This window comes from Cordyceps javanica, chromosome 3 (genome assembly GCF_051103115.1).
Source record: "Cordyceps javanica chromosome 3, complete sequence".
Taxonomy (NCBI): Eukaryota; Fungi; Ascomycota; class Sordariomycetes; order Hypocreales; family Cordycipitaceae; genus Cordyceps; species Cordyceps javanica.
This window is the reverse complement of record NC_139297.1, coordinates 115,152-237,047: the sequence shown is the minus strand read 5'-3', so window position 1 is coordinate 237,047 and position 121,896 is coordinate 115,152. Positions and strand designations below refer to the sequence as shown.

The 121,896-nt window shown below is 53.4% G+C and overlaps 29 protein-coding genes across 29 annotated transcripts; 13 read left to right on the top strand and 16 right to left on the bottom strand.

Moving 5' to 3' along the window:
- Positions 1 to 2,187: 2,187 nt before the first annotated feature.
- V2A60_004300 (uncharacterized protein) lies at positions 2,188 to 3,171 on the top strand (the record flags this gene model as incomplete). Its single annotated transcript, XM_083255621.1, has 1 exon — positions 2,188 to 3,171. The coding sequence occupies one exon, from the start codon at positions 2,188 to 2,190 to the stop codon at positions 3,169 to 3,171; it is 984 nt and encodes a 327-aa protein (XP_083111747.1).
- A 954-nt stretch (positions 3,172 to 4,125) lies between these two features.
- V2A60_004299 (P-loop containing nucleoside triphosphate hydrolase protein) lies at positions 4,126 to 8,926 on the bottom strand (the record flags this gene model as incomplete). Its single annotated transcript, XM_083255620.1, has 12 exons — positions 4,126 to 4,245; positions 4,341 to 4,780; positions 4,908 to 4,981; positions 5,039 to 6,750; positions 6,810 to 7,527; positions 7,575 to 7,669; positions 7,722 to 7,892; positions 7,951 to 8,286; positions 8,343 to 8,397; positions 8,458 to 8,542; positions 8,618 to 8,711; positions 8,801 to 8,926. 12 exons carry the CDS (start codon positions 8,924 to 8,926, stop codon positions 4,126 to 4,128), a joined length of 4,026 nt encoding a protein of 1,341 aa, XP_083111746.1.
- Positions 8,927 to 10,289: 1,363 nt separating this feature from the next.
- V2A60_004298 (amidohydrolase family protein) lies at positions 10,290 to 11,433 on the top strand (the record flags this gene model as incomplete). The annotated part of the gene is made up of 2 exons (XM_083255619.1): positions 10,290 to 10,944; positions 11,036 to 11,433. The coding sequence occupies 2 exons, from the start codon at positions 10,290 to 10,292 to the stop codon at positions 11,431 to 11,433; spliced, it is 1,053 nt and encodes a 350-aa protein (XP_083111745.1).
- Positions 11,434 to 12,277: 844 nt separating this feature from the next.
- V2A60_004297 (uncharacterized protein) lies at positions 12,278 to 14,674 on the bottom strand (the record flags this gene model as incomplete). Its single annotated transcript, XM_083255618.1, has 1 exon — positions 12,278 to 14,674. One exon carries the CDS (start codon positions 14,672 to 14,674, stop codon positions 12,278 to 12,280), a length of 2,397 nt encoding a protein of 798 aa, XP_083111744.1.
- Positions 14,675 to 16,438: 1,764 nt separating this feature from the next.
- On the bottom strand, positions 16,439 to 19,660 carry V2A60_004296 (transcription factor; the record flags this gene model as incomplete). The annotated part of the gene is made up of 5 exons (XM_083255617.1): positions 16,439 to 17,684; positions 17,749 to 17,881; positions 17,940 to 18,726; positions 18,873 to 19,243; positions 19,624 to 19,660. The coding sequence occupies 5 exons, from the start codon at positions 19,658 to 19,660 to the stop codon at positions 16,439 to 16,441; spliced, it is 2,574 nt and encodes an 857-aa protein (XP_083111743.1).
- A 20,956-nt stretch (positions 19,661 to 40,616) lies between these two features.
- V2A60_004295 (uncharacterized protein) lies at positions 40,617 to 41,725 on the top strand (the record flags this gene model as incomplete). Its single annotated transcript, XM_083255616.1, has 2 exons — positions 40,617 to 41,350; positions 41,611 to 41,725. The coding sequence occupies 2 exons, from the start codon at positions 40,617 to 40,619 to the stop codon at positions 41,723 to 41,725; spliced, it is 849 nt and encodes a 282-aa protein (XP_083111742.1).
- Positions 41,726 to 44,201: 2,476 nt separating this feature from the next.
- On the bottom strand, positions 44,202 to 46,582 carry V2A60_004294 (uncharacterized protein; the record flags this gene model as incomplete). The annotated part of the gene is made up of 3 exons (XM_083255615.1): positions 44,202 to 44,668; positions 44,764 to 46,059; positions 46,207 to 46,582. 3 exons carry the CDS (start codon positions 46,580 to 46,582, stop codon positions 44,202 to 44,204), a joined length of 2,139 nt encoding a protein of 712 aa, XP_083111741.1.
- A 2,676-nt stretch (positions 46,583 to 49,258) lies between these two features.
- V2A60_004293 (uncharacterized protein) lies at positions 49,259 to 49,742 on the bottom strand (the record flags this gene model as incomplete). The annotated part of the gene is made up of 2 exons (XM_083255614.1): positions 49,259 to 49,421; positions 49,504 to 49,742. 2 exons carry the CDS (start codon positions 49,740 to 49,742, stop codon positions 49,259 to 49,261), a joined length of 402 nt encoding a protein of 133 aa, XP_083111740.1.
- Positions 49,743 to 55,080: 5,338 nt separating this feature from the next.
- On the top strand, positions 55,081 to 56,145 carry V2A60_004292 (NAD(P)H-quinone oxidoreductase; the record flags this gene model as incomplete). The annotated part of the gene is made up of 2 exons (XM_083255613.1): positions 55,081 to 55,105; positions 55,160 to 56,145. 2 exons carry the CDS (start codon positions 55,081 to 55,083, stop codon positions 56,143 to 56,145), a joined length of 1,011 nt encoding a protein of 336 aa, XP_083111739.1.
- A 148-nt stretch (positions 56,146 to 56,293) lies between these two features.
- Positions 56,294 to 57,428, bottom strand: V2A60_004291 (Alpha/Beta hydrolase protein; the record flags this gene model as incomplete). The annotated part of the gene is made up of 4 exons (XM_083255612.1): positions 56,294 to 56,388; positions 56,442 to 57,111; positions 57,178 to 57,227; positions 57,278 to 57,428. The coding sequence occupies 4 exons, from the start codon at positions 57,426 to 57,428 to the stop codon at positions 56,294 to 56,296; spliced, it is 966 nt and encodes a 321-aa protein (XP_083111738.1).
- Positions 57,429 to 57,892: 464 nt separating this feature from the next.
- On the top strand, positions 57,893 to 59,840 carry V2A60_004290 (replication factor A subunit protein RFA1; the record flags this gene model as incomplete). Its single annotated transcript, XM_083255611.1, has 4 exons — positions 57,893 to 57,930; positions 57,979 to 58,230; positions 58,282 to 59,691; positions 59,744 to 59,840. The coding sequence occupies 4 exons, from the start codon at positions 57,893 to 57,895 to the stop codon at positions 59,838 to 59,840; spliced, it is 1,797 nt and encodes a 598-aa protein (XP_083111737.1).
- A 313-nt stretch (positions 59,841 to 60,153) lies between these two features.
- V2A60_004289 (glutamate-5-semialdehyde dehydrogenase) lies at positions 60,154 to 61,638 on the bottom strand (the record flags this gene model as incomplete). The annotated part of the gene is made up of 2 exons (XM_083255610.1): positions 60,154 to 61,043; positions 61,176 to 61,638. The coding sequence occupies 2 exons, from the start codon at positions 61,636 to 61,638 to the stop codon at positions 60,154 to 60,156; spliced, it is 1,353 nt and encodes a 450-aa protein (XP_083111736.1).
- A 774-nt stretch (positions 61,639 to 62,412) lies between these two features.
- Positions 62,413 to 63,515, bottom strand: V2A60_004288 (aromatic alcohol reductase; the record flags this gene model as incomplete). Its single annotated transcript, XM_083255609.1, has 2 exons — positions 62,413 to 63,378; positions 63,447 to 63,515. 2 exons carry the CDS (start codon positions 63,513 to 63,515, stop codon positions 62,413 to 62,415), a joined length of 1,035 nt encoding a protein of 344 aa, XP_083111735.1.
- Positions 63,516 to 64,301: 786 nt separating this feature from the next.
- On the bottom strand, positions 64,302 to 65,968 carry V2A60_004287 (cytochrome P450; the record flags this gene model as incomplete). The annotated part of the gene is made up of 8 exons (XM_083255608.1): positions 64,302 to 64,414; positions 64,481 to 64,670; positions 64,737 to 64,895; positions 64,953 to 65,136; positions 65,192 to 65,304; positions 65,361 to 65,520; positions 65,575 to 65,681; positions 65,747 to 65,968. The coding sequence occupies 8 exons, from the start codon at positions 65,966 to 65,968 to the stop codon at positions 64,302 to 64,304; spliced, it is 1,248 nt and encodes a 415-aa protein (XP_083111734.1).
- A 4,142-nt stretch (positions 65,969 to 70,110) lies between these two features.
- On the top strand, positions 70,111 to 71,051 carry V2A60_004286 (alpha/beta hydrolase; the record flags this gene model as incomplete). The annotated part of the gene is made up of 2 exons (XM_083255607.1): positions 70,111 to 70,253; positions 70,316 to 71,051. 2 exons carry the CDS (start codon positions 70,111 to 70,113, stop codon positions 71,049 to 71,051), a joined length of 879 nt encoding a protein of 292 aa, XP_083111733.1.
- Positions 71,052 to 72,540: 1,489 nt separating this feature from the next.
- Positions 72,541 to 73,103, top strand: V2A60_004285 (cyanate lyase C-terminal domain-containing protein; the record flags this gene model as incomplete). Its single annotated transcript, XM_083255606.1, has 2 exons — positions 72,541 to 72,573; positions 72,636 to 73,103. 2 exons carry the CDS (start codon positions 72,541 to 72,543, stop codon positions 73,101 to 73,103), a joined length of 501 nt encoding a protein of 166 aa, XP_083111732.1.
- Positions 73,104 to 73,828: 725 nt separating this feature from the next.
- On the bottom strand, positions 73,829 to 74,887 carry V2A60_004284 (uncharacterized protein; the record flags this gene model as incomplete). Its single annotated transcript, XM_083255605.1, has 5 exons — positions 73,829 to 74,229; positions 74,287 to 74,355; positions 74,408 to 74,491; positions 74,554 to 74,630; positions 74,688 to 74,887. 5 exons carry the CDS (start codon positions 74,885 to 74,887, stop codon positions 73,829 to 73,831), a joined length of 831 nt encoding a protein of 276 aa, XP_083111731.1.
- A 1,054-nt stretch (positions 74,888 to 75,941) lies between these two features.
- On the bottom strand, positions 75,942 to 77,717 carry V2A60_004283 (uncharacterized protein; the record flags this gene model as incomplete). Its single annotated transcript, XM_083255604.1, has 1 exon — positions 75,942 to 77,717. One exon carries the CDS (start codon positions 77,715 to 77,717, stop codon positions 75,942 to 75,944), a length of 1,776 nt encoding a protein of 591 aa, XP_083111730.1.
- Positions 77,718 to 78,229: 512 nt separating this feature from the next.
- Positions 78,230 to 78,893, top strand: V2A60_004282 (uncharacterized protein; the record flags this gene model as incomplete). The annotated part of the gene is made up of 2 exons (XM_083255603.1): positions 78,230 to 78,411; positions 78,458 to 78,893. 2 exons carry the CDS (start codon positions 78,230 to 78,232, stop codon positions 78,891 to 78,893), a joined length of 618 nt encoding a protein of 205 aa, XP_083111729.1.
- A 2,283-nt stretch (positions 78,894 to 81,176) lies between these two features.
- Positions 81,177 to 82,261, top strand: V2A60_004281 (NAD(P)/FAD-dependent oxidoreductase; the record flags this gene model as incomplete). Its single annotated transcript, XM_083255602.1, has 3 exons — positions 81,177 to 81,418; positions 81,479 to 81,974; positions 82,169 to 82,261. The coding sequence occupies 3 exons, from the start codon at positions 81,177 to 81,179 to the stop codon at positions 82,259 to 82,261; spliced, it is 831 nt and encodes a 276-aa protein (XP_083111728.1).
- Positions 82,262 to 82,530: 269 nt separating this feature from the next.
- Positions 82,531 to 83,592, top strand: V2A60_004280 (uncharacterized protein; the record flags this gene model as incomplete). Its single annotated transcript, XM_083255601.1, has 2 exons — positions 82,531 to 83,272; positions 83,351 to 83,592. 2 exons carry the CDS (start codon positions 82,531 to 82,533, stop codon positions 83,590 to 83,592), a joined length of 984 nt encoding a protein of 327 aa, XP_083111727.1.
- Positions 83,593 to 84,304: 712 nt separating this feature from the next.
- On the bottom strand, positions 84,305 to 85,711 carry V2A60_004279 (tryptophan synthase beta subunit-like PLP-dependent enzyme; the record flags this gene model as incomplete). The annotated part of the gene is made up of 2 exons (XM_083255600.1): positions 84,305 to 85,149; positions 85,375 to 85,711. 2 exons carry the CDS (start codon positions 85,709 to 85,711, stop codon positions 84,305 to 84,307), a joined length of 1,182 nt encoding a protein of 393 aa, XP_083111726.1.
- Positions 85,712 to 86,334: 623 nt separating this feature from the next.
- Positions 86,335 to 87,869, bottom strand: V2A60_004278 (ketol-acid reductoisomerase; the record flags this gene model as incomplete). The annotated part of the gene is made up of 5 exons (XM_083255599.1): positions 86,335 to 86,362; positions 86,426 to 87,093; positions 87,154 to 87,432; positions 87,497 to 87,528; positions 87,656 to 87,869. The coding sequence occupies 5 exons, from the start codon at positions 87,867 to 87,869 to the stop codon at positions 86,335 to 86,337; spliced, it is 1,221 nt and encodes a 406-aa protein (XP_083111725.1).
- Positions 87,870 to 89,648: 1,779 nt separating this feature from the next.
- Positions 89,649 to 90,546, bottom strand: V2A60_004277 (NEDD8-conjugating protein UBC12; the record flags this gene model as incomplete). Its single annotated transcript, XM_083255598.1, has 4 exons — positions 89,649 to 89,801; positions 89,885 to 90,174; positions 90,302 to 90,389; positions 90,526 to 90,546. 4 exons carry the CDS (start codon positions 90,544 to 90,546, stop codon positions 89,649 to 89,651), a joined length of 552 nt encoding a protein of 183 aa, XP_083111724.1.
- Positions 90,547 to 91,486: 940 nt separating this feature from the next.
- On the bottom strand, positions 91,487 to 94,430 carry V2A60_004276 (chitin synthase class III; the record flags this gene model as incomplete). The annotated part of the gene is made up of 3 exons (XM_083255597.1): positions 91,487 to 91,624; positions 91,693 to 94,263; positions 94,353 to 94,430. The coding sequence occupies 3 exons, from the start codon at positions 94,428 to 94,430 to the stop codon at positions 91,487 to 91,489; spliced, it is 2,787 nt and encodes a 928-aa protein (XP_083111723.1).
- A 6,211-nt stretch (positions 94,431 to 100,641) lies between these two features.
- Positions 100,642 to 101,949, top strand: V2A60_004275 (uncharacterized protein; the record flags this gene model as incomplete). Its single annotated transcript, XM_083255596.1, has 2 exons — positions 100,642 to 100,690; positions 100,760 to 101,949. The coding sequence occupies 2 exons, from the start codon at positions 100,642 to 100,644 to the stop codon at positions 101,947 to 101,949; spliced, it is 1,239 nt and encodes a 412-aa protein (XP_083111722.1).
- A 2,644-nt stretch (positions 101,950 to 104,593) lies between these two features.
- Positions 104,594 to 105,461, bottom strand: V2A60_004274 (ras family-domain-containing protein; the record flags this gene model as incomplete). Its single annotated transcript, XM_083255595.1, has 2 exons — positions 104,594 to 105,199; positions 105,357 to 105,461. 2 exons carry the CDS (start codon positions 105,459 to 105,461, stop codon positions 104,594 to 104,596), a joined length of 711 nt encoding a protein of 236 aa, XP_083111721.1.
- A 12,652-nt stretch (positions 105,462 to 118,113) lies between these two features.
- V2A60_004273 (alpha/beta hydrolase family protein) lies at positions 118,114 to 119,325 on the top strand (the record flags this gene model as incomplete). Its single annotated transcript, XM_083255594.1, has 1 exon — positions 118,114 to 119,325. One exon carries the CDS (start codon positions 118,114 to 118,116, stop codon positions 119,323 to 119,325), a length of 1,212 nt encoding a protein of 403 aa, XP_083111720.1.
- Positions 119,326 to 119,935: 610 nt separating this feature from the next.
- Positions 119,936 to 120,805, top strand: V2A60_004272 (HAD-like domain-containing protein; the record flags this gene model as incomplete). Its single annotated transcript, XM_083255593.1, has 1 exon — positions 119,936 to 120,805. One exon carries the CDS (start codon positions 119,936 to 119,938, stop codon positions 120,803 to 120,805), a length of 870 nt encoding a protein of 289 aa, XP_083111719.1.
- Between the last annotated feature and the right edge of the window lie 1,091 nt (positions 120,806 to 121,896).

Below are 121,896 nucleotides of genomic sequence, written 5' to 3'. Positions count from 1 at the left end.
TAGTAGCATTGCACCGCACCGCCAACTTTGTCCCGTCCGCGCGTCGGTACAAGATGGAAAGCAAAAAAAAAAAAAGAAAAAAATGTTGCGCGATTGTTTAAAGCAGCCCAAGGGACTAACCCTGTTGGACCAGGAAACGAGAAATCGCGGGAGCGGGACGGAGCGTGGCCACGAGGACGAGATTCCCGCCGGGCCTCGCTGGCTCGGTCTCTTGCGTTGCGCCAAATTTTAGCCTTCTCTAGCTCAAAAACAGGTCAAATACCGTGGAAAATGCGAGATCAAAAAAAAAAAAAAAAAAAAGAAAAAAAGAGGTTTGGCTTGCCGCTCGTTTGTGAATGGTAGGCTTGAGGGGAGAAGATGCAATTGGGATTGGGGGGGTCGGACTAGGAGAGCCACCGCAGCGGGGACCAATCACGAGAGCCGTATAGACGCCCGGCAGAAGCGTGTGGTGGGGCCAAACGACCGGGACTTGTGAATGGGTTGTAAATATAGAAAAAAATAGAGGGAGAAAAAAAAAAGAGGCTTTTTCTTCTTCCGAGTATGTGTTGTACTTACCGAATATGGGGAAAGTAAGTAGGCTAGTAATTAGGGCCCTGTAGTTTTTCCACGTTAGCCGCCGTGGTGGAAACTCTGACCAGGGCATCTCTCTGCTGTAAGTGGCTGGTTCAAACTTTTGACGGGTGGTGTTTTCCCTGATGATTACTTTATTTTATTTTCTTCTCCTCTACGGAGTACTTGTTGTTCTATTCAGCTTCGGAAAGGTAATTTACGTTGCATCAAATGTGGCTTTTTTCCCTCTTTTTTCCTTGTTCTTTCGGCAGTCAGTCGTGGGTGGTGATGATGGTTATCAGTATTACTCATGGACGATCGTGCGTGTCATGCGTGAACCCGCATTTGGAGGCTGGCTGGCTGACTGGCGGAGAATTGGAACTCGGCCTTTGTAGCCAGGTGTACCGAGTTGGATGGACGGATAGAAACCTGGTGCTCGTCGTGGGAACAGCTGCGTCTGTGAAAACAGTGCCCCCGTACAGAGTAGTTGTTGCGACATATATACGATGGGTGTCAAGTTGAGCCTTGAGCGCAGCGCTCCAAAAGCTATACACGCGCAGAAACCATCACCTCCCTCTGACAACTTGGCCGACTACTTACTATTCAGAGTCGCAGTCTCTATCCAGAAACACACACACACACACATTAAAGAAAGAAAGAAAAAACGCCATCTGACCTGCGTCCCGTTGACCAACGACGACGACGCCACCACGCATGCTGACCTGCATGTCTTGAACATTCGATATGCAAGCATACGTCCCCCCCATCTTTCTTTTCAGTCTAAAATGCCTCGAAGACGAGGAGGGCAAAAAAAAAAAAAAGACAAGCCCATGCATATAGAACAGAACAGAGCCTAGACGACATGGGCTTGGCCCCTCTCTCTCTCTCTGTCACCAGAAAGCCACCACCCTCCCGGGCCAACCCCCCCCGTCGCGAATCCCACCCTCCATCAGCCATCCCGTCCTCTCGGCCGCCCATTGGCCCAGCTTCTCTGGCAGATCACGGTTGTGCATATGTTGTCTCTCTCTGCATCCCATCCCTACGTAGCACCGGCCATGTCCATCACGCAGTTGGCTGTCCCTCCCCCCCCCCTCCTCCTCCTCCCCCCAACCGCCCACCGGTCAGCCGCCGGGCTCATATATCAAGGGCCGGGCGGCGCCTCACCCCTCTCGCTTCCTCTTCTTCTTCTTTTCCTTTCTTCTTCAGCAAGTCTTGTCAATACCATATTCTCGGTTCTGTTTGTTTCGTTTTCCCCCCCTTTGTTTTTCCGTTGTCTGCATTTTTCCCAAGAGCTGGTCTCTTTTACACTTCGTTAATAATCCAAGCCCTCTCTGTTCTCTCCAAGCCTTGCAATACACCAAAAATCCCAACTTATACACTCGAGTTGCTGGTCAGCTTTGGAGATTCTTACGATTATACCCATTTACATACATTACTTTTTTTTTTTGCTTCGCATCTTTCCCTTCCCTCACTTAATAAACGGAACCCTTCGGAATACTTGCTCGAACCGCTTCCATATTACACCCGTCATTTTTTTGTTTTGATCACATCTCCCTGCCCGTTCACGAATTCATTTTTAACGCATTTTGACGAATTATTACCATCATTATTTTTCACTCTTCTTTTTTTTAAAAAAAAATGTCCGCCATTCAGCTCTCCTTCTCCCTGCGCGTCTCGTCGGGCGTCAAGGCCGTCCATCTCCTCGGCTCCTGGGACAACTACGTCGGCCAGCTCCCGCTCTCCAAGGACAAGACCTCGTCCAAGTCGGGCTCCTGGAAGGGCACCTTCCGCTTCCAAAACACCACCCTCCAGACCGGCCAGCGATACTGGTACTACTACATCATCGACGGCTACCACGTCGCCCACAACCCCAGCATCGCCTCCACCACCGAGCCCACCACCGGCCGCGAGCTCAACATTCTCGACGTCCCCTCTGACAAGTCTTCCTCCTCCTCCTCCTCCAAGTCGTCTTCCAAGTCGTCGTCCAAGTCGTCGTCCAAGTCCTCCTCCAAGTCTTCCTCCTCATCCTCCAAGTCGAGCAGCAAGTCGAGCAGCAAGAGCAGCAGCTCCTCTTCCTCCCGCCACCACTCGTCTTCTTCCAAGGACAAGGACCGCTCCTCCTCCTCGCGCAAGAACCTGTCCGTCGACATCCCCAAGGGCCGGCCCCTCTCCATCTCCCAGATCCAGGCCCCCAAGCCCATGTCGCCCCACGCCACCAAGCACCTGCTCGAGTCCGACTACCACGGCAACGAGGAGCTCGAGGAGCTGGCCGCCCGCTTCGGCACCGCCGGCCTCGACGACGAGCTCGTCACCGACTTCAGCACCTCCTCCCCCGTCTCCTCGGTCGGCTCCTCCTTCTCCTACCGCTCCGACAGCTCCTCGCCCTCCTCCTCCTCCGCCCTCTCCGGCTACAGCACCCCCAACTCGGACTGCAGCTCCTGCACCTGCGAGCGCTACGGCATCACCCGCCGCGGCGAGCGCGTCAAGCTCGACTGCGGCGGCTCCCGCTGCGGCTACGACTCCGACTCGTGCGCCAGCGCCAGCGACGTCAGCGAGGAAGAGTACGACGACGACGAGCCCGTCCGCCACGTCTCCCGCCGCAACGGCATCATTGTCTCGTGAGAAAAAAGCGCCTCCGTACAGCCGCGCCCCGAGGCGTGAGAGCGGGGGAGACGAGCGTGAATTCGAGCTTCAGACCACCCAGGCCGGCACACTTTCTTGGCTGTTCGTTCATTTTTTTGTTTCTTCATCTTGTCGGCAAGATGAGCAGACGCTGGAATTCTCCCTTCCCTTTTTTTTTCAACGCCTGGCTGATCTTTGCACGTTTTTGTTGTTCTACCCCCTCTTTGTTGTCACGGTGAACTTGTCATCTTCTCGCGCCGCGCAAAGCCTCGTCTGAAATTTACAAAAAACATACAAAACATACAAAAAACATTCCCCCCGCATCACCCCCCTTTTTTACCCTCACGCCTCCCTCGGCGGGTAGAGGAGAGCGCCAAGCTGGTCTTGCGATCGCTCTCGGAGCTCGCCCGCCCTGGTCGAGATGCCCGTGATGACAATCCGGGTCGATGCTACGGCCGCCCCCCCCCCCTCGCGGGGCGGCGACGCGCGCCCCGGCGTCCCTGTGAGCGTAAAACTACTTGAAAAATATTTTAATTCTTCATCATTTGGTGCTTTCTTGAGCGATGGCAACCTCGCCGGGTTGCCAGACAGCTCTGCCTCGGCTCTTTTCCCCGCCAGAGAGAGAGAGAGATTGAGAGGCAGTGCTGCGTCAATAGGAGAACTGGTATCAGGTACGTCAAGATACGCAAGGAACATATACTCCAGACAAGTCGTGGATTTTGGCTGCGTCGGACGATGGATGACGCAGTCTAGCCGTTTGCCCGGGAGCTCTACTTGGGTCCGTGGATAGAAGACGTTTGAACTATTCATTTATTAAACCTTGACTTTTCATGCCTGTGATCGGTTCCACGTGACGATGCTCAATCTAGTTTGCGCACGCATCACTCTTGGCCTTGTGTTGAGGGAAGAAGTTTATTATAATACAACCGTAGCATCAAAGACCACCTCGTATGGTCAATCGCGACAGTAGGACAGTGTGTCGGGATGTTTTTCTACAGGTTGATACGCAAAGACGGCATCAAGATCTTTTTCAGCTCGTCGCTTGGACTCGCGATCTACCGATCGAGAGCTTGGCTTTGGCACTATGCAACAAAGTCAGTTGAGTTGATGCCGGAAGCAGAAAAATCGCAGACACGCCAAACGGAAGCAGCATCCATCCATCGGCTTACCATTTGCCAGTACACCCCCCGCTTCTTGAGCAGCTCCCGGTGAGTGCCCTGCTCCAGGAGCCTGCCCCCCTCGCCGAGGACGAAGATGACGTCGGCGTTCTGGACCGTGGCCAGGCGGTGCGCCACCACGACCATGGTGCGGCCGCGGCCGGCCCGTTCAAAGGCCGCCTGCACCAGCTTCTCGCTCTCCGAGTCGAGCGAGCTGGTCGCCTCGTCAAGGAGCAGGATGCCGGGCTCGCGCACCAGCGCCCGCGCAATCGCCACGCGCTGCTTCTGGCCGCCCGACAGCGTCACCCCGCGCGAGCCAATGTCGGTGCCGTAGCCCTCGGGCAGCGAGACGATGAAGTCGTGCACCTCGGCCTCGCGGCAGACGCGGTGAAGCTGCTCGTCGGTAACGGTCGTCTCGTCGACGCCGAGCAGGATGTTTTCGCGGATAGTGCCTGGCAGGGTGGACAGCAGGTCAGCGAGGAACAAAGATGGGACAAGGACGGTTGCGTCATCTGCTATTTTCTTGGGACTTGCCTCGGAAAAGGGTTGCCTCTTGAGCGACAAGAGACAGGCGTTCACGGTAGGTATAGACGTTGCTCTTGGCAATGTCCTCGCCGTTGCAGAGAATGCGGCCCTTGTTGGGCTCATAAAATCTGATGCTTGATGTTAGCAGTGGTGATTTGTCCAACTCTCCACAGGGGACTTCCTACCTTTCCAGGAGCGAGATGATGCTGGTCTTTCCGCAGCCAGATGCACCCACCAGCGCAGCAAACTGGCCCTTTTCAATGGTCAGGTTGAGGCCGCTGAAGACGGGTGTTTCACGAGTCGGATACTGGAAATGCACATTCTCGAGCTCAATCTTGACCCCGCCGCCGCCGCCGCCGCCGTCGCCGCCGCCGTTTGGAATCGCCTCACCGGCATCACCGCCACTCAGGCCGCCGTCCTTGCTCTGGGAGTCGCGCAGCTGCAGGATGCGGTTGGCGGCGTCCTTGACCTGCGCGGCGTTGGGTCCGAAGCTGAGCGCCTGGCCGGTGGACTCGCCTGCGTTCATGATGGCGAGGAAGCAGACGAAGAAGCTCGTCAGGTCGTACTCGCCGCTCAGCAGCAGGCGCCCGCCGTAGTAGAAGATGAGGGCCTGGCAGGCCATGGTGGCGCTGTCGGAGAAGGCGAAGAGCAGGCTGACCCAGCGCGCCTTCTTGTAGGCCTCGACGACGTGGCCGCGGCACAGGGCGCCGAAGCGGCCGCAGACGGCGTCCTCGAGCGTCAGCGAGGCCACGGTGCGGAACGCGCCGATGGACTCGGCCGCGAACCTGGAGCTCTCGGCGAAGACGGCATTGTTCATGCGCTCAAACTCAATCTCGTACCGGAAGCGCCAGTACGTGGAGCACAGCAGGACGGGCACCACCACGCAGAGCGAGACGACGGCCAGCTTCCACGCGAAGCAAAAGGCGATGGCGACGGAGCCGACGAGCGTGAAGACGCCAATGTAGACGCTGGCCATGTTGGCGCCCATCAGCTCCTCGAGCTTCTGCGGGTCGCCCGACGCGCGCGCCGTCATGGTGCCCTGCGCGTGGTCGTCGTCGTCGAAAAAGGCCGGCGCCTGGTAGAGGATGGAGACGAAGTAGGCGCGCTGGTACTTGGCGCGGATCACGTTGGCGGTGCGCGTCGCGAAGAAGAAGGTGGCCGTGTAGGAGGCGCCGACGCCGAGCGCCAGCACCAGCCACATGAGCGCGTACAGCTCGCTGTCGCGGCGGAAGCGCGCCCGGTCCGCCGCGTACCCGAAGACGACGATGACCTTGGCGAACAGCCACGCCTGGATCGGGATGGCCGCGCCGGCGCAGGCGGCGCCGACGAGCATCAGCGCCATCATGTGCCAGTGGCTGCGCGTCTCGTAAAAGAAGCGCCCGAAGCTGCCAAAGAAGCCGCGCTTCTTGTCCGCGGATGCCGTGTCGACGGTGGCGGCGCCCTTGGCCGGCTCGCCGCCTTTGCTCTTTTCGCGGGTGAGCTCCACGGCATCGGCCTCGGCCTCATCTTGCGGAACGCCGCCTTCGGCCGCGTCCGTGGCCTCGCCGCCGAGAGAGATGGCCTGCGCGCGCACCAGGCCCGCGTAGACGCCGCCTTTGGTGTCTAAAAGACCCTCATGCGTGCCCGTCTCCACCACCCGGCCCTTTTTCAGGACGACAATGGTGTCGGCTTTCTTGATGGTGGAGAGCCGGTGCGCGATGGTGATGGTGGTGCGGTTCTTGGCGACGCGGTCGAGGGCTGCCTGGACAATCTTTTCGCCGCGCACGTCAATAGCGCTGGTGGCCTCGTCGAAAATGAGTATCTTGGGCTGGCGAACAATCGAGCGCGCAATGGCGATGCGCTGGCGCTGGCCACCAGAGAGCTTGGCACCGCCGTCGCCCACCGTGGTATCGTAACCCTGCCAGAGCGGTGCGGTCAGTTGGAGGTTAGAAAAGCGAATGTAAATTCGAGTCATACTTTTGGCAGCTTATCGATAAACTCGTCCGCGAATGCCTCTTTGCAGGCTTCCTTGACCATCTCGCGTTTCTTGTCCTCTGGCTCGTGCTCCCACTGCGTACCGACTAGTCCATTGCTCACATTGACATAGATGGACTCGTTGAACAGGAACGGCTCCTGCTGGACGAGGCCAATCTGCGAACGCCACCATTTGACGTTTATATCATCAATGGAGTGACCACAGGTAGTCACAGTGCCTGAGAGAGCAACCGGGGGGCCAGACTGCGCATCCAACTCGGCCTGGGCTGCGGCGGCTTCCTCCTCGGTGGGCTCGTCCTCCTCGGTGTCTTCCTTCTTCTTCTTCGGCTTCTTTTCGATCGCTTTTGCCACAACGTACTGCTCCTTGAGTGAGTACCAGCGCTCAATCAGGCCGACGATGGTGCTCTTTCCTGAGCCAGAAGGGCCAACGATGGCGGTTGTCTTGCCCGACTCGAATCGTAGGCTCAGATTGTCAAGAACCTTGACATGGGGACGGCTAGGGTACGCAAAAGTAACGTTTTGGAGGATGATGTCCTTGTCTGCAGTCACATCGGGAGCGGTAAGATGGCCAGGGCTGGGGCGAGGAGCGTCGATGACGGTGAAGAATTGGCAGGCGGCGACGGTTGCTTTGCTCACGGCAAGCAACGGTGTTGAGGTGCGCTCCATGGAGAACAGCACCATCATGATGGAGAATAATACGCTGGAATGGTTAGCTGTGGAAGGATTCGACTTTTGTAGCGTGCCTACATGATGATGGTGCCAACGTCTGTGACCGTGCCTTCTAGGAAAGCTTTAGAGCCGTACCAAAAGGACAGGCTAAAAGCTGCAAATACGCCAAAGAACTACAGATTCTGTAAGACATTGGCGGGACAGAAATGAATACAGAGGCCGTACCACAAGTCCGAATTGTAATGCAATCAATGGACTAGTTCTCTGTGCCGTTTTTCGCGACTCTTCGATTATCGCGGCGTATTTCTTGGCGACGCGCATCTCGGCTCCGCAGGCCATGATCATTCGAATGCTGCCCAAAGATTCGCTTGCGATGGCGTTGGACTTGGCTTCCAGCTACGCAGAGTATCAGTCTTGGCTTTTTTTTTTCCACGTTGGAGGTGTCACTGGGTACCTTGCTAATGCGGCCTTGACCCTTGACAATGAGTGGCAGCAGAATGCCTATAGTGAGCGTGATGAAGACGAGGGCCGACGAGGTGACCAGCGTCAACCGCCAACTGTAAATGAAGGCGACCACGATGGCGGCCACAATGGTCGCGTTAAACTCGATAAAGGTGCCGAGCTTCTCGGAGATGCCAAGCTGGAGAGTGTTGCTCGTGGTGGTGATTGTGTTGGTGGCGAAGCCGGGGGGCATCGAGTCAAAGACATGGATGCTCTGGGCAAAGACGGCCTGCAGGAAGTGAAGTCGAATGGCGGAGGAGATGCGAATTCCAATCATGCGAAAGGCAAACTGTTGCGGCTGTCAGATTTCGGACAATCAATAGTCCCTGAGGGCAAGGAGCACACTTTGTTGATGTAGTTGAGAAGAAGCCGGCCGAGGAAGAGGCCAAGCATGTATAGCCTGTTACAGCAGGTCAATTCGGCACCGGATTTTTTTTCTTTTTCGAGCAAGTTTTCCTACGATAATTTTTGCAGCGTCGACTTGAACGAATCGGCCGAAAGAGTGCCAGAGCCAGCAAAGTCGGTAAACTGGCTGGTGAAGCGGCCTAGTGTGAGGTTACAGTCAATAAGCAGGACGGTACTAGCGAGCTACATCGGGGAGCAGGAAGCTGTATCCGTACCAAAGACCACATTTAGCAGCGGCAGCGTAATACCAGCACCGATAGATGCCAGCGAGCCGAGAGCATAGGCGACAAAGTCCCATGTGGTGGCATACTTGAAGACTCTCTTAGAGAGGGGGGGGGGGGGACACGCGCCCGGGTTAGATTGAAACTGGTTTCTGCACACTACCACAGGAAGCGTACCAGATAATCGTTAAAGTTTGCCTCCCGCTGAGGTCGCCCTTGGCCCGTCACGTCTTTCTGGTCTTGGTCGTTCTTTTCGGCGACTGGCGGCGGCGAACCGCTCTGCTTTTCGGGCCCTTGCGCCATGATGATAAACTCGCCCGCGTCGAGTTGCAGTTTTTCCGGTCAGAAACAAGCGCCATCGGCCCGCCGTTGTCGAAGGGCTCTCACGGCCTCCCTCACTCCCTTTAAATTAAAAAAAAAGCTCGACGGACTCCCGGCCGGCTCGAGGGCCCCGAGAGGTAGCGTGTCCCCTGCGTCAGCCGGGCAGTCACTAACACGTCAAAGGCTGGGCAAAAAGCCCGCTAATAGCCTTTGATGCGAGGAATACGGCTGCGCTGCCAGGCTGCTAGCGGAGACTTTTTTAGATTAAGGCTGCCCCCGGGTGATGGCTGGGCCCCGATATTCTAGGCATCAGAATTGTGGTGCCGATCCTGGCGTGAAGGTTAATTGTCGCATAGTCACCGCGAATTGTACCTAGTATACTCAGTAGGAGGTTATAACAGCGGCGCCAACTAACTAACTAATTGGAAGCCTCTGGCTGGCCTTGTGACGATGGGGGGTGGCCTCAGCAGCACGCCACGTCTAGTCATCGAGGGCTGTTGACTCGACACTCACCACTCACCACCCAGTATTTACATTTTTTTTGTCTTGTCTTATTGGGTCTTTTGACAACTCTTGCGCACGAGCACATCTTGGCAGCATGCATCGCAAATGTTGACTCGCTCATTCTGGGTACATACGAGCTGCGCAATCCGGGCACCTTGCATCTTGGCAGTACTACTACTAGCCAGCTACCCGCGTACTACTGAGGTTTCAACGCCGAGAGCTGACCTTGTGTTGTAATTGATAAGACGGGAGGATACTGTTGTCAGCCCGGCGACATGTATATCATCACTGTACCGGTAGTCTGTCAGCCCGCAAGCTTTATTCCCAGCGGCGCCGTCTTTAATAATACCCGACGTCTAATAAATCGTCTCCCCGCTGTGGGCCGGAAACTTTGGCCGCCGCCATAATAGGTCCTGGACGGTTCCCAGAGGAGACATGACCCGATCGAGTTTAAGAACAAAAGACTAAATATCCGAACGGTAGCAAAGGTCGGTTATTTTTTTTCTTTCTGTAAATAATCGCGAGCATTGACTTAGCATCAACGGTCGTCCATCAATGGGCGGCGCCATCACCGCTATAATGGAATAGTGGAGAGCTCGTCTGAGCAAGTGGCGGGGTAGCTTCATCAGCTCCTGCTTGCTTTCTTTTGCCATCTTCACCTCCATCCAACAGCCACTTGTCTGGTTTCAGGGGCTTCCATCTACTCTTGTTCGAGACTACTGATTCCATAGGATTCCTTTCGCTCTGCTGCCCAAGAGTGGACAGCACCGTCAAACCAATACACACCCGCACATCCCTCCCCTTTCCGTTTCTCGATACCCAGTACATACATACATCCAACATGGCGGCCTCTGACCAGCAGCTCGTCCTCCCCATCATCGACTCTCACATCCACCTCTACCCGTCTTCCGAGATTGACACGCTCGCGTGGGCCAAGCCCGACCACCCGCTCTACGCCCAGCACTCGGTGGAGGAGTACAAGGAGGCCGCCAAGACGGCGCCGTCGCTGCTGGGCTTCATCTTTGTCGAGACGGACCGCAAACACGACCTGGCCTCGGGCGCCGCCGACGGCTCCGGCTGGGAGGCGCCGCTGCAGGAGGTCCGCTGGCTGCGGCGCATAGCGCTCGGCGAGCCGCGCGACGGCGAGGGCCACGCCGCCGACGACAAGAAGCTCTGCCTGGCCGTCGTGCCCTGGGCGCCGCTCCCCAGCGGGCCGGCCGTGCTGGACAGGTATCTGGACAGGGTCAAGGAGGAGGCGGGCGAGGCATGGCCCAAGGTCAAGGGGTTCCGCTACCTGCTGCAGGACAAGCCCAACGGCACCATGCTCGAGCAGGACTTTATCGACAGCCTGAAGCTGCTGGGACGTCGGGGTTTCGTCTTTGAAGTCGGCGTGGACCAGCACCGCCGGGGACGCAAGCAGCTGGACGAGCTGATTGAGCTCGTGGACCGCGTTCACGACGGCGTGCCCGAGAATGAAAAGGTCAAGTTGGTGATTAGTACGTTTCCGTCTCTGTGCAGAAATACCACATTCGCACCCCGTCCTCCCCGTCCCTGGGCACAACAGACGCGCTAACTAACTGCCCGCAGACCATCTCTGCAAGCCCGACTTTTCCATCCTCAACCTAGCCACGGACCCGGCCTTTCACGCGTGGCGCACCACCATCTACGCGCTCGGCAAGGTGCCGCAGGTCTACATGAAGCTGTCGGGCGGCTTCGCCGAGATGCCCGAGGCGCTGCGCGCGCAGGACGCCGCCCACATCTTCCAGTCCACCTTTGGCTGGCTCGGCGTCGTCCTCGCCACCTTTGGCGCCCGCCGCATCATGTTTGGCAGCGACTGGCCCGTCTGCACCGTCGGCATGCCCGAGGGCCAGGGCTGGCCCCGCTGGAAGGCCGTCGTCGACAAGATGTGCTGGATGGCGTCGCTCGACGACGACGAGCGAGCCATGATTTACGGCGGTACGGCCAAGGAAGCGTACGGCCTGTAATTCTTGGACTGTTGCTTTTTTTTTCTCTTTTCATGATGGGGGTCTGGAACGATGGGGTTGATATATGCATGTATAGTCGGTACACCTGCCGGTCATAGCATGTTTCTCCTTGAAAGGCCATGGCCAATTTCAGTCTCAGTCTTCTCTGGTATCATGAGTAGATGAATGAATGAATGAAATAAAAAACACAAAAGTGTAATGATTAAAGGAAAGAATCATCATTATGAAAATTGGGCTCTCTCTCTCACTCTCTCAGGGGGGAGCTTCAATAGAGCCCGCGATATCAACACCATTGACGAACAAGACGAAGTATTCAGAAAAGGGGAGGGGTAGAAAAGGGAAAATATTGATCACGATCAAAGATTGCCAAGTTTTCAGATGTGTAATATAAAAAAAAAAAGGCAACAAAACATTGTCATCATCATCATCATCATGGTTATGATGGGAATGAAGTTGATTTGAGAAAAAAAAAAGTCAATGACAACTATGGTATCAACACCCCAAGTCATTCCACAATGACGTGAGAAAAAAAAACATAAATTGATAATTCATCAACCCAACACGCTTCAACGCTTTCACGCATTCCAATCTGTCTGTCTGTCTGTCTGTCTGCTCATCGTCCATCGGTGTGGCAGTTCCATTAATCATCTCAAAAACAATTAAAAAGAAGAAGAAGAAAACGCCCAAGCCAACCCTGATTAATCCGTGTCATAACTTGTCATGATATTCATTAAAAAAAACACAAGACACTTTTCTCATATCCGCACATACAAAGACTTCTTTTTTTTTCGTCCTTGTTTCTTTCCTGCCCCTTCCTCTTCTTTCTCTTCTTCTTCTTCTTCTTCTACTGACCACGACCTCGATGGCTACCCATCTTCTCAATCGAGTTCAAGATGCCACTTCTCGACCCCGCCGGCGCGCGCAGCCCTCCCCCTGCTCCTCCTCCTCCTCCGCGGTACGCCGACCCGGGCGCACGCAGACCCGAAGCTTTGCCCACGCTGCCTCTCCGACCATCTGCAGTCATCGTCGCCGTCGCCGTTGTGCCGCCATATCGTCCCGGCGTCGTGAGTCCAGCCACTGCTGTCGACGGCGGCGGCATCGAAATGGGCCTCTTTCCGGGTGTCTTTGCCTGGTCTGGCATCACCGGCCGTGCTGCTGCTGCTGCTGCCGGTGTTGGCGTCTTGGCTCCGCCCACAAAACTCTGCTGCTGCTGCTGCTGCATGGACATCATCTCCTCGGCCAGCTGCACGAGCTCGCCCTTTTCGACGCGCTCCCGTTCCAGCAGTCCGCGCAGGTCCCGGTTGTCGCCCTGCACCGACGAGACGACGGCCTCGAGGCGGCGCACCTCGGCGTGGAGCTCGCCAATGGCGGCGCGGTCGCGGCTCGCCTGCTCCTTGTCGGCCTGGGCGGCGACGAGCAGGGTGTCGTCCGGGTCGTCTCGCCGGCCCAGCGACTGCTGCAGGCTCGCCTTCTCCTCGCCCAGCTCCTGCACCCGCCGCTCCAGCTCCCTGACCTTCTTCTCCCAGCGCGCCTCGTACGACTTTTTGAGGGCCGCCACCTTGGTCTCGTGCTTGCCCTTGTACAGCGTGTGCAGCTCGCGCGCGACGCGCTCCACGGCCATTTCCACCTCCTTGTTCGTCTGCTGTTGTTGATGTTGCTGGTGTTGCTGCTGCTGAGGAGACGACAACGTTGCCGACTTCTTGCTACCCGTGTCAGCTTCTCGGCCGGCGCGCAGGCCCGCCATCTTGCTCTCGGCCTCTTGGTGCAGCATCTCGGCGGCCTCGCGGCGCTTCTCGCTCTCCTCGAGCCTGCGCTCCGCCTCCTCGCGCTCGCGCTGCCCGCGGTGCATCTCGTCGCGGAGTGTGCGCAGCATCGCCTCCACCTCGCGCCCGCGGCGCTCCCAGTCGTCCCTCTCGGCCGCCGCCTGCTCGCGCAGCGCCGTGGCCTCGCGGAGGCGCTCCGTCGACGCGCCGACGCGCGCCTCGGCGTCGCCCACGGCCGTCTTGAGCGACAGCACCTCGGCCTCCTTGCCGCTCAGCGACGCTTTGAGCGACGAGATCTCGGACAGGAAGCCCGACTTGAGCGACTCGAGCTCGCGCGACGAAATGGACGGCACGCTGCGCGGGGTCGGCAGCGGGGGAATGTCAAAGTCGATGAGCGTCGTGGTCATGGCGCCGTCAGCTTTTGAGATGGGCGTGGCGGCCGTGACGTTGGGCAGCGTGCTCGAGCATGGCAGCTTCTTCTCCGGCGAGCGACGCGGGTGCCGAAGAGACTCTGTAAAGTCGAGGAGCAAGTTTGTCGTGTTGCCGCACTCCTCTCGGGTAATCGACCGCGACGACGACGTCGACGTCGACGACACGCCGGCGAGCGCCGCAAGCTTGGCGGGACTCTGCTGCGCGCGCCAGTTGGCGTAGCTCGCGAGCGTCGGGGCGGCCGAGAAGGTGCTGAATGTGCTGGTCATGGTGTCGTCCGGGTTGCAGCCGGCACCGTGGCCGTTGCTGCTCGTGGCCGTGGCCGGCCTCGATATGACCTTGTCATCCTCGTCCTCGTCCTCGTCATCCTCAAAAATGTCAATGGCCCGCCGCAGGCCACCGCCGGCATTTGCCCTCATCGCCTCCTCCAAGCTAACCTGCCTGTCGCGCACCTCTCCATTCTCTTCCGTGCCGCCACCGCCGCCGCCAATCTTGACGGGAAACCGCTGCTGCTGCTGCTGCTGCTTCTTCTCCGGCGACGAAATCTTTCTAGCACTGCGTGCCGGAGGCGGGCCCATACGGCAGCTACCGCCACCGCTGCCACCGCTGCTGCTGCTGCTGCTTCTGTTGTTATCGGCACCGTCGAGAGCTTCCTCGCTGCTGCGTTTGCGGCTGAGAATCTTGAGCGGCGACAGCTCCGTGCCCGAGATGACGCGGCTGTGCTGGCGGCGACCTTTAGTCGGCGACAGCGACCGACGGGCAGCGCAGGGGCCGCTTTCCCGCGTCGTCGTGTGGCTGCGCGCGGTGCTGCCGGCCGTCAGGGCGCTGGTGTTGCTGAGGAGCGGCGAGGACATGGTGTCACCGTCATCATCATCATTACCGTTGGTGTTGTTGCTGTTGCTGTTGTTGTTGTTGTTTTCTTGCGTGGTAGCGCCGCCGCCGTGAGACATGGTGTACTTGAGTACCTCGTAGTCGTCGTCTTGGTAGGAGCGGCGGGTGCTGGGTGAGCGGTTGAGAGCGGCATCGTGGGCCGGTGATAACGGATACATGTTGGCCTTTTTTATTTCTGTAGTATGTCCGTCTTTGGTTCTTCTCCGGTGTTGGGTTTGTTGTATGTTGTGTGTTGTATCTCGTTGTTCCCTTTTAAATGTTCACCCGTGTTGTTTTGTTTGCGTAGGCTAGATGCAACAATGCAAGGGAGGCGGGGAAAAAAGGAAAACGGTGCAATGTATTTGTGTGCGTGTGTGTGTGTGTGCGTCTATTCGCCCATTCACCACGACTGAAAGCTTGTGGCACGTTTCAGTATGTCGCGTGTATGTATGTGTGTGTGAGTATGGTTCTCCAACATGCAAAAAGAAGAAAAAAAGAGTTTCGTTTCATCCAGAATATAGCCCATCTCAATGCCCAGTTTGTCGGGCGCCGGAACCCACATCAGGGAGCCCAGTCTGTAGATATACATGGTTGGCCCAGCAACCACCTCCTTCGTATAAATGCTTGGACCAACCAGCTACACGTGACAATTTGCTTACACGTTGAACAGGTCATACATGCAACTCGTACATTCACCGTGCATGTGTTACCTCGTTGTTTCTTCTTCGATGCAAGGGCGATCAATGAGGAGAGAAAGTGTAGGCGTCGATGCAAACGCAAAGGGAGGTTCTTTTTCTATGCAGACTCGCATCAGTGGGTTCAAGGTGCATCGCATCACGCTGGCGAATGCGCTACTTATATGAGCAGCAAGCTTGGTCCTGGATGAGATGCATTTGGAGCATCTACAGGGCAGGGAACCGCTTGCGGGCGCAAAATCGACCAAAAGTGTCACTGCTCCCCCGTTTCGCAGCGAATTACAGTCACAGGATCACGTCAAAATAACTGTCCATTCTAAGTCCACAATAGCTTTTATTGTCATTTCATAAGTCGTTAACTGATAACGCAAACATGTCCAGCGAAGAAAAAAAAAGACCAAAAGCCTAGCAAGTGGTGGCCTGTTTCGAGAGAAAAAGAAATAGAATGCCATGAGAAAATATGAATAAAGAATAAACAGGTCATAAAGTCATCACCGGATGGTTTTGTCACCGGTGTCTCTTCCATTTCCAATTAAAAATGCCCTTTTTATCCAACACTTCCCAATCACAAAAAAAAGGCATTCTAGGATAAAGAAACAAGAGTCATTTTCGCCTCATTTGTATATGTGGGAAGAGGCCGTTGTAGTTTTTTTTTCAGATGGGGTATTTCCAACTTCTTCTTCCAGGTGGCCCGAGTGATTCCACTTTCCCGTTGCTGTTTTTTGTTTTATTTTATTTTTGCCCGGGATGCATAACAGGCAGTACATGCAAGGGAAAGGAATCCTTCGACCAGTCTGGATCTGGGTAGAAACCACAAAATAAGGAAAAAGAAATCTGCCTCGTGGGCCAAGGCTTTCTGATCAAGCCAATGTCAATCGAGATGAGGAGAGGCGTGACTCGTCAAGACGCTGCGCAGCTGTGAGAAAGTTGACTGAATAAATGGTAACAAATCGTGTGAATTCGTAACTCGTCGCGCATTGTTTGTTGCAGGGATCGACAAAAGTTCAAACTGCTAGCCTTGCGATAAAACGACGCAAGAGTGACTAGAAAATAGAGTAAAGAATTGAAGGATTTTTTGACAATTGATGAAGAATGAACAGAATGAACGGGATGCCCGTTTGCGTGACAAACTGCAGTTTCCACTTGGGAAGCAATTCGTCTCGCAACATGGTGGGCGGCCAAATGATTAGGGCAGTCGGCGTGACGTGCAGACTTGGCAGTCATGGTGAACACGCACGTCACACGTGCTTATCGTCGAGGGGGAGCACCGACGGTAGAGGCAGATTGGTTCATGGCGTCGTACACGGGAGCAGGTACGCTGGTCTCCATCATCGTCTTGCGACGCTTCAGGTCAATGGCACCCTCGTCGTCGTCGCGGCCGCGCTTGACGCTTGCGCTTACGCCGTTGAGAACAGGAGCTCGAGGAGCGTAGCCGTTGGTCATGGAGCTGGGCATCTCGCCGGCTGGGGCATAGACATCACCAGGAGCAGCACCGTTGGTGGCGGGACGGTCATTGCTCATGACATTGTAGAGGTTGCTCGACTGCTGCACGCGGGGAGGCGTGTTGTAGCCCGTGTGCTGATAATACGACTGTGGTTGCGCGGCGGTTCGGGGGGTTGCGCGGCCAGAGGCGGGGGGGTGGTTGGGAGAGCCCGTCATCTCGGGAGGCATGTTGCTGCCGTCGTTTGGCAGAGCACCAGGGGCGTTGTAGTTGTACGAGGTGCGAGTAGGGTCGTAGGAGCCACTGTCGTGGGTGTACTCGGCTTCCTGCTCGTGCTCGCCTTCTTCGTCGCCAGGCTGTTGGGGAGCAGCCTGGTCCGAGGGCATGACACCGTTCGGTTTGGCTTCGGAGTGGTCAGCAAGGGTGCCCGTGGTAGCTGGTCGACTTGATGGTGGAGCCATGTCGTTTTTGGGATACGAACCAGCCTGACCGTACAGACGGTCCTGAGAAGAATTGGCAGCGCTCTGGTAAGGCGACTGCTGGGACGAGGGCGCATTGTACATTTGGCGCTGGCTGTCATAGCCGCCGTGCGCGCTGGAGGGATACGACTGAAGAGATTGGAGGGAGGTGCCGGGCGGCGTGGTGGCCTGCTGACCGTTGATGCCCTGGCCCTGCCAGTTGAAGCCTTCGGAGGCGCCCATGCCGTTGATGACGCTGGAAGCACTGGTGGGAGGTGTAGGGAAGGTGTGCGCGCGTTCGAGGCCGGGACGTGCCAGTGAGCTGTGAGAGGGCAGGGTGGTCTGGGGACCGGGAACCTGCGCCATGGCGGACTGCTGCTGATGGTGGATGGAAGGCAGGCCGTGGCTGGAGGGAGCGCGCAGCTGCTGGCCCTGATCCTGTTTGCGGCGGTCGGCGGCGGCCATGACCTGGTTGGTACGGGTCTGATTCGTGGGGTGGTAGAGCAGAGAGCCAATGTTGTGTACAAAGAGGGGATAAAGAAGCTCGGTAATCTTTTCCTTGTTGGCAAACTCGAGGGCCCGCTCATAGGGGATCCTGTCGGGTGTCTTAGTATTTTGGAACAATGCATTGTGTCTCATGTGTGAATCAATCAACATACCAGACTCCCTTGAGGTGCATGGGACCTATTTTTACAACATGACGGATCTTTTCGCTCTTGAGAATGCCGTCACGGCGGCCACGGGTCATGCCAGCGACGTTTAATAGTTTTGTACCATTGATCATGTGGTTATCTAGTTGCGGGGTGAGCAGGCTGGACAAGAGAGGCGGGGTCAGCAAGATGAGACGTACCTTCGCGACGGGCGACGCAGATGCCGCGGGCCTCGACCTGGAAGCAGAGACTGCCCTCGTCTTCCCAGAGGGTAGCAGTTACGCGAGGCTTCATGCCGGGCGGGGGCTGCTGACCGGTGTTGTCAAAGTGTGCGTAGGGTTGCTGCAACGAGTTTTGGCTGGGGACGCCGCCGGGCAGAGGCAAAACATTTTGCGGGGCGGCCATGCCGTTGGAGACGGAAGATGGCGCGGCGGGGGGCGACGTGAGGCCATTGCCGTAACCATACTGATAGGGCGCAGGGTTGGAGTACTGGGCGTGGGTGGACTGGAGCATGGGAGGTGGCTGCTGGTGGTAGTGGCCCATGGCGCCCGAGGTGACGGTCTGGGGAGCAGGCGGCTGGCCAGCCGAGAGGTGCTGGGCATAGTACATGTCGGGAGGGTGGTTCATGGCGTCGTAGCGGACAATGTTGGTAGGCGGGCCTGTGATGGCGTTGAGCGGCAGTGTGGGCGAGGGCGTTTTGGGGCCGTTGGAGGAGGCGGCCGAGGTGAAGGAGGACTGGGAGCCGTTGTGCGAGGCAATGGAGCTCAAACGCGGAGACGACGTGCCGGATGAATGGGCCTGGCCGGGAGGAGGCAGAGCAAATGACGGTAACCTGTCAAGGCTCATAAATACTTTTTTATCGAGGGCAAAGCTGGCGAGCGCAGCAGGAGGAGGGGGTGGGGAGGTTGTGGTACAACTCTGGCTGGGTTCAGAGTGGTTGAGGTAGCGGAGGAAGCGAGGTCGCGAATCTGGAGCGGCAGAGGGCGACTAAGAGGACTATGTCGAAAGACGGAAGAAATGCTAGCAACAAGACAGGCGCAGGAAAAAAAAGCAGACCTGTGCGACAATGGTCGAAAAAAAGACGTGCTAATCGTAAAGGGGCATCAAGTACAAAATCGTCTTAATCGTGACACATTCGAGGGGACTGAGAGGAGCGGTTTCTCCAACAAGCGGAAGACGGGCGCGCCAGTGTCAAGAGAGGGGCGAGACAGGTATATATGCGCGGGAGAAGGCGAGGGCCGGTGGAAGAGACCGACTTGAGGTGACTGGCGGGAGAGAGGCGGTGATGTCGGATCGATGTTGAAAGACGGGAAGAGTGTTTGGTTCAGCACGAGGCGGGTTGGGACGACGAAGCGGAAACCGAAGCGGGCGTGGGCGACAAGGTGCGCAAACGGCGAGGACGCGAGGCGGCGTTTGGAGGTCTTGAACGTCCGGACGACAACGATTGGCGAGTGGGTGTTTCCTGGTTGAGAGGGCAGACCAGTGAGTAGCAGCGCGTCGACAGCTGCAATGTAATGCGGTTAGCTGCAAGGTCGACAAGGCGGGAGGAGATGGAGTCGCATGAAAAGAGAAGAGGAGGAGGAGGAGGAGACAATGCAGAGAAGAGCAAACGGGCGGCGGGGGGAGCGGCCGGCCTGGGGAATATAATGCAATTGAGAGAAGGCTGGGTAGGAGGACAAGGGCAGAAGAAAAGAGAGGGAGGGGAAAAAAGAGAAAAAGAGGGAGGGAGAGAGAGAGGCTTGTATGTATGTATGTATGGACGGATGGATGTACTGATGTATGTATCTGTATGAGTATGGTTCAAGGATTGATTGTGTGGTGCAGGCGGAGCAGAGGCACAGAGAGAGGGCGAATTGAGGACGACGGCGCGGCGCATCAACCAACATGCACGATGGCGAGAAACGTCTGAGGCAGGGAGCATTGTGGAGTGCAAGTAAAAGCAAGCACGAGCAAAGATGAAGGGAACGTGAATAAAAGAGAAGCTGGTACCTTTTTTTTCTTTTTGGTGTTGCTTGGTCGGGCTTGTCTCGAAACAAAGTCTGAGGATATGGGAAAAATAGAGAGGTCGGCAGCGGGTGGTGGTGGTTTGTCGTTGACGGTTCGAAGGGGTGGCGGAGGTGTGTGGGGGGGGTGAAGATGAGGATGGGAGAGAAGAAGAGGAAGGACTCTTTAAAAAAAATGAATGAGGGAGTGAGAGGAAAGGAGCTTTTGAAGAGCAAGGAGGACAATGGTTTAAAAAAAAAAGATTGAGGAGTAGGGGGAGGAGGAGAGGAAGAGTGAGAGCGAGAAAGAGGAGGAGAGGCCCTACGAGAAGTTCGGAGCTTGGGCCTGGGATGGTTTTGTTTTTTTGGGTGTGTGGTGTGGTGAGGAAGAGGAGACAGACGGACACAGAGAGAGAGAGAGGCAAGCAAGTACCTTTCTAGCTAGCCATGTATGATGGATACCTAGGTCGACAGAGAGGTCGCGATAAGTACTCCGTAGAGAGCGAGAGCGAGAAAAAGAGGCCGGTAGACTTGGCCGCTGCCGCCGGGTAAGTAGTGTGGGCTTTTTTTTTTGGGGGGGGGGGGGGGGGGGGGGGTATGAGGATGAGGAGAGGAGGGGGGGTCCCAAAGATATTGATGGGGGTGGTTTTTGGGGAGTGGTGTTTTTTTTGGGGGGGTCACATAAGTAGAGAGAGAGAGAGAGAGAGAGAGAGAGAGAGCGGAAGAGAGAGGATGTGTGTGTGTGTGTTGTATGTGGAGGGGAGGGGGGTGCATCAGCAGAGGAGCAAGACGGGCGGGCTAGACCACCCGGGGGAGTTTTGTCCGTTTGTCCCCAGCCAGCCCGCCAGCCAGCCAGCTTTCTACTTAGGTAAGTATCTAAGAAGGTACTTGCCTTTCTACCTTGGTAGGTAAGTTGGCAAGTACCTAAAGTACCTACCTAGGTAGGTAGCTTGCTTGGATACCTTGATACCTTAGTACCTAGCCTAGGTAAATTGCCAGTTGCCAGCCAGCCAGCAGTCCATTGAGGCGAGGCACCCGCCGTTCGAGCCAGGGGAGGTTTTATTATTAGCTGCACTATATTATATTATTGCCAGTTTTTTTCTTCTTGTTTGCAATCATTGTCATTTTGGTCATCATCATTATTAGTATTAGTCGTCCCATTCTCTGAATTGGGGTGAGTTTTTTTTTTTAGTTTTTTTTTTTTTCTTTGCTGGCTTTTCTTTTTACTCGCTGATTCAGTACCGGGAACAGAGACAACAGTGGGCGGAGTTGGGCCACCAAAGGAGGAGCCCAATGGAGGAGGGCGGCCCTGTCTTTCTCATTCTCTCACTCTCTCTCTCTTTTTCTCGTGAGTGGTGGGTGGGTGGTCAAGATAGACTGGGGAATGGGGAGAGAAGATGGATGTGACTATCCATTCACACGGATAAACGACTCCGCGGAGCAGAGAGAAGGATTATAGCAAAAAAAGGCGTTAATTAACAGACGAGCAAGTAGGTTTTTTTAAAAACAAAAAATCTTCTTCTTCTTCCTCCCAAACTGAAGCGAGAGAGAGCGATGCGTGCTGGCATAGGGTCCGGCTAGTGTACCAAGAGGGGAAAAAAAAGAAAAAGAGCTGGCTCGGACACTGACACAGACAACGGGTAGCAAGTAAGTACAAGGGGGGGGCTTGTACGTACTGAGTACCTTAGCTACCTTACCAGCCAACCAGCTTACCAGTACCTACCAAACTACCAACCTGGGCGGGCAAGTAGCGGTAGCCAGAGCCCTGCCCCAGATTGGGTTGATGAGCGGTGGGTGGCAGACGGACGAGATGCCTTTTTTTTTTCCTTCCTTCTTTGACTTTTTTCTTTTTTTTTTCTGCCTTTTTTGCCTTTTTTTTTTTCTTTTTGACTTTGTGTTTATTCTTCTTTTTGGTATTTATACCAACAGTCGAGAAACAAGGGGCTGAACTTTGTGATTTTGCAAAATATTAATTTGCCCACATCACACCTCAGATTCACTCTTCACACTTTATATATATACAACCACACAACTTCTTACCCCCCCCCTTTCCGAAAAAAAAAAAAAGCTCAGGCCATCCACCCATCCATCCAACCATCCAACCCAGACCACAAGTCGGTCCCGGTCCTACAGTGGCGGCGCGGCCACTATTTTACCTCCAGGGGGGGAGGGGGGCCGTAGTCGGTGTGCGCGCGTTGTGTGTGTTGTGTGTTGTGTGCGTGTGTGTGTGCCGTGCGCCGCCGCCGCCGCCGCCGTCGCCGTCGTGGCCTGGGCTTGGCTTTGGGCTTGTTGCTGGTAAAAAGAGGGAGAAGGGCCAGAATGAGAGCCGCAGAGAGAGAGGGAGAGCCGAGGAGCGGAATACAGAAAAGGACTTGAAGAGGAAGAGTGAGAAGCTGCCGCCACACCACAACCAAACCAAACCAACCCCTCCCCCCTGCCCTTCCCCCGAGCTACTGCACCGTACCTACAGCAAAGCAACAGGGAAGAAAAATCAAGCCCGCTTTTCTGCCAGATGGCCGAGCCGGCCGGGTCTTTCTTCCTCTTTTTCTTACCTTTTCTTTTTCTTTTTTTTTTTTTGCGCCTTGTAAATCCATTGGCCTTGTGAGCCTACACACTACCGCGGGCCTAGTTTTAATCTTATAGCCCGCCCCCCAGCCCGTGGTCCGTTTGGGCCAGTGGAACGAGAAAGAAGAACGAAGGGGTGCGTGTGTATGTGTGTGTGTGCGGTTGGCGTGGGTTCAAAGGCAAGCAAGCAAGGTAGTTTTATGGATTACGGATTACTTGGTTGTCTCTTTTGCTCGTCCTCGTTTGCTAGCTCGGCCAAAGTCTGATGGCCGGGCTGGTCGTTCAGTCGCTATATAGAAACGGATCCAAGACAAACTGGCATAATATGTACCGACTCTATTAGCACGGTCCATCTGTGAGCCGACATCTACTTGCGGATTTGCTGTGAATTACAATTACAGGGTAAAAGGACCTACGCTTTTCCTCGGTCTCGTCTTGATACCCTCCGATATCCTCTTCTTTTTTTTCCTCGTTTCCGCTTCTTCTGCTCCTTTTCCCTCTTCTGCTCCTTCTCCTTATTATTATTCTTCTTCTTCTTTTCCTGCTCCTCCTGTAACACCAGATGCTAGCGGGCGATGGATTGCCATATCACCCTCCCCCCTGCCCCCCGGACTTCTGTGCTTCCCACCCGCCTCCTCAGACATTCACCCAAGTCATCCACCACCCCCCCTTCTTCCCGCGCCAGCCCCATGCCCATGTCCTGCTCAATCTGTCTCTCTCTCTTTCTCTCCTCTCGTCCCTCCCCCGTCCAAGCCCATCGCATACCGCCATGGTTGGTTGGCTGCTGACCTCCGCCTCCGCCTCCTGCTCCTCCTTCTTCTCAGCTAACCACAAGTCGGTCGGTCTACAAACTAACCCCATCCCGCCTTAGTTCCTCCTTGCCCATGTCTTCTATTTTTTCTGATTCCTTCTTTTTCCTTTTCTTTTTCTTTTTCTTCTCGTTCCTTCTCTGCGCGATTCAGATCAACCGTAGCCTCCCGGCCGCCCGCCCTTTTGTTCGTCGCAGTATAATGCACCTGCAGTTCTTTTTCGCATAGACTAATACACAAATGTCTTTTTTTCAGTTGTGCTTTGTGTGCTCCTTGAAAATCTTGACACACGTCCCGCCATTCTTTTTCCTCTTCTTCTTTTATAATCCCTACAAAAATACCCCCAGTTGCCGTCCGTGGCGCGACCCCAGCCCCCCCCCCCCCCTTCTCCTTGAGCGGCGGTTGGCTCTAATAAACGGAGCTCGACACAGTTGAGCGAATCGCCGCCCGCCATCCCGGCTGACTTGTTGTCGGCCCTCGCGCGGAAGCCCGTGTGTATTTCTGTGGATGTCTATGTGTATGTGTGCTCTGTATGTTGATAAATGTGTTTTCCTCTGTGTGTACCATGTCTCCCGTTTCACCCCGTGAAGCTGTGTCAGTCCGTTATAAAACCATAGTTATACCATAATTCGCACAACCGCCCCCCCCCCCCTTCTAGGGCACACAAAGACTATAGCCCATCGATCCCCGCTGGCCGTTTCAATAACATGCATATGCATTGTGAACCGGGGCCGTGGTCGAGATGCCAGACATAGATGCTTCGGGCAAAACAAGACCTGTCCCGGCTTTTTTTTTTTTCCCTTCTCAGACAACAGCAAACAAACATGATGCAAATCACGAGAGAGAGTTTTTTCGTCAATGTGTCGCTGATCCAATCAGCATCGGAAAGACAGTCATCGGTCCTCAACGAGCAAGGAAAACCAAAAAGTATAAAATAGCCTGTTTCTGATGATATTAAAAAAAACCAGGGCCAATACGGTTCGCGCTACCGCAATTTTGAGTGGGTGCATGTGGTAAGCAGTGACAGGCCAGCTTCCTCTTAACTTTTTTCCATTCTTCCGACGCCAAATAGTCGATTCCTCAGCCGAAAGGTTTTCTTTGCATGTCTTGCACCCTTTAGCCAACTACTCCGTACATGGATGTACTTCAATGGGAAGAAAAGGAGGTAGAGGGGGGATGGAGGCGCGTTCATCAGGCAGTCAAGCTCCCATACGAAGGAAGGGGGGGGGTGGATGCTAAGACGCAAGATGAAGGCATGTAACGAATATCGAGTCTGCATAATGCAATGTTTTTCCCATTTTTTTCTTTCCCCTTTGAATGAAAGGGGGGTGCGCTACTAGTCAGAACCATGTCAAGAAAAGAAGAAAAAAATTGTCGATGCTGCCGACTGCTGCTTTGTGTTGATTGTGCCTTGATCCACGGAACCAGATTGCCGTGCAGTGCTAAGGCCCTTCCCCCGTGTATATATGCAAGGGTACGCGCCGCGCGCGCAACACAGTACTCCGTAGATCTGTGTCAGCTTCTGACAAGGTGAACCGGCGACGGCGGCCTTGTCCGGCCAGTCTCAACATGGGGTGGGGGCCACCTTTATTACCGCGATGAAAAAGAGAACGAGAGAGCGCGAGAGAGAGAGTAAGAGAGAGAAAGTATTGTCTCGCTGATGACATGGTATTTTCCGATGGTTGGGTCAACCTCCTCGGAGAGGGCAGAGAGGGACATGGGAGCGAGCGGCCAGTATCCGAGGCTCAAGGTCAAACCCCTCTTTCCTTTTTTCTCTTTTGATCCCGGCACATTGATTCAAAAGTCAATCGAGTTTGTAACGGGAGTTTGAGTTCCTTGCCTGGCTAAGTAATCCGTACTCTGCTTTTTTTTATACCAGATCAAGTAGGTGTAATCCGTACTAATCTGTATTTTATCATTTGCCTTGATTTGTCCGTTAGCACCAAGTTAGGCAAAAGTAACAATTAGCTTTTTTCCCGATTTATGCTTGGACGGGCAGAGCCGGCCACCAGTTCCTCTGCACCTTTCTTGGCTTGCATGCCGCAGAACACCCCTGCCATATGTCCATGCTCTCCGGCATATCCAGACTTTTTCTTTTTCTGGCTTAAAATATTTGTTTTAGCCTTGCTCTTCTTTTTTTTTCCCTCTATCCCTTTGTCATTACGGCTATGGTCTTGTGTTCTCGAATTGTTTTTCTAATCCGCCCACCAGACCCGGGCCGTGGTGGGGGGGGGGGGGGGCAAGGGGGCTTTCATGCTTTCCTTGTAGACGACATGCCTGCTCTTTCTCATAAGCGATCATCTATTTTACCTTGCGCATATGGAGCCCAAGGTTTTCGACCGTTACGGCAAATGACATACTAAAAGCCGGCTGCGACTACATGCCGGCTGGAAGTCTGTGTTGGCATTGGATTTTGTCCGACTGGACCCAAGTACCTAGGCACCCCAAAAGGTTAACAAAAAAAAAAGGAAAAGAAAAGAAAACACGCTACGAACCCAAAGAGCTACGAACCAAGAAAAAAAAAACGACGGCCTGGCGGCAGCCGACGCAACGGCTGATAAAGTAAACCAAGATGGGCCATGACCCCGAAAGTATAGCGGGCTCGTCCGCCGTCCAATCCCGGCGCGGGAAAGCACCACAAAAAACTTTTTTCTTTCCTCTAAAGAGGGCCGCTTCCTTGTATTGGCAGGGGAAGAAAGCTCTGGCGAAAAAAAACATAGAGACAGAGAGAGAGACGGCTAATGATACTGGGAAAGCTTCTGCCGAACGCGGGACGAGATTTAGAGACCCGCTGCCGCCGGCCCATAAACAGCGCATAAATCTAGAAGCCATATTGCCCTATTACGGATACCCAAACATGGGAAAGCAAGCTTTTTTTTTTCTGACACTTGGACATTTGGCTATTAGCTCGTCACCCGCGGTATTGATGAGCAAACCTCTCCGACTTGTCCCAGGTTTTGCCGAATCAATGTTTGACGGGGCGGCAATCCAGCTTCTCTCCCCTTCCGCAGACCCCATCCGTGTGTTGCTTACCTAGGTATTGAGCCACCATCACCTCCTTTACTGGGTGTTTGCCGCCAACTATATGGTCCTTTGCCTGTCAATCTTGCTCTTTTACTCTCTCCCTTTTCCTCTTCGCGTCTTTCACAGTCAGGCTTCGCAGCGTATGTAGTACAGCGAAGAAAAAAAAAAAACAGATTCGGAAGAGTGCCAGCCTCGCCAAAACCCATAACCATTGTCTCACCCATCCGAGCCAGCCCAGTTTTCCAAGTCGCTCGTGCTTTTTTTTGTCGTCTTAGCGGCCCCGAAATGGCCCCGATAGCGCCGGCTGGGATCCCAAAAATATCCTGGGGCCCAGATCTACCTGCATCCGCCGCCCACGATGTGGTTTCCTTTTTAACCCCCCCCCCCCCTCATCGCCGACTACCTGATTGTGCATGGCATGAAAAAAAAAATGGTGCGTTAATGCAGGCTCGCCCGCCTGTCAAATCTGGCGCAATCGAGAACCGGCCAACTGCCCAAACCCCTCCCCTCCCCTCCCCTCCCCCCTTGCAAGCACAGCCTCTATGCAGACCGCTCATGCAACCCGTTGGGTTCGCCTCGCAAGATGAAGAGCCACCAAGGGGCGGCCAATCAGGACAAGCGGCCCGCGTGGCAAACTGTCGAGATGGTCATGAGGGTAGTAGGAGTGATGAAACCTAATCAGAATAAAATAAACAGAGTACTCCGTACACCAGCATTGTCGTTCAATTGGGTGGCTGGACTGACCATGAGTAAGGTTAGGGGGACCCGGAAACCCCGTCACAGCGGGGTCGCCCCGGAGCCCTATGGGTGGTTACTGGTCAACAGCATTGTCGTCACAGGCCCGAGCAAGAGAGCCCAGCAGAGGAATATCTAGCAAAGAAAATTTGCCCAAGGCGGCCCAGCTAGCCAGCCCATCAGCCAATCTACGCGCTCTGGCGCAAACTTGTCGGGCAAAGTGGATGGCAGCCCCCCTCACCCTCGCTCGCCAGTACTCAGTAAATACTTGGTAGTTGACACGGCAAGGCGCTGGAGCTGTCAGCGGTCGTCGCCGAGTGGAGAAGCAAAAGACCCTGCTGGAGACTTTGGGAGGGCGGCATGGCGGCTTCCTAAGGGGGGGGGCCTGGGCCACGCCGGCTTGGCCTGCTGGGGTCAGAAAGCTAGGTACTTATCGGGAGTCTGTATTATTGACACGGGCTGCCAGGATGCGTTTGGCAAGGTGAGCAGATGTCTGATTCCAGATATGTATGGGTGGAAAGGGCCAGTAGTATCCGCAAGTAACAATATAAGTACCTACTTACATAGGTACAAAGTCATTTGTACGAAATACAAAGAAAACAGGAACAAGATTCAACGCATTAGGTAATTTCTACAGAATACAGAGTATCATGAAATGAATCCAATGTCATGTGAGAGTACTGGTGCCATCTCAAAATCCTATCCTGCAAGTACCAGGTACCTACTGATAGATGTTAGTTCTTCCTCAGTCGAGGTAGATGTCCTGCCAGCTATACTTGCTCAGCCTACGCCGACGCCTATCATAACGTTGCCCGCAAGGCGCCAGCCACACTCGCTGCTCTCCCATCTCGCTTCATTAGCCTCCTCCATCTTGCCTCGCATTCCCGCCCTCACCCCTACACAGCTACAGGCATCCCAGTATCGAGTCCATCCAATTCGGCCCTTGCTTTTTTCTTTCGATGCATCTCTCCTATACTGTCAGTCATTTTCTTTGCTTTGCATCATGCCGCCCAACCCGTCTTTCAGCCTCATCTGCTCAGCATCAGCTCTGGGCAACCCACTAACGCTCCTGCAAACGCCATCGACACGATAACTCAAACTTAAGCCACCACCACAATCATCATCTCATCAATCATGTGTTTCATTTCGCCGCTCACTCCTAATCCTGGTCCACGCGACCCTCTCGTCCCTCTGCTTCAGGAAAGGGCTCCGCTGAAATCTATCCGCTTCGTCTCGACCACATGCGGCGACGACGACCTTGTTTGCCGTCTGCGCCGCCAACTATTATTACATGCCAGAATTATTATCACCACATACATGATCAGAAGCATTCCGCAATCTTGCGCCCTGCTCCAGACATGACTCAACGTATTATCGGCGTCGGTTCGTTCGGCATGCGAATGGGAATAGCTGCCCATAACAGTTCACTCGTACACTAGATGCCTCGGGCCGGCTGACGCTGCTCCATGCACACTTGCTATTCCTACACCATCACCACCATCACCACCATGGCCAGCCACAAACCCTGTATGGACTCCGTACACGCTAATCTATTGCTGACCATCTCAATCCTTCGCCCCAGCTTGCAATCAATTTCCTGGTTCGAAGACGGTCAACCGTCATGGCTAACCACCACCCGCACGGTTAGCCTCATTGCTCTCCCCGACGTCCTGAACGTTCCGGTACCCGCTCAACTCCATCCTTGAACACACAGCTCTCTCACCCATGACGTTTATCACTTGGTGGCCTCGTCGCCTTTGCACTGTGGGCAAATTACCACCAGTCCCTCGCCAAACCCGCCCCATCTGAGTGACATTCGCCTCCTCACTTGAGTACCAGACTCCAATGATACCACCCCCACAGAGCCCGATCTTGCGCCATGCCAACTGCTTACCACGAACAGCTAGTCTTCCTCGCACCGGGCGCCACTCACCCAGCTACATAGTACAACCTGCAGCTTCAGCGATACTTGATCGAGCACTGGCACGAGGCTGTTCCCTCCACACGTTGCTGGCCTTCGCCGTCATCAAGCCATGCACTCCTGCTGATCCACCGTCTCCTTGTGTAGCTTCCCATGTCGATTCTACCACGTTATCAAGCAGACAATTGGTCCAGTGCCGTCCAGCAACTCAAAGTTGCGTCATGCACTCCGAGAGCTTGACACCCCATCGCCGCAAGCTGGTGCACACGCAGCCCTGCCAATACGCTGACAACCACTGCAAGGTTCCGACCCCGACGGCTTGTCAGACCGGTCATTTACATACTGTACCAGCCAGTATCGGTTGCGCCTCTGAACTCTGAACCGCCCTACTCGAGGCATTGGCCGATTGGCACCACCCTGAACCAAGGCTGTGCATCCCGATCAGGTCGCCTTGCGTATAACTACAAGACAGACCAAGATGTGGCACGCTTGCACGCTTCCGAGACACTCGGCTGGCAGGCCTCCCCACGCCACCCTCATTTCGCCCCCATCCTTCCTATGCACCTGTCGTCGGACAACACCAGACCTCGTATCCTTCATCTCTCTCTCGCCCACACCATGTTCCTTCCGAATGGCACAACCTTCATGCAACTGGGACGTTGCTAATGCCTCCGCCTTCCCCCCACCTCCCCCCCAACGCCGCAGTGGATACTATCATTTTACTTTGCCTCAATATCAGCCAGCCATGCACTCCGACAAAAGCCGTTTCGCTCGATAACCAGCTGACTTGGATCATATATGTAGGCCGTGTTGTGTAGATTGATCTGCATTAACGTCTTTCCCTCGACAGAGACTACATTTCTGGCTACTGCCGTCTGTTACGCTCCCAGCATGCCTTTCCGTCGAACCGATCTGGGCATAAGATGCTATCCACGTATGCACATCATCATGAGGAGCACCACCGGATCTTGTGCATAATCTGCTTGGGCTGACCCATGTGGACCTCGGGGCCAGCCTTGGATAAACCTCTCTCTTCCTTTTGCATCACACTGTGTTTCTTGCCAATCCAGGTGCGGCGGGATTCCGCAATCATACATGGATTACGCCGATAATAACGGCTGCGCAAGAAATCCTACCCATTTCAATCCATCAACTCGGCCGGTGCCGTTGCAAGCCGACGTCGCCGCGTCCGCAACCTAGCCAATGCAATGCACGATAAATCGCGCCCCTCCAATGCATAACTGTTAGACTCCAGGCTGCAGAGCGGCATAGCTGCATAGCCGCATATGGAGCTATCAAATATTTACGTCAAGATGTGATAACAGCCACCAAACATGTGGTACCAGTACGTTTTGACAACAGCCAGTCCCTGCAGCTGACTAGTCGGAGGGCCGATTGGCCGATTGAACACTTGCATGACACACGCAGCGGCTATGTAGGTCTTAAAGGAGCCCGGCTTGGACGTACTTGAGCTACCACGGCTACTGGTAGTGTGACGCCGACATGCTTCACCGTCCCAAGCCCCAGTGTTCGGTCTAATTTCGACATGACTACGGACTAGATGGAAAAGCCATGCTCGAAATTGATCCAACGCCGTTACCGTCAATATCAGTAAGACGGCCACCGCGCACGCCTCATTCAGCCAGCACTGCGACAGACGGGGAGGGCTGTCACTGTTGCAACCCTATTCCTAGCTACATATTCAGTAATGCCTGTCGCGCCTGTGGGCCTGATTGGAGGGGGGGGCGGAGACGGGGGGTAAGCAGAAGGCTCGGCGGCGCCCATGTGGGAAGAGCATCGATGGCATTCTCGGTGGATGCCTCCGTCCTGGTTTCGCCCGGACTCCGTTTTCCGTGCATACATTAGCCTTCCCGCGCAACCCCATCGAAGGCTGCAGAGCCGATGAGTGCCTTTGCCCGTGGCTGCAGGGTTTGGCAGCGATCAACTAGACTAGGGTCTTTTGGACTCTTGCTAGCCGCCCGCAGTGGCTTTGACAAAAAGTCCTTGCAAGGGCCATGACAATGTCGAGCAGAAGCAGCCGTTCACGGCCGCACATGACAAGAGCCGCAGAAGCATTGGACAGCAGTCGAGTTATAACAACATAATGCTTTTTTTTTTCGCCTTGCTCGATGACAGACTGCTACATGTCACGAGCGTGGCACGGGGCGAGCCAAGCAAACACTGACCGCGTTTTCCCATGAAGGCAGGCAAAATGCTATTGCGAAACAATCTTGGTGGTCTCTATGGAGCTGCCACTAGTCAAGACGGTGCGCCGTATCCTGATGGGAAGAAAAATTATACTCGTCCGCAGTAGCCTTGCTGTTCCCTACCCACCCACAACAAAGTGGCGTCACTCGGGGTCGGGGGTTGGGAGCTGACCACCAGCAGCCCAATGAGGGCTCACCACGTCGTTTTCACACACTGGCCATGTCCACCACTTCAACCTCAATTGGATAAGATCCGGGCGGACCATCACCTGCGAAGGCCGATGGGCAAAAGCCCAGGCCGCTCTCCACCCGGCCCAAATTTTCTGGGCCGTCTTCTTTTTTTTTTTTTTTTTTTGTTTTTATTCTCCCTCGAAGAATGTCTTTCGGGGAGCGAACCTCTGCTTACCGATTCAAGGACTGATGCCGCGTTGACGCGGACGGGGTTGGGAGGATTCCGATATTGACTGGGGCGTGGGCGTTGGACCCGTGACGAACTGACAGCGCATTATTACTGGGATCATTCGTTCAGCAATCGACTAGCAGCCCTCAGGTTTGTCAGGCTATTGCAGCCGAAGCGAGAATTGTTGGGATCTGCTATGTAGCGATTCAGGTCTCGATAACGATGCTCTGTCTTATGCACAATTGCCTGGCGGATCTACAGACGCACAAGAAATTGTGCCTACGCCGCCGGTACATGCGTTAGATCAAAAGCCTCTGCCGGCCATGTTCGCCATGCCGAAGCGAAGTGAGGCGGCGCGGGCTGGCCAGCATCCTCCAATGGTGTCGGTTGTCTTCCCTTCCATTCTGGGGGCGTGCCACAGGACCTTGTGCGACGACGGCTGTGTGAACCAGGGATTATTAGCTTGAAAGGTGTGCGTTGGCCAAGGTCCAGCTTCTCGCCAGACAATAGCGTCTGTGTGGTCTGGCTTGAGGGAGCTAGCTAGTGACTTATTGTTCAAGCCAAAGAGAAGCGAGGCTGGTGGATGGTCCAACCCCACACAGAACAGCCTGCCCTTGCCCAACCACATGCACCGAGAAAACAGCATCAGAGCAGAGGCAGGCGGTACTTGCGGTTGGACAAAGAACAAAGTTTATCCTGACTTGCAGTAGCTGTGAACAGGTTCGTCAACGGCCATTCGACCCTCGGCAATGCAAAGACTCTGTGAGCAACAAGCATTCTCTTTTACAACAGCAGGACAGCAGCCCAACTTGGCGTTGCATTCATTATACATGGGCTATAACAGTGGCGGGAGACGGGTTCTGCACGCATGCTTCCGCGGGTTGCCACATGTGCAGTTTGCATACGCCGGAGCAATGCAAGCAAAACGATTCCCGTGCAACCATGCTGCGCTGGCTCGGGTTGGGCCACTTTATATGTGGCTTTTATGCACAAAGTCTGCGCGCGCAGCTGTGCCGGATCTCTCTTCATCGAGCAGCTGTCCTTTCTTTTTGGGGTAAGCTCATCGTACGCGATCTTGCACGAGTAGTCTTGATTGCAGCAGCTTGCGTCTTAGCATAACAAAGCTCGTCCCAGCCCTTGAGAGTGCTTAACCGAGACTGCGAATAGAGCTTCCCGACACATGCCCTCTGTCTACTTGATCACAAGTGGAAAACAGCTGGTCCAGCTTTTCCTTTGTTGAATCTTTCGGCCTCGGTCGACCCATGCGAAGTACAGATTAGCCAGTGACAACATCCCAGCCAGAACCAAGGCCAGGACAGGACAGGGGTGTGCGGTTTGCAAGCACAAGGCGCGGCCGCCAGAGACTACCTTGGTAAGATCTCCGTCGCTTCAGAAGATAGCCTGGCAGCTCGGCCGGTAGCTATTCTCGTTCCTCTTGGCCAGGGTAGACGATCTTTTTTACGGAGTAGGGAGTGAAAGCGGTGCGATATGGAAGAATCAGCCACCTGTCGGTAAACTGCTATCCCGGAGCATTTTATGGAGCCATTTTGATGCAAAGTTTACGCGAAAAGTTGCCATTGCATTGTGCTGTTTTTTGGATGGGTTCTCGTGGCTGCATCTTTATTTTCCGTCTACGGAGGAGTACTGGGAGCTCCCAGCTCTCTAATTGACTCATGGTATCCTCCTATGGTAGTACCTAGTCTTTTGGCCATCAATGGCTTGTTTGAGGCTGGGCGACCCCCCGCCAGCACACGGGACACGCCCCCCCTGGTCGATTAGGTGCGTGCCCCTCACCGCCAGTTGCAGCATGTTCTTGTCGCCGCTGCACCGCCATCTCCTTCCCGTGTGGCCAGACGCAGGTGAATGGATGTCTTGTTGCTGGTGGCCCTTGTGCCCCGAGCTGTGCCCCTCTTTCCCTTGCATACCCGGTTGTGCGTCGAACTAGTGGCCTTCGTCCCAAGCCAGATGGGCTGTTTCGTGGACATGTCGGCATGTATCTGCATGTATCAGCATGTAGCTAGCAAGAGTGTGCATGCGATGTTTGTGCAGACTTGTATGAAATGTACAAGGGAAGCTGGCTTGTATACTTGGGCTTGGATTCCTTGTCCAGACGTCGAGACACACAACGAAGGACTGTCAGGGATTGGGGAGGGAAGGAGGGCGCGAATACTTCGACAACGGTTTTTTTCTGGGCATTGAGAGACAAGAAAGTCTCAGCTTGAGGGGCCGGGCAAAGGTAGAGCAGAATTCTTGTTTGCTAGCAGTGGCTGATGTGTCATGACACGACTACCTGACTCGAAGTTATACACGAGATGCTGATACAGGGGCGTATTTGGGTGCGGCACACCAGCCCTGGAACAGGACGCATGCCCATTGTTTCGAGGTGCAGGGTAGCCTTGGACCGGGATGGCCAGTCTGGATGGCTCAAGCAAAGTTTTATGCCAGATTTCTATCGACGTCTTGACAAGGCGAACGGACTTTTGTACGTTGGAGAGAGGGAGGACGTTCTCGCCCCCAAATGTAGATGAGGGGTGTATGCAGCTAGAGAGAGGGAACAAGTCGGGATGCAGCGCATGCGTGCGTACGCCGTGAGGTTCCCTTTGGTGTCAGGTACGGCGTACTCCGTAGAGAAAGACTATAGGGAGAGCAAGTACTCCGTATTAGTATATGCGTGGTCCATCTCTCAAGATCGCGAGATGGGTACTTTTTAGGCGGGTGGGGGAGTTGTTCGTACGGACAAGACATTTGGAAGGTATATGGATTACGGAGTAATGCGATACTACCGAGTATATTCAGGAAGGCTAGACAGGGTTATTAAGTGGTGTTCCTACGTTACAGATAGCGTTGTGCGGTTACGTGGTGGCATTTTTAGCTTGGTCGGTGGATATCTACGTGAAAGGGCTCGCGCGTCTGGGTTGATAAGAGGTCAAGGGAAAAGCAAATAAAGAAGGATTAGAAGAAGGAGAAGAAGGAGAAGAAGAACGGGAGGAGGGAAAAGAGGGAGAGCGGGAGAGAGAGAGAGAGAAGGAAGACGAGGCGCAGTGACAACGAGAGGCAAAGGGCACCGAGGTCCCGCAAGTGTGCATAGAGGTACATTAGTCTTCCCGTGCGGCAAGCCCACCGCGAAAGGAGGGTGTTGGGTTGAGATGGGAGAGGGGAAGGGGAGCCACGGCGTGACGAGAAAGATGGCGTTGTTGCGCTGTTTTTTTTTTCTTTTTGTTTCTTGTTTGGAGGCGGCGCCATGGAAGATGGATGTAACGCTGGCAAGGCAAGATGGCCTCTCCGGGTTGCGAGCAAGAAGAGGTGAAGCCATATAACGCTGGACAGTAAATCCGTTGACTACTTACAGAGTAGACGGCAAATCGCTAGGTGGCCACCTGGTAGTATATTTGTCCCATTCTGGACATGTTGAAACTATACTCGACCATCCTGCCAATTTTCTTTTTTTTCGGATTGACTGAGCGGTATCAGGTTCCGACAGTGTCTGCCACGTCCACACAAGCCGTCTTTGAAAGAGACACACACACGCCCCCCCCCCCCCCCTGCTACCCTGCTGCCTTGCTGTTTACTGCGCTGGCTGCTGCATGAACGCCTACTAATAATTAAAAAAAAAAGATAATAAAAATTAAGAGAGAGAGAGAGAGAGAGAGAGAGAGAGAGAGGCCCAAGACTTGGTATAACAGGAAACAGATAAGAGCGTTCATCCGAGAGACAAAAAAAGAAAATAAAAGAAAATAAAAGAAAATAAAGAAAGAGGGCATAACAAGGCCCTTGATTTTTTTTTTCAGTCATTGATGCAGCATCCCATTTGATTACATTCCTGGCATCTCTTTTTTCCCGGATAACCCTGCACGGCCCTGACCCGTGGCAAGGCAAAAGCTGGCTTATTACGCACAAGAGAGACAGCGAGAGTGAGAGAGAGAGACAAAGGAGATGAAAGGGACAGCGCAAAAAGGTTAAACCCGCTGGAGAATCCCTGGCAGCAGCAGGCGCTTGGCCCAAGGCTGGGGCGGCGGTTCGCTTGCAGCCCGGGAGGGGGGGGGGGGGGGGGGGTTGATGCTAGTTGGGCAAAGGGCAGTCGTATATCCAATTGGGCCTCGAGTCTTTTTTTTCTTCCCAATTGTCCCCATCTACCTTGTCTGTGCAAACAAGAAAACTTTTGGCGTGTGTGTGTGTTCATTCATGCAGAAGGGTCAGAAAGAATGGGGATGAAGCAAGGTCTGGGGGCGGGAGTTGGCGAAGCCGTGATTATGGCTGACTCGCCGATTTGATAAGCGGGGAGAGAGAGCGAGGGGGGGAGGGAATCTGTTTGTGATTTCCCATACTCGTTTTAACCAGACGAAACATGGTTTGTCCTTTATTTTATTTTATTATTTTTTATTATTTTTCTTTTGGGCGTTGAGAGAGCTTGTGAGTGGTTAGTTTTGTATCGGGAGAGAGCAGCACGTATCAAGATATATAACAAAACAGAGGAAACCAAGTATATTTATATTTATACATGTATGAATATACGTATGAATATATGTATTAATATACATGTACGAAAAAAGAGTTTGATTCGCTGGCCACTGCTCTTTTTTTGGAATGATCAAGGCCCGCTAGTACGAGCCTGTTCTCTGGGCCCGCAGATTTACAGATTTACACGCAGGCTGATTGATGTACATGGGGAGGAAACGAATGGAAAAGAAACAGGCACGGATGAAGAAACAAGAGGAAGAGATAATCAAAACCTTGTAAACTTTCAAAAAAAGAAATAGAGGCGCTGATGAAACGACGCTATGATGGGAGTAGTGGGCGGTGGGCGGTGGCGGCGCAACTCGCGAGTAATGGCCAGATGAGGGAGAGAGAGAGAGAGAGAGAGTCGACCTGATACCGCCCATGAGGCGCTTGGACAATGCATAATCAGATTTACGCCATCTCTCCGCCTCAACGAGCCTTTTTTTTTTTGTTCTTCTCTTCTCGTAGTTCCGTTGCCGAGGTTCATGCAACCAGACTAGATGGTCTGTGCAAAAAAAAAAAAAGATGAAGGATTAACAGGTTGCTCGGAGGAGCCCGCCGCCGCCAATGCCCATCCTTGCTCCGCGGAGAGAAGGAACAAGGTTTTTGTGTTTCTTTTTTTTTTTGTCGTGGTTGTGCTCATTTACAAAATAGAATTGTCAAGGAGGGGCAGGAGGAGGAGGAGGTGGTGGAGGGAGAGGGGGGTGGGTGCCCTGCCCAGTCGGCCGGCGAATGATTGATGTGGTTCTTCCAAATACAGGCAAAAGTCGCGAGCCCTCTTTCTTCTCTACTCAGTACTTGCTACTTGGGTTATAACAACAACAAAAATTTGGCAAAGGGGGGGGGGGGAGTGCAGAGAGCGGCAAGGGGGGGGGACATTGTATATCTGGGTTTTCCGGGTGGCTTTTTGCAGCTCGGAGCGGGCGAAGCGTAAGCGGCGGCGGCCGGCCATGACAGAATGAGAGAAGAAAAAAAAAACACGGCTCAAGGTCATTTCGGCTCGGGATATGTGGTGGTGATGCCCATCTTTTTTTGGGTTTTTCTGGGGGGGCTGAATAGAGAGAGAGGGATTGAATGAATCATGGAACAGGACCCGTTCCCGTCCGGAAAAGAAGCCGGGGCCGAAGAGAACTCAAATTCAATACTACCAAGTATATCCGTAGAATGAAAAAGAAAAAAAAAAGGGTAGTGATTTAAAAATAGTACTTTGGTAACGGGATGGAGATGAGCATTGCAGGCTCTTTATGCAAGAGCCCGATTGCAGCAAAGTGAGCCAGGTGGTGAAGCTCCGATGTTTCTGGTGGAGAGAGGGCCATGGTACTATAATAAAAGCAAAGAGGAGAGGCGAATAAGGGGGAGGGGGCGGCTCTTGATTACTCGCTGAGCTATAACGCAGGGATCCGAACAAGAGAATGATGTGGTGGTCGTGTAAGTGACATTGTTCACGATGGGCGAACAATCCCCCCCGCCACCTGTGGCCGAGACGAAGAAAAAAAACGGTTCAAGACGGGTCACAGAGCAGAGAGAAAAAAAAAGAGAAGGAAACAAGTAAAGAAAGAAGGAGAGAGGACGGAGCCGTCTCTTTTCGTTTCTGCAGCATATCACGCATCTTTTTTTCAGGCGGGACAAGGCATCGTGATGACGCTGATGGTGGTGGAAAGATACGACGAGATTGGGCATTGTTCGTTGTCATGTGGACAAAAGGTCAGGGTCTTGGATGAGTACTTTGTAGAGAAGGAGCCTTTTCTTTTTTTTTCCAAGTCTTGATTCCGTCCTTGATTCCTTTCCTTTTCCCTGTCCGGGCTTGTTGTTGTTCCGTTTCCATTATTCTCAGAAAAATTACAGTGTGCATCTATTTGAACGGAAATGGTAATCCGTGTCCCCTCTCTCTTGACAGGATGGAGAGGGGTGCGGAGGGAGAAGAGGGGCGTGATATGAGAGAGAGACAGAGAGACAGAGAGAGGCGTCTATTATGAAGCCATACAAAGTGATATAGTAGGTTCCTCCCCCACCCCGCCTTTGCCGGCGGCCGTCGCCGCCTTGCCCCCCCGGGTTCGGTTCCGCGGAGGAGCGAAGAGAAAGTGGGAAGAGAGGGGGGGACCTTGTCATCTTGGGCTGATATTGTGGTCCGACGTAATCTACACGTTTTTTTTTTCTTGATGAGAGAAAAAATGTGACGCTTTGATTTGGGGAAATTGAAGAGACCAGATATATGTATAACCGGGCCCGAAAAAAAAGGAGAGAGAGAGAGAGAGAGAGAGAGAGAGAAATGGAATTCAGGGGAGGGGAAAAGGGGGGGGCCAAGCAGGGGATCTGCTTCTGCCACGCACAATTCAACTATCTATACTGTATGAGATGAATATCAAAACGGGCTGCCATCTCGGGGGGGCAAAAAAAGCAGAAGCCAGATGGGAGATGGATGTGCAGTAGTTGGTTGACAACAAGACGAAGAAGAAAAAAAAGAAGGAAAAAAAAGAAAACGTAAACGTCAATGTCAACGGTTTTCTGCAACAGCGGGCCGGTGCAGCCGAAAAAGGGAGGGGCGGCGGCACGAAACGGTCAGTTTTTTTTTGTCTCCTATTAATATATGTGGTGTGTTTGCATCAGAGACGTGCAAGTATATAGTATCCGTCCTGAAAAAAAAAAAAAGAAAAGAAAAGAAAAAAAAAAAAAGAGTGTACCGCCTTGGTCAGGATGACAAGACACTTGGTGGGATTGTCGCGTATTACATCACTACGAGGGTGTGTGTGTGGTTGTGTGTTTTTGTTATTTTGCGATGAGCGTTGCATCTCGTACGGATACAGTCCTTTCTTTCCATCCCCCCCGCTGGTCTCCTCCTCCGCCTCATCGTTTCAATATTGGGGGACGGGGACCGGGGAAGGGGGGGGGGGGGGGGGGGGGGGGGGGCAAAAGGTAAGTGGTGATAGGCAGGGAAATGGGAGTGGAAGTGAGAGGAGGGGAGGGGGGGGGGGCGGAAAAAGAGAAACAAGAAGACATTTCATTTACTCAACGGTTGTTCAAAAAAGGGAAAGAAGGAAAGAAAATCACTTCAATTTCTCTCAGGAAGAAGAGAGAGAGAGAGAGAATCAAAAGGGCCCGGCCATCCACACCCCTCCCTCTCCTCCTCCTCCCCAGCTCACCCGTCGTCGTTGTCGTTGTCGTCGTTCTGCAAGCCACGACGGCCGCGTTGTGGAGCGGCCACTCCATCTCAACGGCCACAGCCCTCTTTTCTTCTTCTTCTTTTTTTGGGGGATTGTATTTGACTGCCCACTTGCTCTCTCTTTTCCGCCCCTCTCCCCTGCAACGATGGGCACACCCATGAATCTCTGCAGGGCTCGTAGTGGCGGGATGGATGGCTAGATGGATGGATGGGATGGATGGGTTGATGCGTTGTTGTTTTATTGCTGTGCTGGCCATTTTTCAAGGTGGGTAATTTTGTAATTCTTTATTTTTATTTTTATTTTCGGGCTGCGGCAGAACAGTCAAGACAAACTTGCCGCCCCCCCTCTTTCTCTTTCCCGGAGCCCAATGCCAAGGGAAAACTTGGTCTCGAAACGAGAAAACAAAAAGTCGGGGAAGAAAAAAAAAAGGATAAGAAAAAAGAAGAAGAAGAGACGGTAGAAATTTCAGCCGATGAGCAGAGCAGAAAAGAGGGGAGACGGAAACAGGACAAGTTGGGATACAAAGGTGGATATGTATAAGAAATAAAGGCAGAAGAAGAAGAAGAAGGAAAAGGAAAATTAAAAGGAAAGGAGCACGAGGATCAACCGTGCCGAGAAACCCACCAGATGCCGGTACAAGCTTGCATATAGCATATACATGAACTTTTCCATCTTGCAGCGGCACGGCACCAGTTTGCTTGTTTTTTTTTTTGTTTTTTTTCGTTCTTTTCTTCTTCTTTTTAGCGTTTTGAAAAGTTTCTTTTCGAGTTGGCACAACCTTTCTGTGCATTTGATCTACAAGCAAATGCTTTTTGCTGCCAACAGATGGCGTTGTTGTCCTTGTTCAGAGAGGAAGGCTGGCAAATAGAGATAAAATGAAAGAAAAAAGAAGAAGAAAGAGAAAAAAAAAACAGAAACAAAGAGAGATATGAATGTTGAGTAAGCTTGTCTGCACAGCTACGTTGTGTTTCTGGTATTGTTTTCTGTTTACATTCACAAAGGTGTTTTTCTTTTTTTTTTTTTTTCTTCTTCTTCTTTTGGTTCAAGGGCTGTCTTTTGTTCTTTTACACTCGTCTGCTACACTTTTGATTTTCGATTTTCTTCTTGAAAAAAGAAAAAAAAAACAGACAAGATTAAGGAAACGACTCGAGTGTGCGTGGGCGACCAACATGGCATGAGTGTCTTGCAATGAATAAAATACAACGTACTCTGTCCGTTTATTTTTATTTCAACTTCATCTTGTAGCTGCCATTTCTGCTGGCGTCTTTGCAAGACTACATTTCTTGCTCTGTGAAAACGCTGCACAGTAGTTGGCGCGCGCGCACGCGGTTGTTTCTCTCTCTCTCTCTCCTTTGGTTCGACCGACGTTGGCGCGGGCGGCGATATGGGCGCCCCGCCCGCCTTCAAACTAACCAACGGACCGTGAATTTCAACAACAACTCGCCAATGTTGAACCCCCTTCCCGTCAAGCCTCAACTGGTAACTCTTTACTAAAAGTTGTTGGCCAAAAACAAAGGTCCGAGGCCATTTGAAAAACAAGAAAACACTGCCTCCCAGGACGGCAGAAACGCCCCAGATGAAGCCCTTTACAAACCCGCTCCCCAAGCCGCCGCGCACCAACAACAATAACCGGCCCTTTGACCCGTGGAACTCGTCGTCCACCGGCCACCAGCGCCGCGAGGCCTCTCGCCGCGAGACCGACGGCGTCTCCGAGACGGGATGGCGGGCGTCTCGCACGCTCAAGGTCAACAGCCAGTTCAAGACGCAGGGTCACCTTCCACCACCACAGCAGCCACAGCAGCAGCATAGGAAGAGCGTCGCAGAAATGCTGGCCAGGCCCGGATCGATGAAGGAAGGGATGCAGTCTTGCTCCTCCTCATCGGCCGGCAAAGAAGAACCAGCAGCAGCACCACCACCAGAAGCGGGCGCTGAAACAGACGACGCGGCCCGAGGGGCAAAGAAGCAAATCTTTGCCGGCCTCGTCGTCTACGTCAACGGCAGCACCGCGCCGCTCGTCTCGGACCATCGCCTCAAGGCTCTGCTGGCCGCCCACGGAGCGCGCGTCGCCCTGCACCTCGCGCGGCGCCAGGTCACGCACGTCATCCTCGGACGGCCGGCAGCAGCAACAAGAGCGGCAGCAGCAGCATCGGGTGCAGGTGCAGGTGCAGGATCAGAATCAGAATCACGATCACGATCAGGCGCAGGATCAGGATCAGGGTCAGGGTCAGGCGGCGGGCTGGCAGGCACCAAGATGGACAGGGAGATTCGTCGCCGAGGCGGCAACGGCATCAAGTATATCGGTGTTGAATGGTGAGTATTCTAAACAAACACCCCCCCTCCCCTCTCCCAGTTCTTTCTTCTCTTTTCTTTCTTTTTTTCTTTTCCTTCTTTTTCCTTCTTTTTCTTTTTTTTTCTCTTCTTCAACCCCCGACGCTGCAATCTTGATCTCTTTCGGCTCGCTTCTTTCCATTTCGATCAAGACATGCATGGAGGGGGGCGGGATGTTGTGACGTTGAGAGAAAATAGCTAACACATGTCGTGTGCTTTTTTTTTCGTGTCTCTTGTCTCAGGATCCTCGAGAGTATCCGCGTCGGAAAGAGGCTTCCCGAGGCGCGCTTCGCCAACGTCCAGCTTGCGCCCCGAGGGCAGTCGAGCGTCTACGACCTCTCCAGGAAGCCGGCCTGAAACATCCGGGGGAGAGGGAAAAAAACCACCAACCGACCAACCACCTCCAGCTGAGTCTACGCACAAACAAGCGGTAAGAAGGGGGGAAAGACGGAGAATGAGAGGGCAGAAGGGAGCGGAGGGACGGGATGGGGATGGGAGGGAAGAAAGGGCGGCAATGCCACACACTCACACAATCTCTCTCTCTCTCTCCTTCTCTCTCTCTGCTCTCCAAGGAGATGCCCAAATGAGACGGCATGCGTGCCTCGTGCATCCCCTTGCAGAGCGCGAGATCCCGTCCGGCCTCGATCCAGCATGATCACTCTTGTGACGAGGGCGTTTTGCTCTGGCTGCTTCTGTGACTCGCAAAAGACTTCAGCCCGCACACACATACACATACACGGCTGTCCCACGTCTGACACAAACAACTCGCACATACGCACAAGAAAAGCACCGCCCGAACGGACTAGAACCTTGTCTCTAGCCACCGCCTTTGGCCCCCAAAAACAACAACAGAGTGGTCACACTGGACTACTAATCTCGCAGCGTCATTGATTAAAACAGAATTTCTGGGATAAAATAACCCCCCCTCCCCCTCCCCCTGGTAAAGACACACTCCTGTCACACAGTGTGGCGTTTTTTTTCTTCTTATTTTCGTCCAGAGTGGCGAGCGGGAGCTAATGCGCGTGATGAAGTAGGTGGGTGTGAGATTTGCGCTTACCGTTACACCAAACGGCCGAAAGAGAGACACATACACGCACACGCAAACATGTACATTCAGGGGGGCGCAATAACAGTAATAGGAATAAGAGGGGGCGAGGCAGAGAGAGGTTGTTGGGGGCTGGAGAAGAGGATCGGGAAGGGAAGAGGAAGAGGAGGAGGAGGAGGAGGAGGGGGGGGACGGGTAGATGCTTGCTGTTTTTGCGCAAAGAGGCGGGGGGCGGGCCGGGCGGGCGGCCGGGCGGGTAAGATGAGCGGTCTTGGGAGGGCAATGAATGAATGGATGAATGAATTGATTGGACGTTGCTTCTTCTTGAAAGTACAAGGAGACAGAGACAGAGATGCTGCCGCCGTTTATACATACACCGCATGTTGAGACCGCCTCATCGTTCGTCATCCACCACGATTTGCTTTCGCCCGCCCGCCTTCCTTCCCCCCACCACCAGCTGGTCTTCCGTGTACCGATATAGGACAAAAAAAAGAAATTATGAAGACCGTTTTTTCCACCAAATTGTTGACCCGAATAAGTGACAAAGCGCCCCCCCTCCTCCTCCCCTTCCTTTCGCTATTCTCTAAGTGTATGATTGGGTGCTGCCCGGACCCTGGATGGCAAAAACAGCCCCCGTCTACACCTCTCTCTCTCTCTGTGCGCTCCTCTTCTGTCTATTGTGTATTTTCTGTTGTGTGCAAAGCCTTTGTGTTGGCCCCTCCCAGGTTACGTATCAGTTGTTTTGCCGCCCCCCCGCGGTTCTCGGCAGCGGACAGCTGACTACGAAAGAAAAGAAGAAGAAGAAGAAGAGGAAGAGGAAGAGGAAGAAAGAAAAGAAGGTTTGAAACAATAAATTGTTGACGCAATTCTCTTGTGCCACACACACACACACACACACACACACACACACACACACACACACATACATACATACATACACACGCCACGCAACTTTGTAGTACTACTGCTGTTCAAAATCACCCCCCCTCCCCACACCTTCTTCCTCTCAACCTCAATCTCAGACCTTTGGGCCCCAGTCTCGAATATCGCATACGATGACCAACTCAGAAAATGGAAAGGAGAGAGGGAGGGACAGAGGACGGGGGGAATGCTAGGTGAGTTGTATTGTGCTCATGTGTGTGCACGCCAAGCATTACCGTATCCGACCAAAAGAATACAAAATTATATATATGTATATAAAGATCTGCTGTACAACAGGTAGACCAAGTAGGAATAAGGGGAAAAGACAATACACGGAGGATAACAAAATAAAATGAAAAAGCTGCTGCCAAGGCCGTACTTGTATTGCTGCATGCCGAGTTGATCATGCGTAAGGGCCTTCTTTTCGCCAAGTCCTGCTGACAGATTTTTTTAAACAGAAAGAGAGCAGGTTATCAAGGCAAGTTTATATTCGAAACAGCATGTCTACTTTGTATATATAGAAAGATGGTATTTAGTCGTAACAACGTTGGAACTCGGGTCTTCTTTTCTTTTCCTTTTCTTTTTTCTTTTTTTTTTTTGCTCGCTTCGCTCGACGTGGGCCAAGAATAACCAACACGTCTTTTGAAAAAGAAAAAAAAGACCAAAAGAAACAGCATCGAAGCCAAGAGTTCCTCTCTCTTCTTCTATTCTTTTTTCCTCGCTTCGCTCGACGTGAGCCAGTAGCCTGTCGACGCATCTTCTACAAGACGCGCCGAGCGCAGCGAGACCCCAAAAAAAAGTGTGCAAGTTTTTTTCCTTTGTTCTAAAAATGGGCAAAGGTGAGATGCAACAGGGTTTTTTTTTAATTTATAGTTTCGCCTTGGCCTCAATCGCCTTGTGCTTGTGGCCCATGATCTCAAAGTACTCGCGAATCTTGGCCCGGGCGACCTCGACGGCGCCGGCGTCCTCGACAGTGCTCGGCACCGTCACCGGCCGGTCAAAGTCCCCGTGGACCGCGTTCTCCGCCAGCTCCCGCAGCACCCGCCGCAGCGTCTTGCCCGAGCGCGTCTTGGGTATCAGGCCCGAGCCCTGGATGACGCCCCCCAGCGTCGCGATGGCGCCCACCTGCGACCGCACCAGCGCCTGGATCTCCCTCGTCACCTTGTCGTCCGGGATCGCCGACGCCGGGTGCTCGTCGCCGACTGTCGTTGTCGTCGTCGTCGTCGACAGCGTGATAAAGGCAAACGGCAGCTGGCCTTTGAGGGCGTCCGGGATGCCAATGACGCAGCACTCAGCCACAAGAGGGTGAGACGACACGGCCTGCTCGATGCCGCCTGTGGAGAAGGGAAGAGAAGATACAAGTCAGCTTTTTTTCCCTTTTTTTCCTTTTTATCATATTTCTGGATCGCTCGTGGCCTTGTATACATACCGCTAGAGAGTCGGTGGGCGCTGACGTTGAGCACGTCGTCGTTGCGGCTCATGACGTGCACGTAGCCGTCCTCGTCAATCATGCCCGCGTCGCCCGTGTCCATCCACCGACCGTCGAAGCGCTTGAGGTAGCTCTTGTAGAAGCGCTCCTCGTCTCCCCAGAGCGTGCGAAACGCCGTCGGGGCGAGCGGCATGCCCAGCACAATGTTGCCCATGCCGCCGCGCGCCACCTCGTTGCCCTCGTCGTCGACGACGCGAATGTCAAAGCCCGGCATGGGCTTGCCGGCGCTGCCCGGCCGGATCGCGGGCAGCAGCGGCGGCGTCACCGCCGCGTCTTTGCTGGTGCCACGCGTCCGGCTGTCGGCGGCGGCGTGCGGCGCCAGCGCGCGGCCCGTCATGGGCGAGCCGACCTCGGTGGACCACCAGTTATCGATGACGTGGGCGCCCGATGGCGCGGCGTACTTGTCCAGGAGGTCCTGGTACATGGAGATGAGGCTGGGCTCGGAGCGCTCGCCGGCGAGGAAGAGCGCGCGGAGGGAGCGCAGGCCGCCGCGGCGGCCGGTCCGCGCGAGACACTCGTTGTCCGGGTCGTCGCGGCGGATGGCGCGCAGCGCCGTCGGCGCGGTGAAGAAGGCGTTGACCTTGTACTCGTCGACGAGGCGCCAAAAGGAGGACGCGTCGGGGGTGCCGACGGGCTTGCCCTCGTAGAGCACGGTGGCGGCGCCGACCAGCAGCGGCGCGTAGACAATGTACGAGTGGCCGACGACCCAGCCAATGTCGGACGCGGTGCACATGACGTCGCCGGGCCCGCCGACGCCAAAGAGGTAGCCGGCCGAGAGGTGCAGGCCGACGGCGTGGCCGGCGGCGTCGCGGCGCACGCCCTTGGGGGCGCCCGTGGTGCCCGAGGTGTGGATGACGTAGACGGGGTCGCTGCTGGCGACGGGCACGCAGGCGGCGGCGCGGACGCCGCGGTCGCGGGCGCTGCGCACCCACTTCTGCCACGACGACTGGCGGACGCGGTCCGTCTTGCCCCAGCGCAGGACCTCGCGCTGCCAGACGACGGTGCGCCGCGGCGGGTGGGCGGCGAGGCGCAGCGCCGCCTCGACGAGCGGCCGGTACGGGATCGGCGGCTTGGCGCCGTCGATGCCGCACGAAGCCGTGAGCAGCACCACGGGCCGGCAGGCGTCGATGCGCTGGGCGAGCGCCTGGCCCGCGAAGCCGCCAAAGACGACCGAGTGCACGGCGCCGAGGCGGTTAATGGCCATGATGCCGATGAGGGCGGCGGGGATCATGGGCACTGGCAGGAAAAAGAAACGATAGAGTCAGCAACAGGTCTTTTTCTTTTTCTTTTTCTCGGCGCTTTCAATCAACAGATGTAGGGGGCTCGGGGCTCAGAGAGAGATAGCGAGAGAGCAGCGGGAAAGGAGGATGAGGGTGAACTTGCTGTATATCATGACAACGTCGCCCTTGTTGACGCCCTCCTCGCGCAAGGCGCCGGCCAGCGTCTCGACCTCGCGGAGGAGCTGGCGGTAGGTGTAGCGCTCCTTGGTGGCGGTGACGGGGCTGTCGTAGTAGATGGCGACGTCGTCTCCGCGGCCGGCGAGGACGTGCCTGTCGACGCAGTTGTAGCAGGTGGACAGCTCGCCGCCGGGAAACCACTCCCACGAGGCGTGGGTGGTGGTGCCGTCGGCCAGGGTCTTGTCAAACGTGCGCAGGGCGGCGTCGGGCTGGCGGTGCCAGTGCAGGCGCTCAGCCTGCCGGGCCCAAAAGGCCTCGGGGTCCTGCAGGCTCTGCTGCAGGATCTCGTCTTGGGCGTGCATATCCCCTCTCTCGCGTATGAGGATGACGGGGTAGGGCGAAACGGCAGGATTGCAATGAGCCGAGGATGCTTTGCGGCGGCTCTCTGGGTGAATCGGTTGTGTATACCGTAGGTGGGAAAGGAGACTGCACAGCAAAGGGAAGGTTGTGTACAGAAAAGGTTGAGAGAAGGAGAAGAAGAAGAGAGAAAAGAAGAAGAGTATTTATGAAAAGAGATGTCGCGAGTTGACCAGGCTGGGGGAATATAGCAGACTCCAGAGAGCTTGTGTGGGGGCTTTTTTGGCTTCGGCACATCCATGGCAGCAGCCAATGGGGGCGGGCCGGTTCGATTCGCGCGGCTACTATGGAGAGAGCTAGCCGGGCAGCGTCCCCGCCTTCTCCAGCCGAGCTTCCTTTGCCCCGGACGGATGGGGGGTGTTGGGGGAAGAAAGAGGCGAGTTTGACGGAGTGCGATCATTTATCAAATTTGCAATCCTGTTTGACGTTGGATTTTACTTTTCCCTGTCCAGATTCGCATGGGGAGGCCAGCCGTCTCGGGGCGACTCATATCTAGTCGTAATAAGGTTGGAACTTGCCATGTCTTTTTTTCTTTTTTTTCCTCGCTTCGCTCGATGTGGGCTGAGATAGCCAATTCATCTTTACAAAGAAAAATCAACCCCGAGAGGTCCTTTCCTTCTTCTTCTTTTTTTCCCCTCGCTTCGCTCGACGTGAGCCAAGAAAAGCCAACACGTCTTTGCAGAAATCCACCATGAAATATGTGGCTGTGAATATGGCTGACGTCGTGGTTGACTGGTCAGATACAAGCTACAAAGCTGTTCGATAACGGGCTTGGGTGGTGGCGTCGTGGGAGATGACGGCGGAAGCGAGAATGTATTGTTGTCTGGTGTTGATGGCGGATCGTTTCTCCTTGCTTGCTTGTTGAATCGGGTGAACCTATAATTGCATCGTGGGGTACATCGTCAAGTGCGGGTCTGGCTGGTCTGGGAGGTGACGCGAGTATGGTAATGGGTAATCAAGCACAGTCGCATACAAGACTTGGGAGAGAAGAGAAAACGAAGAAGAACAAACTCGACATCCAAAGTACGCGCGCAACTTTTGTATCATTTCACCAATTTTTAGTCATTTTGGCCTCAGAGTCTCGCCGATAAAGACCGTGTATAAGTAGTATTGGTGTAGGGTAAGGCCGAACAGACTTGGGTAGCCCGTCGAGCGCTCCGCATTCCAGTGGCGAGACAATGGCTACTACCCCGTACGTAGAGAAGAAGGAAAACAATAGACGCGTACGCGCCTCGGTATACTTGGTAGCTCCTCCCGATGAGGTCAGAGGTGATCAGTCTGTTCGGTATCAAGGGGGGATTCTCAATCCCCTTTTTCTATGACGAGCATGTACTGATGGGAGAAGGGGACGAAAGGATTAAAAGAGAAGAAAAAAAGAGAGGGAGAGAGAGAGAAAAGCACAGGTAGAGCATAGATGATAATATGCGATAATATAAAACACCCAGAGTGGTTTTTGAAGGAGCAGGCTTCACTCCTCTCTCAACGACAAACGGAACGACGACTGGCCACGCGGTTTTTTTCTCTGGCCATACGTGGGTGTGTTTTTTCCCCATCTTCTTCTTCTTCTTCTTCTTCTTCTTCTTCTTCTTCTCTCCCCTCTTTTGTTTTTCCTTGTACATTCATCTTGTGCAAGAAAGTCTATCTTCTACTTAAGGAATCCCAGTTTTTTTTTTTTTTGAAAAAGACAAAGCAAAGCAAAGAAAAGAAAAAAAAAAAAAAAAAAAAAAAGAAAATGGAGGCCCCCACAGTGTAATTTCCGAGTCTGGGAGCGCCCAAAAAAAGGCTCGATTGGCCATCAGAGGTTCCTGAGCTTGGCGCCCTGGGCTTGTCCTGGCTTGTCCGGACTTGGCGCCTCGCTTGGCCTGGCTTGGCCCCGGGCAAATGGCGCACCCCAAGTCGTCTCTCTCTCTCCATTCGCGTTCAACGGATTGTCTACGCCCGACATCTGCTTGAAATGTCCGTCATGATCCGAGGCTACAAAGTATACAAGTGACTAGAGAATTGTACATGCAATCACGCGACAGAGGAATACAAAGAGTCGGGCCAAAACTGACTTTTTTGCTGTCACCTACAATACAGGCTCGAGCAAGAGAATTTACACCAAAAGCCATAAAACACCCGACAATTTTCAACATTTCCACAGCAGCCCCTAGAAGAGCGCAAAGACATCCACATGAAGCGAAAATCGTGGTAAAAAAAATGACTTCTAATTATAGTTGTCGAGACATAGGATGCTGCAAGAGGCAGGACAGTAACCCTAGTACTCCTAGGCTAGGAAACCATTCGAAAGCCCCAACCACGAAGAGACCGCACACACGCACATACACCAATGTCTTGGAGGTGACGGATTCTCTTCGAGTCGAGAAAAAAAAGAATATACAACTGAAGTGTTTGGGGGGCCAAGCGTGGCCGGTATATACTCCACAGCGGCGAGGACCCAAAACCGTAATTATGTACCAATCCTCAGAGTCGTATGTTCCTCTTCAGGCGCCCAGTGACCCATTGCCACCAACCATAAACCAAAACCGCATCAGGACCACGGCGTGGCCATCGACAGCCAACTCAAACAGATGAAGCTCAAGGTTTGACGTGGATAGTGAATCAAGATTCGGTTATTCGATTTACAGAAGGGCAGCGACGAGGCCGAAGAGACCGGCCAGAGCAGGGACGGCCTTGGCGGCACCAGCGGTAGGGACCGAGGTGGGGGTAGGGTTGACGGGGACGATGGTGCCGTTGGTGCTGGGCACGGGAGGAACGCCAGTGGGCTTGCTGGTGGGCTTGGGGCTGTTTCACGTGTTAGCGAGCATGAACTTGATCGTGCAAGATTTGATCCCGGGTCGGGCGGGTTGGAATCAGGGGGACGTACCAGTCGTGGCAGATGACAGACGAGACAACCGTGACGGGACGGGTGATGGTGCAGGGGCACTCCGAGATGGTCAGGGTGGTGGGAGCGGTGACGGTGTAGGTCTTGGTGCCGTGGGTGATCTGGGTGGCCTCGGGGCAGTAGGTGGTGTAGACATCAACGACCTCGGTGGTGACGGTGACGTTGGAGTGGGCAGAGGCACCAGCGGCGACGGCGAGGACGGCAGCGACGGAGAACTTCATTTTGTCGGTATTAGGTTTTTTTTTGTAAAAAGACTCGAAGGTTTCAAAGTTGAGAGGTTGCGTTTGATTGTTGGATTAACGAATGAAATTGACTGAAAAGTCAGGGTATGATGGTATAGCAATGAGCGACTGTATGTGGGTGAAGAGGAGAAGGAGAAGAGAAAAGGGCGGGAGACTTGTGGAGGAGCGCGTTCTTTATACGGCTACTACAGGAGCACGATGGCCTGGTACCTACTTTGGTTAGGGGAAGGGGGAAGGGGAGAGGGAAGCGGAGGATGTGGGCAGCCGCGGGATTGTTGTGCCTGACTACCAATGCGTACCTTGCCGGATTAGGCACGGCTGACTGACTATTTTGTTGTGCCTGCGAACAACCGGTATGCAGGCAGGCAGCTAATCACGTACTGGTAGGTGCCAGCTTGGGGGGGGAGAAAAGGATCTAAGCAGCCTGGACTTGGAGAGACTGACCAGTAAGAGGGCGCACCCAGGGGGGTTGATTGGAGCCCGCCGGACCGCTCAGTCGAGCCAGGGGGGAGGCGAGTTGGCACGGGCAATTTTAGCCTTGGCACGTTGACAGGGCAGGAAGGGAGTGTGGTGGGGAATGCTCAGGTACGCGTGCGTTTTCAGTGGCTGCCCCAGTCTTTACCATTTTCCGACAGTCCAGCACCCAACAGGGGACTGGAATAAAGGGAAAAGATGAAAGAAAAAGAAAAGGCAGAAATACAAGGTTGGCTATTGCGCAAGGCTAGCGCGGAAGGAAGTGTAGAGAATCAAGAAATGTACAAATACAAGGAAAGGCCCGATTTGCACAGTGGCCAATTGTGCACATCATCTAATTTGTACAAAAGTCATAATCTGTTTGCCCGCACTACGTACTAGTGCAAACGCCGACCATCCTGGTGGAGATGTCCAGTACCCACCGGTTTTTGTTGGATAATCTGCCATCTGCCAGGTACATAACCGGATTAATACTAATAAAAAGCACCTAGAATCTATCATGCATCAGGATAAAAGTTCCAAGCACCAAACCCCCCCCACTTATCACACATTTGCACACATCAAGTATCTTGCCAAGCACCAAGTCAGTACACTATCCCTTAAAAAAAACAGAGAGCCCTCTCGCATCGTCGGCTGATAAAGCTGCCCCAAAGTGTCTCGACCTTTGACGCGATGCAATCTGTGCATGGCTTTGTGTGTGCGGCCTAAGAGAAATGCGCACCGTCACCATCGAGATCATCATCATCATCATTCATTTATAGCAAGCCTTGCCCCCGCCCTTCTCCTCCTCCCTTTGAAGCTCTCGGCGAGCCAAAATAAGAGTGCCAAACCCGCACAACCTGTGGGGCTCCGCTTTATGCATTTTTATGCAGGAACTGAAAGCAGGGCGGACATTTTTTTTTCTTTCGTTCTTTTTCTTGTATAAGTATTTGCGTGTGTTTGTGTCTCGTTATCCGAGTAATTAAATTGATTCATCCTCTAGAGAAAGGAAAAAAAAATAAGTAAGTAAAAGGAGGGAGACGGAGAGAAAGAGTCACACGCAGAGAGCGTGAATAACACGCATCATACATACAAAGACGACAACAACAACAACAACAACAACAAAACGCCCGCCGGCCGAAACATCAGCGCTCTACCGCCGAGACATATACTGGTAGAACTCGTCAGACAAGAGACTGATTTTTTTTGTTTTGTTTTGTCTTGGGCAGCTTGCCCACGCTAGCCTGGTGCCTGGCGTCCCTATCATCTCTGAGTTGCCTGTTTTGTACGCGGCTCTGCGTTCTCTCTCAACATGTCCATACCAGCTCGTATCGAGTAATCAAGTAGCCTCCTCCGGGGTCCATCAAGACACCAAAAGACAGCACCCCCATTGTTTTTTTTTTGTTTTAATTTCCAACTTGGTATCCAAAATAGAGTCATCCGTACAGTACTCAGTATCCGTACAGATAAATTTATTATTCCGTATAGACTATTTTCAGATTACAGCTTACGACATGGTCCAATCGTCCCTTGTCCAACCTTTCAATCAACACTCCCCCGTATTTTTACCTTGCCCCTTTTTTTTCTCCGTCTAAAAATAAAAAAGAAGACCACTGTATTATAAAAAAAGGCAAGAAAAAAAAGAGAAAAAGAAATTAAAAAAAAAGCTGTTGCCCATGTCTTCGGACCAAACTCATTGATGGTAGTACTATACTGATACACTATAATTAGTCGCTCTATGGATCACCGGTTACATACTGATAGACCAAGCAATCTACAGAGCACTCTGTTTTCCTCTTTCATGAAGCTCTTTGTGACTTCTTCAAGACAAATCTTGTTCCCGCTCTTTGTTCTCTGTCACTTCTCGCACTGGCTCACCACATCTTCCACCCCCACGGTCTTTTATACATCATCGTTCAGCGCCGCACGACGCACGACGCACTCTCAGCTCCGTGACAGCCCAATATGTTTACTTACCCGTGACCCTGTTCACCATGGCCATCCCCCCTCCCTCTTCTTCCTTTTGAGATTTTTATTACTTACAGAATACTCATCGTCTCCCTGGTTCCGACACCCAGTCAAGCGACTCGCATTCAAACCACCGCCCCTGCCTTGTCACCATCAAAGTAATCTCCTTGCTAAGTAGTAGGGGACCCCCCCATCCCCCCGGTCGCTTTTAATCTTACGCAACAAGAGAACTGGGATGAGGAAAGCGGACAAAAAAAAAAAAGAAGAAGAAGAAAAGAGACAAGAAATTGCGCTGCTGGCAGAGTCTCCCCCCGTTTGCTCCTCCGCGAGCGACCAACCGACCAATCGGCCAAAGACAATGAATGATCTTCTCCCCGAGTGATTCTCTGAAGAGATCGCGCGGCACCGGCCCACAGCTCTCTCTCTTTTTTTTCTTTCTTTTTTTTCTTTTCGTCTCTTCTCTCGGATCACTTGCCCGTGTGCATTGCTAATCACAATTGACTTACTGCCATGGAAGAGGAACAAAAAAAAGTCAAGAGTGAAGGTCAGAATCTTCCTAGACAATCATTACTCAGTAATTTCTCGCCATTTACGGAGATCACCACGGGTACGGAGTAGCCATCTCACCAAATCAGCGCCACGCCTGCAAGCCATCTCCAGCACGGCTCAGTCTAGAACCCTCTCCTCCCAGGCTCAGTCACCGACCCCAGCTGCCGCTTTGCCGTCCGCGGCTTTTTGTGCTTCCCATTTTTGGCCCTTTTCTCCTTCTTTTTTCTTTCTTTCTTTTTTTGCCGGGAGCTCGCTGTTGGTTGCAATTTCTCACCTTGACCGAGTCCTTCTTCCCTAAGCGTTGCCCGACTTGTCCTCAATGACGCTTCCCGTATCCCACAAAGGCACTTACTCACTTCTCGCCCTCTCGTCCCCTTGTTCCCCCCCGGTCGTAAAATTTATCGCGCCCGTCACCGCTATCCCCGTAAAAGAAAAAAAAAAACTTAAGAAAAAACTCCATTGCTGAAAATGCTTGGCCTGCGCATCAAAAACTTTCCATCGGCCCGGTCCCTCCCCAGTCCAGTCCCTGCTCGGGCATGTGTCTCCAGCGTTCTTGACTCACCGTAAAAAATTGGAGTCGCGCTCGTGACGAAAACCTAGGATGACCGAAATATCTATTTCTGTAAGTAATCATACGGTGCGGGAGCAATGTCTTTGGGCACCCTTGCTGCCAAGTACTCGACGTTCCGTCGTCGGCCTTGTTGGACCTCGACAGCATCTTGGGCCTCTCACGCTCCACTGGCCAGCACGCGACCTATGCAATCGAGATAGATGTACGTCGGGATTGTCATCGAGACCTCTTCACAACCGCATGACCCCTGCATTCGAGCCGAGGTGGCCAGCTGCTGTAAACTGGCATTTTTGCATCTCTTCTCTGCAGGAGGGGGAAATGAGACCAAGTGATCCGTACTTTCATCCAACTATCTGTACACTCCGCTCTTCCCCTTGCTCTTGAGAGCACGTCCGAGCTGTTTCATCGCGAATTTGTTTTCGGCAATACTAGTGTCATCAATCTCATGGCCGTAATCGTTTTGTTTGTTACCCCCCCAATTTTGTTGTCTAGAGTACTTAGCAGAAGGCGATTCGTCACCTTGTAGACCAAAATACGCCCCATCTCATCGTGTGCCGTCGCCCGCGGCAATGCCTTCCTATGCAAGGTACCGGCTACTGGCATAAATTGCATGCGATGCGGTTCTGGTCATCGGACTGGGTATGTATATCAACTTTGCGGCTATAACAGAGCCAAGTCTGGCTGCCACATCGGCCCGCTCCGTCACCAACTTATCGGCATTCGTTCTTCTCGGGCAAATTCAGATGCTGAGAACCTCTCTGTCAGCTGCCTAGCCACAATACTGATAGTTTCTACAGATCCATGACACACACTTGGTTCTAGCGTGAACAGGGATCCAGCAGGCTCAATTTCCGCCCGCCCACCGCCCAGCTACTTAGTACGATCAATCCACGCTGCAAGGCTTGTTTCCGTCCAGGTGGATGAACATGATCAGCCTGTAGCGCCGGATACGCCGGCCAGCAGCGCGTCTCCCTACTGATACTCGACCACTGTCGTCGAAATTATCATTATTAGACAATGCGGTGTGATAAGGCTGAGTGAGATGGAAAATTTGTCCTCGTATAATCCCTGTCGAGGAGTTCAGATAAAGACAAAAAAAGAGAGTCCTTTGGGTCACGCTTGGGAATTAAGCAAACACACAAAAGGAATGATGTGACAGTCGAGTCAAACTTTTCAGCTGAGGCACAAGTTCTTGACTTTCACCGTTACCGCATTCCAAGTCCATTCATGCTTAGGCGGTAGCATCCAGGAGCATACCCGGGGCCGTCGCCGTCCAACTATTAACACAATGTGAAATCCACGCTTCGCTAGGCTAGCATAGGACGACTTTCCATATGAACATGTTTTGCCTTGCAAGCTGAGTACCTAGGCAAGGCGCTGTGATTTCGAGGAGATGGAGGCCGTCTTGCCCCAATGGTGAGACTTGTCAGGCTCATGTGCACGGCCGTTGTGCAGCAGCAGGCCGGCTTCGTGATGACCTCACTTTTGCAGCTATTTCCTTTTCTTTCCCCAGCATTTGGAGCCCTTGCCTCGGCTGATTCGGGTGATATCGCCCATGTTCATTGCATTTGTAATATCTTTTGTGGTCTCCGACGGATTGGGGTGGGCATGGAGCTATTTCGTCATGACTAATCCAACCAAGTCCGTCGGAGCTCGACTTGACCTTTGCTATCATGGATTGTGAATGTCTGCGACTCATCGGATGATAAAAAATTTCTTGTGTATATAACCCTTTCAGCATTCGATTTTGACACAAGAAGAAACATTATCGTCAAGATGGCCGGCACTATGAGAGCAGTTGGTGAGCGTCGCAACCCTCCGCAACTACGTCACCCCGCATTAACCGTGTAGATAGAGATCAAAGGTGGCAAGGGCGAGCTCGACGCCCTGTACATCAGCCCCGAGGCGCGCAAGCCCGTGCCCGCCGAGGGCCAGGCCATTGTCAAGATCAAGGCCTTTGGCATCAACCGCATGGACATTATCCAGCGCCGCGGCAACTACCCGCTGCCGCCGCAGGCGCCGTCGACACTCGGCGTCGAGTTCTCGGGCGTCGTCGAGTCGTTTGGCCCCGGCGACCACGGCAGTTTCAAGGCCGGCGACGAGGTGTTTGGACTCGCGTACGGCGGCGCGTACGCTGAGTTCATCGCCGTCAGCTCCAAGATGCTGCTTCACAAGCCGTCCCACCTGAGCTTCGAAAAGGCCGCGGCCCTGCCCGAGGCCTGGATCACGGCCACGCAGGCCCTGCACCTCGTGCTGGGCTTCGCCGCGGGCAAGTCCATCCTGTGGCACGCGGGCGCGTCGGGCGTCGCGACGGCCGGCATCCAGCTCTCCCGGGCGGCGGGCGCGTCGGCCGTCTACGCCACGGCCGGCACCGACGACAAGTGCCGGTACGTGGTGGACACGGTCGGCGCGACGGCCGCCTTCAACTACCGCACGCAGGACTGGGCCGACGAGGTCAAGAGGGCAACGGGCGGCCGGGGCGTCGACTTCATCGTCGACTTTGTCGGCGGCAGCTACTTCAACAAGAACCTCGACGCCGCGGCCCGCGACGGCCGCATCGTCATGCTCGGCACCCTCGGCGGCGCCCAGGTCCCCGACGCACAGATCGGCATGATCCTCTACAAGCGCCTCCGCATCGAGGGCAGCACCCTGCGCAGCCGCGACGAGGACTACCAGGGCCGCCTGCGCGACCGCCTCGAGCAGTACCTGCCCGACTTTGACTCGGGCAAGCTCAAGATTGTCATCGACACGGTGCTGCCGTGGGAGCAGATCCAGGACGCGCACCGCTACATGGAGGACGGCAAGAACTCGGGCAAGATTGTGTGCACGATTGGCAACTGAAACCCTGGTATGCCCGGTACCATGGACCGCAGATGAGGATTTCTGTATACGTATTCATGAGTGTATCGCTAGGTAGACAAGGCAAAAGAAACTAGAGAAAGAAAAAAGAATGGTAAAACGAGACGGAGCAAGGCCATTGCGCGCTTGTCTAGTGTTCCTTGACCCATTTCAGCATCTGCGCATAGGCGGTAGCCTGAGCATCCTGGATTCCAGCCTCTTCGTACTCGCCAACGACCGCAAAACCTGCATCGCGTCAGTACAGTTCTCGAGCTCCGTAGGCCGCAGAGCCCACTTACCGTGCGGCACGCCAGGATACACCTGGACTTCGTGCTCCAGGTTCGCCTTGGACATGACATCCTCGCCGACGGTGCGGACCTCGTCCGAGAACAGCGGGTCGTCCTCGACGCAGACGAGGCTCAGCGGCACGCGCAAGTCGTCAAAGTCCTCGGGGGCGACGGACGCGGCGTGCGCCAGCGCGCCGGCCTTGATGTGCGGGCCCGTGGTCGTCGGGCCGCTCTCCTCGTCGGCAGCCGGCTCCGTGGTCTGCTTGCCGAGCAGCAGCACGAAGCGCGCGCCGACGCAGTAGCCCACGGCGTAGATGCCGTCGCCGTGCTTGACCGCGTCGGCGTACCGGCCCCGCGCGGCGTCGAGGACCTTGTGCAGGACGGGCAGCACCCGGTCCGGCGTCACGCGTGCCAGCCACATGTCAATCACAAACGACTTGGTCACCTCGGCCGCCTTGAGCTTGATGTGCTCCAGCCACGAGGACGTGTCGTCGGTGATGGCCACGGCGCCGGGGGCCGCGTCGCCCCCAAAGATGTCGGGCATGAGCACGAGGAAGCCCTCCGAGGCGAAGCGGTCCGCCTGGATCTGGTTGTTGACGGACTTGATTCCCGTGCCACCCGTGAGGAGCAGCAGCAGCCGCGCAGGCGCGTGCGGGTAGTCGGCCGGCTTGGAGATGTAGACCTAAACGAGGAGGAGGAGGGACGTCAGCGAGCGTTGGAGGCAGCAGGCAGCGGGGACATTTCGTACATCGATGCCGTCGAGCTTGACGATTTCACCGGTGGAGGACTGCCCGGAAGCTGCGCAAGCGGTTAGCGACAGTCTTTGCGTTGAGTGGACGGGCTCTCACGAGTAGGTCGATCGGTGACGCAATGCTCGCCGGTGACGGGCGCGGCAGCTGGAGCGGCAGCTGGAGCGGGAGCTGGAGCCTCGGCGACCGGGGTGCTAGTCTCCTGTGCATCGCTCTCGGGAGCCCTCGTTGCGTTGTCGGCGTCGGCCATGATCGCAGATGATTTATTTGGTTTGGAAAGCGGTGCCTTGACAAAAATATGTACAAACGCCGTTTCACGAGACGATCCTGGCTGTCGTCCAACAGGCCAGGTGTATAGATGGGGGGCGCAGCATTGCCAAGCGCACTACACAAACAGCACAACTTTGGCGCCTACAATTCGTGATTCCAAAAACATGACAAAGCTATTTTACAGCATAACCAACTAATTTTAATTTTACAATCTCCTCAGTCCGAATCTTGCCTTGTAGAGTGCGGTGTTGACCGTTACATAAGCTAGTGGCGACCCCGCCAACAGCTATTGAGGGGCGATTTTCCATTAAACGCGTCCAACGCGTCGCGGTCCACTGTGAAATTGGCTTCCGACTTGCCGTACTGGATTTCACGCCCAGACCACTGCGTCACAGGATAGCCGACTCTTGCACATACATCAACACGACGCCACACAAAGCAGCAATGGATGCCGAATCTGCACTATCCAAGGGGTCCTTGGAGTAAGTTTTGCTCGTCATTCGTCCGGCTTCAGACGCTAACCACTGCAGCCTCATCTTCAATGACCCTGACAAGGCGGCCAAACAGTTTCCCATCCCGACGATGCAATGTCTGCAGGTCAAGCAGATGGCTCCCTCCGCTCAGGGTGGCGACAGATATCGCCTCGTCATGAGCGATGGTCAACACTATGTTCAGACCATGCTGGCGACCCAGGCCAACCACGTCGTCCACGACGAGAAGCTCGTGCGCGGCTGCATCGCTCGCGTCAAGCAGTACACGCCCAACAACCTTAAAGGAAAGAAGTAAGTGCCAACGATCAGCAATCGGGCAAGGTGCCTCGACTGACCGGACAGTATCCTCATCATCCTCGACATTGAAGTCATTGAGAGCTTTGGCATCCTCGACAAGATTGGCGAGCCCTCGGCCGTTGAGTCTAGGGCTGCGGAAACGACCATTACCGGCAACGACTTTTACGGTGTTAAGAAGGAAGAGAAACCCACTCCTCAGCAACAAACGATGCCCTCCCGACCGGCCATGCATGCTGGAAATAACATCTACCCCATCGAGGGTCTCTCGCCCTTTTCTCACAAATGGACAATCAAGGCTCGTGTCACATCCAAGTCCGAAATCAAGACATGGCACAAAGCAACTGGTGAGGGCAAACTGTTTAGCGTCAATCTGCTCGACGAGAGTGGCGAGATCAAAGCCACAGGCTTTAACGACCAGTGCGACGCATTCTACGAGCTCCTCCAGGAAGGTTCCGTCTACTATATTTCCACGCCTTGTCGCGTGAACCTCGCCAAGAAGCAATTTTCCAACCTACCCAACGACTACGAGCTTGCGTTTGAGCGTGACACGGTCATTGAAAAAGCCGAGGACCAAACCAACGTGCCCCAGGTGCGCTTTAACTTTTCCACTATCGAACAGCTGCAAAGTGTCGAAAAAGACAACACCGTCGACATTATTGGTGTTCTCAAAGAGGCTGGCGAGATTAGCGAAATTGTGTCCAAAAAGACAGGCGCGCCTTATCAGAAGCGTGAGCTTACCATGGTGGACGACACGGGGTACTCTGTGCGTGTTACCATCTGGGGGAAGACGGCGAGCTCTTTTGACGCACAGCCCGAGTCTGTTGTCGCCTTCAAAGGCACCAAGGTGTCCGACTTTGGTGGCAAGAGTCTGAGTCTGCTCTCATCGGGCACCATTTCCGTCGACCCAGATATTCCTGATGCCCACCGACTCAAGGGCTGGTACGACTCGGCTGGCCGCAACGATACCTTTGCCACTCACCAGAACCTTGCCAGCGTTGGTGCCGCTTCTGGCCGTAAGGATGAGATTAAGACGATTGCGCAGGTCAAGGAAGAGAATTTGGGCGTGGACGACCAAGCCTACTACACGATCAAGGCGACCATTGTCTTTGTTAAGCAGGAGAACTTTTGCTACCCCGCGTGCCTGTCTCAAGGCTGCAACAAAAAAGTACAAGACATGGGTGACGGTACTTGGCGCTGTGAAAAGTGCAACCTTTCGCATGACAAGCCCGAGTACCGCTACGTTATGAGCTTCAATGTCGCTGATCACACCAGCCACCAGTGGCTCAGCTGTTTTGACGACTCGGGTCGCGCTATTGTCGGCATGTCGGCGGACGAGCTCATGGATCTCAAGGAGAATGATGAGGCCAAGTTTCTGGCGGCGTTTGAGGCGGTCAACTGCAAGAAGCTGCAATTTCGATGCCGTGCCCGCATGGACAACTACGGCGAGGTGCAGAGGTAAGTCCCCTAGTTTCATCGACATGAACATCCTAAGCTGACTTTGCTGCAGAGTACGGTACCAGGTCATGACGGCGTCGTTCCTCGACTTCAAGTCTGAGGGCGACAAGCTTGCCGAGATGATTAAGCAATACGACATGAATAACTAAAGAAAATAGATTTGATTTGAGGAGTTGAGATGGTTGTGGAATAAAATGAAATCTGTCTGGTTTTCTTGGTCTGGTAATGCGGGAAAATTTGTACTTTGGGTTATTGGTCCAGTATTTACTTTGCTGGATTGTGATGAATCATATGTCATGTTCAAAATTCCAGTGCGATTTTTGTTGTGCGAGTTTAATGTCTCATTTCTTTTACTTTAAAGTACTATATGCATGGGGGGGTATCCAACGCGGCAACTGGTATGCCTCTTTTTATCTCTCGTTTCTCTTTCTTGGAGTGTCTCTTGACATTTTTTTTGGGCATCTAGAGAGCCAACTTTTCGTGCTTGAAGGGCTTCTGGCCCTCGCCGTCGCCGTAGCCGGCGGTGGGCTGGTAGTCGCCGCGAATCTTGTACTTGTAGATGGTGAGGCCCTCGAGGCCGACGGGCCCGCGGGCGTGGATCTTGTTGGTGCTGATGCCGACCTCGGTGCCGAAGCCGTAGCGCATGCCGTCGGCCAGGCGGGTCGAGGCGTTCCAGTAGGCGCCGGCCGAGTCGACCTGGTTCATGAAGCGCTCGGCCTCGTCGCGGTCGGCCGTCATGATGGACTCGGTGTGGCCGGAGCCGTGGGCGTTGATGTGCGCGACGGCCTCGTCGACCGAGGCGACGGTCCTGACGGCCAGCGTCAGCGAGAGGTGCTCCGTGTCGTAGTCGGCGTCGACGGCGTCGACAATCTTGGCGCCGCTCCCGCTGTCGCCGAGGCTCGCGAGGGCGGCGGCCTTGCTGGCGGCGTCGCAGCGCAGCTCGACGCCCGCGGCGACGAGCGCGGCGACGACGGCGGGGAACGTGGTGGCGAGGGCGGCGTCCTGGACGAGGAGCGTCTCGACGCTGTTGCAGGCGGCCGGGTAGCTCGTCTTGGCGTCGACAATGGCCGCCGCGGCCTTGGGGCCGTCGGCGGTGGCGGTCAGGTAGATGCTGCACAGGCCGTCGGCGTGGCCCAGCACGGGGATCTTGGTCGACTCCTTGATGTAGCGCACCAGCTCGTTGGAGCCGCGCGGGATGACGAGGTCGATGGAGCGGTCCTGCGCGAGCAGGCTGGCGATGGCGTCGCGGGTCGTGACGAGCTGGATCGCGCCGTTGGGCACCTGGCTCTTGTCGAGCGCGGCGGAGATGACTTGCGAGATGGCGACGAAGGACTCGGTGGACTCTTTGCCGCCTAGACGATGTGTACATTATTAGCATGCTGCGGGAAAAATAGAAAAGGTGTACAGAATTTTTTTTCTTGTTTTTGTTCCTGGTTTCGTGTTTCTCCTTCTTCTTCTTCTTCGTCTTCTTCTTCTAAACGTACCCTTGAGAATGGCAGAGTTGCCGGATTTGATGGCCAAGCTGGCAATGTTGGCAATGACCTCTGGGCGGGCCTCAAAGATGATGAGCAGGACGCCAATCGGGCACGACACGCGCTCCATGACGAGGTCGTCGTCGAGCTTGGTGCGCATGGAGACGGTGCCGACGGGGTCCGCGAGGTCGCGGACGTCGAGGATGCCCTTGAGCATGTCCTCCCACTTGCCCTTCTTGCCGAGGTCGAGGCGGCTGACGAGGGCGGCGCTGAGGGAGCCGTCGGCGGCGGCCCGGCGCGCGAGCTCGAGGTCGCGGGCGTTGGCGGCGAGGATGGTCTCGCGGTTGGCGGACAGGCCGGCGTGGATGGCCTCGAGGGCCTCGTTGCGCGCCGAGGCCGGCAGCGCGGCGAGCGTGTAGGAGGCCGACTTGGCCTCGCGGGCAGCGGCTTCGGGGGAGGCGTTTGTGAGCGACATTTTGCAGGTGGAGGGGGAGGGAGAAGGGTTTCAGGAAGAGGAGAGAAGAGAAGAGATGGAGGAATCAAACGTGTATTGTAATTGAGGGAATTAAAAGCATCACCTGGGAATAGATGATATAAGTATTGGCGATGAAAAAAAAAATAGCATGTGCCTCTTCTCTTCCTGTTCGTCGGTCACTGTATCAAAAACGCCTCTTCAAGTGCCCCACCGCGGGGTTTGCACTCCGCCGTCTGCTGCGACGCGATGACATCAAACTGCTCGTGGTGCCTCTCGCTGATAGGCCAGGCGAAGTAGGCTTGCAGATATTTTCTTTCTTAGCGCTTTCACGCCAAGGATAATAATAGTACTGCGTGTTTTTTTGTATGCTGTTCCTTTTTTTTTTCTACTGCGTTATGGGGCGCGATTTTTTGTTAGGGTCAGGGATTGACTCGTTGAAGCGGCATGTCTAGTCTCTGGTGGTTATGACGTCGTGGCCCTGCCCGCCTTTGGTGCCCGACAGCTGTCGCGGCAATGCTAGGAGGAAGGCAGAGACGAATGCCTGGTACAAGGCGCAAGCGATTGAATGGATAAGTAGACCACGTGTAAAATTGAGGTGCGATGTACTATATGGCTGTCAAGGTTTTCTATATTTACCAATTTCGGCTCCGGTCCGTCCCGTCGAGTGGCCTCAAAACCCATCGGCATTTGCAAAAAAATGCACATGAGAAAACAGCAATCCACTCAATATACCACCCATCCGACTGCGCAGCAACCCTTAATAAGAACTCCAAGTTAGTTGGCCATGCGCTCTGCCCGCTGCTTCAGCACCCCTGCCAGCGCCATCGCGTCCCTTGTCGCCTCGTCCAGGTCCTCCTGCGGCAGGCCGAGCAGCTCGTTGTGCGCCTTGGCCGAGACGTCGAGGGCGTCCTCGGGATAAAACGCGCGCGCGTACAGCATCTTGCCAAAGCCCGCCATGTTGCCCTGCCTGACCAGCGCGAGCCCGTCGTGGTAGCGCTGCCGCGTGGGCTCGCGCGTCACGGTCCAGTCGGCGTCGGTGGTGCCCGTCACGCGCTGGACGCTGGCGAGCATGTCCGCCTGGCTCACCACGAAGCTCTTGATGTAGATGCTGCGGTTGAGAAAGGACGACAGGGTCGGCCGCGCGTCGTCTCCGTTGTTGTTGTTGTTGTTGTTGCTGTTGTCGTCCAGCGGGAGCGCCAGCACCGCGGCGACGGCCCGCCCGACCTGCGCGAGCGTCGTCGTCGAGGTTCTGGTGGTGCCCTCGTCGTAGAGGGTGAGCGCGCGCCGGTCGAGGTCGAACCCGAAGCGCGCCTCGCCGCCGCCCAGGCTGTAGTCGTACCAGAAGCCGCAGCAGACGTTGACCCACGACATGCCGAGCGCCTCAATCTCGGCGCGCTGCGCCCGCGCCGCGGGGCCGAGCATGACGTCCTCGCCCATCCGGCTGTCGGCGTTGTCGCCGCCGTACGAGTTGGGCATGACGTACCGCACGCCCGCCTTGGCCGCCGCCCGCACCAGCTGCCCGTGCGTCTCCCGCGGCGCCATCGGCGCCAGCGTGATGATGAGGAACTGCTGGCCCCGCAGCGCCGCGACCAGGCCGGCTTCGTCGCCGTAGTCGACGGCCGCGACGGCCACGCCCGCCGGCAGCTTGTTGGGGCTGCCTTTCCGGGACAGCGCCGTGATGGTGTGCCGGCCGGACTCGAGGAGCGAGGCCGTGATGTGCGCGCCGATGGTGCCGGCAGCCTGCAAAAAACACGAAGCTTGCTTAGCAAGGGTCGGCCGCAGCCGTGGTCCGGGGGAACTGTACTTACACCGACAATGGCGATTTTCTCAATGGCATTGAAAAAGCCCAATCTTTGGTTGGAGGCGTACTCGGCCATTGTGATGAGCTGAAGTTGGGAAGCTAGAAAGTTTGAAAGGTAGTAGGGCGTCGTGGAATCGTGTAAGTGATGCGATTATGAGTGAGTGGTTCAGACCCTCCTTGGTCTGGGGACTGTCTTGAATTTATTCAATTTGCTCTCCGCTATAGATTTCAAATGACTCCCATCCCGCAATCATTTTTTTTCCCGCTCGGCTTAGAGACGGGCGCTGCATTGCGCCGCAGCCTGCAACATCGTCGGCGCCGGCCAGTGATGGCCGCGGCGTTAGCGGGAGCGGATTCCAGTTCGGCCTTTGGTCGCCGCAACAGCCGCAGCAGCCGCCACCAGACTTTGCCCGCTGTAGGTGGCTATTCATGGCGTTCGGGCGGCGCTGATATCTGCGTATATCCGATCCGAAATTGATTTTGGCTCCAAAGACGTACTGACTCACCAACTGCGCTGGGCCATCTCATTAACAAGGCTCGCAAAAAATTGCCATGCCACGAGACCGAAGCTCACTAACCAATGGACACTTGTAATGGAGATCCTTTGCAATCCACGCTCCTACGGGCACTGAGATAACAAATGATGCTACCTTGTAGATTTTGACCCTCTCGCGGTGAGATGCGGAGTTTCATCCATCGAAACTCTGGACCTACCCCAACTTTGGTGACAAACATGTCAATGCATAGCGTCGCTCGCCTGGCTTCAGTGAGTAAAATTGAGTGACATGTCTAGGCCAAGTTTCAGGCCGCTAGGATAAGGCTATGGAGTAGAGTTCGTGATTTCTTGCCCAATTTGCAATATTTAGAATGTTACAGGAAGATCCAAGACACCAACATCCTTGTGCGGTGGACTAACGTTGATCTTCTCAATGGGAACGGCAAGTTTTAAATTCGGCAGTGCTTGGAACAAGGTTGCTAGAAACAGAATTTAGTAACGTGGCAATCTGAAACATGTGTCCATCTGAGAGGAGAAAAGCTTACAGAAGACGGTAATCAATTCCGTCTTGGCTAGACGCTCCGCGATGCAGCGGTGGTCTCCAAAACCGTAGCCCAGAGCGTCCTGGGCGGGCCATTTCCGATGCAACATGAATACGTCGGGGTTGTCAAAGACGTCTTCATCACGGTTCGCTGACTGGTTCGAGGCAATAATTCCTTCTCCAGCCTTGATTAGCTGTGCGTATTGGTTAGCACTATGCTCTGATCTTTTTTTTTGCCCGACGTGTACGGAGCTTGCTACCTTTCCGCCGAGTTCGATGTCGCTTATGGCCGTGCGCTTGATTGCCATGGCCGAGGCAGTGTGATAGCGGCAGAGCTCTTCGACAAATGCCGGCGCAAGAGCGGGATTCGAAACTAGCTCGGCAAGCTGACTGGGATTTTGGAACAAAGTGATGACGCCCTGTGATGATAAGACTTATGGTGTGTCTTTGTACACAAAGGAAAGGTTCTCACATACCAGAGTGATCATGTTCACCATGGTGGCATTACCTGCCACGAGTAGCAAAAATGCGTTCTGAACAACGTCCGCCTTGGAGATGACACCGGGTTTGTAATAGTTTACCGCCAGATGGCTGATGATGTCGTCACGAGGCTCAGTCACTCGCTCGTCTACCAGACGGCCGAGATAGTCGAGCAAGTCCCTGGCTGGGTCAGCTTGCTTCAATTCATTGTTCCGCGCATGCTGTCACATCATACCTGCTAGCCTCCGATGCCTGACGTGCTGTCGAGCTGCCATTTGTTCGAATGGAATTCTGCTTGGTGAGGAACTCCAAGTCGCTGAACGGCACTCCGAGCATCGTATATATAATCTACCCAACAGATTAAAATTCGCCCAAGCATGAAACCGCTATTCCGGCCGACTTGCATATGATGGTAGAGGCAAGGCAAATTGCTCAACAAAGTCGACAGGGCCAGTCGCACAGCCTTTTGCCTTCATGGCCCGCAAAAGGTCATCCGCAGTCTTCTGGATATAAGGCTGCATACTCTGGATACGCTCGTCACTGAAAAATGGTGCCACCATGTTCCTGTCCAATGTATCAGTAATGAGTCTTCAAAAAAAAGGAGTCCGCCGTCATCACCTATTCTGCATGTGTTCTGGGGCATCCATGTCAACAAATGTCGCCTTTGCCTTTCCCGCCGCTTTACCACCCGCGCTTAGTTCCGGGAACCCAGGCCGGTGGCGAACCTAGGTAGGCGGGCATTAGCTCCTTGACTTGTAGCTTTGATGAGATATGAGGGGTATGATTGTACTTTGGAAAGACGAGGGTCCGTCGCCACAGCTGTCACATCTTTGTGTTTTGTGACGAGCCACGCGAGGGTGCCGTCGAAGAGCTTCACTCGGGACACTGGATCATTCTTTCGCAACCAAGAGTATTCGGATGGGGGGTCGAAGGCAGAAGCCCTCCGGAATGGAAACTCGGGCGCTTCGCTGGCGATGCTAGCACTGGTGCTGCCAGCACTGGTGTGCGACATGTGTTTTTGATAGGCAACATACATTGTAGAGGAAATTTGTCGTGGGACAGGTCGTGATGAATGAAGTAATAAGTTTGACAATTGCCTAGTTGTCATCACTGTACACAACTTTTGCGACTGTTGTAGCAAAAGCTTGAATAGGTTGAATGTACCAAGACAGGAGAACATTTCATTTCCTCGCGCCGAAACTCAGCAATTATATAGTAACTTGATAAACAACCCATGCTAAAGCTCAATAAGAAACTCTTAGCATAACAGTTCTATAATGTCATGGCAAATATCTCCACTTTCATTGGAGTGTCCTGGTGACATTTGCCACTGCGGCACTTGCTCAAAGGTACAATACGAGCGATCAGCGTCTCATGAATAGTTTCACTGAAACTAGAATAGCTAATGTATCCTTTTTATCAAGGGAGCAATCTACCACGTTTCAAATTGCGGGTGCTCATGTTTTGCTATCCGAGCCTTGAGGGAGACCGTAATGACGGTTGGATTGGTATGGCTTTGGCCACAGCAAGGTATAGCTTTGGCCGCAGCAATGTAGGACATCCAATTGCAAAGCTCCAAAGCTAACTGGCAGTATAATTCCTGACGGATCAAGCACGCTATTGTCTACCGGCAACATACGTGGAACGGCTGAAGCCCGAGTACGAATCAGATAGTGGATGATCATGCGACACACAGACTTTTACATTGGAGTTATTATTCAAGGCAAATGCATTTGTAATACGTTTCATTTACTTGGATTGGTAAGTTTATTGTGGAAGCCCGACTCAGTCGGGCTTTGGGGTTGGCATCTCCTCGGAGTTGTTAAAAGTGTATGCCACTATAAGTCGTACATTATTAGGTAGGTACGTTGGCTTGGCGGTGCCTGCGCCCTCTCCGCCGACATCGCATGCGGCGTTGCGAGAGGGCAGGCCTGACCTAGATGAGCAAGAAAAACTTGTGCTTTAGTGTGATTTTTACTGTACTACAGTAACATGATAATTATGTATTGAGACGAACTGAACACCCGTCTCGCAGATGAGCGCTGGGCCCCGTGCATGATCACGAACTGGCCTCATTTCATAGATATCTCAAGTTAGCATTGATATTGGTGCAAAAAGCAAATACTTTTGAGTAAATGCCTTTGGCGCTTGCCACGAATATGACGTAGGTAATTTGCTGCGCTTTCATTGTATTCCTCAGATCGTGGAAATGGGCTGTACGCAACGCGATATTTTAGAGGGCCCAACGTGAGCGTGGATGTGGCATCTTGCAGGTAATACGGGCCGTTGCGCGTCGATTGTTTCTCGACTATGATGAATTTCCCCGTGCGATATTGCGTAGTCTGGTGCACGGCGGCAATCAGCTCAAGGCGGCGCTCAGCAGTTGCAGTATGCGCGGGGGGGGGGGGGTGCATCGCATCAGTATCTGTCGTGCACGGCTGCGGCGCACGAAACCGTATTTAGGCACGCAGATACTTCCAACTTGCAGAATGACCTAGCAATGCTTATTTTATGAAACTACCTTCTTTGGTAGTGAGATAAGAAGTAATACTTGTGCAAAGCTGCGGTCGTTCGCTGACTTAGTAGGTCACGGATAGAGTCGGTCAATACCTGATGCACTCGTTCTTCACCCAACATAATCCCGAGCAAAAGCATAGCCTTGACAGCACATCCTGCGATCGAGAGCCTGCGATGTCGCCAGTAATCAACCATGTTCATGACACTGAAACGTCGCTGCTGCGCGGATCGTCCTCGCGACTTGCCACACACAGCATAACAATCTCTCGGAACACCACTGATGCGACCACATATTTTGGTGGTGGTGCAGAATTTACAGATACCATCTTACCCGCTCCGTGTGCTCCGCTGCCTGTGCTCTTATTCCATCGTTTGGGATTTTACAGCTCATCAACGCCAGAGCGTCAATACGCCGCCTTGTCCGAAACCTCGCGGCCTGTCGATCCGTGGCTCTTGCGGGAGCGACTCGCCGCCCTGCTCCTGCAGCAGCAACAAGGGAAAGCCACGTGGCTAATAAGCTGCGATCCAAGGCTCTGCGATGACGTGAGCCCTCCGCCCGAGTTTTGGGATACTGATCCCGCGGCGTCGCCGTCGGCGTTCTCGCATCAGCCTACGATGGCGACCGAGACACACTCGCCGCCAGGTCCTCCCACGCCGGCCGCTATCGAGCAAAGGACGGTAATGGGGCAGAAAAGAGCACACTACCGACTTAGAAGTGACTATGAAATCGATATTAGACATGACTGCCGACATTTCGCCACCGAAGCCGAGCACGGCAAGGCTGATCGGCGCCGTGCAAGGAAGCGCCAGAAGGTGCAAGGCTAAGGCTTGTCGAATGAGTATCACTCGACCGTCATGAACGTATGCAAATACTATATTGTTCGAACGTAGGCCTAAAGCAAATTTTTCCTGCTTGTGTGGTTTTTATTATTGTTTGCGTAACGAGGGTATATAACGGAACCTCAAAATTCTCTCCACGTTTGGGGCACGCCAGACCACAGCTTGTTCTGCCAACATTGAACGACGTATACTTGGAACTATGCAAGCTCTTATTGTAGTGCTGAATGCCCGAAAATTCTGGTTCTGAACAACCTCGCATACATCACTGCCTGATCTGATCGCCATGAATGCAAAAGTGATACTACGGAAATGTAACTAGGCATCGACTACGACTGCGATATGGCAGATCTGGTAGCTCACCCCAAATACATCGAACCTGTACGAAATCCGGTTTTCAGGAATACATAAAGGCCATCATGTACTACCGGCGGGAGAGTGTTACATATGAGCCTGCCCGAAAATTGTAAATACCTCCACCGACAAGGTTGACCGTGGCCGTATATACCACCGAAAATCAATGACGTTCATATTCTTTTCGGGGAGAGGGGGAGTTGCAAGCAGCAATATAGCGATTGACGAAGTCGACAGAATGCAAAGGAGAGTGGGCAAGCTTTGCCCTCTATTTCTTGTCTCGCACTTTTTACCCTCTCACACGAGGCCATCGTGTCGCTCTGATCTGCCAGCATGTGGTATGCTGCAGCGCCCACTGATCAAGAGCGCTGCAGCAGTAGCCTCATATTAAGCTGTGATTGCGAGTGTATTTAGGTAATTCAATGTACACCGTAGGTCTTTGAAGAGCAACTGACTTCTCGGCCGACTGCAATGAAATAAGGCACCTACTGACATTCCATTCAGGCCACCGCCGTCTTCCCGCTGTCCGCTAGCTAGCCATATCCACAAAGTGCAGCAGCATAGGTTTCCGCCAGGCAGTGGATGTCATGTATGGCCACTAATTTGGCTTTCAATACGGATCAACTACTTCGTAGGTCGCAACTGCGCTTTCTGGCGCTAGGCGCGGAGTTGCCACGCCAGGTTGAAAGATAATATAGCTCTCTCTCTTCGCGTCATCCCTAAACCAGTAATAGACAATTGCGACTTCCCGGTGGACCAGCCGAGAAGTTGGCGTTTACTTATAAGCGCGATGGTATGCTTTTCCCTTCTATTTCTGCTGGTAGTGTGTCGCTATCGCTTAGTAAAGCTTCGTAGTCTGATTGTCTTTGTCCTCTATTTTAGCTTCTTTCTTGGCAACTTTTAAATAGCTCTTCGCGGCTATCCTATAGCTACTGAGGAGATGATGATAATATTTGCTCTCTTGGCATACGTTTATACTCTGGAGTGCCTGGCGCTTGTTGATGTATCAGACTTCATCCGAGGCGCAATTCGAGTCGATCTCGACCGTCGCGAGATGGTCGACCGTGCATGCGTCCGGGTTAAAATATGTATTGATATCATGGCTCTCTGGCAGCTGACGCACGATGTGGTCGCTCTGCCGCATCGCGGTGCGGCCGCTCCTCCGAAGCAGGAGGGCCACTGATGAAGCAAGTGGTTCTCTACGCTTCAGCTGAACCAGCTAGCCCAGCCACCGACCCATAATCTACACCAGAGGTACGAAGCAGTCATTTAGTGTCTGATGATCAGATAAGATTTTCATTGTCACAACCTTCGGGTTTACAGGGTAGTATGCCGCGACCTCGGATATAAGTATTGGGTGCGCCAGCATCTCCACACGTGCCCGCACAATTTCAGCGGCCATCCTCGTCAGATCAGAGCTTCGACCAGCGCATCAACCACGACACAATGACTTCTGCATCCTCAAACGTCACATTGCGAAACTCGGCGGAGTGGGAACTGGATGCACCGGACGGCTACACCTACCTGATACAGGTATCCTGGCCACTTCAATGGAAGGAAAGAGCCGGCCATGAAGGAGTCGCAGTTCTGTGAGCACCACAGCTTCTGGTGATTACGCTTCCCAAAATCTCACCTTTTTTTTTTCTCGCAGATACTTGCTCGATGGCAACTCGGTCTTTCTCACGGCCACCGAAGCAGCATGGAGGCGGGCAAGTGCACCGCACTTTGCCGGCGGCGGGCTCATAGTCTCCGTTGGCCATAAACTGAAGGACGATTTCCTGTTCAGCAGCCGCCGGAACCAGGACCTCACCCCGCCATCGGCCAAAAGTGCACCAGGTCACGGCGGGGCTGACAGTTTTATCAAATTCATCAACGACCAGCTGAAGCCATTTGTGCGTTCGACTGTACTTGCCAACTCGACAGTTGGGTATGAAGCCCTCTTTGGCCACTCGTATGGTGGTTTGTTCACCTTGTACACCATGTTCACGCATCCCACCTCGTTTGATTGCTTCTTCGCCGGCAGCCCGTCCATCTGGTATGATGACTGGGTACTTCTCGAATCTGAGAAACGCTTCACGGGGGGATCCCGCCCCTCGTCACCTCCCACTCTACTGATGTTTTACGGATCCCTCGAACAAGACCCTTCCAAGAGGACAAGCGAAACAGACGACACGTTTCTGCGCCGTCGTCAGTCAGCCCAGAGCCGGGCAATGAAGGAAAGTGTGATTTCAATGGTTCAAAGGCTGCGGAAGTCCGAAAATGTCAAGTATGTAAACTGCAAAGAATACCCAGGAGAAGACCATGGAACCGTTATCGGGTGCGGTCTCGGCAGAGCAGTGGCAACATTCTTTGAGGATTGGCCATTTTCTAGCGACACATCGTTTTAAAGTATGGAAAAGCGTTTCCCCTCCAGAGCAGATTATCTTTCCTCTGAAATGTAGTTGCTGAATTCTGAGCATTGCAGCCAACACAGTGGCTATCTCGATAGCGCTGGTCTGTAGCTTCACCTGCTCATGGTCAACCCCCGGCCTGTGCTTAAGCACTGAAAGCCCAGCAGCTCGTCCGGGGCATAATTCTTGCTCGACAGTAGCGCCGTGATTCAACCAGCTGTATGCTCGAAGCCCAAACAGATTGAGGTGACAGGGCAGAAAGGCGCTTTGGAGTTGCGGCTTCTTTTGTTTTTTATCGATAATAGTCGTATTGAAGATCAGTACATGAGATGCTATATGAAGCTGACGCTGATGAGGCTGAGACTTGTGAAAGGCCGTCAGGCTGCGGGCGCCCTGATCGAGCGCGCCGATAGCAGCTACCTGGAAGGTCAAGTATTGACGCACGTCTCATAACTGGTGATGACAGTGGCATTGATAGCAGGTCGACAGATTCGAGCTCGTTTGGCTCTGAAAGTCGAGGTAAAGCTGGCAATTGAATAGCTGACTGTCGGCTCTTGATTCTGCAAGCTGCTGGCTTGACGAGAGGACGGTAGCTACACAAGTCAAAATACGATGTCGCCGGAGAAAAAGCCTTTTTTTCGACATTTCAAAACCAGTGTAGAAGCATGCATCACTGCCGTTGGTTATACTGTCGAGAGAGTCCCTACCCGAGTTGGGGTCGAGTTGCGTCCATAGTTTAAGTGACAGTTTATTCTGGACCCAAGCAAATCTCTCTGGCAAAGTTGAATCTTTTTTGAAAACACGAGGATCATCGGGATTCCGTCTCAAACGCCGGGTTCGATATCGTTCCAAAGCATAGTCATCGATTATTCATGAAGACTTGCTTTTGTCGTGCCTGAGAGAGCCTATCTTCTGATTGGTGGTCTATTACCGGTTTACATTGTGATTGCCTATAGCATGCACTGGCTTTCTGTTAGACAGAGTCCTTACATTAATGCTCTGCACTTAAGGATTGATAGGAGAGTCCCGAGTCTAGAGTCCCGAGTCTGCGATCGGCGCTTGGCCCAACGTCGGCGGTGCGCTGCCTTACTCGCACTAAACTCGGGCTTGCGGAATTCGGGCTGCTTGGCCGATGACCGCAACGAACTAATAATAGCAGATGGGATGAGACTAGAGGCGTGCAATCGTTGCCTTTTGTGGGGGCGCACCCCCCTCCTCATTATCTATACGCAGTGCAACTATCAACCTATCTGTAACGGCATGTGAGTGGAACTCGGCAAAGTGAGCTTTCGCCGACGAGGTTTCCCCTCTTCTGACTTCCCCTCATGGTGATGTGGCAGAAACAATATCCACGCGAGAGAGTATTTGAGCAGTCGCAACTATAGACATCACCACCAAAATCCGCGTTGGCAGTCTACGGGACCTCAGCACGGCTCTCTGCACGAGATATTTCGTCATCTGGTAGCATATATCCAAAATAATCAACATGCCTGAACCAAACAGACTTGCCAGTCTTGACGTCAGTATAGTTCTCGTCGAGAAAAGTCCATCGCGATTGCTGCTGACATCAAACGGGTTTAGTCGTCCACCGCGGAGCGCCTGCCGCAGTATAGCCAAGTGCTCTTCAAGGCCAAGACGGACAAGAAGCTCAGCTTCGAAGAGATTGCCTCGCACATTGGCCGCGACGAGGTCGCCTGCGCGGCGCTCTTCTACGGGCAGGCCCAGGCCTCGGCCGAAGACGTGGCCAAGCTGTCGGAGCTGCTCGAGGTGTCGAGCGACACCCTGGCCGCCCAGATGATGGGCTTCCCGGACCGCGGCCGCGCGGGGCCCATGCCTCCCGTGGAGCCGCTCATCTACAGGCTGTACGAGATTGTGCAGAACTACGGCTACTCCTTCAAGGCGGTGCTCAACGAAAAGTTTGGCGACGGCATCATGAGCGCCATCAACTTTAGCGCCAAGGTAGACAAGGAGGTCGACGACAACGGCGACGAGTACGCCGTCATAACCATGCGAGGAAAATGGTACGGCCCCCCACCTCGACACTCCTAGGAGGCTGCTTCTATTGTTGTTTTTCAGACATACTAATTCTCTGTCTTAGGCTAGCCTATTCCCGATTTTAGGGAATTTGTGCAACAGACAGGTTCTAGATGCACCCATTCGTTACATCACTCATTCAACTTGCATGATATATAATGCTACACGAGAAGCATTAGAGATTCTGCCAGCTTATGCACCTCTTCAGCACCTGCGAACGGAGCACTCTTCGAAAAACTGCGTGGAGAGCCACAAAAAACGAGCAAGGCTCGAAACGTGATAGCACGCGCTCAATAGCCTGTTTGACCTTATAGTAGCGTGTTTGTTTGTATGAGTCAATATAGTACTAAACGTTGCTTTAAAGTGTCACCAGTGTTACTGCTTGCGAGCCGCGAGCTACTGGTCATTCTCAGCGTGAAGACCTTTGATGTATTCCCGCATATCAGTCATCGCAGGGACCCTTCACTCTACCTCTGCCTTGCTCACCTATTAGGGATTCTAGTCTTTTACGCTAGCGTTCTAACATCGTTTTTTGACTTTTTAGTTGGAACTAGTCGATTTATGAAAGACGTGATGCCGAATGCTAATATCATTCGCCGATTTAGTATAAAGTTTGCAAGTCATCAACGCCAAATATTACTATTTACCACTCTCAAAACGAAATCTCGTTCTATTTATATTCAAAAAGTCTATTTCTTCTTGCCCCATACTTGGAAGGCATCTTTTCAAGTATAAATTCCTCAAGGCAATACATAGCCGCCATCAATCAACACGTCTGATCCCGTCATGTAAGACGACGCAGAGCTAGCGAGGTACAAATAAATCCCTTTAATCTCCTTGACGTGGCCTTGCCGTCCGAGCACTGCCATTCTGTATGCTTCATTCACGGCACTGGGGCTGGCACCCATTTTCGTATCAAAGAATCCCGGGGATACAACGTTGACCCGTGCAAACTCTCGCCACTCGCGAGCCAGCGATTTTCCGAAATGCGTCACAAACGCCTTTGTGCCGTTGTAAATTGGCTGGTCTGTTGGCACGTTGACTATGTGGCCGCTCATGCTAGACGTAATGATCAGATTGCCGAAGCCTTGAGATTTGAAGATTTCGCCAGCGTATTTTGCACAATACACAACACCATTGACTGTGAAAAAGTGTCAGAGAGTACCCTGAAGTCTTGAAGCTGGTGGTGTATAGCTACCATTCACCGACATCTGCTTCTCGAATTCGGGCAATGTCTGCTCCAAAATTGGTTTGGAAATAGCCATTCCTAGTCATGGTTAGCATCACGTATACCGTTCGTTGACAAGCATGAAAGCTACCAGCATTCGCAACGAAAACATCAATCTTTCCAAAGTCCCGAGCAACCTTGGCAGTGACGGCTTGGACTTGCTCCGGATCAGATACTAGTAACCTCCGTCAGCTGTATTCATACTCATTAGACCCCCACAGCTGCATTTTTACGCACCATCCACCTGGTATGCCATGGTTCGGACACCGCATTGCTCGCCGAGAGCTTTCGCCTTTGTAATGGCAACATCGTTTCTGCCAAATTCACGAGGTTGGAATGCAACTTTTTGCAAGGCAGTGCTGTAGACTCACGAGTTGTACCACATTGCGACATCGCCGCCGGCCTCCGCAAAGGCTTCAGCTACTGCGTAGCCTAGACCATCGGCAGCACCAGTGACGACAGTAACCTTGCCACTCAGGCTGAATTGCTCAAGGACATTTTCTGGGGTGTCTGGAAACGGTCGCGGAAATCCCCCGCGGGCCGTCGCGCAGTCATCAAAATTCATGGACATTGTTCCCGATAGGTATGTGTTGAGAAGAGAAAACGGTTATCAGATGAGCTATTTGAGGAGTAATATTGAACGAAGAACAGCTTGCAGATGTCCGCCTGGGTTTGAGAACTTTATGATATGATACTCAGGTTCGGAGAACAGTTGTCCGGTGTGGTGGCGGCGAATGGCCGAAGTGGAGATACAGGAGCCACATCAGGGAACATGTCGGAGCACTACTGTCCGACATCTCTGGGAGTACTGCTCCGTACTACGGAGTTGAATGATGTTGATCTCCGCTACAAGATTTTTTATCGCTGAAAGGTCAAAGAAGGCCCGCGAGTATCACAGTAAATATGAAATGAGGGATGCTGTTGTGTATACAATTTTTAACTGATTGGAGTCAGAGTGACGACGCAGGAATAATACTAATAAACTATACCAAAGTAATGGCTGATTGATACTAGTATAGAGAACAAGTGTCCCATTGTAAGTCCGCTGGTGCCGCAGCAGCCCGTCCGCAACGGCCGCGGAAGCATGCAATCAATCACAGAATCAGTCTGGCAGCCTTGCCCCTTCATGCTCCATGGTTAGGCCTCGGTATTCTAATCGTAGTGACATATTTCTATAGACACCGGCCTTTTTCGAAATCCCTGATTGTGCCTGACGACAACAACCGCCGACGTGACCAGGAAAGGCGGTTCTTTCACGACAGTGCATCCGAAATGTCCTCATTTGACAAGAATCGGTCCATAAGTCATGGTCTCGACACCTACCGCATCGCTCCCTCGTCACCGAGGTCCTCTTCGTGGCCATCGTTTGAACTGCGCTCCTTGCGTAAGCCGGCCTTGCGCTGAGCATTGCGCCGCAAACTCTCATCTCAGCCTTTCAGAATCGCTTACCAGTTTCGTATTGGTTGATATTTCTCTGTCGCCTAACATTTACATGCACAGACAGCTACATGGATTAGGACTTTACAGGCGCAGTATACATGAGAACTACGCAGCAAAGTACACAGACGGGCTCAATAAAAACTCCATGTACGCAGCCTACAAATACAGCTACACTTCTCCATGTCCTAGAGAGTGGCATCGAGGCCGAACAATGTGAGATACGGCTCGACGAGGAACTGGTCCCAGTCCATTCCCCAAAAATGATCACCCGGTACATTCCCCGAGGGCTCTGGCTGTGGCGGCGAGTCCTGGTAGCTAGCCTCGACGGCTTCCAGCTGCTCCAGCTCGCGGCGCTTCTTTGCCGTGCTGAGGCTGAGCAGGCGCCGCGCCATGGACAGCGCCTCGCGTGTCAGGCCCGTATCAGCAACCCGGACCATGTTGCTGAGGCTCTCAAAGGCCTTGGCGATGCGCGCGTTGGCAGCCGGCGTGTCAATCGCCAGGAGAACACACGTGTACTGGAACACGCTGCCAATGACGTTCCAGAACATGCGCCCTTGGCTAGCAAGCTGCTCGGCAGCGACAATGGCCCCGTTGCCGGTGTGGATCACGAGCTGGACAATGTCGTCGGGGATGCCCGCTTTGAGCTGGTAGAGACGTCTGTAAAAGCAAAATGTCAAGTCGGCCTTGGTCAGCACGACGAACGGATTCTCGGACTGGAGCACGTCCAGCGCCCTGAGGCGCAGGCACAGCTCTTCCGTCGGCGTGGCGCCCTCGCAGTCCAGCTGGAACGGCGAGTTCGGGCCCGGGATGATCTGCGCCAGCTTCACAAACTGGTCTGCGACGGACCCGGCTTTGGGGGCGATTTCGCGGCACGTCACGGCGCCAAACGTGACCGACGAGCGGTCGTACTCGTACGACAGCAGGTTGTGGCCGGCGTACGCGATCCAAAAGACGCGCCGCAGCTGGTCCTCGCTGTGACCCATGGCCTGCGCCGTCGGCATCGAGGCCATCTTGACGATGCTCTCTTCGCGGTGCAGCCCGACAGCCTCGCAGAGATGCAGGACCGTGCACGACGCGATCCAGGCATTGTTGGGACGGGTGGTGGCGCGCAGGTAAAACACGCGCAGGCCGGAGGCGATGATGTGGTCGACCGTCAGCATGCGCATCGTGACGGGGTCGTCCAGGATGGCCTTGGCGTACTGCACCAGCTCCGTCTCCCGCGGATGCCGCCTGGGGGAGAGAAAGGAGCCGAGGGCGGCGACGCCGGCGGCGATGGCGCCAAACGCCACAATGTTGGGGCCGGCGGCGCCCCCTCGGAAGTAGTCCCGGCAGCGCCGCTCGTAGATTTGCCTGTCCATGAGGTCGGCCACGGGCGCGAGGGCGGCGAAGAAGACTTGCGAGTAGCGGCCGAGCTCCTCCTCGGCGATGAGCCGCGACAGGGAGCCGTGGCTGTGCGGCGACGCCTCTTCCGGCCGGATGCCAAAGTTGTACGCAAAGGAGCGCATCTTCCTTGGCGGGCTCCTGGACCCGAACGCGGCGCCGAGGACGTGCGGGAAGGCCATGGCGGCCGCGGCGCCGGCGAAGCGCGACTTGTACTCGTCAAAGATGCCGTCCGGGCTCGCGGCGCGGCTCCTCGGCGTGGAGTCGCCGGTCTCGTTGTTGATCCTGCGCGTCTTGGCCCGGGGAGGAGGATCCCGGTGGTGGTGCGTCGAGGCGGCCTGCCCGGCCGCCGCCGCCGCCGCCACGGGCTGCTGCTCGAAGAAGCCGACGCGAGGAGGAGGCGACGGCGGCGGCGCGTCGTGGGACCGGGCAGAAGAAGGCTTCATTTCGCCGTAAAAGCAGTCATACTCGTAGGCGGTGCACATGCCGCAGGGCAGCCTGTTGTCGCACTTGCGCTTCCGCTGGTGGCACGGCGTGCAGGCCTTGCGCACGCGCCGCCGTTTGGAGATGCGCGCAGACATGATACCACGGACGCAAAAAAACGCGATGACAGGAGAAGACGAAGCTGTCAAGACGAGGCTGCACAAGTGCGTAGTTATTAGTCTCTGAATACGGTCAGCGTTGAGCCCCACCACGCTCAACCGGGCAGCAACCATCTTAGGCTGCTGTCTACATCAAATACGGGATTTTTATGGGTGTAATTGAAGGAATGAATATATAGAATCATACTCTTGCCCTTCAAAGTTGAGGATAGCCATTTTCATGTTCATCATGCCGAGCGGGTAGAGGACATTCTATTCTTCTGAGAGGGAGCCTGCACTCACGGTTCAAGTGCTAGTTAGGGTAACTCTATAAGCGACGGCCAAATACGGTGGCGCTGTTGCTTCCGGCTTTGCCTGGAGCAACAGCGCTGAGTAATGTTTTACGCTGCCTCCTGGAGCGAACAGTCTATTTTCATTTCACCTGTCTCCTTCGGCCGGTAGGCTCACCCGTCCAATACACAAATCAGTGTACAGAAACAGGTAGCAAAACCATGACATCTAAGCGCGACGAGAATGAAGCGGCATGGATCAATGCAGCCTGCGAGCGGCTCAAGGTCGATGGTATTGAGGACTGGCCGTGCGGTCTAGGTGAGGTCCGGGTACGCAACGAGGTCAACAGCCTCAATCCGATCGAGGCCAAGATTCAAAAGCAGATCATACCCAAGAAGGCCTTGTCAATCTCACGGCTGCCAATTACGCAGTGTTGACATGCGATGCAGGTACAACATGTTCAATCCGCAGTTCCCAGCCGTGTTAGGGTTTACATATGCCGGCACATTTACTGACGTTGGCCCCGACGTCAGCTACGTTGCTCCTGGTGATCGTGTTGCGGTAGCTCGTTGGGGAGGGACTGCTCGGGAAACGCGATACGCAGCATTTCAAAAGTATCCACTGGCCTTGGAACGCAATGTTCTGAAACTCGACGCCGGAACATCCTTCGAAGACGGCTCGGGTGTTATTGCCAACCTAGTGGCTGTCGTATCGGCTCTGACGATCCATATGGGTCTCGAGAAACCTGCGACATCCGACGAAAGCGAGAAAAGAGGAGAGCGAATTCTAGTCCATGGCGGATCAACAGGCCATCGGCGGCCTTGCTGTCAGGTTCGCGTCCGATGCGGAATACGAGGTCGTTACGACAAGCTCTCCCGCAAATGAGGACCTTGTCCGACGAAGAAACCCAGCATCCATCATCAACCACCGTCAAGCTCAGGACGTTGTGATCCGATCGATCCGCGAGCAGGGGCCTTTTCACGCAATCCTGGAGGCCACGGGAACCGAGAGAGGCACAGAAATCATGGGAAAGCTACTTGAGCAGACGGGGGGGGGGGGGGGGGGGGGGGTCTTTTTCTCTACCAGCCCGTCGCGAAATGACAGTGAGTTACCCGCCAATGTCACCAAGCGCTGCTGGTCCGGTTACTCCGAGGATCGGGTCTCGGACAATGCGCGCAGCGAGCTTCGCAGCTGGTTCTTGCGGGAGTATCTTCTGCATGGCTTGCAGACCGGCGCTGTCTTCCCAAATCCTGCCTCCAAGATTGAAGGGGGCCTATCGGGCGTTCAGGCTGGCTTGGACTTATTGAACGACGGCAAGGTCAGTGGTGTGAGGCTCGTGGTGTACCCACAGGAGTGAGCTTTCAAGAGCAATCAACCCCCAAGGGTTGCATGGTGTGAGGAAGAGCAGATAAAGGTGACAAAATAAACTTCTTGGGCTGGACTGGCCACCTTTTGTAATTAAGTATGCGCAGGACTAATTTTGGCCAAATGTTAGTCAGCAGAGCGCTTGAAACTGGAGTCAGTGTGATCCGAATCAACCAAGGCCACCCTAACCTCACTTACTACGCCATATGGCATCACTGCACCACAAATACTATGCTAACGCCTAATCGATCCGAGACTCGCAGGCAATCTTGTGAGCCATGCCGTAGGTGTCCGTGATAATCTTGGGTAGCCAAAAAACGCTCTAACACCTATTAGGAACGAAAAAGCGAAAATGTGGTGGCGAGCTGCCGACCTGTGCCAGGTGTCGGAAACACGGAGCCAAATGCCAATACGCACAGTCTCGTCCTTTAGGTCGTCCAAAGAAGTCTATGGGCGGTGTCTCGTTAGCCAGCCCCCAGCCTAATTCTGGCGATGCGGCCTTGTCGTTTGAGGAGAGTCCTAGCGACGTGCCACCGAGAACAAGCGCTCCTGAAGATGAAGGGTTATCTGACATGCCATGCCAAGCCACCCTTCTCTACGATGCTTTCCATGCGTTTTCAGATAATGCAGCGGGTCATGAATTATCGAGTTTTCTCGGAATCGATAGTTTTGGTCTAATGGACACATCAAACAATCCTAGCTGCATACTTGCAGATGGCGACATGGACGTTTCGGGCATCGTCTGCGATCAAGCAGCCGACAACCTTCAGTCATGTGCATGCCTTGCAGTGGCTCACCGACTTTTGGCTGAAATAAGAGAGTGGAGCCCCTCATCATATCATCAGGATATAGAACGACTCCGAACCATCAGACAAGAGGCGGTAGAGCTTGTTCAATGTTCCATCTGCCCCCTCCGCTACGTCTCGCTCGTACAGAACGTATCGCTGATATGCGGGTTGATATTTTCCCTGGCCCATGTCTACAGGCGCATCGTCGAATCAATAGATACCCGCAGTACTTACTTTACCAATGACTCGGAAGCAAATCTTGCCATGCTCTCCTCGTTGGTCAGTTTTTCAAACCCCTCTTCACCGGACACGCCATGTCCAGCGATTGACAGGGAAGCCTTGTATTTGACAACGGCAGCAAAAAGCCTAATCAGGCAAGAACTATTTGGCTTTCTTCCGCAAGGCAATACCTTCTCGTCCTTGCTAGACATGTTTGAGACTCGACAATCTCTGTGGCATGCTTGCCCTCCTTGTAGCGACTATCCTGCCATATACATTCACGGGATCGAAAAGACACCAATGTGTGTATTTCAGTCTCATGAAGCTCGACGTTTAATTCAAACGCTTGAAATTTGATCTATTTTAATTCCCGAAAAAAAAATTCGTGAAGAGCGGCTCGGTTATGCTCAGTTCAGTTGCTTGCGGACACTTTCAAGAGATGCGGAACATTCTTTCGCGTTCACTCCCTGACCTCATCACACCTCACCTCGCATCTTTTACTTGTATAAAAGCCAACCATTCCCGAATAGACATTATCGTGCGAGCCATATTACACTGCTTCTCAGCGTCATTCCCCGAATCTATCGCTTCCATCATCTTTGACCTTCTTCCTACGATGGCGTTGAGTACTCCGAGTAGTCGTGCATTACGGAATGCTGTGGATGTCCTCATTGTGGGTGGAGGGCCCGCCGGCCTCTCTGCTGCCCTTGCCCTGGGTCGTGTCAACCGTAGCGTTTTCATTTTTGATTCCGGTCAATATCGAAACCAGGCGAGCAAACATGCACATACCGTTCCCATGCACGACCACGAGGACCCGGCGGAAATACGACGCAAGATGAAGAAAGAGCTTCAAGCGAAATACAAAACTGTCACCTTTGTGAACAAGTCGGTCACATCAGTTCAGGAGTCGGATGGAATCTTCAAACTCTTGGACACGGATGGCGGCTGCTGGAATGGGAGAAAACTCATATTGGCGACAGGCTGTTTCGACATTCTGCCTAACATTGTGGGCTACAAAGAGAGCTGGGGCAAGGGCATGTAAGCCGCCGACTGAAACATCCAATATCCCTGACTATGAACATTTTATAACACGCCCAGCTTCCATTGCCCCTTTTGTCACGGTTTCGAACAGGCTCGGAATGGCTCAGTGTCGATGGCTGTGCTTCTCAGCCAGCAGGCATGTCCGCGAGAACTCGAAGAGTTTTGGTTCCTCCACACAACCCTGCGACAGTTCTCGCAGAAGATGACCGTTTTGGCAAACGGCAATACGATACAAAATCTAGCGAGACCGGGCATCTGGGCTGGAGAAACCAGCGTACAGCCGCAGGTGGTTGCAAGGATCGAATACGTGGAATCGGATAACCACGTGGCTGTCGAGTACTGCGACGGGGCTTTGGATACATTCGACATGGTATACCACTCACCAGCAACACAGCTATCCGGCAAGCTTCATGCCGACGTTGGCCTGGACATGCATCCCGCCGGTGCAATTCAAACAGTCTCACCCATGCAAGAGACCTCCGTCCGTGGCGTGTTTGCTGCGGGGGATTGCGCCGGTCTGCTGAAAAAAATGGCGGTCGCCATGGGATCAGGCGTCAGTGTCGGGATCGGCGCTCATTACCAGATACTCTGCGATGATTATTGACCCAGTCGAAATTTGATTACAGCATCAAGTCAATGGTCTCGCCGGACATCTTTGCCCGCGAATGGGCCTTGACGAAGAATCATTCAAGCCCGGAGTTGGGGAGATGCGGAACTGCGGAGATTTTTTTAATGTATCCGCAACAGAATAAGGTTCTCAACGCCTTTGCAAGGGCGGACGGGGCTCTCGGGCCCGATCTCCGTTACGGGCTCCGTGCGGAGATTCGCGAAGGTGCTTAAATCAGCTACCCGTGGGCGCTGCTTACGGAAGCGTCAACTACCAAGACCACAAAGCTCAGCGCAAGACTTTACTTGTACAGCTCATGGATTTATAATATAGTAACTGTAGATGCAACTCCGCTCGTTTTGAATGTATAAAAAGGTCGTAGATGCACAGAACTCTCGAGCCGAAGCTGAACCAAATCAGAAACCAATTTCACACGCTGCAACGCATCGAAACAATCCACTTTACGCCCTTTTTTTTTTTTTTAAATTCAACTGAATTCATCATGACCTCCAAGACCATCATTGCGCTTGCCGGCGCCGGCGACCTGGCCAAATACATTGTCGACGCGGCCGTCTCCCACGGAAACGTGCAAGTCGTTGTCCTGTCCCGCAGCAGCAAGGACTGGTTCGAGAAGCGGTCCCCGGACGTGTCGCTGCACGTCACCGACTACTCGGCCGCGTCCGTCCGGGAGATTCTCGACGCCACCGGGGCGACGGCCCTGTTCAGCGTCATCCACACGTTTGACGCCGCCGTCTACCTCGAGACGCACCGCGCGCTGCTCGAAGCCGTCGGGCGGTCGCGGTCCTGCCGGCGCTTCTCGCCGAGCTACTACGCCGGCAACATTGACGACTTTCCGGGCGTGCCGCGCTTCTACGAGGACGCGCACCAGGCCTTTCACGACGAGATGGAGCGGACGGCCGGGCGCGGGGGACTGGGCCTGGAATGGACCGTCATCAACCAGGGGTGGATCATGGACTACGTCGCCATCTTTGAGGAGGAGGGCAGGTACGGCGACAAGAGCTACATGAAGTCTGCACAGACCATCTGGTCCATCAACATGAAGGACTGGACCGCCACGATTCCGGGTACCGGCGACGAGCCGGCAACCTTTACCGCCGCGGCGGACGTGGGCAAGGCCGTTGTCGCGCTAGGCGTCACGTCTAAGCCCTGGCCGAAGCACACCTACTTGCAGGGAGAGCAGACTACCTGGAACCGGTTGGTGAAGGAGTTGGAAACTTTTTATGGTCAGTACGCCCCCGCCCCCTAAAATGTGCCAACGATTTTTTCGCAGTCTCAAAACTTACGAATCGGGTGAAAAACAGATCGCAAGCTCGTAGACGTCAAGTATCGACCCCTCGACCAGATCCAGAACGAGCTCCAGTCCTTGACGAGCCAGGACGATCTGGCTCACGTAGCCCTGCTGCAGACTTCGGAGTGGATCGCGCTCGGGGGCCAGGGACTTCCTCAGGATGCTGTGCTGGCTCAGCGGGACAAGTACTTTGCAGGCATCAGGTTTCAGACTGTTGAAGAGCTGCTGGCCGCATCGGCAAAGGGTCGCATCTGATTGTGTATATTCTCGCTCTTGTTCCTCTGGGGGCATGGGACCGGTCGCCTCGCTCGGCAAGAGTGCAGCATCGCGGACAGAAGTCCCATGAGAGGCACATGGGAGAGTTTTATGAGAGGCACTCTGATATCTAGTGACTCTCAATACTTCTATACCAAGTAGGAAACATTGACACGCATTGTTCTTAGATCAGTATAAACCAAAATGTGTCCTCGACCTTTCAACTTTAGTTATCGTATCTTTGCCGACCTTGAAAGTCAGTTATTCACCCGATGTGAGACGTCGTGTCCCCAATGCTTCCGGCGTTTCCTGTCGCCTCGACGCTCATAACGGAATACCACGTCACACTACATCACCATGGCCTATATAATACAATTCTCCTTGTCTGTACACTTTATTCAGTTACTTGCCAGGAAAATATACAGGGTAGATACAATATTTGCAGTATATGCCTATGTTTACCGTGATAACTCGTAGTAAAGAGATGGCTGGTTCATCATCATGTCCATGTACACGTGTTATTCTAAATGCTCCAAATCAGTCTCTGAGAACAAACAGGAAGAGCCTCTCTGCACAAAAACGTTTTTTTTCTTTTTTTTTCCCTCGCTTCGCTCGCCTTTGTCTCTCTCACTCTCACTCTCTAACTCTGTCTGTCTGTCTCTCTCCCCCCACCCCCTTTGTTCACCACCATCAAACCATCTCAGCTGGCCGCTCACGCGGCAAACAGCCCGCCCAGGGCGTCGGCGCCGACGTTTCCGCCGCTGAGGACGATGCCGAGGTCCCAGCCGTCCTCGCCGGCCTCGCGCTCGACCATGCGGCGAAAGTCCTCGTCGTAGAGGGCGACGGCGAGCGGCACGCACGCGCTCGGCTCGACGACCATCTTCATGCGCTCAAAGACGAGGCGCATCGCGGCGAGGATCTCGGCCTCGGTGACGCTGTACATGCCGGCGACCAGGCGCCGCGTGTGGATGACGTGCCAGGGGTGCGCGCCGAGCGGCGTGCGCAGGCCGTCGGCGACGGTGAGGGACGAGACGGCCGCGACGCGCGCGCCGCTCTCGAAGCCGCGCTTGGCGTCGTCGGCGCCCTGGTACGACGGCTCGGCGCCAAAGACGCGGATGCCGGTGCCCTCGCAGGACAGGGCGACGCCCGAGAGCATGCCGCCGCCGCCGCACGGGGTGATGATGGCGTCGAGCCCCTTTGTCGTCTTTTTCGTACTGCTGCTGCTACCGCTGCTGCTGCTGCCGCCATTGTTCTTGTATGGCGCGTCGGGGCCGGCCATCATGGCGGCGACCTGCTCCTGCAGCTCCAGCCCCATGGTGCCCTGGCCGAGGATAATGTCCGGGTGGTCGTAGGGCGGCACGAGGCGGGCGCCGGTGGCGGCGACGACCTCGGCGGCGACGGCCTCGCGCTCGGCGGCGGTGCTCCCGCTAAAGACGACGCGGGCGCCGTAGCCGCGCGTGGCGGCAATCTTGGCCGGCGCCGAGATGGACGGCATGATGATGTGCGCGGGGATGCCGTTTTCCCTGGCGGCGAGGGCGAGGGCCTGCGCGTGGTTGCCTGTATTTTTTGCATCACTTCAGTCAGCCATCGGTCTTGCGCTTAAACGTCTGCAAGAACTTTTCCAAGTGAAAGGCGAGGTAAGAGCATCATCATCATCATCATCATCATCATCCATCCTTTCTCACAGTCCACGTTTCCAGCGCAGCGAGGTGCCCTCTCCCGACGAACGAAAGAAGACGTGAATTTTTTTTTTAAAAAAAAAATGGGCGGGCAAAAATTTACCAGAAGAGTGCGTGGCCACGCCGCGCTCCCTACCGCCGGCCTCGGCCCAGCCGTCCTCCTGCATGAGCCTGGCGACGGCGTGAAAGGCGCCGCGAGCCTTGAATGCGCCGACGCGCTGCTGGTTCTCGCACTTGAACCACAGCCGCAGCGTGGGCCGGGCTGGCTGCTGTTGCTGCTGCTGCTGCTGGCCGGCCTCGACGCCGCGCGGCGTCGATGCCAGCGCCGAGAGCGTCTTCGAGGTCACGACGGGGGTGCGGTGGACGTGCGGCGCGACGACGGCGTGGGCGGCCTGGACCGAGGCCCGGCTCAGCGGCGCGGTGGTGGAGAGGTCGGCCATTTTCGGTGCGTATACATGTAAAAAAAGAAAAGGCAGGGAGAGGAGAAAAACAGTTGGTTGCTATATAAACGTTTCTCCAACATGGACACGCAAACAGATAAAGAGACAGACAGTAAAACGGACAACCCGTCTTTTACCCCCCACCAACACCATCGGGGTAGTGAGCTTTGCCCCCACAAAGACGAGTGCAAAGGGCGCGCGCCCGAGTTGTCAAGATGGTCATCTCGGAACGTAGTCTATTTGAGAAAAGAACTCAACGCAGTCCAGAGCAGCTCAGCTAGGGGGCTTACTCCGATTCTCTAATACATAATTTTTTTTTTTCATCATTTTCGTCTTCACATTGCATCATTCAATCTGGCGACGCATTTTCAAGAGTTGGCTGGACCCCAAATTGGCGCGTCTCCGGAATCGGCCGCGACTCGAAGAGAGTCCTGAACAAACTCGGCACACCAAGATTTTCACCAAAGAAGAACGCACTCAAAGCTGTCCATTTTTCATATTACAGCTACACAGGTATCAAAACTCCATGGCATTGCTCAGCAAAGAGCCCGCCTTGTTTCTTTTTTTTAATGTCGCATACATGGCAATCAAATCTCTGCTATTCACACACCATCGGGGATCGCTTATTTTTGGTTCTCGGGGCGGAGGGCGCTGCAATCAAAGAGTTAGCTGATCATCTTCATCGAGTAGAGCGTGTGCGTGAGTGTGACTTACCGGACAGCCTTGCCGGCTCTCCAGATCTCGAGGTTGCGAATCTCCTCCATCTCAGCCTCGTACTTTTGACGGTAGTCTGACTGGCCGTTGTAGTCGAGAGAGCGCTGGGTCTCGGTGCCGTCGCGGACCGAGTCGTAGAGGTTGTTGAAGACGGGCTTGAGGGCGTCCTTGAACTTGGGGGTCCAGTCAATGGCACCGCGGCGGGCGGTGGTGGAGCAGGCCTCAAACATCCAGTCCATGCCGTTGGCGCCAATCAGAGGGTAGAGGGACTGGGTGGCCTCCTCGACGGTCTCGTTGAAGGCCTCCGAGGGGCTGTGGCCGCGCTCGCGGAGAACCTCGTACTGGGCAAGGAACATGCCGTGAATACCACCCATGAGGCAGCCGCGCTCACCGTAGAGGTCAGAGTAGACCTCCTTCTCAAAGGTTGTCTTGTAGAGGTAGCCGGAGCCAATGGCGACACCCATGGCAATGGCCTTCTCCTGGGCCTTGCCGGTGACGTCCTGGAAGACGGCAAAGGACGAGTTGATACCGCGTCCCTCGCGGAAGAGGGAGCGCACGGTGCGGCCAGAGCCCTTGGGGGCGCAAAGGATGACGTCGATGTTCTTGGGGACATCGACGTTGGTCTTGTCCTTGAAGACGGGGGAGAAGCCATGAGAGAAGTACAGAGTCTGTACTGTTAGCTAAAACGCCTTGGCGAGCAGAGCCTTTTTGGGGGGAGGGGCGCATACCTTGCCCTCGGTGAGCTGAGGCTTGATGGCGGGCCAGGTCTCAGACTGAGCGGCGTCGGAGAGAAGGTTCATGATGATGGTACCCTTTCCAATGGCCTCATCAACCTCAAAGAGGTTCTTGCCGGGGACCCAGCCGTCCTGGACGGCGTCCTTCCAGGACTGACCGTTCTTTCGGACACCAACGATGACGTTGAGGCCGTTGTCGCGGAGGTTGAGACCCTGACCGTGACCCTGAGAGCCGTAGCCGATGAGGGCGAGGGTGTCGTTCTTGAAGTACTCCTGCGGTGCATGTTAGAGAAGTGATCAAAGAAGACGGTCCGATTGAGGTATTGGAACAACTTACGAGGAGCTTCTCCTGGGGCCAATCGGCGCGCTCTGAGTGAATCACCAAGGGTTAGTCGAGTCTGGTCTCAAAACTGCCATTGGGCATGAAACAGGCCATTTTCCGGCCATTGCCCGGCTCAATTGAGCCGGGCAGTCGAAGAAAAAGAAAACCACGCACCATAGACATCCTCGGGGTGGCCGGCAAAGTCAATCGTCTTCATGCCACGAATCTGCTGCTGCTGGACGCCGACGACGGCGCGGGGAGCGGCAACGGCGGCGCGGAGAGCGCTGCGAGCGACGGAGTAGGCGGCGCGCTGCTGGACGGGAGCGGCAGCGGCCATTTGGCGGGCGAGGGGACCGCGCAGGGTCTTGGAGAAAGCTCTCGAAGCCATTGCGAGTTTTTTTCTCTGGGGGGTGAAGAGGAGAGTGTGAGAGTGCGGGTGAGAGATGGAGAAAGGGAAGAAACAGGAGAGTGAAGAGGGAAGAGAGTAGAGAAAAGGAAGGCAAGCTCAATTGAAGGGGGAGATTGAGACTTGATGGGATGAAAGTTGGTTGATGAAGGAAGAAGAGAAGAAGAAGAAGAAGAGGGAACAAAAAGGGCGGCGGACGGATTGAGTTTTGAGTACAAAGATAAAATCTAGCCGGGGGATCGGTGGTCGGCCGGAATGGGGGGGGAACGACCCAGCTTTGGATTGACTGCGAGACGGGCCAAGGTTGGAGCTATTGCTGGGGCAGCCAGACGAAGGGGACCGAGATCGGGGGGGCAGCGCAACAAAGTGAGCACCTACATTTCTACCTAGCCAAGTACCTATAATAATGGGATTCTGCCCGGGTACAGTACAGATTAGGCGGGCAACAGTAGTGTGTACAGGGGTCTGGTAGGCCAAGTTGCTGCTGCCAAAAGGCGCTGCTGGCTCGAGGAGGGGCCCACCTGGAGCCTCGCAGCGCTGAAGCTGGCTGGCTGGCTGGCTTCTAGTGGGTTAGACCAAACACCTCCTACTCTGCCCACATGTGAAATCTATCAGTACTTGGTTACTTGGAGAAAGCCAGTGGGGGATCTTGTTGACCGACGAGTTGTATCTTTTTTTTTTACCGCAGATAAAGTCGGAATCATGGTCAACATCGAGCTTGATTCGTTTCCATTGATTCATTCAATACTCCTTGCACATTTGCCAAGGAAGTCATCTACTTAGTGAATTTTCTGCACTTTATTCTTCTTTTTCCTTTTGCTCCTTCTCCCGCTTAGCATTTCCCAGCTTTCCACTGGACAACGGGGGGAGAAGAAGAAATAAGCGGGGAGCCTGGCCAGGGGGTGGAGGTACTTGGGGGAGGGCTTCCTGCGATAGCGGACCTACCACTTTACTCTGACTCTACTCTACCAGTAGTCCTGGAGAGGTGGGGAGGGTCCCGGAGCGGTACCGGGGGATCTTGAAAGTTGAGAGCTTTCGGGATGAACAAGGAAAAAAGAAAAAAGGCCGTCCGGTGTCGTCGTCGTCGGCGTCTTCTTCTTCTTCTTCTTTACCGGCGCTGTCGGCGTTCTCCAGAACCATCTTCATAATGGAGGGAAATCCGGTAGGGGAGGAAAAAACCCCAAAACGAATCGCCACACACACACACACACACACCTTGCCGTCAATAACCCTTTAAAAAGTGCTTCCACGATCCAACTCGTCCAGATACAGCTCCGGCTCGAACCCCACGAACCGCGGAATACGAAGAAGAAGAAGAAGAAGAAGAAGAAACTTTGTCATTGCAACGAATAATGCCCGCGCATCTAATTGCCAAAATAAAAAAAAAAAAAAAAAAAAAAAAAGAGAGAAATAACCGCAAGTGCTCATCGTCGCACTTACATCCCCTTCCCATCATATCATATCATGCCCTCCATCTCTACCTGCCCTCGCGAGAAGAAATCAAAGAACCATCTTCTATTGTATTTATTTTGTGTGTGTGATTTTTTTCTCTTTCTTTACCTTGACGGCGCATCCCATGTACATGTGCATCATTCATATTCTATCCTCCCTCTCTTTGCCCGCCAACCTCAAGATGGTAGCAATTGTAAAAAAAAAAATTGGTCTGCCGCTTCGCATCTTCATGATTCGTATGGCTCGCTCTCCCCACCCCTTCCCAAAATGTCAACACTGGGGAGAGCATCTGTCCTTTTTCTTCCTCATTCATTTCAGCACGCGGTCATACTGAATGCCCTTGACGGAGCCGCCACCCATGGCCGTACGCACGTTGCGCTTGAAGCCTTCGCGGTTGTTGCGCAGGTCCTCGGCCGCTTCCTTGTTCAGCGGGTCTGAAGCGTTGGGTTCGAGGAACAGAAACTGTTTATTCCGTCAGTCGTTTGTTAAAAAAAGGAAAGAAAAAAAAGGGGGGCCAAAGTTACGGGACTCGACCGCATGCATACCTGTAGTCCGACAATGATGGCATTCAGATTCAGCACCGGCTTCCAGTCCTCGCGCAGAATGTTGAGGCAGACCTTGCCTTCCAGATCAATATTCGGGTGGTAAATCTTTTCCCGGCAAAGCACCTTGGGCGGCTCGTGTGGGAAGCTTTGGTTGATGGCAAAGTCAAACGTGAAGCGGCCGGTGCGGTACATGCCCTCGTCCGGATCAATGGTCAGGACAAAGTTGAGGATGTCGTCGGGATCGGGAAACTCGGTCGTCATGGTCTGGCCGAGGGAGAGCTCCGACAGGTCTGCCAGTAAAACTGGTTAGCAACCCCCAACGCACCGCCTGTTTTTGTCTGCGAAAAAAAAACCCCATTCTTCCGACCTTTTGGTGGCGAACGGCATGTTTCTTTCGGGGAGGGGGAGAAACCGCACCTTTTTGCACGCGCAGCTGCGCCGCCGTCACCTTTTTCTTCTTGCCCCCCTGGCCCTCTGCGTTCTCCGCATCCTTTTGCTCCTTTTTCTGCGTCGCCGCCAAACAACAACAAACTCTTGGTCAGTGACGAAACATCCCGGGAGAGCAACACTAGACGCCAAGGGGAGGAAGGAGGGGGGGCGTCTAGGCAGAAACCTCCCCTTTGCCCCCCGCCAAAACATACCATGGACCAAATCTTCAACATCTTGCCTACGAATCAAGCCGCTCAACCCTGAGCGACGAGAGACGCTAGATATTCCCCCAAGGTGTTTCCGGGTAGGTAGCGAAAACTCGGCCCTGGCTACTTTGCTGGGAGTTCTTCGCTGGGGTCTCTTCGTGGATGTGCTCCCCTTCGTTTGCGGTCGCGGGCAAGTCGTCCGGTTGGGGGGGGTTGTGCAAATCGTAATTGGAATCGCGAGGGTAGTCTGTGTCGCCTGCTATGAATCCCGCTCCGTATAAAAAAAGAAGGAAAAGAGATGAAGAAGAAGAAGAAAACGTATAAACTTCTGCAAGAGAAAAAAAAGAAGAAGAAAAAGTCAGCCTGAGAGGTGGTGTCGTGTGGTAAGAAGAGGTTATAGAGTTCTTGCGAGATGAGAGAGAGCCCGCCGCCCGCCCGCTCTTCCGCCCCGCCAACTCGTCATGGGCAGCCACAACGGTTAGGCCAGCGGCAGCCCACGACACCGCCCGCCCGATTAGGCAATCTCTGGTGTCGCTGATAAGATATGGTGTGCTCGTGTTTGGGGAGGATTGCACGTGCACAGCCAGTCTTGTTTATTAGAGTTGTACCTGCCATGATGAGTACTATTAACAAAATGATTGTGAATGCATACGAGGTTTCTTTTGTTGCACTTTGGACCGAATTCATGATATTAAATAGAACAATCTAGGACCTAGTACGAACCGTTATGAACACAAGGTATTCGCAAGAAAAAAAAATACACACCCTGGCAAGTGACGAGAGGCGCCTCGGAGCCCCATCGCCATGCATAATGCCCGCTCCAGCCTCCAGCCCGTGCTTTCCAACCGGGCCAAAAACTTTTTTCTTCTCTCTCCCTCCAGACATGATGTAAACTATGAAGAAGCAAAAAGCAAAAGCATGACGCAAAAATCATGACGCAAAAAGCATGACGCAAAAGTGTTAGAGATCATCTTCTCGAGAAGCAGCACATGAGACCCGTCTTGCCGAGGAACCACAGGAAACCCATGAATCGGACGACCGAAAGAACCGCAGTGGCATACAAAAGGAACTTGAAAAAGTTGGCCGTACGAACAGATGACGATTTCTGTAACGAAGGAAAAAAAAAAGAGTTAGTAATGAGCATGATGTAAAGAGAGCAACAAAGACACATACCCCTATGCCAAAGCTATTAAAGTTGTCACTGGTAATGACAATGATGAGAATAATGTTGGAAAACAACCAGCAAACCACCAAGCCGGTACGGAATGACTTGTAAGAGTCCTCAACATCCTTGGCTTCGAGCTCCTCGGCTTCCTTGAAGGGTGCGAGGGCACGGCGCACCGTCTGCTCAAACTGGCTGTCAATGTCTTCTTGCTCCTTTTCGATTTCCTCGACGACGACCTCATTCTTTTCACCCTTGGTCACGTTGGCAGAAGGTAGAGCCTCGGCCTTGTCAGAGCCCTTGGTGCCCCACGACACGTCGTGCCAGTTGTTGAAGGCGTAGACCATGAGGATGTTGATGTAGGTGGACATGAGAACCAGATAGTACGGGAACGAGTGGAACATGTGCCACGGGTCCAGGTACATGAAAGACGCGAGGAAGTAGAGACCGTAGATGGTGACGAGCGCGATTAGAATGACACCTGCTGCTCCTTCTCCCGAGAAGAAACTGTTGACGAAATCCTTACCAGAGTCGAGTTTGATCTGTTCCGAGAGGGGGGTGTTGAAAGCGCGGGCCACCAGGTAGCCGGAGAGCACCAGGATATACGTCTGAATGAGGCCAAATAACATGAACGAAGCAATGTAGGTAAACTTGGAACCCTTGGGACGGTTACCGAGGGCAAGAATAAACTGCAGGATAACAAAAGCCAGGTAGAGATATTTGAGAAGCGCGTTGATCAGGGGCGTGGCCGTGTCGCCAAAGGGCCAGCCGTGGTGCTCGGCGCCGCCCTGGCCGCCAACGACGGGTGTGCCGACGAGATCCATGATGACGGTTGTGGTGAGATAGTAAGAAGCCAGAGAGAACCAGGTAAAGATGAGGTTGAAGATGTTGTAGAGGAGCTGAATGTGGAGGAAAATCATGCGGATGATGTTGTGACCACTCTTGTACATGCGACCAAAGTGCATGAGGGAGTAGAGGGTGGCGGCAAAGGAGCCGTTGAGCCAACGACGACGCTGCGAGATGAATTCGGCGGCGCCTTCGGGGACGTCAGTCTCACCCTTGGCGGCCTTGATGTAGGACAGATGCCACTTCTGGCCAGCTTTGGCGACCAGCTCGAAACAGAGAATTCTGTCTTCGGCCAAGAACATGTTCTTTTTGAAAATGTTCATGCCGTCAATGCCCTTTTTGCCCAAACTCTTGGACAGGGTATGGTCACCGTGGAAGTACTGCTCCAAAGGGCGGCCCATGATGGCGCGGAAACGGTAGGCGGAAAAGGCGCCGGGCAGAACGCTGACGTAGCCAAAGGAGCTTTCGAGGGGCTTGTCGAGAATGTTGGAAATCTTGTACTCGAAATTTTGCACGGCGACTAGGGGGTTGAAGAGCTTCTTGCCGCCCTTGCCCAACATGGCGTGAATCTCACCACAGGCGCCACCGAGATCCTTGTCGTTGTAGAAGCCCTCCCAGAGGGCGAGCAGGGAGCGAGGGCTGGGCTTGGTACCGGCATCGAGCAGAATGCAAACCTCGGGGTTGAGGATGCGGCCAAAGGCGTTGAAGAGCCAACGGTGAGAGTTGATCTTTTTGCTGTTCTTTTGCTTGAGGCAGAAGATGAACTGGACGGGAGGCAGGTTCTGGGCGTTTTCGCCCGTCGGGCGGATCAGCTGCTGATTGGGGGTGACGGAGAGCTGAGAGGTGTACTCGAAGATGTGAGCAACAGTCTCCTTGCCGTCGACGTCCTTTTTTACGACACCGTCCTGGTAGATGCCGACGGTGGCGAGGACGTCGAGGGTGTTCTTGTCGGCCTTTTCGATACCGTCAAAGACGAGACAGACGACGATCTTTTGCCAAGCGGGGCCGCCCTTGTTCCAAAAGGTTGACTTTTTCAGGTTGACAATGTCGCGAATGTTTTGCATGACGCCGTGAAGGGTTCTGGAGAGCAGGACCTTGTCCTCGTTGTAGTAGGTGATGGCGATGAGGAGCTCCGTGTGGCGGTTGTACATGCGAGGGCGCAAATCGTAACCATTCTTGAGGGTAAAGTCGTTGGGATCGCAGGTGGCCGCCGTGTAGCGCATCTTCATGAATTCCTCGTTGCCACCCTCGACGTCGCGGAAGCGAGGCTCGACGGCATTTTTGATGGCGCTGGGGACGGGGTAGTCGATGGAGAGGACGGAGCCCTGGACGAGCTTGACTTTTCTCGTGTTGAAGCGCTTGAGGCCGCCGCCGTTACCGCGGCCAAAGCCGCCGGGCTGCTGCTGACGCTGCATCCAACTCTCCTCCTCGTCCTCAAAGGTAGAGGCGGGACGGCCGTAGGGGAAGTCGTGTTCCTGGACGTACTGGCTTCCCTGGGCGCCGGCGCCGGCGTACTGGCCGTAGCTGCCGTTGTCGTAGCTGCCGCCGGGCTGATGGGGCTGGGGCACGGTCTGGCCGGCACCGGGGGCGTAGGACTCGGTCAAGCTGTAGGTGGAAACAGGACGATCGATGGGCTGAGGCGCACCAAGGCGGTCGTGCTCGTATCCGGAGCCGGGCTGTTCGTTGAGGAGGTAACGGCCAGCCTCTTCTTCGTGCTCGTGGGGGGGCAAATGATACTGGACGAGGACAAGGATGACGAGGAAATGTCAGTTAAACAAGAACGACCAGATGGGTGAGAGGAGAAGGGAGGCTGCAATAAACATACGTTCCCGCCCGGAGGCATATCATTGAGCTGGTGGCCAGAACCACCAGCGTAGTCGTGGCCTTGGCCGTTGTATGCCATGGCGGTTAGGGGTGCTCCCGGGAGCGAGCAGGGACGCTATGCTGGGACCGTATAAAGAAGTCGTGGGCGCGCGCGTAACAAGGTATGGCGGTGGCACAGGAAGCGAGGTGAGATGGTTGTGAAGATTGCGTATCGATGTATGCAGAGATGGAAAAGGAAGAAGAGAAGTTGGAATATCCGTAGTTTTTGTTGTGCACCGCGTAAGTAGGTGGGCAGGTTTAGGAGGTAGTTGGTAGGAGGCGCAGTAAGGTGGGAAGCTAGTAGCAGCTGATCGGATGGGCACCTGGGAAGGTAGATTGCCAGGTACTGGTAAGCGGTAGACGTGACTGGCGTGACAGGCTGGCTGGCTGGCGGGACAGCGGGCTGGCTAGGTGGTACGCTTGGTGTGTATGACGCCAGTCGTTCGTACAGGACAACAATAACAAAAGGCGGTTGCGGCGGGCAGAGCCGGTAAGGTACAAGGGTTGGAATCTGGGGACAAGTGGGAAAAACGGACAAGGTGAGAGAGGAGAAGGAATCACCAAAAAAAAAAAAAAAAAAACTAATAGATATGTAGGGGGTGAAGCGGTTGAGAAAAGGGAAAAAGGGATGATGGATAGGAAACCAGTCATGACCAAGGAAAAAAAAAAAAGGAACAGCATGCACAAAGAGGGCAGTGAGAAGCATTGGCGCGTTTTGGTTAGCAAGGGTTGATGTTTCGGAGCAAGCAAGGCAAACGACCAAGACGGTGGCGGCGACACGACGACAGTTGGACAGGTACACAAGGTTCAGGGTAGTTTGTGGTGGCAGGCGAGGTACCTCGACTCGAAGCTACATTACTTGGTACTTAGCGGATACGTAGGTAGAGGTATGACGGGACGGATGGACGGGGGGGCGCAACGTTATTAGCGGGTGCGGGTAGCGGTGTTGGTGGTGGTGGTGGTGGGCGTATTTCGGGGCGAGGTAAGTACCTACGGAGTAGGTACCCAAGCAACCAAGCGAGGCTGCAGCCGGCTGCGAGGCAAAGCCTGGTGAACACCTAGCCAGCCTGCCAGCCTCTTTGGTTATTCCCCCTGTTGAAGCAGGCAAAGGATAAATGGGATAAAATAGACGAGGGTTTGAAAAAAAGGAAGAATACCCTCAAATGTAAAAAGGTCAATTCCAGTTATTTGAAAATTAAAAATAAAAATTCCCCGTTCCATGTCTAACAAATTCTCCGTCGAGGAATGAACAAAGACTGAATCCTAGGTACTAACTCACAGGTACCTTGGTGCAGGTTCGCAGCCGCCAACTAACCTCCCTCTCCAAGTACTTACTCTCTCCCTTCCCTCCACGTCCTCCTTGTCTGATGCTTGTGGCCCCCTGTGGAGACCCCATCACCCCTCCACTACTTGCAACAATTGTTGTACCCGGCTCGCTTCGCATCGTGGATTTAAAAAAGAAAAAAAAAAGGGGGAGGGGGAAAGAGGCCAAAGTCTGCGGCAGCAATTTGGGTTGTTGACGCATTCTTGTCATCTGCGGAGATGATGAATCAAGAACGAATTATACATTCAATGTATAATGAAGCAAAACGGGTGCAATTTCAATGCTGTAGTATTATCATCTACTCCGTATTTCTCTTGTTCATCCTAATAACACGACTATACATGCCCCAGCCCATTACTCCATACTCTTGAAGCCAACCAACCCCCCCTTTCTCTCCTTCTCCCCGTCCTGTCCTAGCCTGTCCTCGCCTCTCCTTGTCCAGTCTGTCTGTCCTCCAGCCCCTGGCTGAACCGCCTCAAATTCCACAACTACACCCAAGACCCAGCGACGTCAGCAGCCGCAAGGCTCATTCCTGCAAGAATTTGGAAAAAAAAAAAAAAAAAGCTCACACCCTATTCTTGTCGTCTCTTTCTGTTTTCTATTTTTTGGGGTCTACTCTTGCCTCTTCTTTCGTCTTGCAGATAATATTGTCTATTTTTGTCCTTTTTTTTTGGTTTTGCCTCACCTGCCACAGACGAGGCTGAGCCAGATGTTGCCGCCAACCAAAACCCACTTTGCTGCTACTTTTTTTAGCTACACTAACTTTTTACTGGTACCTCGCGGGTACGTCCCAACTAAACTATACTTAAACGGCGCGCCAAAGGAGGCTGTACAGTCCGTACAACTCTGTCTGCTTTCTTCAGTATTTTTTTTTTCTTTGATGCTCCCAAGTCTTTGTTATTCCCGCCGGCTTGATGAGCTCAGATTGGAATCGATTGAATCAAACAGACCGTTTCAACCTCTCCATCATGTTTCCCATGTATCGCGGCATCCCGCTGTTTATCTGTCTGGCTTTGCTATCCATCACCCCACGTCATAGGCAAAGAGAGGAATAAGATGAAGAGATTAAAAGAAATCGGTATTATTCTACCCATCTTATTATCCGTACTCCATACTATTAGTACGTGCTTGCCCATCACTTGCGCCATCGCAACCGGGACCGCCCCCCCCCCCCCCCCCCCCTTTGAATATACGAGGCCTCGTCACCGTGCCGGAGCCAAATTCTACTTTTTTTTAAATCGCGACGCCGATTTGTCGCGGCAAAAAGGCAGGGCCAAGGAGAAAAAAACATAACCCGAGAATTCAAGTGGCTGCCCCACGCAAAACTTGGAACTTGGCACATACTGATATACACCACACACCCGCATGCATGCACACATACGCACACACAAGCACAAAAAGGCAACCAAGCTTTTTTAACCTTCAGACTGACCAAGGTGGATCGATCCCTACAGGTGCCTGTCCGACAAACCTGGCAGTGACCCCAAAAATAGTAACCATGACCCTGCCTGCCCCCGCCACCGCCGGACGGCATTAGCTTTGGACTTGGTTTTTTTTTTTTTTGTTCCTACTCGCTGCTTGTGGCTCTTTCGATTCGGGGCGGTGCTTCTTTCTCAAGGTTGACGACCGGCCAAACTGCGGTAGTGGCTCGCGACGAGTATCACGTCAATCATCATGCCCAAAGGCAAGGAGAACCCTTGACCATTCTGCGCGCCCTGACGGCATCGCTTGTACTGGCTGGTACAGGCTCGCTGGCTCGCATTCGAGTCCCTGCGCTCCCAAGACACCATCACACACCCCTCTTTCTTTCTTTCTCTTTTCTTTCTCTCTCTGGCCCATGAACAGTGCATCGCAGCCCACCTCCTCAATGGGGAGCAAATGCGTTGGGTCCTCTTCCTCTACCCTTTACTCAGTATGCGCAGTTTCCTGCTTCCGTCTCGTAAAACGCCTGCCCCAGTGCTGCCCCCGGGGGAGGGGGGGGACAGTATGAGACTCTGGCTCATCACTCGTACCGCCGCTCCCTGGCGGCCCTCGTGTCGTCCGGTGCCCAATGTCCTGTCCGTCTTTGCTGCGCTATCCTGCGCTGCCGCCCCGTGCTGCTCTGTCCGCCGCGTAACTTGCCGACCTGAAATCTCGTTTCGGGTCGTGCTAGTGAGTGGTGGTGGTGGCGCACGGCAGTTTGGTCCGATAAGCTCACGAGACAGTGGCCCGATTATCCGATGTAAGTAGTCGTCGCTGCCGTTGGAGGGGGTCGTGTTTGCTTTTAGTAGTGGGCTCATTGTCAACGCAATGCTTCTTTCATCCAAGGTCGAGGGCACAGTCGGTGCCAGTCATGTGCAACACCACAATAGGTAGCAGAAGCAGTGCACATGCACTTGCGCCAAGGACCCTCGATAGATACACGCGCCTTCTTGCTACTTTTCATATTAAATTTCGACCCATTGACCAATCTGTCTTGTCTCTGCGCTTGCCGGTCCTGGTCTCATCCCCGAAGCACCCTCTAGGGTAGCATCAATGTCGTCGCAAATCCAGCCGACCCGTGGACGTACACTGCATCATGAATAAGACAAGCCGTCACCCGAGTTTCCCATGTGCCCGCGGGCTATTCGTTGATTATGCGCCGAGTTTAGCGATCGACGCCTTGCGAGGCCGCGACCCACGCGGGTGTTACGAGTTCCAACTAGATATGCCGTCGTCCGTGACGCGTTTCAGAAGTTGACTAGCAATACCGATTTACAATTTCGGCCACTTTACGTACGCTTTTCGCTTACCATCTCTTGCCCTCGATCAAGTCGCCTGGGATTCCAGAGAGCTTGACGAAAAAAAAAAAAAAAAAGAGGCTGGCATTCCTCATTTCATTGCAGTCTTTGTTCAAGCGCCACACTATGCTCTCTGGTCGTTGCTGGTCTGGCAACCTGGCACAGCAACGTACCGAGTACGGAGTACGTAGTTGGGGCATCCACTAATTAGTTACCCAGTAAGAGGTAGTCACTGCCGGAGATGATAATGACACTACGGGGTCTATATCACAGAGAGCGCAAAACAGCCGGCCGTACAACAGAGTTTGCCTCGAGTAGATGAGATTTTCATCATTGACTTGTCTGTGCATGAGATGCTGGGCAAGAAAAGAAAAAGAAGGGGAACTGCCAAGACAAAAACAAAATGGCAGCAACCAGATTGCCTTATAAGGGCAATAATGACAAGGTTGGACCTACAGTGCCAGAATGTCTGCGCGTTGTGTTAATTCGTAACTTTTCGCAAAGAGGGGCACATTAACAACCTTGCTGCCTCGTGCTGACCGACGCGCATAACGAGTAAAATGCGTGGCTGCGCGCTGGAATGCAGACATTCGCGTCGTGCTACCAGTAACACTGTACGTGGCTTTTCTATTCGCGGCAGCGAATATCGCAATATAATAAAACCAACGCCACCACCAGTCCAATCATTTTCTTTTCCCAGGGTTCATCATGTTTACAGAGTCCCCCAAGTACCCGGCCTCTCTTATTTTCTGCGTTCTGTGTGTTATGCCGCTGGGGCGCACCGGTCAAGCTCAACGGAACAATGAAGCAATCCAGCGATTTTACTCGCTGGCGGTCTGAAATTAAACGGTACCTGAAAACGGGCAGTGCGTCTTTTTTCTGTGCGGCCTGCCGAGACGACTTTTTTAGTGGGCTCGCTCCCGCGAGACCACCGTTGCAGACTGCGTGGCGGGCGGCGCTGCAAATCGAGGGTGCCGGTGCGCCCAGTGCCAACCTGCCAGGGACGCCTGTTCCTAGGTACTAACTTACTTACAGGTCAGCACCCAGTGCTAACACTGGCAAGGTATCCGTAAGTTAGTACCTGTAAAGAGCTTGTTGCTTGCGCACCTGCAGATGTATTGCGGCCCGGGGTGGTGGGCTAGCCATACAGTGCGCCCTCGTACCGTGGTTCTGGATCGCGACCTGGCCAGGCCTCGCACAGTAACATTTCGGCCACGGCTTTCTGCAGCGCATCTGATAGCCGTCGGCGTCGTCCGCAGTACTTGGGAGCTGACGCAGCAAATAACGCACCGTGCGCTGGGACGGGGCCGCATTGATTGGGCTTGCCAAGTCTAGTCCCTTTTAAGTAAGTACTAAGCCTGTAGAGGCGCTTTTACCCCTGGTCCCGCAGCGCTGAAAATTGACACTTCTTCAAGGGCAGTGGCCAGTGGCAGTTGCTGCAAGTAGTTATTGGCCAGGTCGTCAGGTACTTGAGGTACTTGCCTTGGGTGGACAGTCACCTAACAGGCACTCGGTCGCAGGTCATTCCGAGCAAACCACCACACAATGCGCCGTACAGTCTTGCTCGGAAATACTTGTAGCCTCTCCGGGTGCCCACCTCTACATGTACCTACGCGGCCGCCCCGTCCCTTCAGAACCAGTGCACCCAAGTAACTTAGGCCGAGCCCAGGCCAGCAGGCACAGAGAACCCCCAATCCGCTCTTCTTCTCCTCCTCCATCGATCCCACCCGAAACATCACCGCCGCAAAACCAACCTCACCGGGCCTCATATACAGCCAAAATACCTTGGTCGACCCCGATAAAGACAATTATGTCTGCCGCTTGATTCACGAGCCGCAGTCTCCCTTTCTCTTCGTCCACCCGATTCAATCAGAGCTAGTCTCTACGTTCACTCGTTCAACCAACCCCTGCTCCTTCGCATCTCTCGATCGCTGGCCGACTACACCGTTTCTTCCCTCTTGACTCCCGAATTTGTGCCACTTCGTCTCTTATTTTTATCGGTAAACGATTTTGCCAACGCTCGCCTCGCACTCTGCAACTTGACCTCGTCTCATCCGACTTGCCGCGAACCAGACTTGCGACACCTGCCCGCTCTGGTCCCTCGACGACGCCCTTGTACTCAGACCCATTCTCAAGAAGCAGTCCGCGCCTCAATATCCAGGACAGACATGGCAGGCCAAGTGAAGTCTGCCAAGGACTTGTCTTCGCTCAACTACTGTAAGTCTTGGGCCCGTTCAAGTTCTGTCATGGACGCGGCCGCAAATTGCTAACCCGACCGGCCAACAGCTGCCAGGCTCCTTGTCCGCCAAGACAACTGCGTCGGCTGCAGTTCGGGCGAGAAGCTCGTCTGCCCAGCATGCCCTAGCGGACAGAGCTGCGGCTTCACCACGCAAAGCTGCACCGAGTGCCCCAAAGCATTTTGCCGAAGCGATGGCTCCTCCAACAGCGGTTCGGGAAACGGCAGTGGCAGCAGCAAAGGCCACGACGGCCCCAGTGCCGGTCCTATAGCCGGTGGCGTTATCGGTGGCATCATTGTCATTGCCGTCATCACCTACCTTGTCTGGCGATTCCTCATCAAGCCCAAGCGAGCCAGCCGCCTCGACAACCGCCAAAGCTCCATCTACGAAGCCGACAGCACCCCCTCGCGAGGTGTCGAAAAGAACGGCCAGACGAGCATGGGTCGCCGTGCCTCGACGCATACGGTTCACTCGATTGCCTCGACTGTCCTGACCCGCGCCTCCAACATTATTCAGATCGCCTACATTCCCGGCGTCACCAACCGCGCGACCCCAACCTCGCCTGACGTTCTGGTGCCGCCTGTACCTCCCATCCCCGTCAACCACAGCGACGCCGCCAATGGCTCGGAGCACTTTTTCGTGCCCGGCAACCTTCGCGACTCGACCTACTCTGGCTTCTCGGCCACGACGGATAGAACCTCGTACGCCCCGCGTTCGAGCATCGCCTCAACCATCTACGGCAGACAGGCCGAGGTGCAGACAGCTTCGCAGGCTGGCCTGCGCGCCAAGCCTACCGTCGTCAGCGTCAAGCCAGGTATCAATACGCCGCCTGTTCCCAGCATTGACCTGGAGCGATTTGCCCCCCCCAACCGGCCTGAGAGCACGGCCAGCAACTTTAGCGTCGGGGCCACCTACACGGCCACGCAGGGTCGCGCCCAGGTAGTCAAGGTCGGCGGGCTGAAGAAGATTGACCTTGGCGCCAAGCAGGAAGTCAGCTCCCTGTCGGGAGTGTCTTCCAACGCCTCACTCGTCAGCAAGGTGAGCTCAGATGACATTGGTACCATCCACATTGCCCAAGAGCAAACAGCCCGAGGGGCGAGTCCGTTTGCCGACCCTCCCGGCACCACGGAAAGGGTGGCGAACCTGGCGGCGATTACTGAGGAAAAGGGAGATGGCGAGTCTCAAAAGACTGGCAAGACTGGCGGGCCTTTTGGTGACGAGCATGCTACGAAGGAATAACGAGCGACTTGACCATTTTTAACCAATTGGGAAAATGACGAGAGAAAAGGACAAGGCAAATATCTTGATTCTCTTCTTCCGAGGCACATGACAGTTGGTGTCTTGGCCAACGTGCTCTTGAATGAGCGTGGGCGTGAGTTTCCCTCTCTTTTTTTTTCATTTGTGTGTTCTTCAAACTTGGAGAAGGATGGACATGGCGCAATTGACACAGACGGACAATATTGATACTGTTGGAGCGAACATTTTTCTTCTTTTATTTTATACTGAATGCGAATTGGGAAATATTGATTATCTTGACATTATTTCTACCACTTTCATTCTATCTCTTCTTCTTTTCTTCTTATCTTTTTTTACTTTACAGAGCCAGGTTTTCTTTTGTTGTTTCTGTGGTGGGCATATAGCGGTCTTTTTTTTCTTCTACTGAAACCGACAACAGAGAAATATTATCCCATGTTTTTTTTTCTTTTCAAACAACTGCCTCCTTGTCGTGTGTATGCGTGCGTGTGTGCGTTTGTGGCATGTGCGTGTATTTGCACACGTGTGTATGTGCGTGAATGTGCGTGAATGTGTGTGAATGTGCGTGAGTGTACATGTGTTTGATGTCCTGGTGGCTGCTCAAACAACACATGTGCCGAGTTGAGCCCAATATTGAGAATATTGTTTTATTTTCTTTCTACGCCTCTCTCTCTCTTTTTTCCCCTTACTTTTTCTTGCTCCCCCTTCCCCGACCTCTCTTCTCTCCTCTCCCTCTTTCATGTGCCTGTATGTGTATGCGTGTGTGTGTGTGTGTGTTTTTTTTTTTCCGACGGTGACATGGTAATGAAGGCGTCGGCGTCGGCGTCGGCGGCGGCGTGCGCATGGAGAAAAGGGAAAACTCGCACACACACATTGTGTATCGAAAACAATATATTACTTTTTTCTTTCTTGTTTTTTTTTTCTCAAATTTCCTTTTCTTTTTTCCCGCCTCCATGCTCGTCTCCTCCCTCCATCCCTGTTTCTCTCTCTCTCTCTTGTGTTTTCTTTTTTTTTGTAAAATCTGTTACCAGTAGATATACATTGATTTACATATATAAAGACGCATACAGACTAAGCGGGGACGGGACAGAAAGAGAAAGAGAGAGAGAGAGAGAGAGTGGATGGATGGACGGGGGAGGAGGACAGGGAAGGGAAACCAAGTGATTAGGAGAGACGCAAAGAGAGAGAAAGGAGAGCGGATCGACGAACAGGAACAAATGGGAATTGTACTTGTATGTGTGTGCGTGTGTGCGTGTGTGTGTATGAATGTGGCTTGCATGGGTTCGTTTGTCTGCCCGCCGCCGCCGCCGCCGCCGCCGCCCCTCGTCTCCTGTTTTTTTTTCTTTTACCAGTTGAGATGATGGGCTTATTGGAAGGATGGCCGACGAACGGGTACAAGAACTGACCGCGGTGGCATTTTGTCTACAATGCACACGCACACGCACACAAGTTGTGGGCTTGTGTGTGTGTGTGTGTGTTTTTTTCTCTTTGGTCAAACCCCTGCCGGGTGGCTGCTGATTTCAGAGTACTAGGGTCAATTTTTTTTTTTTTTCAAATTCTCTCCGAAATCTCGTCCCTCTTGATTTGTTTCGGCTTTTGTTCACGTCGGTATCGTTTGCGGTCGGTAATTGAAACCAATTGATATAAAGAGAGAGAGAGAGAGAGAGAGAGAGAGGAAAACAAAGACAGACCGAAACAGAAATGGACATAGTGTCTGGTGTGTATGTGTGATGGTGTATTAACATACAAATCTATGGTTACACGCACATGATTCATCGACACTGTTGTGATACATGTCAGTTGTCCTTTGGCATTAACCAAGTATATATATCCCGTCGCTCTGCAGCTCTCTTTTTTTTTTGTGTGTGCCTTTACCATACTTGTGTGCAAGTATAGACATGGAAGGGGAGAAGCAAATAAAAGGACTAGGCAAAAGAAAAAAAACAAACGCAAAAACCTCCCATTGCTTCATATTATGCAGTCCCAGGAAACCACACTCAGCCATGTATATCGATCGGTCTGTATGAGGATAAAACAGGTAAAACGGGTAGATTGAGGATAGTCGTGTCAAGGAAAACTCAAAAAGACGAGCAAAACAAGGACAAGAAGAAAAAAGAAAAAAAATGGCAAGGGCTCATCTGATGGCCTCCCACACAAATGGCTACTGAATGACAGAGGCAAAACATTTCCAACCTTGGCGAATAGACGTAATACGTAAATGTCGTTAAAAAGAACCCAGCGCCCCAATATAACAATAAAATATAATATGCCTCTCTCTCTTTTCTCTTCTTTTAGTGTTTGTACGCCGTTCGCCGATGCGAGACGCAGCGTTGACAAGACGTCATTGCCGAGTCTCTTATGTTGCAGAGTATGGGTTGTGGAGGGGCTGATTGTGTGTCGCGGCCCATTTTTGCCGCCTACCGGACCATCAAAAAAAAAAAGTCAAGTGATGGATTGACTGAGACAATCGAAGCGATCTGATGGGCAGCGGCCAGAATTGCAGCGAGCGGGAGACGGAGGGCGGCGTCCGTGGCGGTGGAGGGTGGTGGGAGTGGTTGGTGGTGTACACGGGTCGAGCCGGTGGTTGGTGGTGGCAGAGTCACACGTCCGCCGTTACATGACAAGTCACTCATAAAATGGTACAGCGGCCCTTGCTCTTCTCGCCGTCCTTGCGACGTGACTTGTGGGAATCACGGTCGCGGCCGCCCATGTCGCCGTTGCCCGTGCGACTGCGGCCGCTGGCGGCACCTTGGGGACGAGAGGCCTGTTGACGTTGGCGGCGGAGGACGCGGACGACGTCGTAAAAGGCCTTTTCGACATTGATGCAGTTCTTGGCCGAGGCCTCGACAAACTCGCAGCCGAGTTCGCGGGCGAGGGCGTGGCCTTCTTGCGTCGACACCTCACGCTCGGTGACGCGATCGCTCTTGTTGCCGACGAGCATGATGGGAACGGGCAGCTGCGGAGTCGCGGCGGATATGGGGGAGCCGGGATAAGAGGGAGACGAGGCGCACGACTCCTTGACTCTCTGGATCTGATGGTGAAAGCGCTTGATGCGAGAAAAGGAGGAGCGGGAGGCGATGCTGTAGACGAGGACGAAGCCCTCGCCGTCGCGAATCCATTGGTCGCGGAGGGCCGTGTACTCCTCCTGGCCGGCGGTGTCGAGGACTTCGAGCATGCATGGTTGGCTGTCGATGACGACCTGCTTTCGGTATTGATCCTCAATTGTAGGGTCGTACTGGGGGCGAGGACGCATGGTTAGCGGATTTGACACGGTCAATGGATGCAATGCTTGATGTCTTGCTGATGGGCGAGGGCCGGCGAGGGCCGGCGAGGGCGGCGAGAGAGAGGATGAGAAGGATGATGAGGCAGCGCCGAGGTGGCGCGATACTCACAGTTTCGACAAAGTGCTGAAGACACAGCTGAATTGTGAGGGCCGTCTTGCCTACACCGCCGTCACCGAGAACGACGAGCTTATACAAGACCATTCGGCCCGCCATGATGGGCGACTGGGCGTGGTTGAGGAGCTCGGGGGGGTGATTTGTTGTTCAAGGTCGAAGGAGGTGGACAGAGGTGGAAGCGCTCTTGGGGGGGTGGGCGGGGAGGGGCTCAAGCAGCGACCAAACAGGTGGTGCTAAGAGAGAAGAGGAGGAGGAGGCGGAGGAGGGGGACAGAGCGCAGTCGGCGTGAGGAGAAGATGGAGTGACGGGACGGCGACGATTGAGGTGGCGACGATTGCAGTCGGCAGACAATGGGGAAAAAAAATACCAAGGAAACCCGAGAGAAGAAGAGATGAGGCGGCTATAATGTAAAAGAAGCGCGAGAGAAAAAAAAAAGATCAAAAAGAAGGAGACGGAGTGGGAGAATAGCGACGCGGAAATGGGGTCAAGCCAAGGTAGGTACCTAGCAGGTAAGTACCCAGGTAGGTTAGCTGGTTAGGTAGAGGTAGGCAAGTAGCTACTAAGTAGGTAGGTAGCTTAACTTACTTGGTACGGATTAGAGAGGGTAAAGATGCTAAAGGAGGTGGTGGATGTGGATGTAGAGAGTACCCGAGTTGTGGTAGTGGTTGTGGTGGTGGTGAAAGAGACAGGCAAGGTTTGGGCCAACCAGTGAGCCGGCTACTTGACGAGTTACTGGTAAGTAAGTAGTCGTGACCAGGCAGAGAGGTGAGCAGGCTAAGTAAGGGCAGGGACCTGAGAGGTGGGATGGGGTCGATGGGTTTGATGGGTTGACAGGTTTTTGGATTGGCTAGGTAGTTAGTGCTGGTAGGTACAAAGTACTTGGGCAAGGCACGGATAGGTTATGGAGTCGCTGGTACTTGGGTTAAATTATCGAGTCTAGCAAGGAAGGCTTTTGATGAGCCCGGCCGTGTGGTTGGCCGTTTTGGATCATCCTAAGCCAGGTTCATCAGAGTGACAGAGAAAGAGAGAGAGAGAGAGGGAGAGAGAAGGAGAGAGAAGTGGGCGGGCAGGCGGGCGGGCGGGCGCTGTGAGAGAGAGGCCGGGGAGGGCGGGAGAGAGACGCGCGAGCGAAGGAAAGGGAGCAAGCTTAGGAGTAAGTAGGGAGGGTTGGCTATGTTTATTCGAGCATACTCGGGCCAACCAGGCCAACCAGGCCACCCAGGCCACCCAGGCCACCCAGGCATCATGTTGTTGATTACCCATGGCAAGCATTTCATGTCATATTCTGTAGGTAGGTACTTATACTGATGAGCTATACCCAGCTCAGTACATCTTTTGGAGCGGACGTTGGCGTGGCAGAAGTGACAAGTACTTACTTGACGGAAAGTATCTTTGTGAGGGGGAGCCATGAGTTACTTACCAACCAAGGAACCTAAATAAGTACCTGAATACCTTGGTACCATGTCCAAGTAGGTACGGATACGAAGTTGAGTTAGTAGGGCACGTAGGTGGTTGGTAGGTAAGTTGGAGGGACCTGGGTAGGTAGGTAGGTACGTTTGCAGATAACAGACGGTGCCTGAACTGCGTAACTGCCAGTCCCCCCTCCGGTGGACAAGTAGGTTTAATGCCTACTTACTGAACTTATGGAACTTACTTACCTTTCGAAAGTACTCCGTAAGTAGGTGAATGCCTGTCTGGTACTTGCCGGGGGTACGTAGAGTCTCTTGGCGGCAAGGTAAGTAGATACCTGCCCGTTGGGACAGAATCGGTGACAGAGATCGGTACCTGCCTACCTAGGTAGCCATGTAATAATTAACTTGCTTAACTTACAGAGAAGGTCCCGAACTGGCTACGCAAGGTCAAGGTATGCAAGTACTTACTCCGGATACCAACCTTGATATAACAGCACTGAGTACTTGAGTATCAGCCTGCAGATTGTTTGTGCCCAAGCAAGTACGTTACCCGCCATCAAAGTTACCTACCACCGGCCAAGCAAGTACTTGAGGACTTGTGCTCGATTTCTCTCTCACCTGCTTACTCGGGAAGCTAATCGGTACCGATGGGCGCATAAACACCGAGACAGGCCAGCTTTGACAAGTAGCCCTGCCGCCTGTCCTTTTATCTCGCCGAAGAGCGCGCGTCAACAGAGTCGGGCGGGCGTTGCAGGTGGACCGCGGCGGCGCTACCAGAAAGCAGTCAGTAAGTACCTAGGTAAGTAAGGTAGGTACTTACCAGTATCTGCCTGGTGCTAGTTACAGATGCACAGAGTACCCGTTGCCTGGCTGCCCTGATTAACCTTGTAATCCGTACCGAGTCTCGGTAAGTACTTACAGCTAAGACGCCTGTCCATCATGAAAGCCTGTCGTTTTACCAGACCCCCCCTTCCCCTCTGGGAGAAAAAACAAACAGGAATAAATAAATAAATCATAAAAATAAACAAATACAGAGGATAAAACGCTCGCCTCCAGGAGACAGACACCTCCCAAAACGAGAATGTGGCGGGACGGCGGTTTGCAACGACCTGCCCAACTGCACCCAGCGATCATCAAGCTCCCCCCCTCCTCCCGGCCGGAAGAGGGGGAAGAGAGGCAAAGGCAGGCAGGAAACAGGGAGGGGCCTTTTCTGGCCTTTTGGCCCTTTGGCCCTTTTGGCCCTTTTTTTTCTTCCCACTGCTTCTGCTCCAGTCAAAATGCTCGAGTGCTGAGTGCCCAAGTGCGAAGCTCCAATAGCGGGGTCACAACCCACCGGTAGCGCCATCTGGCCCTCCCCGGTACTAACAGGACCTTTCCATCAGTACAAGTACTGAAAAGTACCAACAGACGAGTACTCAGTACGGAGTAGCTGATGATGTGTACTCGCCTGCCTTTGACGACTGACTACTGACTATTTGTGTGTCGGCCATTTTGCTGGTCTGCAATTCTACTTTGCTGCCCCTCTTCCAATTCGCCGACCAGTTCAGTCTAGTTCCCGGGCCGGCCTGCCAGCTTGAGGTCTGGAGCTTCGTGTTGGTGAGGGCGCGGTTGGCCATCCATAAAGTAGCTACCTAGGTAAGTAGCTGGGGTAGGTACTAAGGTAGCTACCTACTGCCAACTGGTAACTTGCTGAGTAGCGTAGCAGGCGAGAGGGGGAGGGGGTTATCAATTTTTCTTCTTCTTTTTTTTCTTTAAAAAAAAAAGGACTAAAAAAACAGATCAAAAGAAACACTTCAAGGACTCGACATCGGCATAAACTACTTACTGTTGACAACATGAAAATAAAAATAAAAGGCCAAGCCTTGCGCGGATACAACCCCGGCCAACCTACCCGTAATACTTTCCCCCCCAACACCTCCTGCATAAGCGGGCGCTCACGGGCACCATCTCACCACCCACGCTCTGGGCAGAGCCATTCGACAGGCGCACTTGACCGTACTGGTAGAACAGTCAAACGCCCATTCCGCTACGGCGGGCCCTTGTCTGGTCTGGTCTTGGTAAGCTTGCAAGCCTCGCCTCTCTGTCGTTTTCTCTCTCTCTGTCTGTCTCTCTCTCTCTCTCTCTCTCTTTTCAGTTTTCACTCTGTCCTCATATGTCCACAACTCGCGTGGTGGGGGGACAGCCAAAAAGGGCGGGGCTCACGCGAAAAGACGGCGCAAGGGGAACACCCAGCCCGCCCGCCCGCTCCAGTCATGACTGACCCATTCGACCTCTTTTTTTTTTTTTTTTTTTTTTTTTCCAAACCCGAATCAATTCCAACAAATCCAGAAACGAGACGTGATATGCACCTCGGCCATCTCTCTCCCGCTCAGTCACCGTCGAAACCGAGCCTGCCTGCCTGACTACCTACTGAGTACTGATACCTCGCGGCGCCCTCTCCTGGCCGCGCGGGCCCCCTGTAGCCATGGGCCATGGCCCCCCCCTCTCCCCCCGTCTTCCTCGTCCAGTTGGTTCGGGGGATGTCAGACCCTGCCGGCGGATGGGACCGCTAGGGTCTTTTTCCTTTGCTTCTTCTTTTTTTTTGGTGTGCCAAAAAGGTGCTTGGCAGGGTTTTATTTGATTTTACATCGAGGCCGGACGAGCTGAAATGGATTCCTGTGGGTAAAGAATGGACAAAAAAGCCTGTGTGCCCCCTCAAATCTCGATATCCGCCCAAATAGCGCCCTTGACATCCGCGGCGCGAGTGGGAAGGGGTTAAAAAAAAAGAATCAATCACATCTTCCAAGCTAATAAAAGGACTTGTCAATAACCTACAAGACCGACTACTGAGTACCCCGTAGGTTTATGTGACACCCAACAAGCAAGTGTATTAAATTTTTTTCTTCAAAAAAGAAAAAAGAGACAGTTTTTCCTGGCGCGAAAACTACTGCACAATGTCTGCACAACACGTACATCAACGGTTTGAAAAAAAAAAATGGGGGGGAGATAAAAAAACAATAAAGCACAAACTGACTGAAGAAAATATACTCGAATTCTTCGCAAGGGCCATCTTGCGTCCAACGAGAACGCTAGGCGAAGAAAGAAGCAATTATAAATTCCAAGAGGCCAACTATCATGGTGACGCTACCTATCGTCAATGCCCAATCCCGTACGGATGAATTTGTACTTGGTACGGAGTATCTGGTTTGCATTTACGTGGGAAAGGCAGAATGAAAAAAAGAAAAAAAGAAAAGAAAAAAAAAACAAGAGAAGTTAACCTAGCCCTTCCGCTGTCCAGTGGGGAGAAGGGGGAGGAGGGGGGGGGGACCAAGTCCACTCTCACGAACGGTACGCAGGAAAGCAGCTCAATGACAAAAACACACGGTAATGAGAATCAAAGTTAGAATCGCATCATCCGTACGGAGTACTGTTGTACTGGGTATATTTGGCTTCATGACAGCCTATCAAGGGCTGTTCTGAGCCTGCCTTCCTGCCTCTGAGCCGCTCCCGGCACACCGTGGAATGCTGGCGGACCAGCTTTTCTCGTACTATTGAATATGACAAAGGTTATCAGGATCCGTACCAACGTGCCGAGTTTCAACCACAGCCTTGCATGACTTGCCGTGCTCTCGGAAAAGGGAACAGAGCGGTGGCGGAGAAGAAGAAGAAGAAGAGGGAGAAGAGAAATAGAGAGAAAAAAAAAAGCACGTCTCTCTCGGTCGAAAAAGGCCTGTTGATTGTGTAACCAACCAACCATGTTGCTTTGTCCACAACGATTCCGTGTCTGTTAGTTGCAGCATCTCCCGGTCAAAGGGGTCTGCTGCGCTCAGACGACGACACTTTTGCCCGCTCTTCTCCTCTTCCTTGTTCTCCTCCTCCTCCTTGTCCTCCTCCGCCGCCGTTGGGGCCGCCGCCGCCATGATCAGACCGACTGTTATATGTTCTTGTTCCCAACTTGTACCCTCGAGGCTGTCAATGTTTCATGCTCCGCCAACCTCTTTCTTTCTGTTCCTTCCTTGTGTCCGTACAGATCCGAGGTTCTCGAGTGTTAATCCCACACACGGCCGTTGCCGATTCGAGACGAGATGCACGCCAGCGGCACCTTTGCATCGGCCTTTGCCCAGTAAGCACTGAGTTCGCACGCCTTGTTGGGCAGCAATCATGCACACACACACACACACACACACCTGGTCTGCAAACTAGTCTCATACTGCCCCTCCTCTCCTCTCTATGCTGGTAATTATATTATCATCATTTATCATTTATCTTTCTTTTACAAGTTTTACCCTCCGTTTCATTACGTTTTGCAAACTGGAATAGTAAACAGGGAAAGCAAAGCGGAAAGATGTGAAGCGGGAAAATACAGAGAAAGAACAAGTACTCCGTAGACAGAGATGAAAGAGAGAAGAAGGGGGAAAACCCCCGGAAAAAGGAACATGGGCACAATCAAAAACAAAGAGTCCAAAAAAAAAAAAAAACTCCCCCAAAAAAGCCACTCCAGCATTTGCCAAGTCAACTGCGTTCTGGACCCAATAACTGCAATGACCAACCAAGTACCCTTTGCGCTGCCTCATTCGTAAAAACTTACTCAGGACCAAGTTGCCCTTTGGTTGATGAGAGCAGGAAACTCACATGGCCAGCTTTGCAACTGTCCTTTTTTTTTCTCCCCTCCCTTCCACTTTTCGCCGTCATGCAGCTCGTCCGCATTTCTCGTTCAAAAAGGCGTTCGCTGCTTCTGCAAGCCAGACCCTCCTCTACTGCATTGTCCCAGGACCATCCCTGTATTGTACCGATAGAGCCAAAAGAATAACAGAAAAAAAAAACGAAAAAAAGAAAAAAAAGAAAATAACCCACTCTCCCCCAAACCCACTCGGACGATTTGACTCGCATTTCCAGTTGGTACCACATAACTAACATTGGGGCCACAACGGTGGCCGCATGAAGAGGTTGTCACGGACTGCTCATCGGTGCAAGCTACTGAGTAGTCCCCAAGGGTATCCAGGGTATATCTGCCTGATGTATTCCCTGGATGCCTGGCACTCCCGAGGGAGACTGAAGCCCGACCGTTACGAGGCACATGGCCTTTTTGCCGGTTCTCCGTAACAGTCTAGGCTCCCGTGCCTCGGTGCAACGAGGGTGGCGCGCGCGCATTGCGCATTGGGGTGGACGCTGCCACCAGATATCGTCCTAAAAGCGGGACGGATAACAGATTCGAGATTCGTTCGCCTGTTCGGGCAGACGACAATCAGCTCGAGACCTACAAATCTTCAACGATGGTGACAGTTTCTTCACTTTCTGCGCAATAATATCCTCTTCTCCTCAAAGATGCCTCATCATCCCCACTCTGACAAGCCATGGCTTGTCAGTCTTGACCAACTCCAAGCCACCACAGGCGCGCCAAAGTGCCATACCGCCCCCCCTTCCAAGCCTTGTTGGTACGGCTTGACTACGCCGGGCTCACATGCTACTTACCTGGGACTCGAGAATGCTGTCGAAACCAAGACTTGTGACTACGCTGACGAGAGACGAAACGCACACGTACGCACACGGACATGCTTTCGTTGCACTGCGACAACTGCCCATCCCCTACTTGCTGCTCGCCTCTCCGCATAGAGACCCATAGACGAAGACGCATACCCTAGATGACATTTTTGCACAGTAAACAAACAACTCATTGTCGGCCATTATCTTGCCGTCTCCGCAGCGAGGCGAATTTGTTTTGAACAGACTGATAAATGCCCGGCCCGCGCCCAGATACACTGACTCTCTGTCCCGTCTCCGAGTCAGCCACAATCGGGCTTCTTCCGCTTCCCCCTCTGTGCGTCTTGCTGATGGGAGAGGTCAGTTGACTGTGTGGCGGAAGAGCAAATTGACCGAAAAAGGAAGCAAAAAAAAAAAGAAAGAAAAAGAAAAGAAAAAAGAGAGAGAAGAGTGAAAACTGATTCCCCGGCACACAAACCGCCGAGGTACTTGCAACGCCCGGCCGCGAGGTAGATCATAGTAAGCAGGATGGGTGACCCGGAGGAGAGCAACACTGTATTTGGGACAGCCTCCATGCCTCTCTCCCCAACCCGCAGCAGGGCCCGTGGTGCTTGCGGAAGCCCGGAAGCGGAGCCGGGGCACTTTTATTACTTACACGCTCGCCTTTTTCTGAACGAGGCCCCGTCGATTTTCGTCTGCCGTCACCCATCTATCTGCACAGACACACAAGTCTACAGACACCACACAAAACACGTCGCGCGGCGCACCTTCAGGAGACGGCTGCCAATGGGGGGGACCGGGCCCTTTTGAAAAAAAAAGGGCAACAACAACTTTCTGTGACTCGTGCGAGCCAATGACAAGCTGTCCCACACAGGCAGCAAGGCAACAGGGAGGCGCCGTCGTGTAAAGGGTTGTCATTTTCTTGCGTGGATATTGCAGGTCTGCTGCACGACTTGACACGAGTTTTTTTCTTTTCTTTTTTTTTTCGTTTCTTTTTTTTGTTGGGTTCTACAAAGAGAAAAGAAACCGTGATGTTCGTTGGGCATCTGCAACGCAACAGGTTGAAAAGTCGTCTCGCGACTCGTGACGCGTGGTAGGTAGAGAGGGAGGCAAGGCTGCGGAATTTGCGGAATGGGACTTGCTCGGGGACAGGCAAAGACCCTGTAAGTGAACGAGAGACTACGGATAATTTGCGACTACATGGTTCAATCGGTTATTGTTTTTTTGTTTTTGTTTTTGCTTTCCGTTTTCCGAAGAAACTAACCTGGCAAACGCAAACGATTGCTGAAAAAAAAGTTCCGTAGCGATACATTCATGAAGAAAGTTTTGCGAAAATGAAAACCAATTCAGTTGCGAGAATTCAGGTTCTAGGCACGGAAGCGAAAGAAACTGACATTTGGAATAAGAGATGAAAGGGAGAAAACAAAAATCATGTAAAATCAAGAGATTCTTGACGCATTTACATAAATTTGCACAAAAGTCCTGCTGTACATGTGACGTGCGCTCGCACGATCCATTCTCCGGTCTCGACTCTTGGCCTGAGACGCCGGCATCATCCGCAGAGCACCGAGCCCCCAATCTCGTGAGCATCGCTCGCTGCATTACTTGCAGTTTCCAGAGACCACCGTGCGCCGTCTGGCGGGCTCGATCCCGCGCCGCGTTCCCCACTCGGGCCTGCGAAGATGCCGCCCGGATGTTCCATCGGATGTCGGCGGGCCACGGAGGGCCCATCCCGAGCCGCACACGGGAAGCCCCTGGCTCCCGTCCGGTCCAAGGTGTCTGTGCTGTGCCGATGTGTGCGTGAAGATGGAGAAGAGAAGAAAAAAAAAAGGCACAGCGGAAATATCAGAAGAGTTTTGCCCCCCTTGTGAGAGAGAGGTCATGGCATGGTAGGTACAGGGAGCATCACAAAACGCAATGACGAGGTCAAGGCCGTCGTACAGTTGGCTACGCCTTTCCATTCTCCAGTCTGGCTTGCCATGACGTTTTGAATTACTTATTTTGAATCTTCTGTTTAACCCTTTGCTAATCGCCGCGTGCACTTGCAATGTACATTGGACGACGGAAGAGCCGAGGCATTGTCAAACAGTGTAGTAGAATAGATCACAGAGAACGAAGAAATGTAGCCATTGGTGTTATTGTCGAGTAGTTGAAAAAAAAGATTGGATCTATCATCACGCTGGTTGTCCTATAATGGCTATTCGCCTTTGAGACCAGATCGTTGCTGATTCAAACCCTGAACTACGCCGCGGACCGGGTCAGCCACCTCTGCCACGCCTGGCGTATCTTTCTATGCATACAAAGGCTTCGACGGTGCAGATGTCAGCCTCATACCAACGTGCTGGCTCTTGCTATCCTTGCACACAATCTGACCAGTTTGTGCAGTATTGCCCACGCTCGCCCGCCATGCGCCCAGATCGATCTTATCTTGGGTTTGAGAGATGATGCAGTCGACATTTTGGTCGTGCCCGAGCTCAGAAACAGCTTTCTGCACGAAGCATATGCCCCACAGCGGCACAGTTGTTTCTATGCGCGTGTTGAGCCGTGCCAATCACGGGCACCGGAGTGCCTTTGGTAGACGTGAAGCGCATTGCGGCGGGACACATTGCTTCGCCTATCGCACTGTTTTTGCCCATGACGCCATACAAGGCCTCATGGGAGGATATAAAAAAAGACCGCGAGAACGACTATCTGGTAAATGGCCATTTTTTACAAATCTAGCTCTTCCATTGCTCTCCAACGTCGGTCGAAGCCCTGCACACCAAGATGTGACGGATGCGCCCTGATGCCGTGACGTCGAGTAGCCTTGAGTGTCTTGTACATGACCATTGGGGACACTGACGTCGAACTCCAGGAAATGGAGAGGTAGGTACTATGCAACATAATGACCTAATTGTCACTCGTGGCCCAGTTGCCAAATGTCTCGCCCATGTCACAGTGAATTTCGAGCGGTTTGCGTGCCCATGGTGAGTTGGTGTCGGCCATGTCTGATTGTGAAGCGCTTCGGAAGGCAGTCGATCGGGTTGACGGCAATATCCTTGGGACAACATTTGTCTACTTCTATCCATGGAACAGAACGTGGTATTAGATGTAGCAATAAGTAAAAGCCGAGCCCTATGATCATTTCATCACAAGCCGGTGGATGCTGCGCCAGAAGAGCAGCCTCGAGTATATGGCTTCTGTGCACACAGAAGGTTCTAACGAGCGAGCGCCAGCAGACCCCAACATGGCAATGTCTGATCGTAGAGTATAGACAGTTTGAAGTACATGAGTAAGTATCGCCGTAGACTTGACCTCTGTTGCTCGCGTCGCCGACCGCCTGCACTGTGCATGCATATAGATGTGGCTGGCTCGTGGAGTTTCGCGGACTTGGACCACCCGCGCGACATAACTGCTTAAGATGATTGACCAAATAACCTTGATATCGCCGTGCTTAGCTCATGATTAATTTGTTCCATCATTGTTACAAAAGCCGTCATGGCGTCTTTTTGTGACTCTCGTCGAAAATTGAGACTACTTTTCTAATTACAAGAACAAGCCTTGGCGGACTGCAGACACTTTATTACTATAATATTTAGCCAAGCATGGAGACTGTACGCTACTTATGCAAGAGCAGTTGGAAGCCATCGACTCCATGCGTAGACTTGCCATGTATGTGCGCACTGCTCAAAGTATCTATGCCGGCGTTACAAAAGCGTAACAATAGCGTAACACGGAGGAGCCCCTAGGGGATTTCAAGCAGCTAGGCGCGCCACGGAACGACTTTTGTCCCGATCACCAACATAACTGACAATTGGCTCTCTATGATAATGGAATAATGATGTTTCCTGCCTAAGTATCTAGCTGTTGCCATTCCAAGCATACGGCGCCCGCCGTTCAATTACAAAAAAAAACAAGCTCAGCGTTGTCGAACCCAAACGCTAACGCATTGCGAACCACCACACATCATTACACAAACGACTCACCATTATCTTTCTCTCAAAATTCTGACGCTCATGTATCAAGACTTCTCTCTGAATGCATGCGTCGCAGCTTCCGCGGTCTTGTGACCGCTGCTACTGTATAAAAGAGCGCTGCATCCGTGCCCCTGACTCGGACAGCTGCGACAGATGCATCCGACTCAACCACGAATGTCTTCGCAAACGCGCTCCCAAGCGCCCTGGCAGACGACCAAAGAATGAGCATTCTGCCTCGGCCGCCCAGGAGCGCGATGGCTCTTTGCAGAACCCTGCGGTGGAAACGCTAGCAGCGCACGAGACGTCCGCAATGATTGATCGCGTTGTGGCCGATCTCCAACTGCCGAGCCCCGAGGCGACCCTTTTGAAACAAAGTATCCTGGGTGAAGAGTTTGTGGAGCAGTTCATCATCGGGCCGAGCTTTGGAGATGCGCACAGAAAATACTTGGCTGAGCAGCTCTATGGCTCTCCGTCTAAATTGGGTCATGCGTTCACGGCGAGCGCCATGTCGTGGGGAGATGATTGCGATGTCGCCTCTCCGGCACCAGGCTCAGACAAGGTTCATTCGGGATATTTCGAAAGGATGTATAACCATGCGACAAAGGCAGTGGCTACCTTGCGTTCCTTGAAGCCATCGAATGCACGTGAAATGTGTCTTTGTATCGTCCTTGGAACCATTATCCTTACGTTTACACTGAAGCTGCAGGTGGCTGACGCTAGAGCGATTTGCCGTCAGACATTGGAGATGGTGAAACCAATATATATCAGAGATGATTTGTTCCATAAAGTATCGTCAGAGGATCTTTCTCTCATGTCTTGTCTTGTCTTGACTGACATTGCCGAAAGCCTGATGTTCTGTGAGCCTCCCACCTTGCGCTACAGAGATATCCACAGTCAAGATTACGTTGATCGCTATGTGGGTATATCGCACAGTCTTCTGCCCCTTCTGCATGATGTGGCAGAGTTGAGTTTCCAGCTGAAGATGGAGGGTGGGAAAGTTGAAGGCGATTCGGCTGCACCGACGCAATTCGAACAGGTCCACCGCGCACTGGAGGTAAAGATTTGTTCATGGATGCCTGAGGGCCGAGTCGGCATTGGAGCTGGCAAGTTCACGTCTACGGAACTTGCTCATATGCTTTGTCAAGCCGAGGGCCTTCGAAACGCTGCTCGCCTTGTACTGCACCGACTGAGGTACACTTCCGGCTCACAGGACAACGTCGCGGAAGCCATCTCATCACACATCTTGACATCACTCAAGACGACTGCGTTGGTCACTGGGTCTATTCCTCGGTGTGTTGACTTTCCCTTGATAGTAGCCTGCCTCGAGCTCGAGAGCAAAAGCGAAAGGGCAGAGTATCTCTCGTTCCTGTCCCCCATCTCAAGTTACTCGAGTCGGTTTCGCGAGAGGCTGAGCGCTATATTTGACGCGGCTTGGGAAGCTCGACAAGATGGCCAGTCCCTGTACTGGTACGATCTTGGTGCACTTATTCGAGAGTTGCCTGCCTGCCCATGACTCGTTTCTAGACAAGAAAGTAACCGGCTTCGATGGCTTTATATGAGGTGCTGAGCTCGGTGCGCGAATGACTTGGTCGGATGATGAATGCCATAGTGGTAGGCCTCTTTTTTTTGTCGCGGGATAGTGCCGCCTCAACTGCCGCGTCGATCGCCGAAGAGCCGGAAGGTTTTGTTGCAACCCGCCGGCTGACCAAGTATAAAGAATTGACGGTTCAACAACTCTTTGTCTATCAACTTGCAATTTTTAACTCCTAAGCTCCGATGAAATATCGATTTTCAAACATGATTCGCTGTTTTCTTGCCGTTCTAATGCTCCTCGCCCAAATTTTGGCGCAGTCAGCATCCAATTTCAATGTTACTCGAGACTTTGCGATTGCGAATGGTTGTGGTGATGCATGCCAGCAAAACATGGCCGCCGCCAACCAGCAGGATCTCGGGGCTTTTGGCCATAATTTTGACTTTGACTTTTATGATACCAGCTCAAACTTCAGCACGTCGAGCCCTGGCGACGTGCTCAAGATCAAGCCATTAGATCCGACAAGATTGAACGTCAGATCCGGAACAAGCGTTTACCGCCTCCAATACAGCTCCAAGGACCTCGATGGCTCACCGGTACCTGCTACAGCATTCATTGCACTCCCCTTCTCGCCAGTGAAGGGCAACTCTACCACGTACCCGCTCGTCGCGTACGCACATGGCACAAGCGGGATTTACCATGGCTGTGCACCGTCCAACGGGCCGAGTCTCTATGACTATGAAAGCTGGAAGCTGCTCATCGAACGGGGATACGCCGTGGTAGCGACAGACTACGCTGGTCTTGGCAACAACTTCACGCTGCACAAGTATGGAAGCTACATTGCGCAGGCCAATGATGTGTACTACTCTATCGTCGCGGCTCGAAAAGCTCTTCACATCTTTTCCAAAGATTGGATGAGTGTTGGGCATTCGCAGGGCGGCGCCACGGTATGGAAGCTGTCTGAGAGCCATCTGGTCGCCCGCGACGAGCACTTCCTAGGAACAGTCTCGCTCGCCCCTGCTGCGCGGCTTTGGTCCATGTTCAAGCTCAACCTCGAGACCGACGGCGCCTTCTTAGGCTATGCTGCATACCACGCAAAGGCATTGCAGCGTGTGGTCCCAGACTACAACCTGACCGTGCTCGCCGCGCCTCTTCGCAACCGCATCCCTGTGGCCGAAGAGGCTCAGTTATGCTTCAGTGGTCTGATGAGCCTGAGCGCTGACCTGAAAAGGGACGAGATTGTTTCGTCAACAGGCGTCTCGGACGATAATGACAAGTTTCAGAAGTGGGAAAATGAAATGGCTCCCGCCATGGCTGGGCATTGCAGCTCCAAGCCAGTGCTCGTTGTCCAAGGCCTGAATGACACCGCCGTCCTTGCTCAATCGACTCGCCTGGTGTATGAAGACGCTTGCAGAATAGGCAGCGAAATTCACTTGCTAGAGTATCCGGCGATGGAGCATTCGCCGGTGATCGCGGCGGCGGCGCCGCAGTGGCTTGCGTGGATTGACGAACGCTTCGCTCATCAAGTCACGCCTGGCAAATGTAGCGTGCGGACCGAACAACCTTTCAATCTGCTACTTGTCAAAGCACCGGCTGAGTCTTGATAGCACATGAGTTGTTTCCATCGCTTAATTTAACTTTAGTATAGTCAATACAGTTTTGTCGAACAAGTCAGGTTCCAGGACCTCCTGCGAACTCATTGCGCCAGCGTCAACTACTAACTGCCGCTCAGTATCATGTCATATAAAATAATAAAAGGGGTCATGTTATGCAACATGTTTTTCACGATTTCACCTGCCTCTTTGAATTTGATGGTCAATTAATTGCCTACTCATCGTCTTGTTGATCTGAGCCAAGTCACCGAAATAGGCGGCCACTGAGCTGACGGCTAGCGGAGGCGCGCCCGGCTTTATGATGATGCTGCTGTTTTCACTAAAAACGCCTCTCAATTGACCGCTACGGCCTGAGTCATCGGCGTGCAATTCAACAGAACACTTCGGAAAATAGCCTAACCAAAGTATTTGAGTTGTTAGCGCATAACAATTCAAGTCCGCAGGCTGGCACGCCTTTGAGCGCCGCAAGACGAACTCTTAATAGCATAGTATATATATGACGCAACGTGCCCCGCGATAGTCGAAAGCCGGGGCATCGAACCAACGCCGATTTTCCCGCGAATGTTTAACCCAAGAAGACAGCATCAACGAATTGCAAGAAATGTCACCAGGTTCTCTTTCCCCGCTCGTGTCCGTCAAGGCGCTCACCTTTGACGTCTTCGGGACGACCGTCGACTGGCGCACCTCAGTCATTGACGAGCTGAAGCTGCGCATCCACCGCAAGCTCAGCACTGATGGCGAGGCTCCTGGCGCCCCGTCTGCTGAGCTGCGTGAGCGCCTCGAGTATCTCAATGCCAACTACGCTGGCCAGGAAGCTGAATCGGACAACTGGATGGCGCGCTTCGCCGATGCATGGAGATCCTCGTATTGGCTCTTTGTCCGGTCACAGGCGCGGGCTGGCGTCCAGGATGCGGCCACGTTCAAGACGACCGATGAGCACTTGTACGAGAGCCTGGTTGATATCCTAGAGGAGTGGCAGCTTGAAGACCTATTCTCAGAGTCCGAGCTCAAGTCATTGAGTCTCGTGTGGCACCGGCTGACGCCCTGGCCCGACACCGTCGAGGGTCTGAAGACATTGGCGGCGCCGCCGCTAGGCCTGCAGACGGCCACGCTCAGCAACGGCAGCACAGGCCTGCTGCGTGACCTGAACGACTTTGGGGATCTGGGCTTCCAGCACCTCTTTTGCGCCGAGTCGCTGAGGGCCTACAAGCCGGCGCCCGAGACGTACCTCGGTGCCGCCAGGGAGCTGGGCCTGCGGCCTGAGGAAGTGGCCATGGTCGCCGCGCACATGGCCGATCTCGAGGCGGCGAGGAATGTCGGTCTTCGGACGGTGTATGTGGAGAGGCGGAGGGAAGAGGAGTGGCATGCGGACAAGCTGGCAGAGGCCAAGACATGGGTTGATCTCTGGATAAAGGAGGATGAGGGTGGGTTTGTCGCGCTGGCGAAGCGGTTTGAGGAGCTCAAGGTATAGATAGTCGATGATGGCTTTCAAGATGAACTTTTTGAGACAAAAGACACGTTGAGCTCTAGTTTGAGGAACCTGTATCCCTATTTTTTCACCATAAACATGTTGTATTCCCTGGTGATTGCTTCGTGACTTGCCTATCTTGGCTATCACCAGACGTTTTGATAGTAACGTCAGAGTATTTGACAATAGTGTAACTTAGCATACGGCGTTTTATGACTTCTGAAGACCGGGATATCTAGGCAATTCTGGTCACCTCGATCGCTGTGTGGGTGTTACTCGTCAAGAATCCAGGGCGTAATCGACGTATGCTGTCTACAGCTCACAGACCAGTCATGAGGCGTCACTGAGATACGAAAATACTCCGAGCTCTTAATTTAGGACCTTCAGCTATTGACTTCAGTCATTGCATACTGATTTGCCGTACTATCGATCAATGGAATCAGATCGATGAATTCAATCCATTTTACAAAACAACAGAAATTTTTACAGTCATAAAAATACGACCCGAGCACACGAGCCACTTCGAACTCTCAAATTTGTCACTGAATCGAGAGGCTTCGTGGTCGTCGGGCCGTGAAGCCAAATGTAAGGGCATGGTCGCTGCCATACCCGGGGAATAGTAATCGACAAGCGTCTCTGTTACGAGCTTTATGCTGATGTGGCCGTTCATCTCAGAAGCCATAAGTTAGAGCATAAGCTTACTCCGTCTGTAGACTTCCCTTGGTCGTATTGAATGCAGGTAGAGCGCCTGAGAAGGTGTTTCTGTTCAGCGAGAGGTCGAGAGCATCAGACCAGCCCGAGCGTGCGTACTCGCTGGGATATATCTGCAGTAGCATCAATTGCTGTGGTGTTTGAAAATGCCCAGCACGCGGTGCATATGTTGCGTTAACTCTTTGGAAATTGAGATGAGACGTCGAAAGCAACCGCATCACAAAGTCGCCTCGTCGGAAGAATTACAGAGTCACTATATAGTAGTGGAGGATCTTTAGATGTAGACGACAACTAATTGAAGGATCTTCAAAAGATTTTAATCTGCTCAAAGGAACTGCTCGGCGTCGAACAAAATGCACCTATTACCCTAGAGGCCGTGAAGC